This window comes from Manis pentadactyla, chromosome 15, assembly GCF_030020395.1.
Source record: "Manis pentadactyla isolate mManPen7 chromosome 15, mManPen7.hap1, whole genome shotgun sequence".
Lineage (NCBI taxonomy): Eukaryota > Metazoa > Chordata > Mammalia > Pholidota > Manidae > Manis > Manis pentadactyla.
Genome location: NC_080033.1, coordinates 4,100,019 through 4,224,046, shown reverse-complemented (window position 1 = coordinate 4,224,046; position 124,028 = coordinate 4,100,019). Strand labels below are relative to the sequence as shown.

At 54.1% G+C, this 124,028-nt stretch overlaps 7 protein-coding genes and 1 long non-coding RNA gene across 23 annotated transcripts in view; 4 read left to right on the top strand and 4 right to left on the bottom strand.

Moving 5' to 3' along the window:
• Positions 1–3,477: 3,477 nt before the first annotated feature.
• On the top strand, positions 3,478–33,426 carry RELB (RELB proto-oncogene, NF-kB subunit). 4 transcript variants are annotated; one of them, XM_036885755.2, is made up of 11 exons: positions 3,478–3,718; positions 4,574–4,621; positions 9,616–9,962; positions 22,202–22,359; positions 23,690–23,781; positions 23,940–24,071; positions 25,714–25,818; positions 29,287–29,502; positions 30,278–30,346; positions 30,485–30,562; positions 32,645–33,426. In XM_036885755.2, exons 1-11 carry the CDS (start codon positions 3,664–3,666, stop codon positions 33,028–33,030), a joined length of 1,686 nt encoding a protein of 561 aa, XP_036741650.2. In that variant the 5' UTR covers positions 3,478–3,663; the 3' UTR covers positions 33,031–33,426. The 4 variants fall into 4 exon arrangements, with proteins under 4 accessions (XP_036741650.2, XP_036741649.2, XP_057348668.1 ...); XM_036885754.2 differs by having other exon boundaries at positions 3,479–3,718; positions 32,642–33,426; XM_057492685.1 differs by lacking the exon at positions 4,574–4,621 and having other exon boundaries at positions 3,486–3,718; positions 32,642–33,426.
• A 97-nt stretch (positions 33,427–33,523) lies between these two features.
• CLASRP (CLK4 associating serine/arginine rich protein) lies at positions 33,524–55,436 on the top strand. Of its 4 annotated transcripts, none has more exons than XM_036885689.2 (21): positions 33,524–33,652; positions 34,639–34,766; positions 40,250–40,347; positions 40,899–41,000; positions 41,226–41,305; positions 43,430–43,514; positions 44,710–44,858; positions 45,670–45,766; positions 46,711–46,789; positions 46,876–46,949; positions 48,502–48,543; positions 49,479–49,694; positions 49,807–50,100; positions 51,575–51,874; positions 52,124–52,163; positions 52,506–52,566; positions 52,739–52,797; positions 52,870–52,916; positions 54,655–54,737; positions 55,049–55,073; positions 55,291–55,436. In XM_036885689.2, the coding sequence occupies exons 2-21, from the start codon at positions 34,668–34,670 to the stop codon at positions 55,331–55,333; spliced, it is 2,073 nt and encodes a 690-aa protein (XP_036741584.1). In that variant the 5' UTR covers positions 33,524–33,652; positions 34,639–34,667; the 3' UTR covers positions 55,334–55,436. The 4 variants fall into 4 exon arrangements, 2 of the variants coding, with proteins under 2 accessions (XP_036741584.1, XP_057348666.1); XM_057492683.1 differs by having other exon boundaries at positions 33,639–33,652; positions 40,250–40,297; XR_005024814.2 differs by lacking the exon at positions 55,291–55,436 and having other exon boundaries at positions 52,124–52,167; positions 55,049–55,074.
• A 100-nt stretch (positions 55,437–55,536) lies between these two features.
• ZNF296 (zinc finger protein 296) lies at positions 55,537–59,720 on the bottom strand. The gene is made up of 3 exons (XM_036885805.2): positions 59,337–59,720; positions 58,975–59,124; positions 55,537–57,005 (listed from the first exon to the last, which is right to left on the bottom strand). Exons 1-3 carry the CDS (start codon positions 59,632–59,634, stop codon positions 56,029–56,031), a joined length of 1,425 nt encoding a protein of 474 aa, XP_036741700.2. The 5' UTR covers positions 59,635–59,720; the 3' UTR covers positions 55,537–56,028.
• Positions 58,955–70,517, top strand: GEMIN7 (gem nuclear organelle associated protein 7). 7 transcript variants are annotated; one of them, XM_036885859.2, is made up of 2 exons: positions 58,955–59,084; positions 69,701–70,517. In XM_036885859.2, the coding sequence occupies exon 2, from the start codon at positions 69,709–69,711 to the stop codon at positions 70,102–70,104; it is 396 nt and encodes a 131-aa protein (XP_036741754.1). In that variant the 5' UTR covers positions 58,955–59,084; positions 69,701–69,708; the 3' UTR covers positions 70,105–70,517. The 7 variants fall into 7 exon arrangements, with proteins under 7 accessions (XP_036741754.1, XP_036741746.1, XP_057348690.1 ...); XM_036885851.2 differs by lacking the exon at positions 58,955–59,084 and adding an exon at positions 62,115–62,333; XM_057492707.1 differs by lacking the exon at positions 58,955–59,084 and adding an exon at positions 62,338–62,443 and having other exon boundaries at positions 69,705–70,517.
• A 1,852-nt stretch (positions 70,518–72,369) lies between these two features.
• On the top strand, positions 72,370–108,526 carry PPP1R37 (protein phosphatase 1 regulatory subunit 37). 2 transcript variants are annotated; one of them, XM_036885577.2, is made up of 12 exons: positions 72,370–72,775; positions 101,596–101,693; positions 103,075–103,120; positions 103,410–103,510; positions 104,124–104,243; positions 104,686–104,836; positions 104,950–105,105; positions 106,156–106,268; positions 106,882–107,023; positions 107,114–107,280; positions 107,398–108,100; positions 108,436–108,526. In XM_036885577.2, the coding sequence occupies exons 1-12, from the start codon at positions 72,574–72,576 to the stop codon at positions 108,516–108,518; spliced, it is 2,082 nt and encodes a 693-aa protein (XP_036741472.2). In that variant the 5' UTR covers positions 72,370–72,573; the 3' UTR covers positions 108,519–108,526. The 2 variants fall into 2 exon arrangements, with proteins under 2 accessions (XP_036741472.2, XP_036741473.2); XM_036885578.2 differs by lacking the exons at positions 101,596–101,693; positions 103,075–103,120.
• LOC118912460 (uncharacterized) lies at positions 95,958–97,392 on the bottom strand. Its single transcript, XR_005024802.2, has 3 exons — positions 96,870–97,392; positions 96,510–96,737; positions 95,958–96,049 (listed from the first exon to the last, which is right to left on the bottom strand). It is a non-coding gene; the product is annotated as an uncharacterized LOC118912460 (long non-coding RNA).
• Positions 108,527–113,016: 4,490 nt separating the features above from the next.
• Positions 113,017–122,093, bottom strand: NKPD1 (NTPase KAP family P-loop domain containing 1). Of its 3 annotated transcripts, none has more exons than XM_057492925.1 (5): positions 122,074–122,093; positions 119,979–120,091; positions 118,631–119,068; positions 116,262–116,393; positions 113,017–115,104 (listed from the first exon to the last, which is right to left on the bottom strand). In XM_057492925.1, the coding sequence occupies exons 2-5, from the start codon at positions 120,076–120,078 to the stop codon at positions 113,297–113,299; spliced, it is 2,478 nt and encodes an 825-aa protein (XP_057348908.1). In that variant the 5' UTR covers positions 120,079–120,091; positions 122,074–122,093; the 3' UTR covers positions 113,017–113,296. The 3 variants fall into 3 exon arrangements, with proteins under 3 accessions (XP_057348908.1, XP_036741418.2, XP_036741420.2); XM_036885523.2 differs by lacking the exon at positions 122,074–122,093 and adding an exon at positions 120,836–120,956; XM_036885525.2 differs by lacking the exons at positions 118,631–119,068; positions 122,074–122,093 and adding an exon at positions 120,836–120,956.
• Positions 122,094–122,821: 728 nt separating this feature from the next.
• Positions 122,822–124,028, bottom strand: part of TRAPPC6A (trafficking protein particle complex subunit 6A) — a 10,095-nt gene continuing 8,888 nt past the window's right edge. Inside the window, 3 exon segments of the mRNA XM_057493301.1 lie at positions 122,822–122,923; positions 123,068–123,160; positions 123,827–123,944. Of these exon segments, the coding sequence (XP_057349284.1) occupies positions 122,822–122,923; positions 123,068–123,160; positions 123,827–123,944 (313 nt within the window).

Here is a 124,028-nt window from a genome sequence, read left to right as displayed (position 1 = left end):
CTGAGGCCTCTGGGCATCACTGCACGGAGGGGTTGGGACCCTACGTCCCCAGATTGACTCTTTCCAGTTGGTCTTGTCAACACTGCGCGGAGAGGAGGCCTAGGGCCTAGGACCACACCAGTTCCCTCAGGCTCCACCTGCCGCCAGTCCTGCAGAGCCAGGCAGGAAATCCATGAGGTCCTGATGCTGGTGCTCAGAGCTCAGGTGTACACACATACAGTGGGCTCCACCCCTCAGGCAGCCACAGGTGTTCCACTAGCTCTCCTGCTCTGCCTCATTCCATGGCTCCCAGTGCCCAAGGAGAAAGTCCGGGCTCCCCAGCAGGGCTCTGCTGGGCTCCTGGGAACTGAGGGGCACATGGGCTCTCAGACTGCTGCCACTCACTGCCCTCATCACGCCGGCTCCTCCCACAGCTGCACACCAAGCCTTTGGCAGGCCGGGCCCCTCACCTGTATCCCGCAATTGCTTGGAAGTCTTACCTCTTCCACTTAGACCACCTGGTCCAGGCTCGCTCTCGGCACCTTGGGCCCCCACCCAGCATCCTTCCTGGTCTGTCCCAGACCTCCTCTCATTCACTTTCCGTCCAGCAGCCAAAGAGAACTTTCTGATGCACAAATGTAACTTTGCCCATCCCCACCTCAGAACCTACTGTGGCTCTCCAGTACCCTTGGGATAAAAGCCCAGGCTCTCCTGGCTGGTGAATGCAGTCTGTCAGAAAGGGGGCTTCCTAACCTGTAGAGCCTCATTTGCTTTGCTTTAACTTGCCATGACTTCTTACCTACTGGTTCTAGACCATGCTTTTTCCTTACCTGGGACACACTCCACCAGGCACACAACTCTTTACCTTACCTTACCCTATGCATCCTCCAGGTTGGAGCTCCAATGTCTCCTCCAGGAAGCCCTCCCTGACCACCCTTCCGGGCTCTCCACCATAGCCTAGCTCGCTGGGTTCCCACATCCCAGCCCTTCCTGCTGTGCGCCATCACTTCCTGGGGACACGTGGAGAAACTGACATGCAATCAGTCAACAAATGTTGCTAAGCCCCTCCCCTGGGCATTGCCCTGAGCTGGGTGGGAGGGGCTCTGTTCACAGCTGGGACCAAGACAGTCCCAGGCCTGCCCTTATGGGGCTCAAGGCCAGAAATCCGGAGTGCTGAGGATTTCTGGCATGTCCTTCTAGTTATTCAGCAACAAGCAGGTGTGAAGCCTGACATTTGCAAGGGGCAGTGGGGAATCAGGCAGGCACCCGGTCCTATAACAGGAGCCACTGTTTGACACTCCTGATCATGAGCCAAGCTCCAGGCTAAGTGCTGTGTACGGCTTGCTTCATCCATTAAATTTAATTATCAATGTCCCCGTCACCTTCGGCCATGGCTCTCCTGCCATCTCCACTTCTTCCCCAGTTCTCACTCCCCTCCGGCCTCCTTGCCATTCCTTGAACATGCTCTGGACATATTCCTACCTCACAGCTTTTGCACCTGCTGTTCCCGGGGCCTTGGACACTTCCCTAGATACTCACATGGATCCTTCACCCTTTCAGCTCTCTGTTCAAATGTGGTCTCAGACTATCCCTGAATGTCTTAACCCAAACAGTACCCTCCAGAGTCGATGCATTTGTCCTGCTTTATTCTGCAACACTGTCATCACTACCAGACATGTATTTGTTTATCTGTAGTCCATCTGTCCTCCCCTTGGATTTCAGCTCCATGCTGGGAGGGGCTTTGTTGCTTGCTATGTTCCAACTTTTGGAACAGTGCCTGGCGCTGTTACACTGTAATAACTACTCTGCAAGTCAGATGTTCACAGGAGCGAGTGAGAAAACTGCAACTTAGAGAAATTAAGTAATTGCCCAAGGTTTCACAGAGTAATGTGACACAAGTATTTAGAACCGCGCCCAGCACAAACAAGAGCTGTATGCAGGAGTCAACTGCAATTATTAGTATTTTATTTAATCTTCACAACTATCCTTTTATTAGACCCATTTTACAGATGAAGGAACAGGCTCAGAGAGGAAATCAGTTGCCTAAGGTCACTCAGTGGGTAAATGGGAGACTTAGGATTCAAACCCAGGAAGTCTGACTCGGGGACCCTCAAACTACCACCTCTCTTGCAATGCTTTTATTGTATGCAGACTACAGTCTACAAGCCCAATCCAGCTTTTCCTAGTTTCTGTGTAATTTTTACATTTAAGTGGTTGGGAAAAATCTCAGTATTTCATTTCATCTGAGAATTATATGGAATTCAAATTTCAGTATCCATAAAAGAATGTTTTATTGGAATACAGCCATGCCATTGAGACTGGCCCTCAAAGCCTAAAGCGAAATACATTTGCTATCTGGTTCTCTATGGAAAAAGTGTGCTCGGTATTTTGCATTTGGTAGTAGTTCTCCAACTTGACCTTACCTGCGCATCACCTGAAGGGCTGGGGGCCGCACTTTGAGAACTGCTGCTGTACATTATTCTGCCTCCCATGAGCAGGTTACAGGCTTGGCTTGTGAGTGCTGTGTCCTGGTGCTCAGTGCAAACTCTGGCACACAGCAGGTGCTCAGAAAGTGTATATTGAATGAATCAGTGAGTCCATGTGGGCACAGAGATAAGAGGTGGAACACTCAAATTTTACACAAGTAGACTTAGGACGCCAAACCCTGACTCTGCGGTCTGAGGGTGCCTGGCATTCAAGCTGGAACCTTATAGTCACCCAGGCATTCACAGGGACAGGAGGTTTGGGAGTGTGATCCAACCAATGGGATGCCTCTCTTTGAGTCTTGGTCTCCTCTGCAATAATCCTATCACATGCCTCTAATGCTGTTGCAAAATATAAGCATCTGTGAGGCGCCCAGGTAAGCCCATTGCTCAGGGGCTCTGTATGTACACTGGGGGCTACACAGCTTAAAGTGTTCTGGGCTTGGAGGGGCCGTGGGGAGGAATGAAACATCCATTCATTCAATAAGCATTTATTGGAACCTACTGTGTTCCAGGTGCTGTTCTAGGTGCTGGGGATACAGCAAGGAACGAGGCAAATCCTAGACCTGACATTTTAACGTAAACGTTTAGGTATCTTCACTCCCAATTTATAGATGAAGAAACGGAGGCATAAAGAGATGATGGAGGTTTATCAACTGCTGCTGTAGCGCTGGTATCCTCCTGACCGTGAAGCTTCCCTTCCAGCCTGGGAAACAGGTTCAAGTTCCACTGGCAGACCTGGGCGACAGACCTCAAATTCCCGACTGGTTCCATGGGTAGTGGTCCTCAGCAGGCTTCAGTAGTCTCCGCCTGAGCAATGGGCAGCGGCTTCTACCCGGCCCCTCCTGTGCGCCCGGCCTCCTCTTCCCGGCCGGCCCCGCCCCCGTGGCCACGTGACGCGTGGGGGTTTTCCCGTTCCCTTTACGTGACGTCACGGTGGGGTGCCGGCCAATGGGCACGCAGGCCGGCGGCGCCGGGGAATTCCGCCGCCCCGCCCCCGCCCGCCGCCCGCCCGGCCCGGCCCGGCGCCCCCCGCAGCCCCGGGCGCCGCGCGTCGTGCCCGGCCTGCGGCCCCAGTTCCTGTGCGGCTCGCCTGGCCCGCGATTGTCCATCGGACCGTGCCGCCTAGCTGCCCGGCCTGCCCGCGTGTGTGTTTTGGTCTGGGCTGGCCTCCAGGCCGTTCGTCCCCGCTGGTCGGGCCATGCCGAGTCGTCGCGTCGCTAGACCGTCCGCTGCGCCGGAGCTGGGGGCCTTGGGTAAGCGGGACCGGGTTTCAGGAGAGGAGTCTGGGGAGGGAATGCGTGGGTTCTGGGGGTCCCGGAGTAGTCTGAAGGTTCCTACAGGAGTCTAGGGATTTTGCGGGGAGAGTGTGAGGGTTCTGGGGACACTGTATTAAAGGGAAGGAAGGCAGAGGATGGTGACGGGGTCTGGCCCAAGGTAAGAGAGAGGCGTCTCACTCTGGAGTGAGAAGGGGGCGGGGCCTGACCCTGGGGCAGAGAAGGGGGCGGGGCCTGACTCCGAGAAGGAGGAGTGGGACCTGCTCCGGAGGGCTGGGGGCGGGACCAGACTCCGAGAGGGGAGAAAAAGGGGTCGGGGCGCTGCCTGGCTTACAAGGGGGCGGGGCCCGACCCTGAGAGCGAGGGGAGGGCGGAGCCTGACAAATTAGGAAGCAGGCTCCCACCCAGATTAAAAGAGAAGGCGGAGGGCTTGACTCCGAGAAGAAAGGGGGTGGGGCTTGTCTCAGTAGAGAAGCGGCTGGGTCTGAGAGAAGGGGAGCAGCCTGGCACTGAAAAAGTGACGGAGTAGAGTCAGACCCTGAGACAAGGAAGGGGGTGGGGGCTTTCCTAACTGAGGTTCAGAAGGGCTCCTTCAGGCTCGACCTTCAAGGAGGGAAGGAGCGGGCCTGGGTGTGATGAAGGACGAGGTGCTTGGCAAAAAGTAGGGAACCTCCGTGAGTTAGGGCAGGAAGCCAGGCCAGACCCTTTGGGCGGAAAGGGCGAGGGGCCGGATCCAAAGGGGTGGGGCCAGGAGAGGAACGCGGTGGGGCTTGGGAGATCTGATCCTCCCGCTGCGTCTCTATCGCCTGCTAAGTCGTGCCTCCCACTCTGCAGGGTCTCCGGACCTCTCCTCGCTCTCGCTCGCCGTTTCCAGGACCACGGGTGAGCAGTTCCTGCCCACCTGCGCGCTCAGGACGGGGAGGGGGCGTCCTGTGGAGGCGGCAGTGGGCACACCTCTGTCTAAGGGTTTCTTCGAGGTCCATCTCAGCTTTCCGCTAATGGCTTTTGTCCCTCCCTGCCCCTTGAGATGGGGCCCCCAGGTGCCCTTCCCCTCCCTCCCCGGGTGATTAGAAGCTGGACAGGTCAAACTAACCACCTATTCACGCTCTTAAGATGTGTGAAGACACTCTTAAGAAGAGGTGTCTTCTTTAGAGATTGACTGTGGTAGTGCAGAGGGTAATAATTACAGGCTGATGCCACCACCCCCTCATTGTGTGAATGTCTGCAAGTCACTTCCCCTCTCTGGGCCTCAATTTTCTTGATCTGTAAAATGGGCATAATATCAGTGCCTCCCCTTCAGGGGGATTGAGAGGATTTAATGAGCTGCTACAGGTAAACTTTCAAAGCAGTGTCTGGCACACAATAAAGGCTTAATAAGTGTTAACTGTTAGTGGTATAATAATAGTAATTATTATTAGACAGTCTACAACAGTGGTTCTTAAACCTTTCTGTGCATCAGAGTCTGGGAGTTCGTTAAAACAGATTATTGGGTCCCACCTCTAAAATTTCTGATTCAGCAGGTCTAGGATGGGCCCTGAGAGTCTGCATTTCTAACAAGTTCCTAAGAGATGCTGAGAACCACAAGTCTGTAAGGCCACTTGGCCTGTGCCATCTGAAACCCAGTGCTGTCCAAGGCAATGTAAAGTCATGGTCAGATGACAACACCATCTCTTATCAGTTTGCTGGAATTTGGAGGAGGGGATTCGGTCTACCATGAACACCCAGTGGCCCCAGTGGGCTGGGTCTGAGCCTCTGTCTGGAGGTAGAATCTGGGCACAGACCCCAGAGGCATTGGCTTGGCTGTGGAGGAAGCTCTGTAGGTTCTCTAATAGGTCTGTGAGTTTAGGCGATGGTGAAAGGTAGGAGATGGCATTAGGCTCAGGTACTGCCCAAGCTCTGGTTCTGGACAGGAACTAAGCTGAGACTTTTCTTGCCTAAGACCTAGGCCTTTGGTTTCAGTTGAGAGTAATTTCTGGCATCATCCATTCATTAAATATGTATGCCCCTGTTCTATACCTGGTCCTCTGGTGGGCAGTGCTGAGACAGGCCTGGCTCTGCCCTTATGGGGTTCCCTACCTAGATGTGAGGCAGACCTATAAGTAATAAATTCAATGTGGGATTATAAAATGTGACAGGGGCTGTGAAGAAGTCTTGGGGGTCAGTGATATCATAGCAGGGTTAGGATGGGAGAACCATGGAGATGGGGTAGGAGGGAACATTTCCCTCATTTGATGGGCCTGACCTATCCTGGGCCCTGGGTATATGGTGGGAATGGGACAAACTTGCCCCCTACTCTGCAGTGCTCCCATCCACAGGGGAGACAGACATGAGTCACGGTAACTTAAGGTCATGTCAAATCCTAATCTATGTCACGAAAATGGTAAAACAAAGGTACCTAACTCCAAGTGGCTAGAGTAGGGGCCAGAGCACTCTCCTAGAGTGGCCAGGGAAGATCTACCTAGGAGGTGACTTTTGAAGAGGGATCTGAAGGAAGAGGAGGAGGCCATGCAAAGAACTGGAGGAAGAGCATTCTGGCAGATGGCAGAGACCAGCCTGTGTAAAGGCTCTGAGGCAGGAAAGAAAGACACAGCTGGTTTTCTGTGGCCCATCCTGGCTGTCCCTGAATAGTAGCAAGTCTGCATGGGAGGTTGAGGGGTGGAGTGTTATTTGAGTTGAGCCCTGTGTAAGAAGAGGAAGTTCCCAACATTTGCTGGCTGAAAGAGGATTTTAGATAATAACATTAGCTGAACTTTATGGAGTGTCTAGAGTGGTCAGACACTGCTAAGCAATTTACCTGTGTGACCCTGAATGCTCACACAAATGTCTGAGATAGGAGCTCAGACCTCATTTTATAGAGAAGGAGGCTCCCTGTGAGTTTAAGCAACTTGGCCAAAGCCACATAGCCAGCAAGGGACAGCTGGGATTCAAATCAACGTCTGTGTGACTCCACACCCCATGCTCTGAATCCATGCCTTCTAACCTCTTCATTTTACAGACAGACAAACTGAGGCCTAGAGAGAGGAAGCGGTTTACCCAAGCCCATAAAGTGTTATCTACCAACACTGTCCAACAGCAGCCAGCATTTATTAGTGCCTCCTGTTGGTGGCAGTTTTAAGTGGTTCCTATATATTAGTTCATTAATTTTTACAAAAGCCCAGCGAGGCAGGCATTATTATTGGGTCCATTTTATAGATGAAGAAACCAGGGCACAAAGTGGTTAGGTAACGTGCTCAAAGCCACACATCTAAAAAGCAGCGGAGCCAGGATTTGAGCTGAAGCAGTCCAAAGCTCCAGCCACCCCTGCCTGGGCCTCGGTTTTCCTGCACAGCCTGGGAGCTCCCTGAAGGCCCAAAGTGTAACTCATCATGGGGTGCCCAGGTCACCCAGCATGGATGCCTGAGAAGGTTTTCCAAGTCAGAGTCGTTGGAAGTTGACCCTGCCCATGACCTACAGCATGTCCCTTCCTCTCTCCCAGCTTCAGTGTCCCCATCTACCAAGTGGGGGTGCCTTCCCCACCCTGCTGACTTCACAGATCACATGAGATAAGGGGTGCAGGAAAACTGCTTTCCAAGGAACAAAGGTCTGGCTGCCAGGAGCCACTCCCCAAGAGTGGAGGAGGAAGACCAGTCTGGCAGTGGGACAGGTCAGCGTTGATAAGTCTGCAGCCACCGGTCAGCAGCCAGGGGCCAGCAGCCAGCACAGGCAGCCCTGGGTGGGGCATCTGGCCTCAGCCTGCCCTTCCTTGCTGTGTGACCCCCAAGGCTTGCTTGCTGGCTCTGGCCTTCCTTTAGTCCTGTCTGCGGAATGAGGAGGTTTGTTTCAGTTTCTCCAGGGCCGCCTTTCCTGAGGAGGTGATAGGGGCTGTGCCAGCATTACTGCCACTCCCCACCACCAAGAGGGTGCACCCAGGATGGTGGGTGAGCACTGCCAGGGGTCTAGGCCGGGATGCCGAGTGGGTGGTTGCCTGGAGGTGGAGGATTGGCCTTCTGGGATCTTCAGACGCCAGTTGGTGACCACCTGCCTTTTGGGAGGGAATATCCCCAATTTTTGTTTAGAAACTTGGGTGTCCCATTTCTTTCCTGGTGAGAAGACCCTTGGCTTTTCTGCTGATTCCCAGCAACATTTTGTAAACCCTGGCCTAATTGTTTTTTGCGAGGCATTTGGGGGTACCCTGACCCTGGGGTCCCAACATTGGGAGCTGAAGGGAGGGTAGCACAGGAGGGGAGTATGGGGGGGCATTTGTCACCCCAGGGAGTCAGAGCCCAGTTTCTCATGATGAGGACGGGGAGGTGGGGTGGGCTCCAGGAGGGGATGGGTTTGGGGAATCTGTCTTAACAGATGGAAGTCTTGAGCACTTTCTGGACCTCACCTTTCTCTTTCTCTCTCTCTTCCTTTCACAGATGAATTGGGTGAGTATCACAGGGCAGGTCCGCGGGGAGGCTGTGGTGTCCAAGCGTTCACAGAGGCGGATCTTGGCCTTCCTTGTTGGGTGGGGGGAGGGTCACAGTATGACTTACGGGGCTGTTGGGGGATTTTAACAAAGTCACGTTCCCAAGGTATTAGCGGTGCTTGACCCTCAGAGAAGAGCATATGTCAACTGACTTTAGTGTTATTCTTACCACGACTACTGTTCATTCCTTTGGTGAATTGTGTTAAGCACCTGCTGCATGCTGGGCACTGTTCTAGACACCAGGGATTCAGCCGCAAAGCAAACAAACTCCACGTCCTCCTAGAACCGATAAGCTGGTGGGGGGAGACCCTAGGGAAAGGCATAAACAAAATATTGTTAGATTGGCCTAAAGGCTGTGAAGGAAACCAACAGGAAGAGGGAGACACGCCTGGGGAAGACACATTTGATTCGGCCTTTCTGGAGAGGTGACATTTGAGCTGAGCCCAGGAGGGTGAGAAGGGCCAGGGTGTGATGAATGGGGGAGGGGGAACGTGTGAAATAGGCAGACGGGGGAGCAAGCACAACAGCCTGAAGAGGGCCAGGCTTGGTGCGTGCATGCAACAGAAAAGAGATGGGAGCAGGGTGCAAGGAGGGTGTTAGGAGGCAGTGGGGGGGCGCCCAGGACGGAGGGGAGGGCTCTGCCTTACCGGGCTCAGGCACATGGCGTTCGGTTTTTCTCAGGTGAATGGAGTTTGGGGAAAGTTTCCAATGGGGAGGGTGATGACTCTAAGTCTAAAGGAGATGCTTCTGAGCAGAGTGGGGACAGGGCCTGACATAAGATCCCTCTGGCCGTGTGTGGGGGAGGCAAGGTCGGATACGGGAGCAGTGGTTCAGACGGGAGACGGGAGGGCTGCTAAGGGTGGGGGCGGCTCAGGTGGGGAGAAGCAGTGGGAACGGAAGTGCCTGTCTGAGGTAGAGGCAGAAGTAGTTCATGGATTGGACATAGCAGATGGGGACTCACGAGGACCTTACAGAGATGCGCCCCCTTCCCGCTTCAGCACTTTTGTGGATGGGGGTGCTGCTGTCTGAGATGGGGAGGGCAGGGGTGAGCGGCTGTTAAATTCTCGTTATTATTAAAGGGAGCAAGATGGAGGCAGGGGCACCTGTCACTTGGCCCTCCCTTTATCCAGGTGAGAGGTGACGGAGGCATGGATTCAGGAGCTGTTAGGGAGGGGAGTGGGCGAGCGGGTGCAGGAGAAGGAGAAGCCGGGCGGATCCCCGGGTTCTGGCTTCACGTGCTGGGGTGGCTGGGGAGCTGTCCGCGGGAAGGAGGGCAGCGGCTTTCTGCGGTGGAGGCCCAGGCCCACGGGAAGTACGTCTTGACGAAATGAGCGGGCTGGAAAGGGCTGGGCGGCACAGGTCTCGGGAGTCTCCAAGCCTTTTCTGTTCTCCTAAGCGTCACCCCGAGTTTGTGCTTCTCCCGCAGAGATCATCGACGAGTACATCAAGGAGAATGGCTTCGGCCTGGAGGGGGCGCAGCCGGGCCCGGGCGAGGGGCTGCCGCGCCTGGTGTCTCGCGGGGCGGCCTCCCTGAGCACCGTCACCCTGGGCCCCGCGGCGCCCGCGCCCGCGGCCACGCCGCCGCCCTGGGGCTGCCCCCTGGGCCGGCTGGTGCCCCCGGCCCCGGACCCCGGGCCGCGGCCGCACCTGATCATCACCGAGCAGCCCAAGCAGCGCGGCATGCGCTTCCGCTACGAGTGCGAGGGCCGCTCGGCCGGCAGCATCCTGGGGGAGAGCAGCACCGAGGCGAGCAAGACGCTGCCCGCCATCGAGGTGGGGCCCGGGGCGGGGCCGCGCGTCCCGGCCCCCAAGAGTCACAAGCCACGTATTTACCCCTGGGTTTAGGGTGGCTCTTGTTATTGCTGTTGCTATTGGTGGAGCGGATGATGGTATCGCCTGGCTCCAAATTCAAAAGGGCATTCAAAGAAAAGACTTCTTCGTGGCAATTTGGCAGCATTGATAAAAATTCTCATTGCCCGCGAAGGCAAGGGTAGCCTCTGCCTCACAAGTGAGGTCTTAAGAATCAGAGTTCGAATCCCCGTTCTGCCGTTTACTAGCTGTGCAGCCTTGGCCAGGTTACTCAACCCCTCTGTGCCTCAAGTTTCCTCCTCTGCAAAATGGGATAATAATGAGTTAATTATACATGCCAAGGGCCTCAGACATGGTAAGTACTCAGGAGAGAGAAGCTACTAGTAGCACTAGTACTACTGTCATCGTCATTACCCTTAGGCCAGGCCATTCCACTTCTAGGGCTTTATCGAGGGCATATGCCTGCCTCTGGGCAGAAAAGGGCATGTACAGGTTATGCTTTGCAGCCTTGTATGTATAGAGAATCGTAAATTTCAGTGTTAATCAGCAAGGGACTAGTGAAATAATGAATGAACATCTACACATCGGAACCCTATGCAGTCGTGACAAACATCTGGCACTTAGCTGTGTGCAGATAAGTATAAATGCGCGTACAGTTAATATCGAAAAAATTTGAAGTGAGGTTATCGCCTAGGTACTGATGTGGCAGTGTCTCCAAGGTATATTAATAAAACCAAAAAAATGTAGATGCAGAACCCTGAAGGGTATTATGATTCCTCTTGTGTCAAAAAGAGGGAAAGTAAGACTTTCTATTTGTATTTGCTGGTACGCATATAGAAACACTGAAAGAAAAAACAAATCTAAATGTGATTACTTTTAGGGGGAGTGCTGAATGGTTAAAGTATAGGTCAGATTTCTAACTATACACGTCTGTATTTTGTTTTAGAGTTTTGAATTGTATAGCTCAAAACTTGCAAAAATATACAGGCTTATAGTAACATAACACAATTAAGGTTAAATTAAAGTGAACAAAGGTCCCCTAGTTCTGCTCCCAGCCTCCAGGTTCCCCGCCCAGTGGTAACCATTGTTAATCAGTATTTCATGTAACCTTCCAGGAACATTTTATGATTATACAGTCAGATATTTTTGTACATATAAACTATCCCCCTTTTGTACATAGAGGGGAATGTTTTTATATATATATTGTACTGCTTTTATTTTTTTTTAACTTAAGAATGCATCTTGGAGTTCAGCCCACGTCAGCTTGTCTGAAGCTGGCTTATTCTCTACCACCGGATCCTATCATGTGGATGTGTGGTAATTTATTGGTCTTCTGTTGGTGAGCTTTTTGGTAGTTGCTGTTTCCTACTGTTACGAGCAAGGCTGTAGAGAACAACCCAGTTCACCTGTTATTTCCTTCATGTGTGTCACTCAAATAACTTGTGGAAGTGGAATTGCTGGTTAAAGATAATTTGATGGATATTGCCAAATTGCTCTCCATGGGGGTTGTATCCATGACTGTTTCTTCTAGGGTGTCCAAGAGGCCTGGTTCCTAACGCCTCCCCAAAACAGAGCTTTAATGTGCTTCTGGATCTTTGCCCAAACAGTCATTGAACCTGCATAGTGTACTAACATTCTAACCCTGGGTCCTGGCCCCAGCTGCTCCCGGGTCACCAGTTCCCAGGCTCCTCCAAACGTCCCTTGACAAAGCAGCCAGAGAGTCCTGTTAAATTACACCTGTGCTCCTCTCCCTGCCCAGAACCCTCCTCTGGCTCCCTAGTTCCCTCAGGAGGAAGGCCAAGGTCCTCCCTTGGCCTCTAAGGCCTCTTGTCTGGCTCCTGCTGTCCATTCCGACCCAGCCCCTCCTCACTGGCTACCTTCTAGGCCTCTTCCCATGCCGTTCCTCTTGCCTGGAGTGCTTTCCTCCTGCAGCCTGGGCACCTCCCGTGCACCCAAGAGGCCTCAGCCCACTTCAGGCAGGCCTTCCCTGACCCCGCCCCAGGGCCAAGCTCCCTCACAGGAGGTTCCCTGCTTCTCTGTTGGTCGTCTTTCCTTCGTGGGATTTGTCCTCACAGGTTTATTTGGGTGATGAGCAGAACAACCCTGTCCTTCCCCAGCAAGTTTCGATTTTAAGGTTAGAGAATCTTCGGTTTGAGTCCTGGCTCTGCTGCTTTTCAGCTGGGTGAACTGGGCCAAGTCCACTGTTTCTCTTGACCTCGATTTCCTTATCTGTAAAATGGGGATGAAGCTCCCACCACCACCCCCCATAGAACACTATGAGGACACCAGGGAGATTGCCCGGCCGTGGATGCCCACTCCCTTTACTCCACTAGGTTGTCGTTGTTGTTACTTGATTTGGCTCCAGGCACTGTGGCCATAAGGAGCATGCAGTCAGCAGGACATTCTGGTTGAAAGAGAGGTTTACTCTGAAGTGTATGTTTCGCTACTAGATTTTCAGGAAGGGGACAAATATGGTGCATTGATGGGCCATTTTGCAGCCCCTTATTTATCTGTAAGGATTTATCTTTTTTCCAATTTGATAGGGGATTTTTTTCAACTTTATGTCCCAATTGTCTCTTTTGAAAAGATAAAAACCTACATAAAATACAAGAGAATACCTGTATATACCCTTTGCCACATTTGTACTCTCTCTTTCTTTTTTTTTTTCCTTTAAAAAACACACGTTTTATTAAGGATATAGAGCAAGTGAAACTTTTTGCCTCTTTTTTTTTATTAAGGTATGATTGATATACACTCTTATGAAGGTTTCACGTGAAAAAACAATGTGGTTACTACATTCACCCATGTTATCGTGTCCCCCCCACGCCCCACTGCAGTCACTGCCCATCATTGTAGTAAGATGCCACAGAGTCACTGTTTGCCTTCTCTGTGCTACACTGTCTTCCCCGTGACCCCCCACACCATGTGTGCCAATCATAATACCTCTCAGTCCCCTTCTCCCTCTCTCCACCTACTCTCTCCCACCCCTCCTCTTTGGTAACCACCAAAGAGGAGAGTCTGTGAGTCTGTTGCTGTTTTGTTCCTTCAGTTTTGCTCTGTTGTTATGCTCTACAACTGAGGGAAATCATTTGCTACTTGTCTTTCTCTACCTGGCTTATTTCACTGAGCATAATATCCTCCAGCTCCATCCATGCTGTTGCAAATGGTAGGATTTGTTTTCTTCTTATACCTGAATAATATTCCACTGTGTATATGTACCACATCTTTATCCATTCATCTACTGATGTTGCTTCCATTTCTTGGCTATTGTAAATACCTTTGAGATAAACATAGGGGTGCATATGTCTTTTTGAATCTGAGAAATTATATTCTTTGGGTAAATTCCTAGGAGTGGAATTCCTGGGTCAAATGGTATTTCTATTTTGAGATTTTTGAGGAACCTCCATACTGCTTTCCACAATGGTTGAACTAGCTTACACTCCCACCAGCAGTGTAGGAGGGTTCCCCTTTCTCTGCATCCTTGGCAGCATTTGCTGTTTTTAGTCTTTTTGATACTGGCCATCCAAACTGGTGTGAGGTGATATCTCATTGTGGTTTTTATTTGCATTTTCCTGATAATTAGTAATGTGGAGCATCTTTTCATGTGCCTGTGGGCCATCTGAATTTCTTTGGAGAATTGTCTGTTCATATCCCCCACCCACTTTTTAATTGGGTTATTTGCTTTTTGGGTGTTGAGACTTGTGAGTTCTTTATATATTTTGGATGTTAACCCCTTGTCAGATATGTCATTTACAAATATATTCTCCCATACTGTAGGGTGGCTTTTTGTTCTGTTGATGGTGTCCTTTGCTGTACAGAAGCTTTTTAGTTTCATGCAATCCCATGTGTTCATTTTTGCTTTTGTTTCCCTTGCTCAAGGAGATGCATTCAGAAAAAAGTTGCTCATGCTTATATTCAGGAGATTTTTGCCTATGTTGTCTTCTAAGAGTTTTATGGTTTCATGACTTACATTCAGGTCTTTGATCCATTTCGAGTTTACTTTTGTGTATGGAGTTAGACAATAATCCAGTTTCATTCTCTTGCATGTAGCTGTCCAGTTTTGCCAACACCAGTTGTTGAAGTGGCTGTCATTTCCCCATTGTATATCCATGGCTCCTTTATCGTATATTAATTTACCATATTTGCTTGGGTTTATATCTGAGCTCTCCAGTCTGTTCCATTGGTCTATGGGTCTGTTCTTGTGCCAGTACCAAATTGTCTTGATTGCTGTGGCTTTGTAGTAGAGCTTAAGTCAGGGAGGGTAATTCCCCCTGTTTTATTCTTCCTTCTCAGGATTGCTTTGGCTATTCGTGGTCTTCTCTGGTTCCATATGAATTTTAGAACTATTTTCTCTAATTAGTTGAAAAATGCTGTTGGTATTTCGATAGGGATTGCGTTGAATCTGTAGACTGCTTTAGGCAGGATGGCCATTTTGACAATATTAATACTTCCTATCCATGAGCACGGAATGTGTTTCCATTTATTGGTGTCTTCTTTAATTTCTCTCCTGAGTGTCTGGTAGTTTTCAGGGTATAGGTCTTTCACTTCCTTCGTTAGGTTTATTCCTAGATATTTTATTCTTTTTGATGCAATTGTGAATGGAATTGTTTTCCTGATTTCTCTTTCTTCTAGTTCATCATTAGTGTATAGGAATGCAACAAATTTCTGTGTATTAATTTTGTATCCTGCAACTTTGCTGAATTCAGATATTAGATCTCATAGTTTTGGAGTGGAGTCTTTATGTACAATATCATGTCATCTGTAAATAGTGACAGTTTAACTTCTTCTTTCCCAATCTGGATGCCTTTTTTTTTTGGTGTGGTGATGGTGGTGGTGGTGGTAGATGCCTTTTATTTCTTTGTGTTGTCTGATTGCCGTGGCAAGGACCTATGTTGAATAAAAGTGGGGAGAGTGGGATTCCTTGTCTTGTTCCCAATCTTAAAGGAAAAGCTTTCAGCTTCTTGCTATTAAGTATGATGTTGGCTGTGGGTTTGTCTTATATAGCCTTTCTTATATTGAGGTACTTGCCCTCTATACCCATTTTGTTGACAGTTTTTATCATGAATGGATGTTGAATTTTGTCAAATACTTTTTCAGCATCTATGGAGATGATCATGTGGTTTTTGTCCTTTTTGTTTATGTGGTGGATGATGTTGATGGATTTTCGAATATTGTACCATCCTTGCATCCCTGGAATAAATCCTATTTAATCATGATGGATGATCTTTTTGATGTATTTTTGAATTCGGTTTGCTAATATTTGTTGAGTATTTTTGCATCTATGTTCATCAGGGATATTGGTCTGTAATTTTCTTTTTTTATGGTGTTTTTGCCTGGTTTTGGTATTAGGGTGATGCTGGCCTCATAGAATGAGTTTGGAAGTATTCCTTCCTCTTCTACTTTTTGGAAAACTTTAAGGAGAATGGGTATTAGGTCTTTACTAAATGTTTGATAAAATTCAGTGGTGGAGCCATCTGGTCTAGGAGTTTTGTTCTTAGGTAGGTTTTTGATTACCAGTTCAGTTTCATTGCTGGTAATTGGTCTGTTCAGATTTTCTGTTTCTTCCTTGGTCAGCCTTGGAAGGTTGTATTTTTCTAGAAAGTTGTCCATTTCTTCTAGGTTATCCAGTTTGTTAGCATATAATTTTTCATAGTATTCTCTAATAATTCTTTGTATTTCTGTGGTGTCCATAGTGATTTTTCCTTTCTCACTTTTGATTCTGTTTATGTGTATAGGCTCTCTTTTTTTCTTGACAAGTCTGGCTAGGGGTTTATCTATTTTGTTTATTTTCTCGAGAAACAGCTCCTGCTTTCATTGCTTCTTTTCTGTTGTTTTATTCTTCTCAACTTTATTTATTTATGCTCTAATCTTGTCCTTCCTTCTACTGACTTTGGGCCTCATTTGTTATTTTTCTAGTTTCATTAGTTGTGAGTTTAGACTGTTCATATGTGATTGTAATATGCTTCCCTCTTAGCATGGCCTTTGCTGTGTCCCACAGATTTTGCAGTGTTGAATTATTGTTGTCATATGTCTCCATATATTGCTTGATATCTGTTTTAATTTGGTCATTGATCCATTGGTTATTTAGGAGCATGTTGTTAAGCCTCCATATGTTTATGGGCTTTTTCGTTTTCTTTGAGTAATTTATTTCTAGCTTCATACTTTTGTGGCCTGAGAAGCTGGTTGGTACAATTTCTATCTTTTTGAATTTACTGAGGCTCTTTTTGTGGCCTAGTGCCATGTGCACTTGAGAAGAATGTGTATCCTGCTGCTTTGGGGTATAGAGTTCTGTAGATGTCTGTTAGGTCCATCTGTTCTAATGTGTTGTTCAATGCCTCTGTTTCCTTACTTATTTTCTGCCTGGTTGATCTGTCCTTTGCAGTGAGTGGAGTGTTGAAGTCTCCTAAAATTAATACATTGCATTCTATTTCCCCTTTTAATTCTGTTAGTATTTGTTTCACATAAGTTGGTGCTCCTGTATTGGGTGCATAGATGTTTATAATGGTTATATTTTCTTGTTGGATTGACCGCTTATCATTATGTAATGTCCTTCTTTGTCTCTTGTGACTTTCTTTGTTTTGAAGTCTATTTTGTCTGATACAAGTACTGTAACACCTGCTTTTTTCTCCCTATTGTTTGCATGAAATATCTTTTTCCATCCCTTTATTTTTAGTCTGTGTATGTCTTTGTGTTTGAAGTGAATCTCTTGTAGGCAGCATATAGTTAGGTCTTGTTTTTTATCCATTCAGTGACTCTGTGTCTTTTGATTGGTGCATTCAGACCATTTACATTTAGGGTGATTATCCATACATATGTACTTATTGCCATTGCAGGCTTTGGATTCATGGTTACCAAAGGTTCAAGGGTAACTTCCTTACTATGTAAGAGTCTAACTTAACTCACTTAGTATGCTATTACAAACACAGTCTAAAGGTTCTTTTTTTTCCTCTCCTTTTCTTCCTCCTCCATTCTTTATATATTAGGTATCATATTCTGTACTCTTTGTCTATCCCTTTTTATTACCTCCGGTGACAGCTATTTCATGTTAGGAACACTTCCATCTATAGCAGTCCCTCCAAAATACACTGTAGAGTTGGTTTGTGGGAAGTAAATTCTCTCAGCTTTTGCTTATCTGGAAATTGTTTAATCCTTCCTTCAAATTTAAATGATAATCTTGCCGAATAGAGTATTCTTGGTTTGAGGCCCTTCTGTTTCATTGCATTAAATAGATCATGCCACTCCCTTCTGGCCTGTAAGGTTTCTGCTGAGAAGTCTGATGATAGCCTGATGGGCTTTCCTGTGTATGTGATCTTATTTCTGTCTCTGGCTGCTTTTAGTAGTCTGTCCTTATCCTTGATCTTTCCCATTTTAATTACTGTATGTCTTGGTGTTCTCTTCCTTGGGTCCATTGTGTTGGGACATCTGTGGATCTCCATGGCCTGAGAGACTATCTCCTTCCCCAGATTGGGGAAGTTTTCAGCAATTACTTCCTCAAAGACACTTTCTATCCCTTTCTCTCTCTCTTTTTTTTCTGGTACCCCTGTAATATGAATATTGTTCTGTTTGGATTGGTCACACAGTCCTCTCAGTATTCTTTCATTCCTAGAGATCCTTTTTTCTCTCTGTGCTTTAGCTTCTTTGTATTCCTCTTCTCTAATTTCTATTTCATTTATCATCTCCTCCACCACATCCAACCTGCTTTTAATACCCTCCATTGTGCTCCTCAATGATTGGATCTCTGTCCTAAATTCGTTCCTGAGTTCCTGAATATTTTTCTGTACCTCTGGGAGCATGTTTATGATTTTTATTTTGAAATCTCTTTCAGGAAGATTTATTAGTTCAGTCTCACTTGACTCTTTTTCTGGTGTTGAGATTTTGCTCTGAACCAGGTTCCTTTGACATTTCACATTTGTATGTGGTGCCCTCTAGTGCCCAGAAGCTCTACTCTCTGGAGCTGCTGAGCCCCAGGAGTGATGTCGGGGGTCATAGGGGAATGGTGCTGGTCCTTGGGGGGAGGAAAGAGCTGTTTCCTGCTTCCCGGCTGCTATGCCTGTCCCCACTGCCAGAACCAGTGGGCCAAACACACAGGTGTAAGCCTCTATGCTTTGTGTTTGTAGCTGCTGTAGGCGGGGCTTCCCTCTAGCTGGCCTGACACCAGGGTAGAGACTGCCGGTTTGCGAGCCAGGTGGGGCTGGCTGGGAGGAAGGCGCAGCAGGCGTATCACGGAGGGGTTCCTTGGAGCTGTGTAGCCAGCCAGGGGGATAGAGCACCTGAAGATCGTGAAAGTTCCCAATCTGCTGGGCAGAGTGCACCTGGAGAATTTTGTCTACATGTCCTTTCTCCTGAGCAGTAAGCTCTGTGCAATCCTTGCCCCTTTAGCAGCCCTCTTGCTTTTAGGAAGTCTCTTAGACAGTCTGCCCAGATCAGCGGATATGGATTCTTGTTTTCCACAAGCAGCTGGAATCTCAGTTTCTCCAGGTATTCATCCTGTCTTAGTTTTCCAACGCCACTTATCACCAGAGCACCATGCAATGTAGTTTCATGCTCCCAGAGCAGATCTCAGGGCTAGGTGTTCAGCAGTCCCAGGCCTCCACTCCTTTCCTGCTCTGTTTCTCTTTAAACTCTGAAATCAAAGTTTTGATTTGCTTACTATGAGCTGGTGAGCTGGGGTGGGGGAAGGGCTTGGGTCCCACCAGGTCACGGCTTTGGTACGTTACCGTGTTCCATGAGGTCTGTTCTTTCCTCCAGGTTTATGCAGTCTGGCGCAGCCTTCTTTCCTGTTGCTCTTTCCGGATTAGGTGTATTAATTATTTTTTGTATTATATGTGGTTTTAAGAGGAGCTCTCTCTCTCTCTCACCTGTCACACTGCCATCTTTAATCCTGTACTCTCTCTCTTTGTGTATACATTCATAGAGGGAGATTTCTAAGTAAATTGAATATACAATAATACTTCATCCAAAATGTTTCAGTGTCTCTCTCTTGAGAACAAGAACATTTCCCACAATGTCGGACTTACATAATAATAATGCCATTATCACACTCTAGAAACTTAATATTCATACAAGGATATTATGTAATATTAAGCCCATATTCTAGTTACCCCAAGTGTCTTCAGAATATCCTTTATAACTGTTGTCTTTGTTGTTTGCTCGTTTAACACGCAGTCTGGGATTACATGCTGCATTCAGTTGCCAGGTCCTGTTATGGTCTGAATGTTTGTGCTCCCCCCCAAATTCATATGTTGTAATCCTGGTCCCCAGTGTGGTGCTGTTAGGAGATGGGGCCTTTGGGAGGTGCTTAGGTCCTGAGAGGGAGCCGTCATGAATGGGGTAAGTGCTTTTTCTAAAAATTGGAGTGTAGTTGATATACAATATTATATTGGTTTCAGGTGTACAACATAGTGATTTGTCAAGTACATTACTAAATGCTCACCATGATAAGTGTAGTTACCATCTGTCAACATACAAAGATATTATATAATATTATTAACTATATTACCATAACAACTAGTGACCACTAGGTTGTTCCAATATAAAGGCACAGCTTTCCTCTGTAATTAGTAAGTTATCTGTGGGGTGGTACTCTAAGGCTGTAATTTCCCCAACTTTTTATTTCTAAAGTCTTTCCAGGTAGTTATTCTGGTTCGATGTTGGTTTTGATTTCAGAGTTAAAACAATAAATGTGCAACGGTAGGGGATGACCTGTCTCCAAATGTGGATTTAGGATTTTTATCCCCATCTTTCAAAGGAGGAAACTGAGTCTCAGAGAGGGTAAGTTACTTGTTCAAGGGCACACAGCAAATTTACTCTAGTAATCACCACCATTTAGTAAGTGCTCTGAGTGCCAGGTATTTAATGATACCCATTTAACAGTAAGACAGTAAATAAGCACAGTAAGAGCAGAGAGGTTTGTCACTGCAGATGACCAGTGAAAGAGCCTGGATTTAGTACCAGGTCTGGCTTACTCTAAGGCCTCATGTTGCATCCACGATTTCATGTGACATCTCAAAGATGAAAAAACTTATAAACCTCTAGTTCTCATGAATCCTGAGACTGTTGACTCTGAGATTTTGGAATCTCCTAGTATTATAGCAGAGCTAGTTAAATGGATAGTTTTAACCCTTTCTGACTGTGAAGTTTATAGACAACATTACCTACCTTTACTGGTAATCATCCCCCCAGTCCATAATGCCCTAACTTTAATATGAAGGAGAAATAAAAGAAAAATAATACAGCATAGTAAGCACATTTTTTCAATATATAAATGCTCAGGCACAGTCCCAAAGGAAACAGAACAAAGGTGGCAATTACCTGTGACCTGATTAGTGTAGTGGCCACATATGCAGCCTGACACAGTCAGGTGTACTTGGTAACTTAAATGCCATATGCCCAGGGTTGTCACTGGTGGCAGGATTTTCCAAAGTGGTGAACATCTCTCAATCTAGACAAAATTCAGCCCTCTCTCAATATGGTGGCTGCAGTCCTTGAAATATCAGTGTATTTTTAAATTATGGGAAAAAATACTGTATGTGTAAAACGGAGCTGGTTCAGAGCTCTGGTCAATTTAAACAGGTTTGTCAGTGATGTGAACGTCGGCAGGATGTTCAAAAATCTTGAAGTGCTTGTGTGGAACTGTCCCTGGTATCACAGGCTATGTAGCATCTCTGGCTCTTATCTGCTACTGCCTGCTGTGGGTCCCCGTCAGTGTCAACCAAAATCACCCCCAATATCCCAAACGCCCCCTAGAGGGCGGTATTCCTTCACCGAGACACACTATTTTCATTGTGTTTCCTGGGCAAGGGCTTTACAAGTTCAGAGCAGGCTTTAGAGGAGGATCCCTGATGCCAGCAGGACCCTGTGGATGACCAGGAAAGCCAAGGGGCTGAGAGAGTCTGGGCCCCGTCTAAAGGGCCTGGTTTTATCCTCTGCTGCATGTGGCTTCTGAGCAGGAATAATAATAATTATTATTTTTAAAGAATCTGGAAATCTGGAATATCATGATGTCCATACTTTTTAAATGTAGGCTCCAAATTTTTATTTTCATTTTTTTAAAAGTTTTTTAGCTTTTTAAAAAAAATTTTATTGAAGTATAATTGACATACCAAAAATTGCACATATTTAATGTACATATTTTAATGTTAAATCAACGAACACCTGTGTGCCCTCCACCAAACACACCAGCTGACCTTTTGCCGTGTCACTCTCCATACCCACAGACACACACATATGCAAATACACACATCGCTTTTTGCTGAACCATTTGCAGACGAGTTGTAAATATCATGCTGCTTCACCTTGAGATACCTCAGCATGCATCTCCTATGAATAAGCTCTTGCACAGCTGCAATACCGTTATCGTCCCTAGGAAAATGAACACTATTGCATAATATCTAATATACAGCCCATACTTAATTCCCAGTGTCCCAAATTTGTTTTATAGTTGTTTCTTCCTCCTTAATCCAAGATCCAATCAAGGATTATATGTGGGATTTGGTTGTCGTGTCTCTTTAATGCCCTTTTTTAAAAAATTGAGTTGCAGTTGATCAAATCTTAAGTGTACAGTTCTGTGCATTTTTATGTATGTATACACCATGTAACTACCTGCCAGGTCAAAATATATTACTTGTTCTCTTTTAACCCAAGATGTAGTGCCCATCTCTTTATTGTCTTTCACAACCCTGGTATTTTTGTCCTGGTGACCACAATTGTGCTAGTCTGACCTTTGCTCGTTAGACTCAGGCGATGAGCTTCTGGGGGGCTGTCACACAGTGTCGTTGTGACCTTCCCAGCTCATCTAGTCAGTGACTATCTAAGTCACTGTGGCCCAGTATTGCTGATGCTGACCTTGATCACCTGGTTAAGGTGTGTGTCTGCCAGCTTCCTCCACTGTAGAGGTGCCTGCTCCCCTCATCATTAGAATGTCTGCAGACCTTGCTTGGAGAACCTGTGGGCGTCCAATGTTTCAAAACGCTTAGTGGCCCAAGAGAGTTCATCTGTGGGGCAATGATTATGCTGTGAGGCACCCAGGCCACCAGTTGGAAGCCTTTGATTTAGGATCTCAGAGGGGTCTTAAGCAAAGACCCTTCCATCGTCCAGGTGGGAGATGGGAGAGAGGTGGGGAGTTACTAAGGGAGGCCGCAGGGAGTTTCGATGGGTGCAGGTGTCTGCAGTGGGACCCCAAAAGAGCACCTGTCTTCCTGCAGCTCCGGGACTGTGGAGGGCTGCGGGAGGTGGAGGTGACCGCATGCCTGGTGTGGAAGGACTGGCCTCACCGAGTCCACCCCCACAGCCTCGTGGGGAAGGACTGCACCGATGGCGTCTGCAGGGTGCGGCTGCGGCCTCATGTCAGCCACCGACACAGGTACCCAACCCTGACCCCTGGCCCTTCACCCTTGGTCATGCAGATTTGGAAGGGCTGAGGACGGCTCAGGGAAACCTCAGGGCGAGGGGCAGCTTGGCCGGACTCTCCTCACTGCATTTCCTAGCTGGGAAAACCAAGGCCAGGCCTGGGGTGGTGCAGAGGGTCTCCCCTAGGCCTGGAACCCGACGGCATGCACATTCACACGCATTCTTTCTATCCCCATTTTGTAGAGGGGGAAGCTGAGAGCTAGCCAGTGGCGGAGCTGGGATTTAACTCCAGACGTGACTTAACTGCAAAGCCCATTCTCCCTCTCGCTTTTATAATTTATATATTTCTAAGAAGTAAAAAAATAAAAGGTTGAGAAAGGATGTGCAGTGAAAAATAAATTTTCCTGCCATGTTTGGGCCTCCAGCTACCAGGGCCCTTTCCCGGGGGCAATTATAAATTGTGCTATGCACGTATTTCTCCCCTTACAAATGATAGAAGTCATTTGGACCTCATTTTTATGTCCTAGTATTTCTTGGATATCATTCCTATCAGTATGTAGAGCTGCCCTGTCCTTTTTATTGGCTGCAAAAACATCAACATACGTCCTAGCAACATACACCTTTGTGCAGTTAATTGAACAAGTTCTCCATAAACGGGCACTTCAGTTGGTTCCAGGCTCTTGTGGCTCTACCTGTGTTACGATGCGTGGCTGTGCATGTGTATCATTTCTTCTCCGGGATAAATTCCTAGAATGAGCTTGTAGCCTCCAAGTCTGTACATTTATACTTTTAGTGGTTTATAAACTTATGAAAATGTCAGCACCATGAGAGCAGGGCTTTTGTGTCTTCTGTTCCCTGCTGTATCCCCCAGTGCCTAGCACAGTGCCTGGCACACAGTAGGCGCTCAGGAAATATTTTTGGAATGAATGAATACTGCCATATTGTCGTCCAGTGCATGATTACCGGAGTAATTTACAGCCCCGCCAGCAATGGGTGAAAGCAGACGTATTACCAAATATTTTTCTTTGCCCTTTTGATGAGTTCTTAAAAACTGGCATTACTTTGTTGTTTAATTTGCAGTTTTCTTGTTGTAAATGAGGTTGGCCCTTGTTTTCAGGTGGTAAATATATGTTGTATTCCCAGGTTCTCTCAAGAATCCTAGACACCACTGAGGGGTTTGAACCCCAGACCCCTCCTAATGCTGGGACCCCAGGGGCCTGGGGCACCTCAGCCCCTGAGACTGTGAGCCCCAAGGCAGCATCTGCCAGAGCCCAGCTGTGGGTTAGGGCTCCACCTGCCCCTTTAGGAGTACCTCCCTAACCCCTGTATACACCCTCCCCCAGCTTTAACAACCTGGGTATCCAGTGTGTGAGGAAGAAGGAGATCGAGGCTGCAATTGAGCGGAAGATTCAGCTGGGTATCGACCCCTACAATGGTGAGTCCCGTGCCTAGCCTGGTTGTCCTGTCCTCTGGACCCTCCGCTCCCTTGCCACACCCATCCCCTTGCTTTCTTCAGTATCCACCATCTGCCCAGCCCCACCCCTTCCCTGTCCCCTCTCCCCAACCCTTAGGCTTCCCGTATCTCTCCCACAGCTGGATCCCTGAAGAACCATCAGGAGGTGGACATGAATGTCGTGAGGATCTGCTTCCAGGCCTCATACAGAGACCAGCAGGGACAGATGCGCCGGATGGACCCTGTGCTGTCTGAGCCCGTTTATGACAAGAGTGAGTCAAGGGTGCTGTGTCCTTTAGGGTTGTCCTTGGCTGTGGTACCAGGAAACCCCACATACAATGGCATGAATATACAGGGAGGTCTTTATTTTTATTTGTCTCATTTATTATGTCTGTTCCTCGTCTGCTGCTAAGCAGTGTCAGGGTACTGGTTCAGCAGCTCTGTGATCCTCTTGGCATTTCCCTCATGGTCACGAGCTGGCTGCCACAGCTCCTGACATCATCACTGTGTTCAAGGCTTGATGGGCAGTGTCGCCCTATATGGTGTGTAGGCTGCACACTGCCCGATTCCAGGGGTCAGCATTTACTATGTAGCCTATGGAAATGGGGCCTCCTACTGTTGTAGAATGCACAACCTATACAACTATACTAGGCAGTCCTAGGGAATAAGCAGCATGAGCATGAGTCTCTCTCTCTCTCTCTCTCTCTCTTTTATAGAAGAAATTAATATATTCTCTGGAAGCCCACTGGTTATGTCTCATTGGCCAGAACTTGATCCCATGGCCACCCTTAGTTGCAAGAGCATCTGAGAAACCAAGTATTTAGGTTTGTCATCTGCTAGAGAGGGGTATAGGCATGGAAGAGGGGATTGGGAGTGGCTGCTAGATTTAGCCAGCCTGTAGTGACTGCCACAAGCATCAGAATGGGGAAGGATATTTATTCAGTCAGAGCTTTCATGGATGCAAGTCATAGAATCCCAGCTCAAATGGGTTGAAGCAGAAACAAAGAAGAATTTGTTCCATTAGCTGAGAAAGTCTGAAGATAGCACAGCGCTTCAGGTCTGGCTCCATCCTGGTCCTCAGTGATGTCATTAGGCATCTGTGTCTTCCCATTTCTCACCTATGCTTCCTCCATGTTAGAGCCATTCTTGTCAGGGCCCTCCTGTGTGGGGGCAAAGTGACTGTGTGCAGCTTTAGGCTTATTTATATTCTACTGTCTTGGCACCTCTCCCCCACTGCCAAGGAGAGCTTCTCTTACCCAGAAGGCCAAGCACACATGAGGTCTCAGGAAAGAAAAAATTTCTTTACTCATTCTTTTTTATTTTCAGCCACCACGTTCATATTTTTGTTCAGAGTCTCAGGGCTGTCTCTCATTGGCCTGGTTTTATGATCTTCTCTGACCAGTCAGCTGAGGCCAGAGGGAGGCAATGCTCTGATTGGCCAGGTCTGGGACACGTGGTCACTGCTGAGCTAGGGAGTAGGCTTAGCCCTACCCAATCCCTACAACTGAGATGGAAGGAAAATGGGGGATCTGTTAATAAAAGACAGACCAAGACTGCTACAGGCAGAAGAGGTGTCCACTAGAGATGAACTCTCTAGGCCACTAACTCTGCAGGCCATTAACTCTTGTCTAAGAATCATCTCTGGTCCCTGACCCCACCAACTCTCTCTGAGGTCTGAAGGACTCCCTTCTGGCTCAGTACCCACCAGACCTCAGCTGGTGGAGGACCAGCAAGTTTCCCTTCACTCTTGCTGTCTGAGCGTCTTCTTTTTCTGCCTGGAGCACAGGCTCCAGGAGGACCGGGTGCCTTGACTCCTCCATTCCCACCTCTTCATGGCTCAGGGTGGGCACTTACCTGGTACCTGATAAGGGTTTGATGACTGAATTTCTCATATACCTTTGTGCTCTTTCCCAGAGTCCACAAACACGTCAGAACTGCGGATTTGCCGAATCAACAAGGAGAGTGGGCCATGCACGGGTGGCGAGGAGCTCTACCTGCTGTGTGACAAGGTGCAGAAAGGTGAGGGGCCTGGGACAGCAAGCAGGCAGAGGGGTGTCTGGTGGCTTGCAGGGGTATCCATGGAGCCTGGGAGGGTGAGGCAGGAGGAGGAGCTGATTGCCTAGGGCAGCAGAATGGAAGGATCCAGAACCCTGGTTTTGTAGCCTGGCAGAAACAGCTGATTGCTTCATTCACTCACGGAGTCACTGAGTCCCCCACTTACTCACGGACAAAGAGGGTGGGCTGTCTGGGTGCCAAGCAGTGCTTGCCAACACTAGCTCAGGCGACTGATATTAACATCATGGAGTTACATAAATAAATGCTTTATGGCACTTGTGATAAGGGCTATGGATAAAGAAAACAGGGCAGGAGATGTGTCTCCTCCTCTTCATTCATGTCTATTCAAATGTCTCTTTCTCAAATAGGGTTTTAAAAAAAAACCTACCCAGGATTGCCTGGCTGGGAAGAACTTCCCTTTTACTGGATCTTGTCTGGCCCCTTTGCTCTTTCTTTCATGTGACTCTATTATAAATAACATCACCAGGAACAGTAATACAGAGCTAACATTTATCTTGTTCTTACTGTATGCCAAGATCTATTGTAAGCACTTTGTACATATCATCTGTTAGATCATCTAACTGCCAAACAGTTCTATGAGGCAGATCCAATTATTATCTTCCTCTTACAGATGAGGAAACTGAGGCACAGAAAGGTTGAGTAACTTGCTCAAGGTCACACAGCTAGGCAGGTAGAGACAGGATTTGACTCCAGGTGATCTGTCCTTGTAATCATTCTTCTAGGAGATGAATAGAAAAATAGAGTTGGAAAAAAATCACAAAGAAGGTAAAAAAGAATATTTGGGGAAAAATAATGCTAAGAAAGGGAGTAGAGGGGAATGGCTAGAGGAATTGTGGGGCACAATTTTATTTACAGGGTCCAGAGAGGACTGCTCTCAGGAGATGACATTGGAGCCACTGAAGGATCTATGTGGTCCTCTGGGAAAAGTGTTTCAGCAGAGGGAACAGCACGTGCAAAGGCTCTGAGCCAGTCTAGCTGTTGGAGGACTGTCAGGGCCACTGGGGCAGGAGGGCAGTGAGAGAGGCAAGGAAAGGGGAAGGACCCATCACAGGGGTGCCCTCCCCCCCCAGCCTTTCTCAGGCCCTGTGATTATATCCTTAACATGTCCCCCACTGGGTCATAGGGGCAGGACCCAGGGCTGCCTTGGTGAGCATTTGTGTCCTCGGAACCACCCAGTCCATGGCCAAGCACACATGAGGTCTCAGAAAAGAAAAAAATTTCTTTACTCATTCTTTTTTATTTTTAGCCCCAACGTTCATTCTTTAAAAAGAATTTTTTTAAGCCATTTTAAAGTGTACAATTCAGTGACTTAGTACATTCACAATGTTGTGCCACCATCCCTATGCAGTCCAGAATATTTTCATCACCCCAAAAAGAAACCCCTTACTCACTAAGCAGTCACTCCATTCCCCACTCCTCCAGCCTCTGGCTACCACCAATCCATCTTCTGTCCCTGTGGATTTGCCTGTTCTGGACTTTTCATATAAATGGAATCATACACTGTGTGTCCTTATGTGTCTTTCACTCAGCATAATGTTTTCAGGGTTTATCCCTAGGGTTGCATGTGTCAGTGCTTTGTGCCCTTTTATGGCTGAGTACCGTTCCTCTGTCTGGATGCACCCCATTTGGTTTGTCCATTCATGGGCTGATGGGCGTTTGGGTTGTTACCACTTTTCGGCTGTTACGAGTAGTGTTGCTGGGAGTATTGGTGTGTGAGTTTCTGTTTGAAAGCCTGTCTTCATTTCTTTTGAGTGCCTACCCAGGAGAGGGAAGTCACATTTTGAATGAAGGAGCAAATGGTTATTGGGCGGCTCCTGTGTGCTGGGCCCTGTGCTAGGCAGCGCTGGGATGCCATAGGGACACAGACAGCCCTGGGCTCTGCCCTCACAGGGCTCTCAGATCATGGGAAGTAGGTAAAGAAATACAAATTACAAAATGTGGGTTTGGCTGAGAGAGAAGACAAAGTATGGAGACTAGACAGCAGGAAGACCAGGCAGGGACTGGGCATCTGGGAAGGCTTCCCAGTGGAGGTGATAGTTAAACTGGCATCTGAGGCATGCCAAGGAGATTGTTAGGGGCCTGGGAGTTGGGGTCAGGGCAGGGAAACCTTCCCAGGTGTGACTGAGAAGCCACAGACGATGAGAATCCTGTTCTATCACTCATTCACTGGCCAGTCTTGGCCAGGCGACTTCACATCCTGAGCCACTGTTTCTTCATCCCTAAAGTGAGCTGGTGTTCGGATGAGATGGGATCCCAACTTCCCAAGACCTACACTACAAAGAGTTGGCGTTTACTGAGGGTATTCTGACTGCTGGGTCTGGAGCTAGTATTTTGCATAATGCAAATGGAAAGAATCATACCTAACAGGGACTGAACACCTATTATACACTAAGCCCTCTTGTATGCCTTTTACTTGTGTAGACTCATTTAACTCTCCTACCAATCCTGTGAGGCAGGTACTATGGTTTCTATCTGTTAAGGTGAGAAACTGGGCCCAGAGACCTCAGCTAACTTCACCTAGGAGCTGGTGGCGAAGAGCTCTAACCTGCCTGGACTCCCTCCCATCTTGGCTCCGCTACTTGCTATCTGTGTGACCTTGGACAAGTGACTTTACCTCTCTGTGCCTTTGCTTCCTCCTCTATATAATGGGCTTCCCAAAAGTACCTTTTCCATAGGGTTGTTATGTGACTTAGAGGCAAGCCATGTGTGTCCAACACATATAAAGCCTCGGTAGATGGAGTTAGTGGCACTAAGAAAAAGAAATATCAGGCAGAGTAGCATGTTGAATCCTGACCATTCTACCAGCTGTGTGACCTTGGTAAGTCCATAACCACTCCAAGCCTCAGTTTCTCCATCCTTGAAGTGGGTCCATAGAAAAGGGTTAACATAGCAGGTCTGAGACTGTTGTCCTTTGACAGTCCTGCTTACAAGGTTGGCCCTTGGGCACAGTTCGTAGCTCGGGAGAATCAGCATGTGCTTTGTGACTGCACTGGGGTCTCTGGCAGTTTGTGCCTACTTTCCCCTGGACTTTGCCCCAGGCACCTTTTCCTGTTCCTGAGTATGCTTGGTGTCATTTTGCTGTACTAAATCATAGCCAGGAGTATAACTATAGACTGAGTTCTGTGAGTGCCTTGAATGAATCACGGAATCTGGTGGTGGTCTTGGGGGTCCCTGACATGGTGGAGATATTAATTCTACCTGCCTCTGAGGTTGCCAGAAGGATTAAGTGATGTATATAAAAATACATAAAACACTTAGTGACTGGCACTCAGTAGGTGCTCAACAGGTTAGCTGCCACTATGATTAGTTTTATTCTTAGGAATATTAAAATTGATGTCGGGGAGGCTGAATGAGTTGGGGATCTGGTGGGCCAGTATCCCGGCTCAGCTGACATCTCCACTTTCCCACCAGAGGATATATCCGTGGTGTTCAGCAGAGCCTCCTGGGAAGGCCGGGCTGACTTTTCCCAGGCTGACGTGCACCGCCAGATTGCCATCGTGTTCAAGACACCACCCTACGAGGACCTGGAGATCATTGAGCCAGTGACAGTGAACGTCTTCCTGCAGCGTCTTACTGATGGGGTCTGCAGCGAGCCTTTGCCCTTCACGTACCTGCCTCGGGACCATGGTAACCTTGGCAACTCGGGTTGACCCACTGCCCCAGGGACCAGGTCTTTGGCCTTGCTTGGGGTGACCCAGAGGGGCCAGGGGAAGAGGCAGAAGTAAAATGCAGGCTCAGCTGCACAGACTGCAGTTTAAATCCTGGCTCTGCCATTTACTGTCTGTGTTGCCTTGGCTTCTCCAAGCCTCAGTCTTCCACTGTGCAAAATGGAAATGATAATGGTACCCATTTGATGGCATTTTGGGAATATTTAATCAATCCTCCTGTCAGCACACCTGCTTATGCCTGGCCTTTTCCCGGGTAGTGCTGGGGACACAATGGTGTCTGAGATAGCACCAGCCCTGCCCTCATGAGTCTCACAGTCCTACAGGGAGACAGACCTGTTGCCACATAGTGATAACGAAAGTGGGCAGGACGGAGACAGAACAGCTCAGGGCATCTAACCCAGGCTCAGGGGTCAGGGAGGCTTCCTAAAGCTGGGCTGAGGACGGGAGGATGTGTAAGCTGTTCTCCAGTGAAGCAGTAGGGGTTGAAGAAGAGGGTTGTAAGCAGCTGGACACCAGGTGCAATACTGTGCCTGGTGTATTCCAGGAACAACAGAGAGACCTAGTGCAGCCGAAAGTGGATTTGGGTTTCATTCTGATTAAGATGTGGACATCTATTTGCATTGGTTGGCCAAGAGTTAGAACAGCTCAACAACTTCCTCAATGATATCTATAATTAATTCTTAATTATTATTATTGATGGATTATTTTGTATGTCCCTGGCGTCTCCTGAACAGACAGCTACGGCGTGGACAAGAAGCGGAAACGGGGGATACCCGGTGTCCTTGGGGAGCTGAATAGCTCTGGTGTGTCTCCTCTGCCCCTTTCCATGCCCATCTCCAGGTCCCTGGGAGGGGATGATTGATCCCTCTGCCCAGCCCCACCCCAGGGTAGGGAGAAGTGGCTGTGGGGATCCATGGATCCTCATTTCTGCTTTCCCTCAGACCCCCATGGCATCGAGAGCAAACGGCGGAGGAAGAAGCCAGCCTTCCTGGACCACTTCCTGCCCAGCCACAGCTCAGGTGGGTCCGACTCAGTGCAGGCCCCTGCCGCCTGGGGTGGGCTGAGGGTGAACTGAAGCCCTGCTTTGCTGGCCTCTTCAGGCCCCCCACCAAGAACTCCCCCAAGGCCAGTGACTCACCACTTAGCCAGCAGCAGAAAGTGGAAAGAATAAATGGTTCTGATACAGAGTCTGCAGGCTCTGATGTCCACTGGGCCATTTACTTGCTTTGTGACCTTCACCAACTTGCTCCACCTCTCAGAGCCTCAGGGGCTCCTCTTGAAAGTCTCCTCACATAACCTGCTTCACTGGCATTTTAAAATGTATGTATTTTTATAGACACTGTATCCCAGGCACATAAGTGTTCTGCGGATGTTTTCTCATTGAATCTACAGTCACCTGTGAGGTGGGTGTTATCTCTCTCTCTCTCTCTCTCTCTCTCTCTCACACACACACACACATTTTACTGGTGAAGAAACTGTGGCCCAGAGAGGTGAAGTCTCTTACCTGAGGTCACACAGCTAGCCTGTGATGGGGAACAGGGAGTTGCACCTGGGCATATGTATCTTTTAATGATGAAACACTAACAGGTAGCAGGGAGATGGTGGATGAATGGAGGTGGTTGTCAGAGCCAGCCAACCACGAATTCAGAGCCTGTCTCTAGTCCAGCCACCGTCTGGCCTATCCTATCCGACTTCACCTCAACTCACATGCCAGCCTTCAGTGTCCATGAACTCCAACTCTATCTGGCTGCCATCAGAAGTAGCCTCCCCACCCACTGATCACTAGCTCTGAGACCACTGCCCCCAATACCCCAGCTACCTGAAGTCTCGCAGCTCCCAGCCAGGCTCCAACCACTCAGTCTACCCAGCCTGAACCACTCCAGTCAGGTCCACCCTGGGGGTGTAAGGTACCAGCTGTTGTCCCGGCAACCCACTACAACTGGTAACCAATGCCCCAAAGCTCCGCCCCTAGCAACCACCAATCCTAGCTCACTTCTCCACCTTCAATTTCCCAACCCCTCCTCAACATCATCCCTCACCCGTTTCCCAGTGTCTTAAGTCTCACTGGGGCAAAACTCTCTTGGCACTACAAAGATTATAATGGTTAGAAGCATAGCCTCTGGAATCAGACTGGGTTTGAAATTTTGAGGCCACAATTTAGCCACTGTGTGTGACCTCTTTGGGCCTCAGTTTACTCATCTGTCATACGGACCTTTTAGGGTCCTTTCTAGAATTTAGTGAGGTCATGGTTATCTAGCACAGTGTCTGGTACAGAGTTAGTGCTCAGGAGGTGTTAGGAACTTTCCAGAAATCAGGAATACCACCTGCATTTGTTATGATCATATTTTACTATGTTCATAGCAAAACTGAAAATAACAGGGGTTTCAAAAGAATAGAATTTATTTCTTTTCTCACATAAACACATTCCAGAGGTAGTTGTCCAGGGATGGTTTGGGGGCCATATGATCATCAGAGACCCAAGCTCCTGCCATTTTCAACTTGTATCTCATGGTCCAAGATGACTGCTGCAGCTCCAGCCATCATGCCTACATTAAAGCCAGCGTAACTTAGTCAGATGTCCACATTAAGTTGTAAGGAAATAGCATCTGGGAAAATAGAGGCTGGGAAATAGGGTCCAATAGCCCTGGGTCTCTTTATGAGACACATGTAAACAGCCTTTGTTGGTGAGGTTTTTCTTGCTTCAGAAAGAGAGATTCTCCTATAATGACACATTTTACCTTATGATTTGGGTCTCACTTGGGTCTCCCATGGTGTGAATATCACTTTTGGGGTTGTCTCTGTATTTTGGGGGTCTCTTGAGCTTCCTCTCCTTCCTCATTTTGGGGAACTCCCCTGCACTGCAGGAGCATGGTTTCAACCCTGGTTCCACAACCCCACTGCTGTATGTAATTGGTTGTTTTGCCTCAGTTTGCTTATTAAATGAGAATGGTGATAGTTCTTGTTCAGAGGTTCTCCTCGGGATTAAAGGAGGCCAACACTGATAATGCGCTTAGCATAGGACAGGGCATTCCACTTTAGGACCTGGCCAGGAGTTGACCCTGAAGCCCACCATACTTCCTTCTCTCTTCTCAATCCAGCAGGCCCTTTCCTCCCCCCGTCAGCCCTGCTGCCAGACACAGACTTCTTCCCTGGCACCGTGACCGTCCCTGGCCTGGAGCCCCCAGGCGGGCAGGATCTTCTGGAGGATAGCTTTGCCTACGATGACGCCACAGCCCCCACGCTCTTCACCATGCTGGACATGCTGGCCCCGCCACCACTCGCCAGCGCTGTCGCAGGCAACGGGGCTGTAGGGGCCTCAGCTGGGGAACCTCCCGGCCCCGAGCCGCTGACGCTGGACTCATACCAGGCCCCGGGCCTCGGGGACGGGGGCACTGCCAGCCTTGTGGGCAGCAACATGTTTCCCAACCAGTACCGCGAGGTGGGTTTTGGGGGTGGCCTTCTGTCTCCAGGGCCTGAGGCCACGTAGCCCCCGCGGCGCTGGGTGAGGAGGGAGGTGAGGAGCCATGCAAACTCATCCAAGATGTCCAGCACTCCCATCGCCTTGGGCCGCCCTTGGTGAGTCTTCCGATCTCCTGATCCTTCTGAATCGAACATTTTCAGCGCTGACGAAAAGCTCCGTGGCGTCGCTTTCCCCTGAGCCCATTTTACAAATGAGAAAACTGTGTGGGGAGGAAAAGGGGCGTGGCCCCTGCGCCGGCTTGTCACAGCTGCCTCGGCTCCGCGAACAGGGGGCACCTCCATGCAGATTCTGAAGAATGTACATATGGGAAGAGGGTGCACATCCCCAGCCCTCCTTTCCCAGGCTTGAAGTTGGGGGTAGGTCGTTCAGTCTTCCCAATAAAGATTAATTTTTGAGCCTCGGGAGGTCTTGTCTCTTTTTCGCTTGGGAAACACCCCCGGCCCCTAAAGCCCAAAGCGTCCAGGTTCTCCTGCGCTCAGACGTTCCCTCCGCCCCCGCAGGGCCCGCCCCTCGCGTCAGCGGAAGCGCGCTCCGCCAGGCTCCACCCCTCCCCCTTCGCGCGGCCTCCCACTTCCGCTTCCGGTGCGGGCAGCGCGCGAGCGCGGCGGTGGGAGGCGACGACTAGCCGGTGAGTGCGGGTGAGGGGCCCAGACCTTCTGGCCTTTGGCGGGCGTCAGCCCAGTTTCCTCCTTCCCTCGGCCTCTCCCCGGGATGCTGTGAGCCTCTGTGCTCGGCTCCGAGGTCTGCCCGTCCCGCACCCCTCCGGCGCGCCCCTGCCCCCGCCGTGGGCCCGAACTCGCCACGTCCAACCCGGCCGCCTGCCACAGGTCCCGCCCTCTTGTCAGAAAGCTTAGCCGGAACCCTCAGGCCCAGGCCCGGTCCCGAGCCCTGGCCAGACCCTCGAGCTTCGCCCCGGTCCGCAAGCCTTGCCCCTAAGCTCGGCCCCCCTCCTCCCGTCCGCCAGCTCCGCCTCCCTCAGGCTCTGCTCCGTTTGTTAGCTCCCCCACCCCCAATTCAGATTCCTTGAGGAATCTTATCCCGCTCTGGGCTCTCCTTTCAGCACTCTCCCGGGTTCCCCTCCCACAAGCATCGTCTTCCATCCACGCCCTTCACCTGGCCTCGACCCCCACTTCCAAACCTCTTTTCTGTTCCTATGAAATTTTTCTCTTCTTCTCCACCTGCTTTCATCTTCATCCTCCTGCGAGCCGTACCCACCCTCATGGATGGCCCCTGGTGGGAGCCATTTCAGGTCTTCCTTCTCTTCTGAAGTACTGTCCCAGCTGCTCGGGTCTGCCTCCATACATGACTTGAAACACTCCCTCCTTACATTCCAAAACCCTTCATCCTTGATTCCAGCGCCTGAACCCAGAACACTCCTTTCCCAGGGTTGCTCACTCCAGAATCACCTGGGGAGAGGGGTTCAGAATGCCTGAGGTACTGGATCAGAGTTGCCAGGGATAAGCCTGAGCAGCTGGCACACAGCTCTGCAGCCTCACTTCCCCTCCCTGGAGCTGGTGTTTAGGATCAGCTCTGTCACCATCTTGTCAGCTGACTTCGATTCTGCTCATACGGTTTTTACAGACCATCTGACATTCTCTTCCCCTCATCCCCCAGGTTGAGGCCCCACGCTTGGCCTCACCACGATGTGGCACGAGGCTCGGAAGCATGAGCGGAAGCTTCGAGGCATGATGGTCGACTACAAGAAGAGGGCAGAGCGGCGGCGGGAGTACTATGAAAAGATCGTGAGTAACCAGCCTTTAATCTGGGCTGAGCGCTTCCTGGAGGGTGGATCCCTGGTCATCCTGTCAAAAGGTAGGCTTGGAAGTATGCCGAGACGGGAGCCCACTTTCCTCAGGAGAATATTCATTCATTTCTTGATCATAGTCATTGGTAAAAACAGGAGGCATTCCGTTTGTTACAGCATACTGTGTTGTTTGGTGTGGCTTCACAGTACAGAGCTGGTGTTAGCAGGAAGGAGGAAAGTCTTTGTAACACTCAGGGCAGTCTAGACATAAGACTGGCCACCTCCAGAACGTTGTCTGTCTTGCTTATTGCCGTATTGGTAGTGCTCCAAAGAGCTCTGCCATTGAGGTTTGCTTAGCACACCAGTCCAAAGGAGTGCCATCAATATTGATTAAGTGAATTCTGACCACTTTCTTTTCCCATTTGGTGCTTTGATACTATATTGCTTTTGGAGAGAAGACTATACTCCATCTGTGACCTAAAAGGCCCTTGTGGTCTGGGCTCTACTGGCCTCTCAGTTTCATCCTTCAGTAGCTCCATTGGCCTTTTTCCCTGTCTCCACTACCACAGGGCATTGTGCATATAATGCCTCTCCTCACCTATTTAAATCCTTGTCCTTGAGACCCCAGCTTGAAATGGCATCCGGGCACTAGGTTCTGTTCTCCTGTTAGGTACGTGTATAGACACTCACATTTTCTACTTCATCACTGCCCCAGTCTCCTCCCTGGTCTCCTGGCCTACGGTCCTGTCCCCTCCAGTCTACCCCCATCAGAGGGGTCCAGAGAGGTCTTTCTAAAGCACAAAGCTAACCCTGTCCCTCCGTTGTTCAGAACTCCTCCATGGAGTGATAGAAAGCCCAGGCTCCTCAAAGCAGCCTTCAAGTCCCATCATGGTCTGCCCCCTCCTACATGCCTGCAGTCAGCTTAGCAAAAGGGCAGAGCTGGCATTCTAACCCAGACTCTCTGACCCTTGACCTCTCAGCTCTTTACCTGGGCTTTCTGTGGCAGACACAAGTTCAGAAAGGTGAAGCGACTTGCCCAAGGTAACCCAGGCAGGAGGCAAAATACCAAAATAGTTAGGTCCTTAGAGTTTGGAGTCTGGACTCTGGGTTCAAATTCCAGCACTTCTACCTAAATACAGTGTAACCTTGGTGAGTGAGTGTCTCCCTGAGCCTAGTTTACTCTGCCTGTGAAATGATACATCATGTAGAGTCAGGTTTGGTTGTGAATAACAGAGACATAAAACATCAGCAGCTTAAACAAGATAGAAGTTTATTTCTTTTTCACACAAAAGCCCAGAGGTGGCCAGTTCTTCGGGGATTCTCTTCCCAGTGTTGTCTCAAGGTCTAAGAAGGCTGCTCAGGCTCTAACCATCATGTCTTCATCCAGCAGGGAGGAAGGGAGGAGAAAAGTGCAACAGGTGCTCATGCCAGTGGTTAAGAAAGTTTCTAGATGTTTATACGTAACACTCCTCTCATATTCCACTGGCCAGAAAGTAGTGCCCTTCTCACATACAGCTGGAAGGAAGGCCAGGAGGCATAGACTTTATTCTGGGTGGACTGTGTCAGATGTGTTAGAAGTCCTGTGACTATTGAAGGAGGGAAAGTGGATGTTGGTTGCCACATAATAGCCTGCTGCAAATCGTAGGGGACAATACACCTACGATTGTTGAAGGGCCATTTGAGTATCCATTGAGATTGGGCACATAGACCGCTAAGTATAGGGGTAGCTGGCTCAGTAAATGCTAGCTCTTGTTGTTACTGAGAGTATTACCAGGTAGAGCTAGAATTTGCATCCGGGTCAGTGGCTAGTATAGAGGAAAGAAGGCTGAAGTTGAGTCGCTTGGAAAGCCTGGGCTTTCAGGCTCTTGGCCTTGTTGGCAGGGGGGCTCCCTCAGTTTTATTTTTGCCCTTGGGACAGTGGTGATGACCCACCCCTCTCACTGGGTGATGGGGAAGAGCTTCAAGAACAAGAACAAGTTCTGGCGAGCTGTGTGGTGCAGGTCCGTACAAGCAGCCATTGTTCCCATACATGAACGTGACCTGCGTTCAGATGCAAGCTGCCAAGCTGTGGTCAGTGGCTGGGGGCTGCTTTGTGGAGGGGGAGGGCTGCTCACACTGGTCGCTCATCCTTCTGGGTGAGAGAAGAGGCTGTGCTGCCGTGGGGGCAGGTGCCGAAGAAGCCGAGGTAAACTGTGGCAGGCTGGATGGGTGTGTGTTGGTAGAGCTGGCTTTTAGGCTCCTATTTGTCCTTGGTGTCTGCTCCTCCTTAGTTTACCTGGTCCTGTCATTGCTCCTATTTCTTCTTTAATCCGTGGTTTAGGTAAAGAGTCAGACTTCCCTGTTGATATGAAGTTGGGAAATGAACAGGTATCAGCTCAGATGTCTCCTCCAGGAAGCCCCCCAGGAAGCCCCAGGCTGACACCCCCTCAGCTGAGTCAGGCACCCCCTTACCTCCATCCAGCGCAGGTCACTCTAGGTCATCATCGTGTGGGAAAGTCTGTCCCCACTTGACTGCAAGCTGTGAGGGCATGGCTGGGGCCCTAGCACACACTAGGTGTCTGCCTAACAGTTGAATGGATGAATGAAAGACTCCATGAATACTTCTGACTCCTTCTGATCCTAGAGGCAGAATAGTACAGTGGTTAAGAATGGAGTTTGTATCTCGAAGAGCCATTTGTACACCCATGTTCACTGCAGCATTATGCACAATAGCCACAATGTGGCAACAGCTAAATGTGCACTGCTTATGAATGGTTAGAGGAAATGTCATCAGTACATACAGTGGGACATTACCCAGCCGTAAAAAGGAAAGAAATCCTCTCACAGGCGACAGTGAGGAACTGTGAAGACATTATGCCTGGTGAAATAAGGCAGTCACAAAAAGAAAAATATTGCAGGATTCCATGTACATGAGGTATCTTACGTAGTTAAACTCTTAGAAGTGGAAACTAGAACTGTGGCTGCTGGAGGAAGGGGAAAGGGGGAGTTATTCGGTGGATACGGATTTGCAGTTTTACAGGATGAAAAGGTTCTGGAGCTCTGTTGCACAAAAAGGTACCTGTGGTCACTGCTACTGCGCTGTGTACTCTGACGTGGGTGAGGTGATAGGTTTTGTATTACACACCTTTCATCATAATTTTAAAAACTATTAAAATGAGTGGAATTGTGGGATCAAGCCCACTTGGGTTCAAATCCTAATTCTGTTTATTATGGGTATGATCTCAAGCATGTGGGCCTCACCCCTCTGAGCCTCAGTTTCCTCACCTGGAATATGGTGGGTAAGAGAACCACCTTTCTCCCATGGTTGAGAAGTTCAAGTGAGAAAATGTAAAACAAGAAAAATAGTTCAGTGCCTGGCTTTTAGTACAGTTCATTGACTTTTCCAGCCTCTTCCACAGAGCCAGGCTCTGGACTCAGATTTGTACTCCCAGCCCAGTACTTTTTCCTTTCTGAGGAGCAGGCATAGCCAGTGGCTTCCAGGTGCCAGCCAGAGTCCATACTGCAGACTGCGTCCCATGAGTCTTGGTTGTGGGGACAGGGCACTCGGCCTGGAGCAGCCTCAGGAGTGTGAGGCCTTCTTGGCCAGGGGCTGTGCCAGGGCTGTGGGAGCTGTGTGGCCTGAGACAAGGAATCAGGGGAGGCAGGTGAGGTGCAGGCTGTTGGTTTCCAGCTGCACCACCCCTGCTGGGCCCTGTGGGCTTAGGTGTGAGCCACCCTCAGCTACTCCAGTGTGAAACAGGGATGGTAACAGCCTGGCGAGGTTGGGGTACAGAGTGGCCCAGTATTAGCTGTGGCCATTGGCAGTATCCTGCTCTGCTCCTGGTGGGGTTCGGGGTGGGAGATGGAGGCAAAGTGAGAAGTACAGGATTTGGGAGCTCCCTGCCGGTGGTGTTTTCCTGAAGGGGCTCAGTCTCCTCTTCTGTCAGTGAGGTGTCATTCTCTCTCCTGGAGTCAGGGTTCCTGGGTGCCTGCTGTGGGCCAGGCCCTGCTCCAGGCACTGGGGACAAACTGAACAAAACAGAGAGCCCTGCCACGTGGACATTCTGTGCTGGTGGGAGGGACAGGTGACATGTGATATGAATGTGATACATACTGTCAGGTGGGGTTAAGGAGATGAGTAACTAAGGGGCTGCGGGGGAGCTACTTGGGGCTGCTGGAAGGAGATCTGACATGAGTGAGGGGCCGCCATGGCAAGCGCACTGCAGGACGAGGGCAGAGCTGGAGCAGCAGGCCTGAGTGGGATGTGGCGGCTGGGGTGCCTGCAGCAGGGCTGTGGGGGAGTCAGAGGGACTGGCCAGAGCAGAAGCCAGCACAGCAGCAAGCAGCTGCTGCTGCTGGATCTCCTCTCCACGACATGGAATCGTGGCCCCCATATGAAGGCTCAGGTCTGAGAGGCATAAACTCCGAACATTTTCCTCTATCTTGGTACCTTTTTTCTTAACAGTTTTATTGAGGTACAGTTCTCATACTGTATAATTCAGTAGTTTTCAGTGTGTTCACAGGGTTGTGTTTTCACAGTCTAATTCTAGAACATTTCCATGACTCCCAAAAGAAACCCTGTACCTATTAACAATCACTCCCCCTGACCAACTTCCCAGCTCTGGGAGGCCACCAGTCTGCTGTCTGTCTCTATGGATTTGTCTGTTCTGAGCATTTTACATGAATGGACTCATATAACAGGTGGCCGTTTGTGTCTGGCTTCCCCCATTTAGTGTAATGTTTTCAGGGTTCATCCATGTAGCATGTGTCACCATTTCATTCCTTATTGCCAAACAATATTCCACTGTCTGGATGCCCCACGTGGTGTTTGTTGATCATCCATTAGTGAACATTTGGACTGTTGCCACCTTTTGGCTGTTCTGAATAGTGCTACTGTGTACGTTTTGTGCAAGTAATTTGAGTATTTTCAGTTCTTTCAAATGTGTGCCTTGGAGTGGACTGGCTGGGTCATATGGCAATTCGTTGTTTTAACTTTTTGAAGAACTTAATTTATCTGCGTTATTGTTGTTACTGTTGTCTGTCCTTTGGATTTTAGCCATCCTAGTGAGTGTAAATTTGTTGTTTATGGTTCTGATTGTCTTTTGTTGATGAGTGATGACATTAATCATCTTTTCATGTACATTCAATCATGGTGTCTTAGAGTCTGGTCCAGGCCAAAGTGCTCACACTTGGCTCTGAATGAGTGGCCTGGGGGTGGGATGAAGATTTGGGGGATAATATTTTAGGGAGGAAGGTCTTGGTACTGTCTGTACAGAGGTTGGGCCAGAGCTCAGAGCCTCTTGCTACAACGTTGAGAGGAAAACGTTCCCATTTCCAGATGTTTGGTGGGCCCTGTTAGTGTTGCCACCTCTGTTCAGGTTAGTTCACCTCTGAAATATAGCCAGCTTGATATCAGGTGGGCTCCCTGCTAAGCTTGGTTGGGGGTGGGGGCAGAGTTTGGAGCTCAGTTAGGTGGTAACCTCTCTCTGTCCATCCCTGCAGAAGAAGGACCCAGCACAGTTCCTGCAGGTGCATGGCCGAGCTTGCAAGGTACACCTGGATTCTGCAGTTGCCCTGGCCGCTGAGAGCCCTGTTAACATGTAAGACTAAGTTTGAGAGGCAGGGTAGTGTCTGTGATTCAGAGCTCGGGGTCAGAAGGGATTGGGGGTATGGATAGACCCTTGGGGGCTCAGGCAGGGAGGGCTTGGTGTGCATAGGAATGTGACAGTCACCAGCTAAGGAGAGCAGGCAGGGGTTGGGATAGAGGCCCTCGGGTGCAGTGGAGGTGGGAGGGCTTAGAGGGGGATGGGCAGGGGCCAGGGCTAGAGGCCCAGACTGCACAGGGGGTAGGTTGCCAGAGGGGTTATTTCATGGTGACTGGGGCTTGACCAGTGGCTTCTAGGGCCCGGGTCAAGTTCCCTGGTCATGTCTGGTTCTGAGAATAGGGCCCCAGTTTCCCTGTTCAGGCCAGGAACCTGAGTGTGGATTTCAGGGGGTTTGTAGCATAGGGGACTGAGAGGTGAGGGCCATGGCATGGGGATCGTAGGAGGCCAAGGGCCAGGCTTCCACACTGGAGGTGGCAGGGAATAGGGGCTTTGTGTCCTGGGCAGTGGAGACCCTAAGCTCCTTGCTCCCCTACTCCCCACTTTAGGATGCCCTGGCAGGGGGACACCAACAACATGATTGACCGCTTCGATGTCCGTGCCCACTTGGACCACATCCCCGACTACACCCCACCACTGCTCACTACCATGTAAGCTGCTTCCCCAGGGGGTTGCCAGCTGGGAGTTGGACCCAGAGGTGCCTCTTCTTTCCCAAGCCCTTTCCTGCCTGTCGCCTTCCTGGAAACGAAGGAGGTGTGCAAGTGGGGAGCTCCCCTGCCCCCCAGCGTGGGCTAGGCCCCTCATCCCCACTTCTGCTGGATTGGGGTGGGGCCTACACTCTCCCTCTGGTCTCAAGACTTCGGCCTCCCCCAAAGCTCCCCAGAACAGGAGTCGGATGAGCGGAAATGCAACTACGAGCGCTACCGAGGCCTGGTGCAGAACGACTTTGCTGGCAGTGAGTGAGCTGCGGCGTGGCGTGGGTTTGCAGGGGTCCCTGGAGACTGGGCGACACAGACAAGTTTTAGAAGAGAAGTTTGTCCCAGCATCTCACTAAGGGGCCTTGGGTTTGCTCCCAGCTGTGTCACAGGCTCGCTCTGTCCATGTCCCTTTCCTGCCGGGACCTCCCTCTCTGACTTGTTGTAGGATGTGGCTGCTGAGCTGGGTGATCCAGCCAGCGTTACTTCCACATCCTGTGCCCTCTGACTATGTGGTCTTTTTCCCTTTGGAAATTGGGGGGTAATAGCAGGAACACATTTTTTTCCTCTATTTCCCCCTGCGTGCATGGGGTCAGAATGTCAGCTCTGAAGAGGAAATTTCTCCTTGTTTTAAATGAATGTTAAGGCAAGAGTTTGAAAATTTGCCAAGCTTATACATGTCCAGTACTTTTCTTTAAGCCCTCACCATTGGCACCTCAAAAATGAGGAAATGGAGGATCAGAGACATTTTGACCCCGCTCTGGGCTTTTCCAGGGAGTACTGGGCCCTGACAAACTGGGACTTTTTTTCTCAGTTAGCTCATTACATGTGTACAATCCCCTGGTGAGGTGGGGGTGATACCCCACTTCACAGGCTCAGGGATTGAGGGGAACACTGTCCACGGAGCTAGGATGGACAGCTCTGAATGTTAGGTGCCCCCCGCCCCAAGGACTTTGAGACTCTCCCTACAGGGTTTCCCTGTGGAGCTAAGAGGAGGCCAGGCCATACAAGACTCCCTTAGCCTAGCGGGTCTCAGTCTCCTCCCTGGAGAAGGGTGATGGTGGTTTCTGCCCCACGGGGTGGTTGTGAGTATTCGGCGAGGGGTCCATAAAGCCCCAACACTTAGCCTGGCACAGTTGGTCCTCCCTGTGCGTTTGCTGTTTCCAGATTTCTTTGTTTTTAAGGTAGACTTTTTAGCATCTCTGAAATCAGATATTGCCCAAATTTTAGCAGACAGCGAGGCCTTAGAATCAGGGAGATTCATCACCATTGATATGGTCATCATTTTTGCCTTTCCCCGAGACCACACAGGTCCTTCATGATGGAGCCGGGGTTTCCCTTAGTTCTGCTAACTTTGTGCACGCTCATTCATTCATCGCCACAGTTCCTGAGCACCTGTGGTGTGTCAGGCACTATTCTGGGCTCGGGGGTCTGGGGGAGAGGGCAGCAGCCACGTAATCACAAAAGCAGGTGGTGATTTTTTCAAACTGAGGTGGTGTTATGACAGATGGTACACTGTTCTCTGAGGTGCTTGATGGAAGCTGGGGTCAGTGAAGGGTGGCCAGGAGCTCCCTAGTGAGGAGAGGTAGGCTGCTGGACCCTGGGCCACGAGAACAGCCCTGTCGGGGGAAGGAGGTGGGCACCTGGGGGAACAGAGAGAAGGGTGGCTGGAGCGGGGAGAGCGAGCCAGCTCATGTGGGACAGGCCAGCAGGGCCCTCTCCTCTGGGGCTTTGAAGACCATGCACAGGAACCAGGGTGGCTGCTGGAACAAGGTGGGGCCAGGCTGACTCACCTCTAGGGTGATGCAGCCCATCTTCCTTGACTTACAGATAGGAAATCTGAGGCCCACCAGGGGGTCCCACAGCTGGGATAGGTATCTCACTGCAGGGAAGATCAGGGAAGGTTCCAATACATTACTAAGCTCCCTGAGTTGGGAATTGTGGGTGAACGAGAGCCCAGATGGCACCAAACCACACTTAATTTAAACTGAACCACAGAGAGGCACACAGTGAGGTGGCCCAGGGGTCCAGATGATGTCCAGCACTTGGGATAGGTTCATAGTTCTGAAGGTCCAGCCAAAAGTCTCCCTAGCAGTGGTGATTGTAGCAGTGCCCAAGCATCAAGCACGCACTCTGCCAGAGGTCCCGTTTTACAGAAAATGAAACTGAGGCACAGAACAGTTAAGTCCCTTGACCAGGGTGGTGCGGCAAGTCATGGTGTAGCCAGAGCCCTCCTGTGTCCTCACCACACACAGTTCATAATCTGGAAACTGGCTGTGCTTGGGTTGCACCCCCGTTTCCTATCCCCCAGTATTCTTGTGTCCTCCACTGAATTCCCAGTGTCCCCAACCCACTCTGACCTGTGTGCCTCCTGCCTTGCACAGTCTCAGAGGAGCAGTGCCTGTACCAGATCTACATTGACGAGTTGTACGGAGGACTCCAGAGACCCAGTGAGGACGAGAAGAAGAAGTGAGTTGGGGTGTAGGGCATGAAGCGGTTGGGGGAGGCAGGAAGACTGTGAGCCCCACTAGGGCACAGCCTCATCAAACCTGTCCACATTGGTCTCCCCCACCGCCCCCGAGCTACGCCAGTGTTCAGCACACAGTAGGTATCTACTTACTAAATGTTTAGAGGAGGAAGCAGCAGCTAGAGGGGAAGTGTTTGCTGAAAAACCTCTACATTGTGTTTCAGCTTGGGGAACTGTAGGACATGCCGTTAGGAGAACACAGCCCTGTGGTGAGAAAGGCCTGGGTTTGAGCCCTGCCTGTGAGGGCTTCCCTCTCAGCCTTGGCAGCTCCCTCTCTAGATGGGGCTAACAGGTGTCCCCTCTGCCTGGAGTTCCCAGGAGGCAGGAGGCAGAGCTCCGCCTGTGCTAGATGCTTACAGTCAGCGGTGGCAGAAGAGGGCCTTCTCTAGGCAGCGCCCCTTGAGGAATGCCTGGGGGTGTTCAGGGCCTTACCGCATCAGGGAGCTCCCTAGCCTTAGCCACCATCTCGGAAGAGCGTCAGTCACGCAGCCTCGCTTCTCTGTCTCCACCCCAGAAGCTGTGCTTGGTGCCCCTCTGCCTTCACACATGCTGTTCCCTGTGCCAGGGATGGCCGCCCCCCTCCTCCAGGGCTATCATCCTGGAGACTGCGCTCCTTCCCTTCTGCTGCTGAGGCTTCCCTCTGTGACCCTACACACTTGCTGCTCTCCACCATCTGAAGGGTTTCAAGGCCTTGACCAGATCTCCTTGATGACTCTGATCTTTACCCAGGACCCGCCTTTCAGGATGAGACTAGCATTGGGGAGACCTCTGGGAATGCTGACTAAACTAATTCAGCAGCAGACAAGCATTAGGCCCCTGCTCTGTTCTGGGCAAAGCGGACCCATGATAACTCAGGACCCAGCGTCTAATATGGGGAGGCAGACATGTGCCCAGACAGTAATGACCTGACGGGTGGGGCGGGGGAGCTCAGGGTGGTGCTTGCGCCTGCCCGGGGAAGGACTTCCTGGAGGCTGGACATTGGAGCTGGGGCCAGGAGAAAGAGGGAGGAGCAGCTGGGAAGTGGGCACGAGGCTGGTGTGATGGGGAGGTCAGTGCACACCCTCAACACTTGGCCCTGGGCTGTGTCCTGCCTGTAGTCCTGGGCACTGCCCTGACTCATGGGCTCCCTCCTCCCAGGCTGGCAGAGAAGAAGGCTTCCATTGGCTACACCTATGAAGACAGCACGGTGGCCGAGGTAGAGAAGGTGGCAGAGAAGCCAGAGGAGGAGGAGTCACCGGCTGAGGAGGAGAGCAACTCGGACGAAGATGAGGTCATCCCCGACATCGGTGGGGTCCCCTCTCTGCCCTCCCCCACCCCGCAGTCCCTGGGCATCGTTTTCGTGTCTCGTCCCTCACCCTCTGTGGGGCACCCTGTGCTTACAAGCCCCGTCTCCTGCCCTTGCTCCGGGGTACTCCAGCCTCCTGCCTTCCTCCCTGTCTCACTCATGTGCTCCTCTTTGCCCGGCCTCCGTATCTCTCTCTCATTTCCAGGGCACTGTTTTTATGATACTGTCCCCACCTGGGTTCTGGCTCCGTTCTCTTCTACTTGGGTCAGCCTCTCTGTCTCCCTCCCGTTCCCTTTCTCTCTTCTCTGGCAAACAAGTGTCCAGCTGTAGAACCATCCCTCATCCCCTGCCCTGCTGTTCACTCTACCGCCTAAATACTCACTGACCAGCAAACCTCCCCTCCTTGCCCCTCCCCACCTGCCCTCAGCCAGGCCCTCCTTATTCACATGTATGGAGGCTGTCTGTCCTCCTTTGCTTACTCATCATGCATGTAGCTCCTAAGCACCCTTGACCCCATACCCTTGCCTCTCACCACCTCGATCTTCAGCCTCTGTCCATCCCCCCTTCACCACCCCTCCTCCCCATCCTGCTCTCCACACCCTTTTCTCTTCCATCCCGCCGCTTTCTCATCTGGGCTCTCCTCTATCACCTTCCTGGCCCCTGACCAGGAAGCTTCTGTCGGAGCCCTGTGCCAGCCTGGGGATGCTGAGATGAGCTGACTCGTTCCCTCCCTGCAGACACCTGCAGTCTGGTGGACTCCCTACCCCCCTCTTACATGGCTTTGGCCCCTGACAGCCTTTCTCTTGGTGCAGACGTGGAGGTGGACGTGGACGAGCTGAACCAGGAGCAGGTGGCAGATCTCAACAAACAGGCCACGACCTATGGCATGGCTGATGGCGACTTTGTCAGGTGAGACCTGCTGGCCAACTGCTTCCCTGTCCCCAGGCACTTGTGTGCCTGGCCCAGCAGGCTCGTGAGCTTGTGGGGTGGGTACTTGTGACCCTGCTACAGCTGTGCAGAAGCTGAGGCTGCACCCAACTGTGGGCCCTGTGGCGATCCAACCCCCTGAAGCTCCCGTGGTTCCTTGGCCTGGTGGACAGCGCCCTCTAGTGGATTAGTGTCGTTTCCAGGATCATTCACTGGCAATTGCTGTGTTGAGTCTGCCCTTGGGCACATCTCGTGCCAATCACATAGAATGGTCCCAACAGGGCATTGAGTTGGAATATGAGTAATCCAAAGTCTGCACATGGCACCCTCTGCTCAGACCCTTCATGATTCCTACCTCTCAGCAGCAGCCAGTGTCCCCACCGTGGCTACAAGGTCCTACCTGCCTTGTCCTGTGCCCCACCGCCCACACATTCCGCCTGCCCAGCCTCCATGGCCTCCTTACTCTTCATATGCCTGAGGCCCCATCCGACCTCCGGACCCCTCTGTGTGGTGTTGGCTGTGCTGGTGTTTGCACGGCTTACGGCCTGTGGTTTCTCCTCGTGGCACCTTCTCTGTGTGTCTTCCCTGACCTTCCTGTTGAAAGCTGCAGCAGCCTGTACCTGGCACTTCCTTTCCCCTCATCGGTTTATTTTTCCATCAAGGTTCCCACCGTCTGACATAGCTCGTGTTACATTACGTTGGTCCTTGTCTATCTTTTCCCCAGAACGTAAGCCCCCAAGGGTGAGGATTTTTGTTTGTGTTCAATACTGAATCCCCAATACCTAAGATAGCACCTGGCACATGGTATGTGGTCAGTAGTAGTGCCGAATGAATGAGAGACCCCAGATAGCATGGGGTTCCTCTCCTCCTGTGACAACTGCCTGTGGCCATCCCCTCCTCCTTGTGACCTTCACTCTCCTCCACAGGATGCTCCGGAAAGACAAGGAGGAGGCAGAGGCCATCAAACATGCCAAGGCCCTTGAGGAGGAGAAGGCCATGTACTCGGTGAGGGCTGGGCCAGGGCAGGGGGTGCTGGGAGTATGCCTCAGGAGGGTGCACTCCTCACCAGCCTGGTACCCACCCTACTCCAGGGCCGTCGCTCCCGGCGCCAGCGAAGGGAGTTCCGGGAGAAGCGGCTAAGGGGCCGCAAGATAAGCCCACCCAGGTAGGTGGACTCTCCCTTGCCCCTGCCCTGCCAGCATCAGTGTTTCAGGGCTCTAGGGTACAGGAAGACTCCTGGGAGGTAGGCTTGCAGCTTTTGGAGAGAGTCTTCCTAGTGGGGCAGTGGATGGGGAAGGTTTAGGGGTGGGAATGGCCTTGAGGGGCATGTGGACATACTGCCCTACCAGCCACTCCCTTCAGCCTGCTGGACCTGGAGGAGCCAGGCCTCCTGGAAGCCGGTGGGGAGGTGGCCTGGGGTGGCTGAAGAGTTGAGGGCAGAGTCGAGGGGTCCTGGACTCCCACCCCGTTCTGCAGCTTGGCTGCTTCCTCACTGTCAGCGTTGGGGCAACTGCCTTCCTCTCTGGAGCTTTAGCTGCCTTTGGAAAAGGGACACGTCCTCTCAGGACAAGGGCCTGCGTGAGTGCCCACAACCAAGGCCTTGGGCAGGTGGGGAGAGCCCAGCCTGGGTTGACGGCCTTGAGGGGAGCCTGCCACAGCCTCATCCCATTCAAGCCCATGCCTCTTTCTGCCATGTCTCTGTTCAGGGAGAGTAATAGAAGGTTGCTGTGAGGCTAACACAACCTGTTGTGGGTTCAGAGTTTGGTTTTGGGTCTGGAAAATGGTCACTGAAGAGTTGTGCTGATCGTTGGTGTTGTCATGATCACTGTAGAGGTGCAGGACAGGCTAGTGAGTGAAAACGTGGGCTCAGGGACACCTGGCCTGGGTGGAATCCCGGCTCCTTCATTTGAGATCTGTGTAACCCTGAGCACGTGACTTTACCTCTCTGGGCCTCAATTTCCTCAGCTGGGAAGTATGAATAATCACAATACCCATGTCAGACAGTTGTTCCCAAGAGCACTGAGTTCAGTGTAGAGTGCTAATGTCTGGCACAAAATAGCCATCTAAGATGTGTTAGCTCTTCTGGCTATAACCATCATCATCTGTAAGCCAGGACCCAATGAACAGAACCAGGGACTTGGAATGGGAAGAGGGATGCCTCCAGTCTGGGGTCTGGGGGTTAAGTGTGATTGAGGCTGCTTGTTGCTGAGATCAGGATGGTTCTGGGGCCTTCTGAGGTGAGGCTGAGGTTCAGGCTTTGGACAGATCTGAGTCGGGACCTGCAGAGGGATCAAGACAGGGCCCGTAGCTTGACTGGAATCCCCCTTCTTGCTGTGCCTGGTGCCTGGCCTTGGGCACCTGGGTTGGAGGCCTGAGCACAGTTCCATGTCCACTCATACCCTAAGTCCCCTCTTGTCACACTCAATTCTTTCTTTTTTTTTTAATTGAAATATCGTTGATATATAATCTTATTTTGGTTTCAGGTGTACAACACAGTGGTTCAACAATTACACACATTATTAAATCCTCACCCCAACTAGTGTGGTTACTCTTGTCAGCATAGGAAGATGTTACAGAACCTTTGGCTATATTCTCAATGCTGCACTTCCATCTCTGTGATCAACTTACACTATTGAGATTGTCTGCCCCTTTATCCCCTCACCCTCCCCAACTCCTCCCCCATGGTAACCACTCACACCCTGTTCTCCTCTCCACAGCTATGCCCGCCGAGACAGCCCCACCTATGACCCTTATAAGCGGTGAGTTCCCAGGGGCTGGGGGAGCTGCAGCCAGCAAACCACCTGTGGAGGGGCAGGGGTGGCGAGGATGGGGTGGGGGGCACCCCCACCCTGTTGACTGCCCTGAGATCACAGACTGAGTGACATGTTTAGGGGGTCTTAGCACCTGGTGTCAGCTGTGGGTCCAAATCATTTTTCTGTTTTCTAGAATGTTAGGCTGAATTCCCAAATTTTTTTTCTTTAAATCTGAACCTTTAAAAATTTTTAATTTAAACATAATGTAGTCTTGTGTTAGAAATGACCAAACATAGCAGGGAGGCATGACTAAGAAATCAAAAGTCTTTTTATCTTTAACGTGAAATCCCAGAAATAACCAGTGGGAATAACAGTCACGGAAGGTCTGGCCATGCGCACGGGTGTCTCCTGGATGCAGAGTGGTCAGGGCCAGGGCTTTGCAGGCGGACACCCCTCAGCTGACCCCAGTTCCCTCTTCAGGATGGGATGGGGGGCACCTGCCTTTGGGGGCTTTGGGGAGGACAAGTGCGATGAGGCCCATGTACACCTTGTGTGAGGTCTGACACAGCCGAGTGCTCAGTACCTGGTGATATCAGTGGGGGATATCATACTTTAAATTACCAAATGAAACTGACCACATTTCACATGTCAGTCCCTCTGATTTGACATACGTAGCAAGGAGCTCTTTCTACATTTTAAGTATAGATCTGTGCATCACTTTTAGCAAGCAGCCACATACAATCAATTTCTTGTCTTTCTTAGTTATTTTGAAAAGTCTCTGGTCATGAATCAAATCTTTGTACAGTAGGGTGTCTTTCTGGCCATTGACTGGGTGTCTGGTGTTGCTTGGACCTTACCGTCAGCTGTCTGGTGTTTGTTTCGTTGGTCGGCGGGCAGGCTCCAGGAGCCTGGTGTTTGAGCACCCCCTCCCTTCTCTGCAGGTCACCCTCCGAATCCAGCTCCGAGTCCCGTTCCCGCTCCCGCTCCCCGACCCCAGGCCGTGAGGAGAAGATCACATTCATCACCAGCTTTGGGGGCAGTGATGAGGAGGCAGCTGCGGCTGCGGCTGCGGCAGCTGCATCAGGGGCCGCCCCAGGGAAGCCCCCCGCAGCCCCCCAGCCTGGCGGCCCCGCACCGGGACGCAATACCAGCGCCCGGTCGGTAACGCTCACGCTGTCCGCCCTATGCCCCGGCCACCGTTGGGGGGGGCCAGGGCAGTGGGGGCCCAAGGCCAAGGCCCATGCTGACCGGCCTCCACCCCACCTGCAGCCGCCGCTCCTCCTCCTCCTCCTCCTCCTCCTCCGCCTCGAGGACCTCCAGCTCCCGCTCCAGCTCCCGCTCCAGCTCCCGCTCCCGCCGTGGTGGGGGCTACTACCGCTCTGGCCGCCATGTCCGCTCGCGCTCCCGGTCCTGGTCCCGTTCCCGCTCCCGCTCCCGCCGCTATTCACGGTCCCGCAGCTGTAGCCGTGGCCGGCGGCACTCGGGCGGGGGCTCCAGAGACGGTCGCCGCTACTCCCGCTCGCCTGCCCGGCGCGGCGGCTACGGACCACGGCGCAGAAGCAGGTGTGTGGGGGTGGGACCTGTGGTGGCATGGACCCCATGTCAGGGAGGCAAGGCAGAGGCACCTGGCTTGCAGGGAGCTGTGCCAGCCCTGTGCAGGAGCTCCAAGTGTGGTGAGGTGGGGTGGGCACAGCTACCCTCTCAGGGACACAGTAGGGACAGGACACTGAGCTGCTCTTCTCCCAGGGAGTTCCCAGGCCCCACTGGCAAGGTGCATGGACACTCCACGGTGTCCTGTGGTTTGCACTGGGGACCCGACCTTCAGGTCTGGTGCACTGTGGGGAGGCATGCCCATGTGCATGCAAGTGGGTGGGGAGGGGGCTGGCAAAGTCAAGGCAGCCCTTTGCAGAGGACGTGGGGCTTGAGGCCAGTGCCTCAGATGAGTAAGAAATAGTGTGTAGGGACCAAAACATCTCTCTGGTCCTCTTCCCCCGGAGGTTCAGAGCAGCTTGTGGAAAAACAATGTAACCTGGTGGATGAGAACTTGGATGGCAGAGCCACCTCCTGGGTGTAAATTCTGGCCCTGTTAGTGAGCTTTTGGGGCCTTGTGTTTTGTCTGTAAGACAGAGGTAGTATCCCCTTGGTTGGCAGTCGTGTGAGTGCTCAGTACATGGCCTGGCACTTGGTAAGTGCTGTTAGCTGTCATTAGCATTGTTACCTGTGTTAGTGCTTCTTGGATCTCAGCAGCGTCTACCTACAGGGTCAGGCAGGTAAAATAGAGGGGCAGGTGGATCCTGGCAAATTGGGAGCGGACATCCCATCCGATGGGCTCAGTGGCTCCCCCAGTGTTGCCCAGTGTTCTGATTTCTCAAGAAGTTGAGCGTCTGGATTTCTAAACGATGGTTCTTTTCTTGATATTGCCAGCAGGTCTGAATTTTTTAAAAACCCACAGCCCCAACAGAATCAGTGTGTGGCCTAGATTTGGCTTCCAGGTCATTCCCTGTCTCCTGACCCAGGCAGTAACAGGAAAAAGGCAGAGGGAGAAAGGAGGGTCTGGCCACATGGAGAATGCCATGTGGGTGAGCCCTCAGAGCTCTGAGCAGAGAGGATGAGCTGTGTCCTGTGGGTCTGCTGCGGGCTGGTGGGGACAGTGGACCAAGGGGTGGTCTCCACTGGTGTTGAGACCCTGGGCCCCCAGCAAGGCAAGATGGTAAGGGTGTAGGTGAGGTCATTCCTGGGTGCCTGGAGCTGGACACAGTGTGTCGGGAGGGGAGCTGACCAGGTCCTGCCTTCCTGGGGAAGTGGGTGTCTGGTGATTGAGAAATGAAGAGCTGCTTTGGGGGCACTTGTACCCAGAGGGTCGTCTCTTGTTTAGAAACAGTGAGGCCAGGGAGCAGCTGGGCATTTCCAAGGGAAAGTGACAGGAGGGAGGTGGAGAGTCACCCAGACTGACTACAGGGCCTTGTGGGAGGATGCTAAACTGGGAGCCAGGAGCATGGCTGGGGCCCTGGAGCCTCACGCCCTGCTGTGCCCCCAGGAGCCGCTCCCGCTCCGGGGACCGGCACCGACGGGGTGGCCGGGGCCCCAGGCACCACAGCAGCAGCCACAGCCGTAGCCGCAGCAGCTGGTCCCTCAGCCCGTCCCGCAGCCGCAGCCTGACACGGAGCCGCAGCCCCAGCCCCAGCCCCAGCCGCAGCCGCAGTCGTAGTCGCAGCCCATCCCACAGCCCCAGCCGCAGCCGCAGCCGCAGCCGCAGCCCAAGTCACTCACCGTCGCCCCCACGGGAGAAGCTGGCCAGGCCGGCAGCGTCCCCCGCCGTGGGCGAGAAGCTGAAAAAGTGAGCAGGGGCCAGGCTTGGGGAAGAGGATTTTGGCCAGAGGCCCGCTGCCCTTCCCTGGGAGGCCTGAGGGGCCAAGACCCTTACCTGGGTGGGTGGATCTGAGGGGACCACAGCTGAGAGTGTCACAGTCACACCTGGCCACAGATGAGGGCATGCAAGGGGGACATGATCCCTCCGGACAGCCTGAGGGCCATCATGAGGCTGCTCAGTGGGGTCAAGGTGGCAGCTGCCCTTTCCTCCTCCCAGGACTGAACCTGCTGCTGGTAAAGAGACAGGAGCTGCCAAAGTCAGTAAGAATTTGGAACTCGCCCGTCTAACTCCCGCCAGCAGCAGTGCCCGAGAGCTGGGCCCGGTGGGCCTGCAGGGGGGCCTGGGTGGGCCGGGAGATCCAGCCCTGGGGGTTAAGGGGGACTTGGGGGGCTCTGCCCCTATGAGATCCACGTCCCCTCCCTGCCTCACTGTCCACTGGGGCTCCAAGTGTCTTGGACCTCCTGGACCCTGTGGTGGGGGTCTGCAGCCTGCCCCTCCTGCCCATGTTCCCCCACAAGTCCCAGGCTCTTGGATGAGGTGGGTTGTGGGAGCTCCAGGACACCCACCCCCTCTCCCACCTCTTCTCCCCCTTCCCCAGCCCAAGTTGACACCGCAGGAGAAGCTGAAGCTGAGGATGCAGAAGGCACTGAACAGGCAGTGTATGTTCCCACCTTCCTAGCCGTTCTTTCCTCCAGCCTAGCCTTGGGGAGGAGTGGGTGGGCACGCTTCCCTGCTGCACCACGCCAAGGGTCACGGCAGTCGGCTGGGCTCCTCTGGGCTCAGCTTCCACATCGAGCACCCCTCAGCCACTGTTTTCCTCTCTCTGCACAGTCAAGGCAGATAAGAAGGCAGCTCAGGAGAAGATGATCCAGCAGGAGCATGAGCGCCAGGTAAGGGGGGGAGCCAGGGGATGGCCTGTGCCCCGTGCCCCGGACCCCGCCTCACAGCCATCTCTGCCACAGGAGCGCGAAGATGAGCTTCGAGCCATGGCCCGCAAGATCCGCATGAAGTAAGACTGCCCCCTCTGCCTGTGTGGGGGCAAAGCTGCCTGCTTCTGGGCTGCCCACTTCCCCATGCTGCTCTTAGCTGGAGCCCCGCTCCCTGCTGAGCCCTCCAGCCTGGTGAAAGTCAGAGCCCTTGCCTGGCAGGTTCTTTCCTGCATCTCCTGCTTACTCCAGCCACTGCAGCCTGTGCTGTTCTCGCAGCCCGGCAGGCTCCTTCCCAGACACCCACCCGGCCTCTCCCTCGCTTCACTGGGTGGGTGAGGTTCCCCAACCATCCTGTCCAGGGTACCCATTAATCCTCCGTTCCATTCTCCAACCCTGCTCTCTTTTCTGCAGAGCACTAACCCTCCCCTGGCGTGCACTGTGTTTTATTTCTTCACTTACTGTTGGTGTCTCCTGAGACATGGGGTCTGGCTGCTGGGCTCCACTGTGTGCTCAGCCCCTGGAACACTGAGGTGGTGCTCTGTAAATGTTTGGGGAATGGCTGAACTCCAGCCAGCCACATGGCAGGCTCTGACCCAGTGCTAGGAGACAGGGCTTCTCTCCTCTCTCCTACTTCTCTTCTCATTTCAGTTACACTGCACAGTTGAGTAGCTCAGAGCCTGGGTCAGACAGATGCAGGGTCCAGGCCCAGCTCTGCTTCACTCCAACTGGCCCTGGGGAAGCTGCTGGCCTTCAAGGAGCCTCACTTCATACTCTGAAGCGAGGATTGTCCTTGGTGCTGACCTCACAGGGTAGCTGGGGCATTGGTGCCTGCAAGGCCTCAGCCTCTTCTGCCCATGGGTAGAACTGCCGGTGTTCAAAGTGCTTGGTGTTTGGCAAGGAGGGGAGTCGGTCAGTGGCTGGGCTGTGTCACCTGTCACTTGTTTCTGGTTCCACCTTCTACTTGCTGTGTTTTTTGGACAAGCAACTTAATCTCTCAGAGCCGGAATCCTTCCTCTTCCTCTTGGAGACAGATACAGTAGCGCATCCCCCTCCTCGGGATCCTGCTCTAAGGCTGCTAGCGTAGTGCCTGGCATGTGGGAAAGCTTAATACGGGATACCTGCACTGTAGTGGCTGTTAGTTGTCGTTTATTACACACCTGTGGTGTGTTGGGCTTCCAAGGATGCCACGTGCTTCCATCAGGAGGTGGAGGAACAGTGCCCAGCTGAGCCCAGGGACTCAGGGGTGTGGTCAGATGTGGTTCTGATCCTGTCTCTGCTACCCCGCAGCTGTGGGCCTTAACCTTGTCTGAGCCTCAGTTTGTCATCTCCTAAATGGGGATGGAATAGTTGTTGCTCATCACAGGCTCACTCAGAGGATTCACCGAGATTGGTGCCAGGCATGGAGAAGGTGCCCGATAAATGTAGCCCTTGGGGTTACAAATCCGTCATTCTGACAAAGGCCAGTGAAGCACTTAGCATGTATGTCCCTGTGCTCTGAACCTGCCCCCAGGGTGACAGGAAGTGAGCCAACTCTCCTGTGTGTGTGCGTGTGTTTTGTGTGTGTGTGTCTGTGTCTGTCTTCCAGAGCAGGGCTGACGGGGGTTCATACCTGGCTTTGCCCTGGCCAGTGTCCTCCCTGAGCTCCATGTCCTCCTCATTTCCAAGCGAGGATGTAGTGCTACCTCCCTGTCCCCCCCAGTTCGCTCTTCCACGTGGACTAGGTTGTTGGAAGCACCTGCCTGGGGCAGCAGGCCCCGGGGTTCATGGTTCTTGGGCAGGCTCACCCCTCTCCCGGGTTCCCCCCCTTCCCCGCTGCAGGGAGCGGGAACGCCGAGAGAAGGAGAGAGAGGAATGGGAGCGGCAGTACAGCCGACAGAGCCGCTCGCCCTCCCCCCGTTACAGTGAGTGTCCCCCCTCGGGCAGGAGAGCCACCTGGGCTGGAAGCTCCAGGGCATTAAAACAGGGACCTCAAGACCCGGTCACAAAACCCATGGTTACATTTTCACACTAGCCTGTGTCTCCATAAGTAACAAATTAAGACACGTACACATGGTATGATTGCTTCAGTCACATGGGAATACAGGACTAAGAAGCCCTGCTTGTGCCCAGCACTGCTGTGGGGCAGACTGGCTGGAAGTGCTGGAAGTCCAGCCCTGGGGCCTGCTCCTAGGCCCCGGCATTTGCCTTAACACCCACTCTTCTTTCTTTTCAGGTCGAGAATACAGCTCTTCACGAAGGTAAGCAAGCCAGCCCAGCATCCTGACCAGGTGGTCCCCACCCTGTGTGCCTGGTCTTGGGGGGCTGGCTGGGAACATCCTGCCTCTGCAGCAGACTGCCCCCTCGCCAAAGTCCCAGTGGTCCCCAAGCACATTGGTGCATGCGTCCACGTGAGCACAGTGTGGTTCCCAGTTTCCAGCCCAGCACTCATGGGGCGCCTCCCTTCTCTCTCTCCAGGCGCTCACGGTCCCGGTCGCGAAGCCCCCATTACCGACATTAGGCAGAGGCCTGGGGGGCAGGGTTGGGTGAGGGCTCTGGCTGTGATGCTGCTGGTTTTATCACCGATGAATGAAATAAAATGACTCGTTATTTAATTCCCTTCACTGGTCTCACTGTCCTGTCTGTGTGGCTGGTGCAGGACTCCCAAACCCCAGGCCCACCAGCCAGTGGCTGGGGAGGGAGCTTGCTGGGTTCTAGGTCGGGGTCAGTGGGAAGACACACCCAAATCTCTTAAGCAGCAGCTCCTTCCTTGTTAATCAGAACCGCGCCTGCTGCCGCTCTGGGAGGGCAGAGGCACTGCTGTGGGAAAGGGCCCTGCACCCAGCACAGAGGAGGGCCAGGACTTTGCCCAGGGGCCCCTGGTGACAGGTCCAGGCTTCTCCCTGCTCTCACCTCGGCCCCTGCCCTGGCCTCGCCCACACCAGGAACTGGGAGCACAGCTTTCTGTGCCAGTCTTGTTGTGCCCCGGGCACTGGGGGCCGGCCTTTCCCCTCACCCCCTCGTTCCAAACCGGTCTGTCCAGCTGTCCACTCCAAAGAGGGAAGCCTCCTGCCCCACCTCAGACAGCCCAAGAAGAAAGCTGGAGTCCAGATGTGTATGTAACAAGGCAGGGAGAGTTTACTTGTAGCAGGGGAAGAACAGGAGATCAACAGGAGCAACAGGGTTCCAGGGACAGCAGAGAGGACATTTTTGCTGCTAGGCCTCCCCACCCACCTCGGGATGCTTCTGCCGCAGGTGTTTGTCCAGGGTGGCACGCAGGCCGAAAGGCACACAGCAGTGGGGGCACTCGAAGCGGGTGCAGCCGGGGCCCAGGCCGTGCATGCGGCGGTGGCGGTTGAGCTTGCTGCTCTGGGCACAGGCGTAGGAGCAGAGCTCGCAGGTGTAGGGCCGCTCGCCCGTGTGGGAGCGCCGGTGCACCGTCAGGTTGCTACTGTTGGTGAAGTGCTTCCCGCAGAACTCGCAGCTGCCCCCGGGCCCACGGCTCTTGCCCACTGGCTTGGGCGTCTTCTTGGGGGATGTTTTCTGGCTCTTTGCAGGGTCAGGTCTCTGTTCCTTGGTGGTAGCTCCCCAGCGGTCCCCGCCAGGGCCCACCTGAGCCCCACCGCCAGGAGCCCCGGGTTCCTGGACTCCTGCTGTAGCAGCAGCTCCAGCCCCCTCGCCACCGCGGCATGGGAGGGTACTGGCCGGGGCAGCAGCATGGGCAGCTGGCTCTGGAGGGGCGGTGGCAGAGGCCTGCTCCTGACTGGCAGTAGCCGTGCAGGGGATCTGAGGCAGTAGCTGCCGGTGGGTCTTCTTATGGCGGTTGAGCTTGCTGCTCTGGGTACAGGTATAGGGACACTGGTCACAGGCGTAGGGCCGCTCGCCTGTGTGCGAGCGCATGTGCACCTTAAGGTTGCTGAAGGAGCTGAGGGTCTTCTTGCACACAGGGCAGGTAGAACTCCGCCGGGGCACGCTGCTCACCTGGGAGCCCTGGGCCTCGGCTTCCAGCCCCACCACTGCCGACATGGCTGCAGCCACCTCTGCCAGGCCTAGCAGCGGGGCCTCTGGGGCCTCGACCTCTGTCTGGTAGATGGACAGTCCGTGGTCCCACTGGGCGTGGCGCAGCAGTTTCCAGGCCCCCATGAACTCTCTGCCGCAGCGGAGGCAGCTCAAGGCCTTTGGGTCCTTACGTTCTACGGAAGAGAAAATCTGGGTGTTAGTGAGATGGGCAAAAAGTCAGCAGTTCCTGTTCACGGCTGCCAGTTGGACACCTGTGGGAAAGGCTCTATTCCAGTAGATTACATACAGTAATCAGACAGGCAAAACTCCCTGTTTCTGGGGGAGCTGACGTTCAGAAGGGTGGGTGGGCAGACTAGAAGTGTGGAAAACCTGTGGATTGGATGATGAGTGCATGAGGATTCTCTGACACTCTTCAAGAAAGTTAAAAGAGAGGGTCAGGAGTACTATTTTAATGGCGGGGCGTCAAGAAGGCCTTACTGAAGAGGCGACCAAGTTCAGTGTGCTGGGCACTGTGCCATATGCGTCAGCTCACTCTCACAGCTTCCATTCCAGACTGGAAATAAGCCCCCCATTTTCTGGATGGGAAGAATGAGGCAAAGAGTTCCCCAAGGTCACAGCTTGGAAGGGGTAGTGCTGGGGTTTCAATCCAGAAACCTGGGGATTGAGTAAGAAGTTTCCAAAGATTATTTAATAAAAAGCTCTTGATTACTGAGTGAGTTTCTGTGCCAGGCTCCAAGCTCATGGGTTCCATGCATGGTCTTTTTATCTGCCTTACAGAAGAAGGAGCTGAAGTCTAGATGGGGAGAAGGCTTAGAGGCCACCTGGAGAGATGTCAGGGAGTTAATGAGCTAGATCCCCTTCCCTCCACATGGACCCCAAATTGGCTATTGTCTCTAGATTCTTCCATGGACTATCAGTAAGATACTTCCTAGATCCACTGGCCTTTATTTTTTTAACATTAGATAGTCTTGGATGGGAGTGGATTTCCTGATACAACACCAGGGTCAAGGGTACAGGCAGGGACTGGAGAGGGCCAGCCTGGCTGACTGTATAACCCACTCTCCTGCTTCCTAGCTGTGTGATCTTGGGCAAGAAACACCCCTCTCAGAGTCTCAGTTTCCTCCTTTCTTAAAATATGGGAATCCTAGGGGTCCTCTCCCTTTGAGGTTGTGACCTCTAGTGGAGAATAGCTGAGTTTTGGTCCATGTAAGCCTTCAGTAAACATGAGCTGAGCCCAAGTGGCTGAGGTGCCTGCATTTCTCCAAGTCCAAGTGCCTTGGAGTGTTTTGTTCCAGTGATTCAATCACAGTCCCTCAACTCGCTCACCAGGCTACCCTCCCCGCTTCAACTCCACATGATTCAATCATAGCCCCTCCTCTCCCACCAGAGAACACCTCCCCATCCCCGTCCCCTCTCCAGCCAGCCTTGAATATAATTCCATTTCTCAAAACTCTTAGAAGCACACGCACTGGGGGCTGGAAATTCGTGGTTTGGATGAGCCCCGCAGCTGACGCTAACCAAAAGCTCACCATGTTAAGGGTATTTCTGATTACCTCCCAAGAGAAGGTACCAGGTGTCCAGACCTGGCTCAAACCAGGGGCTTCCCAGCAAGCAGGGCTGGGAGATTCCATCAGGGAGGGAAGCCAGCAATGCCTTCCCTGGCTCTGAGCAAATACCCAGCACCTCAAGGTGAAGTGATAAAGAGGTTGGGGGGCAACACATCCTCCCAGCTGGCCTCAGCTCCCCCTCCCCCAGGCCGCTGCCCTCCCCAGAGGTCCCCCTACTGCCACACTGGTCCAGCACCTGGCCAGTTATTTCTGGCCAAGGGGAAAGAGAAGTGAAACCAGATTGGGGGGGTGTGTGTGGCAAATCCCCAGACCAGTCTTCTGGGGCTGGCCACACCCTGTGGGCGGCCCTCCTTACTTGCCCAGCCCCCGCTCCCACCTACCCCCCCCTCCCCACAGACACCACTAGTCCCAGCCTGGGGACAGGGCAGGCCCTGGCCACGCCTAGGCTGCACCCGACGGGGAGTGAGAAAGGGGAAGTAGTGCTCAGTGCCCTGCCTGTCCAGCTCAGCCCCTTCTCCCACAGGAAGCCAGGCCCTTGCACTTTCGAGGGGGACTGCACACCCGCTTGACTCACCTGAGCCCTGGCAAGGGCTGGGGCCTCTGAGGAGCTGACAGCCCAGTTTCTTGTGGTCCATGAAAGCAGTGATGGCCTCCAAGGGGAAGGTCTGCAAGCAGCGACCGCAGGTCAACAGATCTGGGTGTTTGTCGGTCCAGGGCTGGCGGTCTGCAGGGAGGAAGCGGGTGGTAAGCGTTGGGTGGGGCCCGGATGGGGGCTGAGGGTTCCGAGAGGGAAAACCCGAAGGTCAGAAGTGGGGCTGGAGGCCACCGGAGAGGGAAATGAGGCAGGGGCCGGGGTCGGGGCCCAGAGAACGGAGTCCCACCTGAAAATGAAGGGTGTGGGAGGTGGGGCCCGCGGCAGGGGTAGGCGGCGCTCACCGAGAAGGCTGGGGACCAGTGGCGTCCACAGTGCCCACTGGTTCCGCGCGCCGAGGGCGTGGAGGGGGCCCCCGGCGGGCGCGTGGCCGGAGGAGTGGCAGGGTTCGCCCTCGAAATGCCCCGACGCAGGCGTTTCCTTCGGAGAGAAGAGCCCGAACCCCGGGGCCTGTAGGGGCCGGGCGAGCGGCTCGGTCTTCATCTCGATGACGAGGTTCGGCATCTCCAGCTCGTCGTCTGGGTTGGCGGCCGGCGCGGGGTCTACTCGGCGGGGCGTGCAGCCGGCCTTGCGGCGGGACATGGGTCGCGGGCCGGTTGGGCCGGCTGGCGGGCGAGCTGGCAGGCGGAGGACGCGCAGGCCGTGCGCACTCGGACTGAAGCGCTCAGGTGAGTGACTGGGGCGACCCGCCGCGGACTCTTACACGTGCTGGCCCGGCCCGTGGCTCCACCCACCAGGGCGGGTCCTGACGGAGAGGACAGGGCGGCCGGCAGCCAAACTCGATCAAGGCTGTGCCTGCGCACTTGGCATCGGAACCTGAGAGACCCCCGAGTTTGCCCGTAGCCCGCATAGAAACAGCTATTCCTGCTTCCGTTTTAAGGACTGGTGAAACTGAGGCACTGGGTGCCCCTACGAACCCCCAAGCGAGAAAATGTTAGGGGCCACGTTTCTAACTAGGCGCTTAATAGTAATCTGGACTATTCCATTAAATGCTTTACAATAAAAATTCACTGGGCGAACATTTATTGAGCGCCTACTGTGCGCCAGCTTCTGTTCTAAATGCTCAGAGTACAGCGGTGAACAAAACAGACAATAATGCCTGGCCTCATATGCGTTCGTACAGACTTTCCACAAGATAACTATGACAAATACAAGGTACCTTCAGAGCGACAAGTGCCATGGAGCAAAGAAAAAGCTAGGAAGCATCTTACTACGCTGAGGGACAGTGACTGTAATGGGGTAGGTGGGGGGACTTGATGATGGAGGGAGTCTAGTAAACATAATGTAGCTCATGTAATTGTAGATTAATGATACAAAAAACCCCACAAAAAGTAAAAAAAAAAAAAAAAGCTAGGAAGGTTAATAAAGGGCCAGGGGTGCTGGGGTGGGGGCCTCCGTTTTCTCCTCATGCCTCGAAAGGGTATACGGAGTTGAGACTTGAGGGAGGTGAGGGACCCAGCCAGCCAGCCAACCCCCGAATTCAAGAATAACAAGGAAGGGAGGAGGGCATGGGGGACAAGGGGTGGCCGATTTTGGTGAGAAAATGGAGTCAGATCCAAGAGGGGTCTTTTGGCCACTTAAAAGTCACTGGTTTTCTGAGACCGAAGCCTAGGAAGGGTTTTGAGCAGAGGAGGGTTGTGATCACAAATCTACTCTGCTCCTGGACCTGGAATCACTATTAAAACCAAATAGCCAACTGTCTTGAACTCCCCTCCTCAAAGCAGCTCTCTCTGATCACTGTTTGAAGTGGCATCAACACCCTGCCCCACCCTTCAACCCTTACAAGTTTTCTTTTCTTCCTGGCACAAACCACATCATAACAGAGAACTGTGTGTTGACAGTCCTATCCCAACACCCACCCACAAAACAAGCCCCCCTAAGGTCAGGGGCCAGGGTCTGTCCCCCAGCGCATGTGTCCCCAGCCCAGCACTGAGTGAATTTCACATGCTAATCTCCTGGAGTACTGCTCCAGGCCTAAGAGTTCCTCATATTGTTATTCAGGTCTCAGTTCAATTGTCCTCCTGAGAGCAGAGGACCTCCCTGACCACTGTATCTAAAGTAGCCCCACCCTGCTGAAGGCCTTAACAGTTTACACTCCATGACCTTCATCTGTCCGCAGGTCCCTCCTGGGCCTCAGTTTCCCCATCTGTTACCTCAGGTGCCTTTTTCTTCACTGTCACTTCTTCTTACCAGCCAATTAAAGAAGCTCCCTAACCCTGCCACCCACTCTCTCACTGCCTATATTTATTATTTTCACATCAGTCTTCAAGCCTTAAAGGATCTGGCTGATGTATTTGCTCAAGTATACCCTATTCTTCCCCATCCAGGCCCCCAGAAGGTAGGTTCTGAGACGGCAGGAAGCCCAGTCTGCCTTGTTCACAAATAGAGACCCTACTTGCTCATAGCTCAGTCAACACATTTGTACTGAGCTCCTGCTATGCACATTCTTTTTTTTTCCCTGACATCTACCTACAATTTATTTTTTAATTTTTTATGAAGGTATTATTGATATACACTCTTAAGAAGGTTTCACATGAAAAAGCAATGTGGTTACTACATTTACCCATATTATCAAGTCCCCACCCATACCCCAATGCAGTGACTGTTGCTATGCACATTCTTTTAATTAGATATTTTCAGAGGGCCTGTGCGGCAGGCACTAGGCCTTGGGAACCTGGTGGAAGCAGAGGCCCACAACGTCCCCCACTGTGGAAGAGGTGAGTTTCGGTCTGAGCCCTGCGTGGTGAGGCTCCATTAGCACCTCAAGCCAGACCTTCCGTCTTCCAGGGCCTCAGTTTCCTCCTTTGTAACATAGGGCAGCAGGGAGGTCTGCGGGACAAAACGACCAATTCAGGTCCGTCCCAGCTGCTGCTCTCTCCAAGGCTATTTTCTGGTCCGTGGCTGCTGAAGGTTTCATGTAGGGGAGGGGAGGTTCAGACTGCAAGTGATGGGTAGGAGTGTGCACGTGTAGCAGGAATGGGGGTGTCCTTATCCCAGCAGAGGACGTCTTTCCCTCTCTGAAACTCAGTTTCTTCTTTCGTAAAAGGGGTATCCCGGTCGCCGCCGACTCGGAGGCTGGCAGATCTGATTGAAATGCTCCTCCGTGCCGCCGGCGGGGTAGTGCTTCGGGCTGTACGGGCTTCCGAGCTCGCGTGCCCGCCGGCAACCACGTGGGGCGGCAGCAGCGCGGGCGGAACCCAGGGCGGGCGGCTCGTGGTTGGCCCGGGCCTCTGCGGATGGGGCGCCGGCGGAAGTGGAGGCGCCAGCTGCCGCGGACCTTGGTGAGTACCGGGTGTTGGTAGTGGCTCCCGGGCACGTGGCCCCTTCCTGGCCCCGGCTCGGGACGGGACGCCCACCCGCGTGCAAGGCCGGGAGTGGCGATTACAGGCAGGTCGGCGCCCGTCGCGCCAACAGCGGGGTCGTTCTGGGCCCAAATGCCTGCACCGGAGACTGGTGCCGAACTGTGCAGCAGGCGTGTTTCCGCGCCGGGGGTGGGGAGGGGTGCTGGGAGGGTGCAGAATGCCTCCCATCGGGGAAATAACGATGACCGTACTAACAGGAGTAACGGCAGCAAGCCACAAACTCCCGCCTCTCCTGGGTGCTAGAATATCTTGCCTAATCGGAGCCGGGAGGTGGGAAGAAAATGCAGCCCACACGGAGTGGGGAGTGGACGCCTGGGGGCCGGGAGGACCTACTTAGTATAAGAAAAGGCTATCGATTGGTGGCTAGGGCGGAATTGAAAGGAAACTTACCGGCCTGGAGGTGCTGAGGAAAGGGTAAGGTTTCGGGGCTAGAGGTTCTGACCTTCCCGGGAGGCTCTGTTTAACTCATTTGCGTCCCCAGGAGCCGCCCATGGAGTGGAGTGTGTTTACATGCCACCACCTTGGTTAGTTAGGTGTGTGGTCTTCGCTGTTCACCTGGTAACTCAGTTGGTATCCTACCCCGGCAACTGAAGGGTTAGTTAAACGTCCACCTGGCTGATCCGTCCTCATTTTCTTGAAACTGAGCATTGAGGCCCCAAGGAAGGAAGCGTGTGAATCTCTTGCAGATGCCTGTTGACCCAAGCCACAGGCCCTTGAAACTATTCGGTTTTTGGAAATCTTCAGGCAGGAAATCCTTGGCTTGGAGACTGAAAGGATGAAGGACTCTAGGGCCTGGTCACCGGGGAGAATGGGTAATACCTGCTTTGGTCCTCTTGGGCAAACCCTATGTGACCTTTCTCCAAAACTGGCCTCCATCAGGTCCCACCTTGGTTCCAAAACCTCCATCGGCTCCCCTGTGCTGGTTGAAAAAAAGTCTGCCCTTTTGCATAGAGCAGGGTTATCGATGGCCCCAATGTTTTCTGCCCAGACCATCCTGGGTTTGCCCCCTTTTCCTTACTCACCAGCTTGTACCCAGTACGTGATTTGACATCCCCCAGCTCCAGTTTCTTCTTCAGGAAAATGGGGATTGCATGGTATGACCAGATTTTCTTTTGTTTCTTCCCCCTAATGGAGAAAACAAGGCCCTATGGAAACCCACCCTTAGTTTTATCTAAGGGTTTGATATAATTCTTTGGCCATTTATTCATTTCCCATCAGTCCTTTATTAAATACTAGCCCTGGAGACTAGTGTGTTTCTCTTAAATCTCTCATGTGTTAACCTAGGTCGGGGGAAAGCCCCCGGGGCTGATGACCCTTGACTAAGCTTGGCGTGCAATGGTCAGATAAATTGGGAAGTGTATATATCCTTTAATCCCATTCATTCACAGTGGTAGTGGTCAGATAAAGAAAAGGTATATGCCCCGTTAATCCCATTTATTGTGATCTTGTGCATCAGGTAAAAAACCTGGGAGTCTTCCTTGGCTCTGCTTTTCCTCTCAGTCCACCAGTAAACAGTGAGGGCTCTCAGCCTTCAAAATATGCCAGTGATCTGACCCTGACCTCTTCTCCCCACCCCACTGTCCCGCCCTGTTCCAGACACCATTACCTTCCTCCTGGATCACTGCGGTGGTTCCCTCACTGGGCTTCCTGCATTTCCCTTTGTCCTTCACGGTCCTTCCTCCGAGCAGTGGGCAGAGGGTAGAGGGCACCTGTCCCTCTGCTCAAAACTGTCTTGTGGTTCCCATCTCACTCAGAGTAGAGACCTAAGTTCTCAGCCGTGGTCCTCTGGGTCCCTGCGCATTCTGCCCTGTCCCCACCTCCTACACACTGGCCTTACTATGTGGGCTGTGCCTTTGCTCTTACTGGCTGGGATGCTTTTGCCCTAGATGTCTGTAAGTCTCAATTCTTTACTTCATTCAGGCCTGTGTTCACATGTAACCTCGTTAGAGAGAGCTTTCCTGAATGCCCTCCCTGGAAACTATGTTTTGTCCCCCAGGCTAGGCTGGGCTGGGTGTCACCTCTGGGCCTCTGAGGTCCCTAGGCTCCTTCATTCCAGCCCTGCCCACTCTGGGTCATCATTGTCTAGAGACAAGCGTGTGTCACCCACTGGACTGTGAGTCCATGTAGGCAGGGTAAGGGCTGTTTCCTTCATAGCTGTATCCGCAGCATTGCCCAGGGTGGTCTGTGCATGGAGCAGGTGCTTGGATGATGCAAGTTGATAATGTCAGATAATGTGATTGGGTGAATCTTTACATTCCTTTAACAGATATTTACTGAGCTCCTCATTTGCCAAGCTCTAAGTGGGACTGGGGATGATGAAGTTGTAAAGTAAGTGTTTGTGTCCCTTCTCTCAAAGGCTTATATTCTGTGGCATAGGTAAACAAGTAAATATGCATTGTTGGGAGGTGACAGAATTAACAGGAGGTAAGAACTCATAATATCTGTGAGTTGAAGATAATGCAGGGTGACAGGGGTACTGTTTTCCTCCCTGTGAAGTGTCATTTGAGCAGTGATCTAAGTGAAGTGAGGGGGAAGGTGAGCCGTGTATCTGGAAATATACACGTCTCCCATCTGGAAGAGGGTTCCAGGAAGTAAGACAGCACATGCAAAGGCCCTGAGGCAGAAATGCGCTTGGCATGTTAAAGGATTAACAGCAGTGAGCAACGCAGAGTGGGATGGGAGGTAAGGTCAGAGACATGTTGGGGCTTTGTAGCCATCATGACGAGTGTGTGGCTTTTGCTCTGGGTGAAATGGAAGCCATTGAGAGGGCTCCGAGCAAAGGAGGGATGTGATCAGACTTAGTTCTAGCAGGATCCCTCTGACAGCTGTGTGGGGAACAGACTATTGCATGAAAGCAGAGGCTGGGAGTCTGGTAGGGAGGAGACTGCAGTAGTCCAGGGGGAGGTGAGGGTGGCTGGACCAAGTTGGGTGCAGAGTTGGGGGTGAGGTGGGGTATGAGAAGGTGGTGGATTCTGGATGCATTTTTGAAGACAGAGCCCTTGAAGACAAGCCCATCAGGGCTTTATTAATGGATTGAATATGGATGATAGAGAAAGTGAGGAGGAGTCCAGGAGAATGTGGGATGCCCTTTGCCTGTGTGATCACCAGCCTACCCCTGCAAGATTCTCCTTCTCTCAATAACGCTTGGAGATATTTTTTTATGCTTCATTTCACAGGTGTGGAGCCAGAACAGGGAGGCTGCTCATAGAGTTGCAGTGACCTGCCCAGATCTCTTGTCATGAACCTGAGGGGGCTAAGCCCCCCAGGGTCCCCAAACCCACACCCACATACCCTCTGCCAGGTGGTGAGCTGTGACCTGCCACTTGAACTCTTGTATGACCAATGAGCTAAGACTAGGTTTTGCATTTTTAAGTGGTTGGAAAACTTAAAAAAATAATTTATAGCACAGGGAATTATATAAAATATTCAAATTTTGGGTGTTTCAGTAAGTAAGGTCTTATTGGGACATGGCCGTGTTCACTGTTTATGTATTGCTTTTGACTATTTTCCTGCTCCTGTGACATAGTTGAGTGGTTGTAATGGAAAGCCTATGGCCCTTCTGCCTAAAATATTTACTGTGGGCCGTTCACACAGAAAATTTGCTGACTTCTGTTAATAAGGATTCAGTTTGGGCCACCAGATGGGGTTGCCTAATCTGTAGGACTTGGCAGCTAACTACACTTCCTTGGCAGCCTAGGAAAGGTGTAGGTTGGCAAGAGAAAGAGGTTGGGGAGTGGGTGACCCTAAGGAGAGGGACTTCAGGTTCCTGAGGGAAGCCTAATGTTCTCTAAGGGACATGGAAGCATTTTAATATGCCCCTTCCTTTTAAAATCAAACCTTAAAAAATCATTTTGAATAGTACAGAATTTAAAAGACACAAAAAGGTAGAAAGCTAAAAGTCCTTCGCCCCAGGCTCCTCATGGGCTGGGTGACAATGAATGACTGGCATTTACAGTATTCATGCACCCTGTCAAACTGCCTTTCTTTGAGGCTGTCCTGAATCACACCCTGACCACCAGGGATTTGAAGATGTTCCTGTACTTTTAACACCAACACCATGCTTTATGGCCTTTCTGGTCTTCCCTAACCTGGGAGGCGAAGCACCATAGCTTTCATTTGCATTTCTCTGGTGTCAGTGAAGTTGTGAATCTGTTCATGTGTTTAGTAGCCATCTTTACCTGCCCTCACCTGTTTGGGAATCAGTGATTTCCTAACTAGAGGCATTTTTTTTTGTCCCCCAGGAGGACAATATATGGAGAATTTCTTTTTCAAAAGGCTTTATTGAGATGTAATTCTCATAACACATTCTACTCACCAATGGAGACAATTTTGTTTGTCAAAACTTGGGGTGGGGTGGGGAGGGACACTACTGGCATCTAGTGGGTAGAGGCCAGGGCTGCTGCTAAAATCCTACACCGATGAATAGGGAAGTGCCCCACAACAGGACAAAGAATGATCCAGCTCACAAATTTCAATAGAGCTGAAGCTGAGAAACCCTGGCCTACAGCCTTGGCCCGTTTGCTGCAGGGTCCTTTCTTGCTAAGCTCACAGGTGAGCTGCAGAGATGGAAGAAACTAACAAGAAAACATAATCTCAATCACTTCCATCCTGTGAGTGGCCTGGGGGTGGATCCCTGGGTGCCGAGTACTTGTGGGTTATTCCGGCCAGTCACTTTGAAGAGGAGGGGACTGAGCCACTGAGAGTGGTGCAGCTGCCTGAAATTTGGATCCTTTTCGTCTCTCCTCCTGCTCACAGAGCCAGCATTTCCCTAGATGAAGTCAACATCATAGCAGTGGAGCTTCATAGGTTCCAGGCATATGCTAAACACGGTGCATTTGTTAGGTCATTTATTCCCATGACAGCCCTGGGAGGCTGTTCCTCTTTAGCCCCATTTTACAGATAGAGAAATTGAGGCACAGGGCAGTCACACAACTTAACGCCAGGTCACACAGCAATACTAACAATAACAACTGTAACTGACTTTTGTGGAGAATCTAGTTTGTACCAGGCCTTGTCCTACAGGAGCCCAGTTGAGTCCAGATAACAAGCAGAGGTGGCAATCGGTGCCATTTCTCCATACAATGGAAGAGGAAACTGACTGTTGCTTGAGGTCATCTAGCTAAGCAGGCCTTAGAGCTCTGTCTCCACTCCATTCATTTGAGCTGGGAGAGGGGAACAGTATTCAATGAACCTAGTCTTTGTGCCTCTGAGTGTTCCAAGGAGCTGGGGCTGCAGCAGTGGGAAAAAAGCAGGACGGCTGCGGGTGGGGAGGCAGCAGCTCACCAGGGGGAAGGACCGTCAGCAGAACCATAAATGTGCAATGTCATGCAAAGGTGTTGTGTGCTATAAAGAATGATGGAGCAGATTGAGGGGATGAAGGGGATGAAGGGTAGCTCTTTAAGACAGACAAGAGGGAAAGGACACACAGGCAGAAGGAATGACAGGTGCAAGGGCTGGAGCAGGGGCAGTGCCTGGTAGCCTAAGGACCAGCAGGCCTGGGGTGGAGAGAGCAGGTGTGGGGGGTGCCTGGAGGGCTGTGATGAGGACTCTGGCTTCCACTCTGGGTGGTCGGGCAGGGCTCTGAGCAGAGGAGAGATGTGATCTGACTCAGGTGTTAACAAGGGCCCCCTGGCTGTGTGTGGAGACAGCCCGGGGTTGGGGAGCAGTGTGAGGAGGTGACTTCAGTGGTCAAGGCAGGAAGTGATAGTGCCTGGACCAAGATATGGGTAGTGGAGAAATGGAGGGTGTTAGGCTTTGGGGGGAAATGTGTGTGTGTGTGGGGGGGGTTTCCCCCTCAGCCTTTTTTTTATCTTTTATGACCTTTATATTTTTTAAAAAGCTAGGCTATTTTTTCTGTAGAGTGTCCCTCAGTTTCCTCAAGATTAGATGAAGGTGATCCATTTAGGAATACACAGGAGCGGTGCTCTGTCCTCAGTGCATCACCTCTGGGGGCACATGGGGTCCCGTTGTCCCATTCCTGCATTGTTGGCTTTGATGCCTGAGTTCAGGTGGTATCCACCCAGTGTCCCCACTGTAAAGTTACTCTTTACTCTTTTTTTTTTTGGGTATCATTAATCTACAATTACATGAGCAACACTGTGGTTACTAGATTTCCCCATCATCAAGTCCCTACCACAAACCCCATTACAGTCTCTGTCCATCAGCATAGTAAGATGCTATAGAATCACTACTTATCTTCTCTGTGTTATACTGCCTTCCCCATGACCCCCGCTACATTACGTGTGCTAATCGTAATGCCCCTTTTCCCTCCTTGTCCCTCCCTTCCCACCCATCCTTCCCAGTCCCTTTCCCTTTGGTAATTGTTAGTCCATTCTTGGGTTCTATGAGTCGCTGCTGTTTTGTTCCTTCAGTTTTTTCTTTGTTCTTAATCTCCACAGATGAGTGAAATCATTTAGTGCTTGTCCTTTTCCACCTGGCTTATTTCACTGAGGATAATACCCTCTAGCTCCATCCATGTTGTTGCAAATGGTAGGATTTGTCTTCTTCTTATGGCTGAATAATATTCCATTGTGTATATGTACCACCTCTTCTTTATCCATTCATCTACTGATGGACACTTAGGTTGCTTCCATTACTTGGCTATTGTAAATAATGCTGCGATAAACATAGGGGTGCATCTGTCTTTTTCAAACTGGGCTCCTGCATTTTAGACTCTTTACTCTTTACAGTGAATAAATATCTTGTCAGGAGGTACTTTAAGACTATGCAGATATCCTAGACCTCCTTAAACGTTCATCCACAGATTTTAGCATCCGTTGGTGACTTTAGCTACCCTTCTATGGTCAGGAAGAATTTTCTTTCTCCTTTATTTATTAGTTCACTTATTTATTTACAATTAGTAAAGACTGATGGATTTCTGTTCAGTGGATATAACCTGTAACTATCATTATTTTAATGTTCACATCATTCCTGATCTGGCCAGTGGGAGCCCAGCTGGCTCCTGTGAAAGGGAATTATTTAGAAGGTTGCATTTCCTAGTGGGTTGGATGGGCTGTGTGTGAGAGAGGAGACGAGGCTGAGGTTCATTCTTTCAGCAAATATTTATTGCCAGGAAATGGGGGTAGAGCAGTGATGAAAATTGTCAAAAGTCCTGCTCTCATGACCTTGTGAATGGTGGTGCCAGATCCTGGGAAGGAGGGGACCTTAGGAGTTGGGTTTGGGACAGCATTACGTTGTGATGGGGTAGACAAGCCTCTGCTCCCATTCCTCCATCTTCCTGTAGTCCCACACTATGTAATGTCTTCCTGCTCTTCTTCACCCAACAGCCAGGATAATGCAGACCCCACTGGCCGTTCCTGTACCTGTTCTCCGGCTCCCCCGCGGCCCTGATGGCTTCAGCCGAGGCTTTGCCCCCGATGGACGCAGGGCCCTTCTGAAGCCACAGGTCCCTGAAATCCTGGAGTCCTCTATAGTTCAAGAATCTCGGGAATCCCAGGAACAGCAGGCCCGAGCTGCCCTTCGGGAACGCTACCTCCGAAGCCTGCTGGCCATGGTGGGTCACCCGGTGAGCTTCACATTGCACGAAGGTGTGCATGTGACTGCTCACTTTGGGGCCACCGACCTGGATGTGGCCAACTTCTATGTGTCACAGCTGCAGACTCCCATAGGTGTGCAGGCTGAGGCACTGCTCCGGTGTAGTGACATTATAGCATACACCTTCAAGCCATAAAGACATTATTGTGCTCATCTTTCTACCCTAGGCCTAGCCACAGTATTCCAGGCCTCCAAATATTCCTGAGTCCAGAGCTCTGAGCCCCATAGAATTTGGAACTCCCTTGGAATTTTGTGCTAAGCTCCAAGTAACTCTGGGTTCTGGGGACCTTCAGGGGCTAGTCAGTAAAATTCTGCAACTCCCAGAGTTCTAGATCCTCTTGGAAGGAATGCTGTACCTCACCGAACTCTAAACTCTACAGAAACATGGGCCTCATGCCAGTTCCTGAAGACTCGGGGGAGCGGGGCATAAAGGAAGGCAAGCTGCAGAGTGGGAAATTGATTATTGAAGAAGTTGCAAAGTTCTGCCACCCTGAAGATACTCCACTATACCCCCCTCCACCAAATAAACAATTGTCCTAGGAAAATTCACCTCCTGTATTTCTTTTTTTTAAGTGTGCCACACAGGGATGGAGCCAGATTTTGGGGGTGGACGGGTGGCTATCTAAAGGCTGAAGCCGGTGGAGCTTGGGTCTAGAAGGGGAAGACACATCAAAGGGGCCGGGAGAAACCCGGATTAAGGTGCGGGGATTGGCTTGCTCCTAGTCTCCCGGAAAGAGCCGGAGCGACCTGAGCGCTGGGTTTAGGAGATTTGTATTCGATTTCTTTTCCGAATGGGCAGGAAGGTAACAAGCGAGGCTTTCTTTACTCGGGCTGAGTTGCAGGGTCGCGCGCAAGCGCTCTCGTTCCGTTGCCCCGCCTCTGGGTGGTGCGGACACCAGAGACGGCAGATTCTCGCTGCTCACGCGCTTAAGGTTCCGAACGTATGCTGCGGCGCCTTTGAAAAAAGGCTGAAGACTGGAGGTTCGGGTTGAAGCCGCTACCGCTCATCCACTTAGCTCCAGCTGTTTACCCTGACAGTCCCCATCACTCGCTTTATTTACCCCGTCACTAGTAGTCTTTCACCAGATTTGCTTTTTTAATTTTCCTCTTCTATGTGAATTTTTTTGCTTTTCTTTTTTTGAAGTATTGTTGATATGTAATCTTATATTGGTTTCAAATATACAACATAGTGGTTTAACTGTTACCCATATTAAATCCTCACCTCCTCTAGTGCGGGTTTCTATCAGTCAACATAGAAAGTTGTTACAGAATCCACAATAGCTTTAAAAAATCACTTCTCCCCCCTTTTGTAGTTCCATCAACTTCAGAATGTCAGTGAAGATTCCATTAAATATAGATGAGACTTGCTTTGCTTTCAGTCACGGAAGTGCGGCGTCCCGATGATGTTGAATGGGCAAGCGGAGAGCCTCAGCTCCCACGTGCCCATTCACAACACCGCCTCCGGCTAGTCCTCGGCCTAGCTCTCGAGTTGTCCTGGCAACGACGTTGCTAGCTCCTCCCTAAGTACCCCCTCCCTTGTTTTAGCTCCGCCTCCACCCTCCAAGGTTGCCGGATGGACTGGGGAAGCCTAGCGAAAGTGCGGAGGCGAATATTAGCTATTGAATTGAGCCCGGAAGTGGGAAGTGGAGGGGTGGAGTGCCTTGAGCTCCAGCCGGTTAGCTTCTAGTTTGATCTACCTGCTCCATCGCCGGGTATTTTAGTTGGCAGATTCGTCACGCTTTGCAATTTCTTCCTATTCCCAGTTTTGTTTTGTTTTAAATCAGGGCCATGATACTCATTATCAGTTCGTACTTATTTTAGTTTTAAATTTTAAACTGTATTTTATGCAACGGTATCCAAATACAGAGCACTATTGATGAAACTGCAGCCTGCAAATAGAAGGCTAGAGATTAACTAGTAAGGGGGCATAGGCTTCGTCTCCAGAGGATCTGTCTGTTGGCATTCATCACCTATATTCATATACTCAACACAGGTCCTATCGCCTTTCAAGTTCTCCATCCTTTTATTTCTTTCCTTATCTGTTGTCCCAGCCCTGCCAACCAGATGTTTTATTTCGAGCATCTCCATTCCCGTCGTCGTCTGAGCTCGTGACGAATATGTGCGAGCCTGATCCTCAGTTATCTAAACTGAGGCGGGGAGGAAGAGGGGGGAGGTGCTCAGGTTCGCGCTTGCGCGCTGCTCTGGGAGACGGCGTCTACTTCGCCCCGCCTCTCATATTCTGCAGATTCACTACTCACGTTTCTTTTCTCCGTGGCTCTTTTTGCTCTTTTTTCCTCCTCCATCACCAACCCAGCGAGACAATTCTACCTGCAAATAGCTTAAATTAATATTCTGTTTTTCTTGGTGTACGGCGGGCTCACGGGACTTAACGAAAGTGCAGCTGCGAACGAGCAGGCGCGCGCGGGGCTCGGGGGAGGCGCGCTCCGGCTCCCGGCGGCGAAGACTACGACGACCAGAGAGCAGACCGAGCCAGCCCCTGAAGCAGCGGCAGAGCTCATGCCCCGGGAAGGCGGGCGGGCCCGGAGAGACGAGTCCGGGACCCGGGGCATGTCTCCGGGGCCCCCGTGAGGCGGCGGCGGCGGTGATGGAGATCCCGCCGCAGGAGGCGCCGCCCGGGCCGGGCGCGGACGGCGACGCCGAGGAGGCCCCCGCCGAGGCCCGGTCTCCCAGCCCCTCATCGCCCCCAGTCGACGGGCGCCTCAAGGCTGCGGCCAAGCGCGTCACGTTCCCCTCCGACGAGGATATCGTGTCCGGGGCCGTGGAACCCAAAGACCCCTGGAGACACGGTAGCTACCGCCGGGGCGCGGGCGCTTGGGGGACCCGGGAGTCGGTGCAGCGCAGGGCACAGAGGGGGCACTCAATAAGTTGCACCTAATGATGATTTAAGGAGAAGGTCGTCAATTGAGAGCTGCAGGGGGTTAGAGATTGAGTTGAGAAGATGAAAAGTAGCTGGTTTAATGCCCACTGTCTCTCCTTGCTCCTGCTCCAAGGGAAGCTGAAAGGTGGTTCTTTCAGGAATTAAAACGATAAGCAATTAAAGTTTGGTGGCTTGCGAGATTGGGAAGGCGGTAGCCCTTGAGTTAATACTTTACCCAGAGAAGGATAGAGAAAGCAGTCAGGGGAGGAAGAGTGGGTCAACAATCGCTCAGAAAGGGCAGTTGGAGGAATTTGATTGGCCGGTGGGGGTGTGGAAAGAGGTTAAGTTACTGATCTGCAAGCCTTGGGGGTGCAAGAGGTGGTCATGTTGCTCATTTTCTTGGCTGAAGGGAGGCTGAAGGGAGGAAGAGGAATAAACCTGGACTGTGGCTCGAGGGGGTCAGTAAATCCTGGGGCTGAGAAAAGGAAGGCTAGATAAACTCTCAGAAAAGGAGCAGAGTTGGTGGTCACCTTGGGGGTGGGTGAGATAGTCGGAGGAGGTGTTAGATCTTGGCATTAAGAAGAAAAGTCACTGGATGCCTCCTCTTCCTCTCCCCAAAAAGGGAAGCAGAGTATTTTCAGTCGTTCCGGAGCAGAGGAACTTTGGTGCCTGGCCATAGAAGGATGTGTGTGTGTGTGTGTTTTTTTTCCCCAGAGGAAGAGTTGGGGTATTGGAGTTGCTGGTCAGTAGAAGGTGAGAGCATTAAAAAAGTTTGTTAGCTTGAGATATCAGGAGAAACAAGCCCCTGGATTATAGGTCCCTTGGAGAAGGTCAGGTCAGTGTTGCAATGGACAGGGCAGCTGGAGGAGTGTGTTTTACCCATAGGCCTGGAAAGGTGGAAAGTCACTCCAGAGATGGACAGCAGTGTTGAGTCTGTTAAAATGCTGGAGAAGTCTGTCAGCCTTGCTGAGGTGGAGCCTGAAAAGAGAGGGATCAGACTGGCCCTGGCTCTATAGAAATTGGTCTTTTGGCCCTGGTAAAAGGGCAGGGATTGTTGTTAGTGTGTGGGCAGTGGAGTGATTGGTGGCTTTGACTTGAGAGAGGGAGCCATGGTAATTGGAAGCTGAACACACAGGGAGCCCACCATAATATATGCCAGTTTGGCTAGTTAATGTTAAAGAGGCAGTGGTTAATTTAAGATTGTTGGCATTGGGAGTCTGCCAAAACGTTGGGCTCCAGGCCCCAGGCATAGGTGGTCACTTTGGGTTGGAGGGCTTGGGGTAATGGGGCTGAGGAAGGGTAGAGTCAGAATGGGCCCTGGCTATAGCATGGTGTGCAGTCCAGGGAGTCAAGAGCAGGAAGGAGGAAACAGTAAAAGGCGGAGCAGAGTGGTGAAGAGCAGAGGCTCCAGTTCAAATCCTGACTCCCATTTGCGCACTTCACAACTTCAGGCTGGTTACATAACTCCTTTGAGCCTCAATTTTCCCATCTCTAAAGTGGATGATAATACCTCTGCCATATGCTTTTAAATGAGGATTAAATAAGATTGTATATGAAAAGTAATTGACAGGATGAACCTACGCGAAGTTGCAGTTATTGTTGGGTGTTTCAGGGGTGATGTTAGTGACATTGGTCATTTTAGGGGCCAGTCTGAGGTAGCTGGTTCATGGAGGTTGGGGCCTGTATGTTTCTGCTTCACAGGCTTCTGGAGAAGGGCAGAGATTGTAGTAAGTCTGTGGGCCTAGGACGAGGAGAAGAGAGGATGGTCAGTCCGTGGGTCGGAGGGTCATGGTGGCGTAGTGGGTGGGGTGGGATGAAGTTTCTGGTCTTCAGGTTCCCAGAAGAGGCACAGCTGTGTGTAACCAGCTGTTTAGCTTTGAGTGAGCTGCTTTTCCTCCTTGAGCCTCCTGTTTCTTTCTCTGCAAATGGAGGTGCTGATTTCTGCTGCGGGGAGGTTGTCAGGATTAAATAGATATTCTTTGTAAGCTCCTGCCATATATGTAGCAGCTGCTATTATATTTTACTGTTTTCCATGGCAGTGGAGGAGTTTGAAAAGGGAAAAATGGACAAGAAAGAGGGTTGCTTGGAGTCTGGCTGGGAGGAGTTGAGAAGATGGTTGCTGATTGGTCTGCGCTGGGTAAGGGGTGGAGGTGGTGATAACTGAGTCAGGTGGTGGGGGAATCTCTCCTTTCTGGAAGGTTAGAGAGGGACAGCAAGGTCAGGACTCACACTCCAGTGGAGTCAGTGGGTCTGAGGTGGAGGCTGACGGCATGGAACAATGATCAACTTGCGGGCTGGAAGAGTTGCTCCGCCTTGGCTGGGAGAGGGGATGAGGAGTTGGCCTGGGAGTGAAGGAGTTATATGATCTCGGGTCCCAGCAAGAGGACAGATCATTGGTGAAGTTGGTGAGTTCAGACAGTGGGATTTGCACGACAGGAGATTGTTAGAGGGCCTGTCAATGCTGGGGAGCAGGTGGCTGGCCTCTGTGCCCAGGGAGGCCTGGAACTGAGGGAAGTGGGAGCCTCTCAGGCTGTAGAAAAAGAAACTCAGTACAGAAAATTGGGCCAAGGAGGTTGGCTGGGGCTGCAGCGGGGAGTTGATAGGTCTAGAGGAGGAATGGGGGATTTGTCGGCGTTAGTCTCTAAGCTGTGGGAAGGAGAGGGGGTACAATTTGAGCTGAGGACCTAGAGGGAAGGATGATGGAGGGGTTATTCTGGGGGCCTGCTGTGATAATACGATTCCAAGGCCAGGGGTGAAGGAGGAGTTGGCAGGTCTGAATTGGAAGAAAAGTTATTCAGAAGATGTTCTTTCATCATAGTGATGGAGAAGTTGTCTGAGCCAGGGGTTGAGTTGACGGGGTGGCAGGAGCATCCCAGGCTGGAAGAATGCAGCACAGAGGAACCAGGGTTCCAGCACAGGTTGCCTGCTCAGCAGAGCTTTCTGGGGATGAGCTTGGCCAGGCCCCGTTAGAGCCTCTGGCTGGGGTGGAGAAGAGGTGGGACTGGGCCTGGAGTGGTGGCCCAGCTGGGTGGGAGGCCCTGGGGGTGCATGCTGGAGCTCACGTGTTGGGGGATTCCTGGAGGTGAGCCGATCTGGAGGAGGGAGCTTGTGAGGGAGGGTCTCGGCCTATGAGGCTTAACCCAGCTCAGCACTCAGAGGCTCCTTCCCGGCTCCCATCTGCCGGAGCAGCCCCACCTGCTGCCAGTTCCCGGGGGGCTGCCAGAGCAGCCCCACCTGCCGCCAGTGCCGGGGGGGGGGGGCCCTGCTTTCCCCCACTACGCTAATGGCCATCTGATGTGACCTTACATGTTCGTTTTCACAGTGGTGCTCCCTCCCTGCCACTGGAATGGGAGAGCACACACTGTCCGCCCTTGTTTCCACTTTCCTCAGCCCCTCGAAGGACGTGCGGTAATCATGGTTGAGTAAGCGTGGGTGGGCATGTGTGCAGCCATCCTGGAAGGGGTGAAGCTATGCCTGCGACTGCCTGCTAGCCTGGGCTCCCGGGCCTCCCTGGCAGCAGCGTGCTGCTGTGGCCTCTGGCAGGGCCCTTGTTCTTGCTGAGCTTGTTTGTTTCCTCATCTATAAAACTGCGATCCCTGACCTGCTGACCACCCAGGATATCTGAGCGGATGGGATGAACCGGGTGGGGCAGTGTCTCCAAGACAAGGCTGTTTGATGTAGATGGGAAGTGAAGCTGGGGGAGGAGGTGGGATGGAAATTGTGAATGGAAGAGGCTGTCTCAGCACAGCTGGGCAGCTGGGTGCTCCAGTCTCCCCAGTGGGTGGAGGTGGGTGCCAGCAGAGGAGAGGCTAGCTGGATGTACCCCACCCTCTCCTGATGGCGGGCCTTGGAGCCCCAGGTCTTCTGGGGGCCAAGGCCAGACTCATACCAGGAGTCCTTGCAGACCAAACTGCAGGAATGATCCGGGGCTCAGCTCAGCTTCCCAGTTGCAGCTGAATGCAGTTGTATGGGGCAAACATGTGGGGCTGGCATGGCAGGCAAGGCAGGCATTGGAGAGCACGTGACGTGGGACACCCGCCATGGTCTGGGAGGCTTGTCTCCCCCATCCCTCCAGTCCTGCCAGTGACTCATTCTCCACTCCCTGACCTCCGGCCCCAGAGAGTCCGTCCTGGAGTGGGGGAGGGGGCTTTTTGCCCACCAGGGCACTCATGTGCAGTGGACGTGTCTGCAGGGTGAAGGGGACCCTAGCGTGCAGGACCTCTGGGGGGCAGTGGCCATGGTGTTCTTAAATGGAAATCAAAGAGGTTGGAAAGGCCTTCCTTACTGTTTGTTCTCTTTGGAATCTGTGCTGCAGATTTAGTCCTTGAAACTGGTTTGACAAGTAGAAATGCACCTGTCAGTGGTAGAAAGAGGCCCTCTGTTAAAAGAATCTGCTCATTTTAGCATAAGCGCTAGTGTTGCTGGGAAGTAAGGGAGTGGGGTTGTGAGGGGCAGCTCTGACGCCTTTGCCTTGGTTTCCATCTGGGACCCTCTTCACCCCCTACTGCTGGTGTTGGCACATAGACCCTGCCTTGGGACTCTGGGCAGTTGTTCTGTCTGTCTGTGAGTTTTCTGTCTGTAAAATGCAGCTGCCTCAAGTACCTCCTCTTCAGGTGATCCTGAGGATTAAGTAAGATAACAGGGTTCATAGTGAACACTTAGCAGATGTCTCCCCTGTGTTTTCCCATCACTGCCAGTCCTCTACCCCCACCTGTAGTGTGTTCCCTTCCATTATCAGTCATCCTTCCCCCCCCCGGCACCTCCCCATCCGAACCCTGCTATCCCTCAGAGGCCTACTCCTCCGAGGTGGGTGCCCCAGCTGTCCCTTACTGGGTGTGGGAAAGACCTTGGGCTCCAGGCCAGATTCCATCTGTTACTAGCTGGGTGACCATGGGCAGGTTGCCCAGTCTCTGGGCTGAAATGTCTTAGGGCCCCCAGCCTGAGAGGCAACAAGGGTATACTGAGATTCTAGACTTGAAGTGTTAGCCACAGCCTCTCCACATACTGCCTGGTGACTTTGGGCAAGTTACAGCTGTCCCTGGGCCTTAGTCCCCTCTGCAGAACGGGCCCCAGCACCCCAGACCTCTGCTTTGTTGGGCCATGGCTGAGCCAGCAGCACTGTGGTGTGCGTGACTGCTCTGCCAGGCCGATCCTCTCGCACACTCAGACTCCTGCAGGCCGCCCTCATTCTTTCCTCCTCCATCCCTTTATTTGTGTTTGCATCGTATATCCCTCTGCAAGGGCAAAGATTGTGTGCACGTCACCTCTGTGACCTTGGTCTGACTCTCAGGAGGGCTTGGGCACTGAACGAATGTCAAAGGAGTGAGGCTTTCCTTAGGTTTAATATTCCATGCTGGTATTGGGAGAAAGCTTCTTGAAGGAGCTAATCCAGTCTGTGCCAGGACAGGGGCTTTCCCTCAGCGATCTGCAGGCTGGCTTTGGCATCTGTCATGAGCCCCCAGAAAGAGCACAGAAACATTGTGTGCACTCAGTAACTAGTCACTGTGCAAGTGGATGGAGGCGCAGGCATGCGTGTTTCTGGGCACGGACACCGCAGCTCCCGTGAGTCTTTGCCTGGCATTTAGTTGCAAAAGTGTTAAGAGTCATGGAACCAGGTGCCCTGAGCTAGACTGGCCGTAACTGAGGCAGCCTCTGGGGATGGGGAAATCCGTATTTCTAGAAAGCTCCCTAGGCAGTTCTGATGGCTGGGTTTAGCTTTCTGCTCAGAGCTCAGCTGTTCAGCATGCAATCCCAAGATTGCCTTCCAGACCTCAGTTCAAAGGTTGCTGGGGTTGACCTCACAGACCTGAAGGAGGTTGAATTCTGGCTTGAGGCAACTGCTAAAACTGGAGCTGGGAAGGCAGTGTGCTGTAGTAGAGCACAGAGGGGCCCGCGTTGAAAGCCCTGCCATCTGGATGATCTGGGTAGTCACCCTCATTGCCTTCCATGTGCCCACCACTGGGCTAAGTGTATTGTCTCAGCTGAATCTCACAGCCACCCCTGGAGGTAGGTGCTATTCTTCCCGATTTGTAGATGAGGCAATAGAGGCACAGGAAGGTAAGTACCTTATCTGAGGTCACAAAGCCAGTAAATGTTTGAGCCTGGGTTCAAACCCAGGCAGTCGCTTGAGTTTGCTCTCTTCGCTCCTGGGTACTGGCTGTGTGAGCTTCGGCAGGTTGCTGCATTCAGTTCTGTGTGCCATATAGTTCCTTCATTTATTACCCACAGCCCTTTATTAAATGGAGATGACAGGTTTGGCCTTGCAGGGTGTGGCAGGGATGAGAAGCAGACAGTAAAGGGCCTGGCCCAGGAGGGGTGTGCTGTGCTTCTCAGAGAGCTCTGGAGTCTGGGAGGTCCATGCTGCTTCTCTGTGTTCAGCAGTGGGTACTTGTTCTAACTCTTGGCCCACGTTCTTCCTGTGCTGCATAGTGGCTGGTATGTGGTAGATACTCAGTACATCCTGACTGAATGTGTGACTCAGTGACCCAGTGACCAGCCATTCACTGAGTGTGGTGTGACCATGCCGGGTGTTAGGGGGAAGGGGGCAGGAAGAAGAAAGGCCCAGTCCCTGCCTCCATGGAGGTCACAGTCAAGTGACAGAGACACACGGTAAACAATTCTAATCAAACTAGGAGGCCTGGACTCAGATTAAGAAGAGCTCATGGGGTGTATGTGGGTGGGCACGGCAAAGACAGCGTCCTGGAGAAGGGGCCATCTGAGGCCTAAATAACCCACAGGTCAGCCAGGTGGGGAGCAGTTGGATGTATATGCATAGGTTGGAGGCGCAGAGTGCATTCGAGGAACAGAAAAAAGCCAGTCTTTCTGAGGTGGAGGCAGGAGGGTCAGAGGTGAGGCTAGAGAAGGTGGGAGAGACAGAGGGCCCCTCCCAACCTCCCCTCCATAGGCCACGTGAGCCTGAGGGTGCAGGGAGCCAGCAGAGGTGTTAGGAAGGGGCATTTCTGGTGTTTTAACAACTTTCTGGGGTGGGGGTGATGCGGAGCAGGGAGACCAAGGCCTGGAGACTTGGGGAGGTGGCCATAGGCCAGGAGCCTGTAGGCTGCGGCTTGTGGCTTTGCTAATAGCTGACATTTGACTTCATTGATTAATCACCAGCTTTACCTGAACCTCTCCCTCCCCCAGAAGGTTCTGCCATTGCCAGTGTTTTCTGTAACACCTCTAAGGTTTCCCCATGCACTCTCTCCCTGGGTCTCTGAGCTCCCCGCCCCCAGTCAGTTCATCCTGCCCTCGGGTGGGGTGGGGGTGGGGGGTTGTGGGCTGTGCCACTGGGAGTTTGTACTTCCCCTGTGGGACCTCAGCAGTGGCTTCATCTGCACAGTCTCTTTAGGTCCCACGCTTCCTAGATCCCGAAAGCTCTAAAAACTAGCCCAGACCCTGCTGGAGTCTTCAAATAATAAAGTATCAGACACTCTTCTAAAACCCAGGAAATTCTGGATTCCAGAACACATCTGGCCAAAGGTTTCCAGTGGGAGACTCTGGTGCTCCCAATGGCCTCATTCCTGGGTCTTGGAAGTAGCAGTAACATGAGAGGCAGCACAGGGCTTGGGCTTTGAACCCAGTGGTGCCAGTCATTGGTACTGAGTCCATGTGTATCAGTCTAGGTGAGTCACTCATGTCCTGTGCCCCAGTATCCCCATGTGCGTGAGGACTGAGGATCGGATTATCCTGGACTTGGAGAGTAACTACTATTGCAGGCACTCAGTGAGGACTTGGTCAAGTTCAGAGAGGTCATGTCCCTGCCCTGAGCCTGCCCTGGCTCCCTCTTCTCTAAAAGCAAGATGACAGTCCCACCTCCCCAGGCTGGATGGCGAGCACTCTGCCTGGGTATGAATTCAGCTGCATGGGCCCATCCCAAAACCTGCCTGTGCCACACTTTCCCTGTTTGTGAAGCCATTTTGGCTGCAGATGAGGAGTCTGTTCAAAGCCTTCAGACTCTCTGAGAGGAGCTAGACCTGGGGCCTTAGCAGCTGGGGGCACACACTACCATCCTGGCCCCGACTGCTGCTCGTTTAGGGTGGCCAGTGGCACCTTTGGTGGCTGGAGTGGGTTTGGTGCAGCCCTCTGTGTCTGAGCCCAGGTGGGGCTTCTGGGCCGGAGGGCACAGGAGGCTGGGCTCTGATGTCTGTTAGTGTGGAGGGGGCCCCCAGCTCCAGGAAGGGGTTTCAGGGGTCATATACCCAAAGAGATTGCCAGCACCCATCATGGTCTGTTCATGTTTCCTCCTGTTTGGAAGGCAGTTCCACCAAGGCAAGGCCACCTCAGTTTGGCTCTCCTCAGTGTCCCAGGCCCGTTGTGGTGCCTGCTGCTCCCCAGGCCCTCACGCTGGAAGGATCGGCGTGGATGGAAATACACATGGGCACTCAGGTCATTCTCACCCCTTCTCTACCCTGTGGCTGGGGCAGAGCTGTCGTTCAGGTGGGGGTGGGGGTTGAGAAGTGTCTGCTCTGCTGACTGTCGTTTGGCTCATGTGACTTGCCTGGTGCCCTTTCCCTCTTCCGCAGAGGCCTGGGGTGGGAGCCTTGCCATGTGATGCTCCGCGGAGGGCCTTGTGAGATCCCAGTTGGCATGTCCTCCCTGGTCAGGTGGGCGGGCCCCTCTTGGAACCCACTGGGGTTAGACTCGTGTGCCGCCTTCACACCCACCCCTCCATCTCTCCACAGCCTCAGTCTCCTGCCAGCTGCCGTTGGCCATGTGGTAGGAGAGCTCGTGTTCCGAGCAGCCCTCCCCTTTGTGCAAAGCAAAGCACATTCACAGCTGATCTCACTGGGTTCCTCCGAACAACAGAGCAGGCGGGAGATCTTCCAGAGGGTGACAGCAAACGCTGAGAAGGGACCCTGCATAGGGCTCGTGCTTCTGGGTGATGGTGGTAGTGATAGTCCCAGCCCACTTTCGTAGTACCCTCAGCAGGTCTAAGCTGTTCCCAAGCATTTACTCATGTCATCTTCTCAACAGCCAGAGAGGGCAAGCGCAGGCTCGCGGTGTGCCGAGGCCACGCAGATAGTAAGAGGGTGGAGCCCTGTTCAAACCAGAAGGGATGGTCCTCATCCTCTTCTCTTTTTCCAGTAAGCCTCCGAGGTATCCCCCATAACCTCAGGATAAAGTCCACACTTCGGAGCCTGGTGGAGGCCCTTCCCAAGCGGATATCCCTCCCTCCCCTCCTAACCCAGGTGTGCTGGTTCCCTCTGCTCAGCATGCCCCTCACCAGTCCCCTGCCTTTCCTGACCAACTCCTGCTCATCCTTTGCAAGCTGGCACAGGTGCCCCCTCCTGGCAAGGCCCACCCTGGCCCCCAGATGGAGAGCTGCTACACTCTCCCGTGTTGCCATGATGCTGCCCTGCACTGTTGTCATTTGTTTGGGTCCATCTCCCCACAATGGACCCAGCAGCTCCATGAGGGACTGAATCTCGTCTGCCTGGCTCCCTGGAGGAGGCAAACCACTGAACACACCCAGGTACCTTAGCAACTCTGGGCAAAGTAGGCCTGCTAACAAATGTCCCCATCTGGGCACACCGGGGCCTTTGGAACATGAGGGGCTGTGAAGAGAGCAGAGGGGAAGGTGGTGTCCCAGGTCCTCTCCCACTGCATGTATTTCCCCATCTCTGCATAGGTCATTTAGGGAACTGAGTGGGTCCCATCATGGGGTGGAGCTAAGAGCCTGGGTTCTAGTAACTGACCTGTCCTTCCACCTCTGGGGCAGGCGGCCTGATTCCCTCTCCCCAACAATAAGGTGTGTCACAGGAGGAGGGGGAGGATGTCAGTGATGTCTAGCCACCAGCCACCCAGCTCAGACCTCTGCCTCTTTCCTCTTCCTCTGCCTCACGCTTTGTTCTGTAACCCCATTCCTGGGCTTGGGATCCTTGCTTTCTGATCCAGCCCTTACTGCTTTGATCATAATAACCAGAAAGTGCTCCGTTCCCATGGGGAGCCTCTTCCATGCTGGGTTTGGACTCAGCGCCCAGGATCTGCGGTGCTGAGCTTTTCCGGGCTCCCTATCCCAGCACTGCCCACTCTGGGTAGTCTATGTGTGGGGACCGGTCTGTTTCCCCCACTGACTGTGAGCCCCAGGAGGGCAGGGCCACAGCTGCCTCTGTCACTATTGTGTCCCTAGCTGCAGAGCAGGTGCTTAGTGAGTGCCCTTCAGGATGGAGTTGCAGGGGAGGGGAGGTTGGTGCGGGCAGAGCCCAGAGAGAGTGCCCTCCAAAAAACCCTGCTTTGAGCCCCCATGTCTGACAGCAGCCTAACTGTCTGGTCCTGGAGAGGGGAGGACATCCTAGGCCGGTGGGTGGAGCAGGCATCTGACAGCAGGGCCATCTGACTTATGCACCACCACCAGCTGCTGTGCTCACTGACCATGCAGCCAAGAGACTCCTGGGCTAGCACAGGCCCCTTCCCTACCTCTAGAGTGTAGATTACCAGGTGTGGAGGGGTAGCCTCCTTGCTTTAGAGGCAGCAGGCCCGAGAGGGACTCCTATCACTCAGGACAGGGCCCATCCTGACGTGCTGCGTGAAGTTGTTAAGGGAAGGGTTTGGGCTCTGGGAAAATGGAGATTCCGTTGCCAGCCCACCCGGAGCCACGGGAGCTTGGCTGCAGGAGTCCTGGTTTTCTTCTGCCCCCTCCTGGAGCTGGTGAGGGGTGCTGGGGGAGAAGGCTGTGCAGTCACCCCAGACACTGATGATGGCTGTCACTAAGGAAGGGAACACTACCTTGATTCTCTTGATTCTCTTCTAACTTTAAAAAACTACCTTGATTCTCCTCTAACTTTAAAAATAAGGTATGTTCATGATTTAAAAAAAAAAAGCTGGGGTTCTGATGTAGAAAATAAAAAATCACTTGTTAATTTTATCATCTGAAAGTTTTTTTGAAAGCAGCTCTATTGAGATGTGATTCACATACATTTCACCCATTTAAAGCATCCAATTCACTGCTTTTCGGTTTTTCAGAATTGTACATCTGTCATCAAAGTCAATTTTAGAAATGTTCATTACCCCATAGAGAAACTGCACCCCTTCAGCAACACCCACTCCTCCCCTACACACTGGAGGCAACCACGTATCTGCTTTTCCTCCCTTTAGATTCTGGGCTTTTCACACAAATGAAATCGTGTAGTATGCAGTCTTTTGTGTGTGGCTTGTTTCTGTTCCACATAACGTTTCCAAAGTTCACCCCAGTTGTGGCATGTATCAGAACTTCATTCCCTGTGCTGGCTGAAGAACGTTCCATTGTATGGATACATTATGTTTTATTTATCTCTTCATCTGTTGATGTACATTTGGGTTGTTTCCACTTTCTGGCTATTGTGAACAACCCTGCTGTGACTATTAAAGAACAAGTGTGTATGTTTTCATTTCTCTAGGAATAAAATTGCTGGGTCATGTGGTGACTGTTTAACCATTTGAGCAACTGCCAGATTGTTTTCCCAAGCGACTGCCCCTCTGACATTCCCCTCCGCAGTGTGTGAGGGTTCCGATTTCTTCACGTCTTTGTTGTTGTCTGCCTTTTTGATTCTAGCCACCCTAGAGGGTGCAGAGTGGTATCTCACTGTGGTTTTGGTTTCCCTGATGGCTGATAATTTTGCGCATCTTTCCAAGTGCTTACCGGGCATTTGAATATCTTTGGAGAAATGTCTATTCAGATCCTTTGCGCATTTTCAAATTGGATTGCTTGTCTTCTTACTGACTTGTAAGAGTTCTATATATATAGTCTAGAGGCCAGACTTATCACAGAAATGATTTGCACCACCTGGAAAATTTTCAACGTCAAATGCCAGACCATTTCCTTCCCAACTCTTTTCTCTGGCTAGATACACTGGCACAGATAAAAATAAAGCTGGGAGGATACTGTGTGTACCGTTGAATATCCTGTGTTTTCACTTCATTTTCCCATTTTTTAAACAGTATGATTAATATACATCATTGGGCTGTTGTAATTTCTTTGAGCCATTTCCGCATTGCTGAGCATTTAGGTCCTTTCCAGTTTTCAATCGCATAAATAATGCAGTGATGTTCATCCTTGTCCATAAATCTTTATGTTCATCCTGGGTAGCTTTCCCAGAAGAAGTTCTTAGAAGGTGGTTTTACCTGGTTAGAAGGTAGGAACCTTTGAAGCCTCAGTTACCATTTGTTTCCACCTAGGACTGTAAGCTTTGAGCAACAGGACTTGGTTGTACCTTAATTTTCTTTTTTGAATGAATGAATAATTTTTGCATATGAGTGTCTTGATTCCACGATGGTTCCTTTTTTGACATGCCTCTGACTAGTAGTTAGGCTGTTTATTGTTTACACGTTATGTACTTTGGGGAGTTGCTTCTTCGTGTCCTTTGCCCCTTGCTGTTGGGACCTTTTTGTAAAGATTCCTTCCCTATTGCAAATACTGACTCTTTGGAATTTTACTGTGCAGAGAACTTTTTCCTCGTTTATCATTTGCCTTGCGGGAAAGGTGGAGGAGGGGAACAGGACTCCTCTTTCCTCCCTAAAAATACTTTTTTCCTTTTTTCTTCCACTGAACTTCCACAGCAGGGATCAGATCTGTTTTGTTTTCCATTGTCTGCCCAAGCAAAGAATGCATGAATGAATAAATATGTCCTTTAGTTCCCAAACAGACTTTAGGAGGGTAAGTGGTGTTACTCACCTTTTATGGAGGAAAGTTAGGTTGGGCGATGAGAAGTTCCAGGCACCCAGTTTCTGTCCCTGGAGCCTTTGCTGCACCAGTAAACAGCTCACAGTTAACTTGATTTTAAAATTCCAAAATAAAACTCTCCTGGTGCCTCCGAGTTGCAGCTGGCCATCTGGTGCCCCCAACAGAAGCTTGAGGCAGGCAGCCTGAAATAGCCCATCTGGTTTGGCAGGCCTGGTTGTCCCCTGACAAGCCCCGACTTTATCTTTATCAGAGGCTCCTTCCTTGCGCTTGGCCCATCACCTCCTTAGGACTTCGTTGGGTGGTAGTGATGGGAGGCAGTGAGTCACTGAGTGACTTGGAGACCTTTTCACACACCTCGGTGTCTCTAGCCCTGTCCTGGGTCCCTTGCCCTTGTGCTTCATTTGACCTGACTGTGACCTTCAGTTCCCAGGCGGTGCCATCAGCTCTCTCTTGAGTCTTTGCACGTGCTGTTCCCTCTGCTGCCTCATTTCTCCTGCTTTTTTTTTTATATCGTTAATGTACAATTACTTGAACAACATTATGGTTACTAGACTCCCCCTATTATTAAGTCCCCCCCACATACCCCATTACAGTCACTGTCCATCAGCGTAGTAAGATGCTATAGAATCATTACTTGTCTTCTCTGTATATACTGCCTTTCCCTCCCCTTCTGCTTTTTAAATTATTGTTATTAAATTCTTTTCTTGGCATGTGAACTATATATGTAACATCCACATAAGCTGAAGTGTAATATAATGAGAACCTGTAAGCCTACCTCTCAATGTAGGGGTGAGAACATTGCTATTAACTCACCCGTACCTCTGGGTGGGTGCGGAGCACAGAGCTCTGTGATTGGTATGTCTCATTTTTATTTTTTTTTGTTTTTCAGTTTTATCGCCTGTGTGTATATGCTAAAAAGCATGGTTTTAGTTTTGCTTTTCAGTCTTATAAAAATGACATTGTGTGATGAGTGGACTCCTGGGTCCTGCTGGTCCTTCAGCGTAATGTTTCCCAGTTTCATCCATGGAGGTGCTCTGCAGTCTTGCATTGTCTGACCATGCCTTAGATCGCCCATTGTGCTGTTGGTGGACGGTTGGGCTGTTCGTGGCTTTCTGTATCACAAACTGGTGTGGCTGTGAACATCACCTGGAATGTGAGCAAGAACTTGTCTAGGGTGTAGGCCTGGGCGTGGGGTGTATCGTTGTGGTTGGTGGCTCTGTAGAGCTTTACACAGTAAGCCAGACTTTCAAGTGGCTCTTCCTTTTGTTATTTGGCTAATTCCTGCTCCTCATTGTCCCAGGGTCTCCTTCCCACCTTTCTTTCCTTAAGCACATCCTGTGGAGCACCTCCTGCATGCCAGGTGCGGTTATGTTTTGGGGTGTGATGCTGAAAGAGAGCCACAGTCCCTGTGCTCTTGTGACCAGTTATATTAGGTAGCGCCTCCTCCAAGAAGCCCTCCCTGACCCCAGATAGGGTTCGGCAGTCTCCTGGGCTCCCCAGCCCCAGACCCCTCCCCTTTGGGTTGTCACTATCTGGGCTGGGTTGTCCCTGCTGGACTGGGAGCCCTGTGTAGGCGGGTGAGGGCTGTTGTGGACGCTGCACCCCCGGCCTCACTGCATGGGGTGGGGCCCAAAGCAGGTGTTAAGTGAAAGGCTGGTTGAGTTACTGCTGAGACAACTCACCCTTGAGGCAGGTGGGAGTAAGAGGAAGCAATGGAGTCCAGTATCTAGTACTTGTTGGATTAGACCTGGGGTGGCCCAAAGCCCAGCATGACCCGAAATGGCTAAGCGTACAAGATACCTGGACCTGTCTCATCCTGTGGCAGATGGAGGGGACACAGCCTCTGGCCTCGGCATCTTGGAGGCGTCACTGTCCGACTGCCTACTCTTCTGACAGGGTGCAGGGCTGGGGCCATGGGAACGGCAGGGGCACCTCGGGGAGTGTGAGGCCCACCTGATCCCCTGGGAGTAGAGTGAGTAGGGGTGTTCTTTTGAAGAGGGTGGGGCCAGGGGCTGTGAGAACACCCCTGCAGAAAGTGGATGAGGCAAGAGGTGTGCATCCCAGAGGACTGTGGGGGCTTTGCAGGGCCACCACTGGCCTGTAGATCAGCAACAGCAGGAAGTGCAGTGAGGCATTTGCAGCGTACCTATTGCATGCCAAGCATGGTGCTGAGTGCTCCACGTGCAGCAGCTCATTCTGTGCTGTATCACCAGGTGGCCGGCAGGCCTGCCTGGAGCACCCAGCCAAGAGCTTCCCCTCCTGTCTGCTCGACTTACAGCACAGCAGAACGGCGAGATCTCAAGCAGCCTCTCCCTCGGTAGACAGGGAGCCTGAGGAACAGATGTGGGCAGGCCGCCAGAGCCGCATCTGAGTTGGGAGGCCGAGGCAGCGAGGCCGGGCTCCTCCTCCGGCCCTGGGGGCCTCCTCCTGCCACTCTGTCACACTCATTTGTCCTCCGGTCTTCACTTCTGCGCCCTCAGGCGCCCAGCCTGGGCAAATATTTGTCTGTGGGCAAACAGGACCGTGTGTGACAAGCATTTCCGAGCCAGGTGGCCGGGGACAGGTGGAGGCAGCTGGCTTGGGGGCAGGCCCTCAGTGAGCCTGCGGCTGGAGCTGCTTTGTTTGCCCTTTGCCTCTGCGGCACCCACCCTCTGAGGTGTCGCTGGGTGTCAGGCCTGGACCAGTGATGCCTGTGGCTACTGTTTACTAAGCACCAGCCCCATGCCAGACATTTTACACGAGTGACCTCTAGAAGCCTCTGTGTGTGTGAGTCTCATTGGCTCCATTTTGCAGATGAGGACACTCAACTGTAAAGAGATTAGGGTCCTCTCCTATGACGGTTAGGGTTTATTTATGTTGTCGGGGCCAGAATTCACTTGGGGCCTCATGAGGTAAATGAGGGTGTTAACTGGAAGGGCATGGGGGCCTCCACCAGTTCCCTGTGGGTCCTGAGAGCTGACAGGAACCAGGACTGGCACCAGCTCTTTGGGCCACATGCACTCCTGGTTTGTTCCTCATTTTGTCTGGTCACAGGCCATCCTGGTGGCCAGGTCGGGACTGCTCAGTGCAGGCCCCTGCCCCCGCAGTTTATTCAGGCTTAGCAAAGATACCTTCCAGTCCGACGGGACCTGAGAGGGCTGGATCACCCTTGTGGGGGTGGGGGACAGTCCTAAGAGAAGAGGACCTGGGCTCTGCAGACACCCCAGATACAATCTGACTCCACGAAGATAAGAAGGTGGATTCCAGTCATGCAGTGGTAAGTCACCAGTGACCTCAGATACACACATCCTTTGGGGATTCCTTCCAGCTGGAGGCTCGTGGAGGCCACAGAGGACCCCCCCAGCAGAAAGTCCTCAGTTAGTGGGACAGTCTTGGGTACTTGTGCTCTGTGGGTCTCCTTGGTCTCCACTCACCACAGGATTAGGTGTGTGGTCTTGGTGGCTCAGGTCATCAGCTAGTGCTACGGTCAGTGCCCTTCTGTGTGCTGGGGACACAGCAGTGGCCAAGTCTGGCCGTGCTCCACAGACTCACCATCCGGAATGGGGATGAGAGACAAGTCAGCCAAGAAGCCAACAGGGCCGCTACAGACCGACAGAGGGTGCGGAAGGACATGAGCTAGGACCGGGGTGGGGTGAAGGCAGCAAGGCTGAGGGGCGAGCACCTGGCTTGGGTGAGAGTATCGAGCGCCTCGGCTGTTCCGGGCAGGGTCACCGCTACCCCAGGCCGGAGACTTGGACTTCGAAGTCACGCCTGCCTGCAGGGTCTTCTCTGCCCCAGCTACGTGTCTTTGGCAAGCGCTCCACCTCCACGAGCCTCAGTTTCCTCTTCTGGAAAGGATGGGGGAGGGATAGCAATACCCCCATGGCAGCTGCGCACAGAAAGATGGTCATGTGTGCTTAGGGCAAGGCCTGGAGCCGGGCTGGGGCTAGAACCCCAGTTCTTGCCTTCATTGTATCTGTGACCGTGAGCCCCTTCATTGCCCCACCTCAGTTTCCCCATTTGTAAAACAGGGAAAATAAATCGTACGTCATAGGGTTGTTGAAGCAGTAAACAAGGTAGTATATGTAAAGTGCTGTGTAAGTATTGGCTGTTGTCAGTATTAATGGCTTAGAATTAAAAGGTGCCTGTTACACAGCTAGAACTCAGGTGCTTAGTGCACAGTGCTACTGGGGACCCAGGGATTGAGGCCTTGACTTCCCAGTTCATTCAAGAGCACCACTGACTTGATCACCCTGTGTGGGAGGCTCTGTGGTGGGCCCAGGGTAAGTCCTGTGTGATCTGCCTGGTCCCTTCTGCCCCAGGAGACTTGGGAAGTTGTAGGTTTCCTCTGACTGCATGTCTTTCTGTAACAGGATCTTCAGTTGGGCCTGGCGGCTTGGAAGGTCTGCATGAGGGGTTGGGGTGGGCTCTTGTCCCTTTGCTGGAGTGGGCGGGTCCTCCCACAGGCTTGGCTGGTCGCATAAGCCCAGGCCAGCCCCTGCAGGTGGCCGTTCTGCAGTTTGTGTCCCGGCAGGCGGCATGCCACTTCCCTCAGTAGGGGACAGGGAAGAACCCTCTTCACACCCAGCAGCTGTGGGCATCACAGCCCCTCAGCAGGCCTGGGGAGGGACACGGGGGCCTGAGAGGAAAGGACTGGCCATCCTGTCTGGGGGCAGTCCCGTGGTTCTTTGGGGAGAGGAAGGAAGACTGTTCAGTTCACAAAACAAGTCATCTCATTCATTCCTTCACAGCCATTAGTTGAGACCAAGCAGTGATATCCCTAGTCTCAGGGAGCCCTTGGTCCAGGGCAGGGTAAACAGCAGATACAGATTGTGTCGCACAAGGAGACAGACAGACATGGTGGAGAGTAATGGGGCGGTGTGGGGTGGGGGTGCTGATTTAGAAAGGGGTCATGGAGGGCTTCTCCAAGGAAGTGACATTTCAGCTGAGACCTGAAGGACAAGTTAGGGAGCTGGGGGAGGGGCAAGAAAGCTTTCCGGGCCTGGGAAATAGCAATTGCAGACCTGGAGGCCAGAACAAACAAGGTAGGAGCTGGGGACCCGGTGCCTGGGGAGGCAGGCCCATTGCCATCCCACAGCAGGGACAGATAGCCACAGTAAGTATATTATGTGCCTGCCTCTTCTCTGGAGGCTGGGACTGCAAGGGCAGTGGGTTGTCCTCTAGTGGAGGACCTGCTTGGAGTCTCCCTGCAGGCCCTCACCAGGTTTCCTGGGCATGCATTTCAGAAGGGGCAAACCCATACGTGCCACCTGGGGATTGCCTCAGCCCCCCTGGGCAGGGACAGGCAGCCGGGCGGTAGACCCCTTTCCTCCGAGGGGAGCTAGTCCTCGAGCAGCATGTGGAGCTGGTGTGGCTCAGGAACGCACTGTGCTGGGGAAGGTGCCATCTCCCGAGCTCTGCAGTTTCCAGCCTGGTGTGATCTGCACACTCCCTCCGTGCCTGAGTCACGGAAAGGTGGGTGGGGGTGGAAGAGCCTCAGTGATTGTTCCTCAGGAAGAATAACTCATGACCAGTGTCCTTTCGTTTTTCCTGAAGAGTCACAGGCACAGAGTTTTCAGAACAGGGGGACACACAAGAAATTCCCACCTGGGCCTCTATCTGCTGGCAGACAGCTGCTTCTCTCCAACCCCACCCCAGGCCTGGGCCGAATCACCACCCCCATTCTATGTCCCGGCTTCCTGGCACCCAGCCGCTGACCTCAGTGCATCCTGTGGGGTCTTTGCCAGCCTGCTGGGGAGCTCCCAGCCGGGCAGGGCAGGGTCTCCCACGGCTAAGCTGCAGACTCAGGGATTGTAACAGGTGAACATGGTGAGCAGGCACGGAGCTGACTCGAGTCTCAGGAGGCCGGCTCAGAGGCCATAGTGGCAGAGCAGTGAAAGAGGAAGGCCCCTGGAATGTGTGGCCTGGGTGTTGACACCTCTCTGGACCTCCTTTCCTTTGTCTGAGATGGGCTGGGGTCTGGTTATATTCCCTTTCTCGGGGTGTACCACAAGGCTCCAGTGAGCTGCGGCACATGAAGGGGCCACCTAGGGTAACAGCTTCATGAATGTCAGCTGCCAGTGGGCTCCCTGCAGAGCACAGGATGCTGTGGTTACCAGGCTTGTGCCGGGAGCCCCCAGGCTCCTGATCCCCTCACTGTGTGCCTCAGACTCTCCTTTGACAACCCTTTATCTCTCCTGTTCCTTGAGGTGCAAGTGTGAAGTCTGCACTCCTGTCCCTTCCTTCCTTCAGCTCATATTCACTGAGCACCTGCTGAGCCAGACCCTAGGGAGCCAAACAGGATGGCTGCCACCGCAGCCAGACCCGGCTTTGTAACTAAGGTTGTCATGAGAGGCTGGCCTTGGCCTAACTCTGGCCTGGGTCAGACTTCCCTCCCAGCCCAAATATGGCCTCTGGGCTCCTGTGGGCCACCAGCCATGAGCAGCTGCTGCTTTTTTCCCATTTAACAGATACATACAAACGTGGTATAACAAACCTGATAAACCCCCTTCCTTGCTTCAAGAATGACCAGCATCTTTATCCTCTATGTTGTCCCTGTCTGCATTGTTTTGTAGCAAATCCTAGATACCTATCATTTCACATAGAAACTTTTCTGAGTTGCTTCTGAAACAGTGGGGACACCCAACGCCAAGCAAGCCGCCTCGTTCCTCTGCTGTCACCTCCCCCAGGTCCAGGCTGACACTGTGCTCTCCTGAGGCCCCGCACATGGTGGGTGGCTGTGCGTGGTGCTCAGAGAAGAGCGCAGCCTCCCCCTGGCACCCTGCTTGAAGGAGGCCACCAGCCCAGGTGGTGGCTTTGAGGGCTGCCTGGAAGCTCCCTGAGTCCGAGCCACTTCTCTTGCTGCTCTGTCTCCGTGTTAGCTGCTTTTTAACAATGAGCACAGATTTTAATTTTCTCTGTTTCATAAAAGGTGGCGTTCACAAGCACACTGTCCTGTGCCTTGATTCTTCCATTTAATGTATCTTGGATATTGTTTCCAATTGGCTCAGAGAGTGTCCTTGTCCTTTCTGGCTGCAGAAAGTTCCAGTGTACGGGTGGACTTTTTATTGACTGCTCCCTACTGATGGATATTGGTGTTGGGTGCAGCCTGCATTTGCAACCAGTGCTGCAGTGAAAACCCTTGTAGGATACGATTTTGCACCTTTGCAAGTATATCTGTAGGATGAACTCCAGAAGTGTAACAGCTGGACCAAAGGGTATAGCCTTTGTATTTTGGAATTGAGACTGGTATTGCCACTTGCTTTGGAAAGGGGTTGTAGGGGTTGGTGCATGTACCAGGTGTTCAAGGGCGTGCCTGCTTCCCAGTCTCAGCAGCCATGCGTGCCGCCCAGCTTGTAGGTGTTGGCCTTTCTGGTAGGTTGGCATGCTTTAGATTAATTTGTATTTCTCTTGTTCTGAGAATCACTGGAAATTTAAGAAGTCAATTTCTTGCTTTGGGGAATGGATGGAAAGGGCCCTTTCAGAGGGAGGGCTGGTGTAGGGAGGGCCTCCCCGCCCCGGGAGCTGGCCCACGCGTGGGGAGTGCAGCCCACCTGTGGAGGAGAAGCAGATCCTGTGTCTGCTTTCAGCTGGAAAAGTGCCCTTGGGCAGGTCACTTCCCTGTCTCCCAGTCTTATCTGGAAAGTTAGGGAGACAGTCCCTGCTTCTCAGAGCTGTTAGGAGGCATAAATGTGATCAGGTTTGTAAGTTACTCAGGGAGTAGATGCAAAATAATGCTCCACAAAGCACCAGAGAGCCTCTAAGCACTGTGTTCCCTTCCCCCTCCTCCTCTGCTGAGTGCCTTTAGAGAATTGTGGGGATGGAGGGAGTGGGTGGGAAGGAGCATTGTTTAGAGGTGGGGGCAGTGGCCGAAGGATTGGGGTCAGAGGCACAGACCTGGGTTCAAACCCCCTACTCTGGGCTGAGGGCCTTGCCTTCTCAGGCCTCCCATCTCTCCACCTATGATCATGTGCCCTGGTTGCAGGCCCAGAGTCGGGCCCTGCAGGATTCACAGCAGAGGAGTATGTGGGGACAATATCACCAGACAGGTGGAAAACCCACGTTAGGATGGGTAGGAGGGCTGGCTGGGCAGTGCAACGTAAGGAGTTCCCCAATACAGGAAGGAGCCTATGAACTGGGAGCACCTCCCCAGCTCCAGAAAAACTGACCAGGGCTCTCGCGGCAAGGACTTGTGGGGCTTGGAGGTAATAGCCACGGGCAGAGGTTAACAGGTGGTGTGAGGCCTGGTCTCCTGGGGCCTGTGGGTGTCTACAGCCGATGCCAGGTGCTTGCTGGGCATCATTCTGTGGCTGGTCCCCTTCAGTAAAGATAGCTCTGTGAGAAATGTCTGATCTCCGGGAAATGCCGGCTGAATTGGGCCTTATATGGCCACTGAGGGCCCCTCCTATCCTGATTCTGTGCCCAAAGCAGCGTAGGTAAGGACTTGGGGTGGGAACCAGGAAGATCTGCATGTGGGCAGCTTAAGATTGGTGGCACTACAGGACTAGGACCACAGAGCTTCCTGTCTGAGAGGTGGTGGGGCCTTGGATGCCGGGGTGGTGACCCACAGAAAGCAGTGTGGGTGCTCGCTGCTGCCTCCTTGTTCGGGCCCTGCCCCTCTCCTGCCCCCGCCCCCGCCCTTGGGGCCTCCTAAGCCGGGGGAGGGATGTAGGGAGGGATGTGTGCAGCCCTGCAGGAGGAAGGAACTGGCACTGGCCCCAGGGAAGAAGCATGGAGGCGGTTGCTCCGGACTGAACCCCCCAGTGACCTCACTGTGCTTCCCATCACTGCCTGAGTGCGGTGCCGGGTGGGGCACCAACAGAGGAGGAATATTCCCTGAGTTCACTCAGCCTGGCCTTCTGACGCCAGAGACCCAGTCCTCACCCCAGGCAGGAGGGTGACATGGGGGCGCAAGGCAGAAGAGCACTCTGGGCAGATGGCAGTAGGTGCAAAGGCCTGGAGATGTGTGAGCAGATAACTCTGTCACTGACAAGGATTGGGTGGGGGTCTTGACTGCCGGAGCCCCTGAGCCAGACCTGCACTCCCATCTCTCCTGTGCACTGAGCTTTGCCACCTGCACCTCTAGGATGACACCCCCATCCCATGCTCGGTGACTAAGGCCCACCACCCCCTCTCCTCTCACACTCCGTAGGCCCTCCTGATGACAGGGCTCATTGCCCAAATGCATGGTGTAGTCTCTACTCCCCGACCCTGGTCACGAAGCCCTCTCTGCCCGGGCGCCGTTCCCTCTTTGTTGTCTGACACTTCAGGTCCTTCTCTCTGAGACTTTTCTAGATGTGCCCTTCCCAGCAGTTCCCAGCCTGCCCAGCCCCTCTGCCTCCACATTCCTGTCCTGCCCTGTATGGCCTTGTGGTGCTGCTCTGCCACTGCCTCTGGGTTTGTCACCCTGGTCACACAGGCGGCTCTGGGACAAGGCTGGGCGTCAGTGGCTTCTCATGGGGGTATCTGGGAGAGGAGAGCGAGCACACTGGCTGGCTGCACACCCGCCTCACCTCTCGGGCCCAGCCGCTGGCTCCCGAGGCCACCACCTGGAGGCCAGGTCTCAGCAGGCACGGTGAGAAAGCCTGGAGGACAGCTCTGCAGATCCCAGAAACCCTGAAGGGAGAGACAGCTCCTCCGTGCAGCCTCCCTGTCCTAATACTAGAGAAGGCTGCACTTCTGAGCCTTCACACCTGTCTGTCCAGCCTGAAGCCGGGGGCCTGAGGGCATCAAGGTGGGCCAGGAACCCTTCCTCTACTCCCTGCCCAGCTGCGTAACCTTGGGAGACTGTTGAGCCTCGCCAGAGACTTCTTCCTCTGTACAGGGAGTGGTAAATGGGCCGGAGAGCTCCTCTCTGCAGGATTCTGATGAGGATGAAGCAGGGAGGAGCAGAGCATGGGACAGAGCGCCTGGTAGGGACCAGGTGGGAGCAGGAGCAGCCTGCACTGCTCTGCGGGCAGCACTCTGACTTTTAGAATATTTCACAGAGTGGGTAGTTTTTTGCAGGGCCTTGGCCCTGGCACCCTGCTTACCTCCCTCCAGGCTTCCTCGGTCAGTGGACCTTGGAGCCCAGCCCCCACCGCCTTTCTCCACGTGGAGCAGGTGGTCCCTCCTGGCCAGCATGCCCCAGCCACCCCTAGGGCCTCGTGCAGCCGCCAGATGTGAGCTCCTCTGTCTGTCTGTCGCTCCTCACCCTGTCTTGACGCCTTCTCTGCACCTGGATTGGATGCATGCTGGGCAGTGTTGGGGACACAGCATGCACTGCAACCTCCAGGCTGTCTTCTGGGGGCTGTCCTAATATTAGAGAAGGCTGCACTTCTGAGCCTTCACACCTGTCTGTCCAGCCTGAAGCCGGGGGCCTGAGGGCATCAAGGTGGGCCAGGAACCCTTCCTCTACCCCCTGCCCAGCTGCGTAACCTTGGGAGACTGTTGAGCCTCGCCAGATCCCAGAAACCCTGAAGGGAGAGACAGGGGGAGAGAGAGACAGATCTCCAGACAGTGACAAGTCACGAGTGGGCAGGGCTGAGATGAGGAAGACCAGAGGGCTTCCTGGAGAAGCTGAGAGGTAACCTGAGAGAGGGTGTAACACGTGAGGGGAGGTGTGCGGACCGCTGAACCACTGGGCCTTTCTGGGAGACGGAAGAGTTGGGGAGTGGCTAGAACGCAATGCTTGTGGGAGGGAAAGGTCCCATTCACCAACAAGGCTTAAAAGGGGCCTCTGAGACCTGGGTCCCTCCTGACCACCTTGACCCCCGCAGGGCAGGGACCAGGTCAGAACCATCCCTGCCCACCTGGTGCCAGCACAGAGCTTGGCATGCAGTAGGCCTCGGGAGATGTTTCCTGAATGAATTAGCAAGATGGTATCTACACTGGAGTGCTCCAGGGTTAGAAGCCTAACTCAAGGGGCTGAAGCAAAAAGGGAGAATTTGCTGGCTTACGGACCTGAGGAGTCCTGAAGAGTTTGACTTCAGGCCTGGCTGGATCCAGGGTCTTATACATCACAGGACCCTCTCTTTACCTCTGAGCTCACCTTTTCTCTGAGTCGGCTTTGTTTTCAGAAGGCTGTCCTGGTGGGTGCCAGGGTGGCTGCCAGCCGCTCCAGAAATGGGAGGCCATCTCAGCCACCCAGCACGGGAAGAGAGCTTTTCTTTCCTTACTTCCGGCATGGGCCCTGGGACTGGCTGGGCTGGGTCAGCTTCTTGTCTTTGACCCATCACTGTGCTGGGCTGTGGGCAGGTCCCCTGTCCACTCCTGGAGCCTTCGGGGAGGACAGTGAAGAGTGGAGGTAATGTGGATGGTGCCACCCGGAGTCCTGGGATGGCTCTGTGAGTGAGGCAGCAGGGGCTGTGCTGGTCTGGGCCTGGTTAGGGGAGGGTGGTGTTCCACACACCTTGAGCTGTGGGAGCACCAGAGTCTGGGGAGTCCTGCAGGAAAGAGCCCGGATCCTTGTGGACAGATGCCGTCCAGCGAGGGCCTGGTCACCCACCCTCCATAAGACTCTCTGTTTCCTGTCTGTCAGGCGAGGTGCTGGTGGCTGTGCCCTCCCTCCAGGGACAGGAGGAGCGCGGCCGGCAGCCTCCCGAGGTTGACTGTGCTGGTGCTGCAGCCAGGCCCTGGGGGGTCAGGGCTGCAGGCTTTCTGCTAATAGAGGGATGAGGACCCAGGCCTCCTGGCTCTGGGCCACCCACGCTCCTAAGCCTCACTCATCACCTCTTGTGTACCAGTCTTAACAGCCTCCCTGTTAGGGGACACAGTGGGCCCCTCCCACATCTCCAGAGAGACCCCCACTCCTGCAGAATCACAGTCCTCCAGAACCTGAGTAGCTCCTGTTGCTGCCCCGCACCCAGGCCTGGTGGCCCTGTCTCACCCTGAACAAAGTCTTTGCTGAGGGCCGCTGCGTCCGCTTGCCGCCTCCCACCTCTCCCCACCGTGCACTGGCCTGGTGCCCTGGATCCTTCCAGGCCTGCTTCCACTTGTAACGCCGACCCCCTCCGAGGAACTGCTCCATTTTTATCTGTCTCTGTCGTGTCCCCCACCCCCCACTGAAGCCCCAGCAGTGAGAGTTGGCCCCTCCCCCTCCCTCCCCCACCACTGTTGCTTCCTGGTTTTTGACTCCCACTAGGATGACTGTGTTTGGCTCTCCCACCAGCTTCAGGCTGGCAGGGATGGCCTGAGTCATCGCCGCCCCCTGGTGCCCAACCTGTCCTTGTATTTCGTGGGTGCCTTTGTACCTGTGTGCAAATGAGAGACCGAGGAGGGAGGGACAGCCGGTCGGACAAGCAGCGTCTCTCTGCCTGTCACCTGATGCCTGGCGTAGGGTTTCTCTCTGCCTTTGGGAGGGCCCTGGCAGTTGGCGGTGGTGGTGGGGGGGGGGGAGGCAGGCTCTGCCCCACAGCCTCTTCCTGGGAAACTGGCGCCAGCTGCTGGGGGAGCCGCAGAGCCTTCTGTGAGGCCCCGCCCACTGGCTGGCGCACTGCCCAGTCCCTCCCCAGAGTCCACGCCTTTCCCTTGGCCCCACCCAGAGTCCAGAGGTCCCCAGAGCCTGCCTCTAGCCCTGGGTCCTTCCTCTGCAGGCCCATCAAGGTAGTGTGAGAATTAGGCCATGCTCGCTTTAGAGCTAGTGTGAGAATTAGGCCATGCTCGCTTTAGAGCAAGCATCTGGGTGTGTGTTCCAATCCTGCCACTCTTGGCTTGATGACCTTGAACAGCTCTGACTTGCCCTCTGAGCATCCACCCTTATCCTAAAACGGGGAAATAACTGCCCACCCATAGCATCATGGAGCTGGCTAAGTGAGGCTAGGTGGAAAGTGTGCTTCCAGTGCCTGGAGGTGTGAGCACCACTCTCCTCTGCATCTTTTTCTGCAGCTGTGGCTCCCGAATCAGATCCAGCACTGTGCAGCTGCTCAGCAGGCCCCCTCACATCCCCCATCTTTGGAGGGAAAGAGGTCATTGTGATTGTTTATCACAGCCTCACCAGGACACGAATCGCAACACAGGTCTTATTCCAAGCCATTCCTTCTACACCTGCCATCTCTGGCATGTGTGCATGCTCTTTGCCTCCCTCACCACTGTACTTACTCACTGACAGTCGTTTTGACTCCAGCCCCTGCTTAAGTGTATCTTCAGAGCGCTGGACTTGGGAGTTGAGCAGACACGTTCAAGCCCTGACGGGAGACAAGCCCTCACTCACACTGCTCCCCTCTGCAACCTGTGTGCTGCTTGCTGAAGGCCGGCCTCATCAAGCATTCGATTGCTGGCCAGGTCCTTTGCATGCCTGTCCTGGGTCCCTGCCTTCCTGTGGGGAGAAAACACTGCAGTGAGAGCTGGTGTTTAGTCAGCCCCCACGAGTGTACTCAGGTCAGAGGGACAGACTCTTGTCATCACTGTGTCCCTGGGATTTACTCATCCCCATTTTAGGGATAAGGCAACTGAGGCTCAGAGGTTAAATTGCTTTTCTCAGAGTCACAGAGTTTAGACTGGGAGCCAGGATTCAACCCCAGGCACTCTGGCTCCAGAGCTGGTGTTCTTAACCAGTTTGCGAGTGCCTACATCTCAGGTGGGGAACTCCAGAGGCCCGACCCATGGCCGCAGAGGGCACGAGGGAGGGTGCACTTCAGGCCACAGCTGTACCTTCCCCTCTATAGTGCTGCCCTAAGGAACCTGCTCCCCTTCACCCCCCAGCCCAGCACCTCAGGCTTTTGTGCCTGGCGCCCGCATGCATTGCACTCCCGGCCCTCCCCTAGTGTCACTAGACAAACTGGGGGAGCAGGCTCAGGCTGCCACATCCCTCTAACCCATCTGCCCTCCTTGCCCCCAAGAGCTGGGTTAGAGCTGCACAAGGGGCACTTTGGTGGGTGCCGAGCTGTAGCCTCTTAAGGGCAGGGGCCGCAGGCCGGCGGCCCCTCTGTGCCGCATGGGCCATGGCCACAGTCTGTGTGGTGGCTTAAGCCTATAGAAGTCAGCAGATGACCCGAGGCTGGAGGCCTTGTGGCCAGAGTCTGAGGAGCTTTCTCTCTCAGTCTCTGGACGTCAGCCCTTCACGGTGTTTTCCCCTCGATCATTTCATCCTGTCACAAATGAGCAAATGTAGGTGCTGGTCCTGGAGCCAGCCTGCCTGGGCCCGCTCCCAGCTCTGCTAGCTTGTAAAGGGCTTGGGGTGGCTCCTAGCGCAGCATTATTGCTGCATAAATGCTGCATACTGTTGCTCTGAACCACCTGTACTGCCAGTTCCTCACCCTCTTTTCTTAAATTGGTTCATTTCTTATTTGAATCCATTTCATCTCATTCCCAAGTGGTAGTATGTGCAGAATGCTGGCCTTAACGTGGTAGTTTCTTTTCCTTACTGTGTGAATGAAATACACACATGTAATGATTACCATAAGGTCATTCCCCAGCCAACGGACACTTTCGCGTCTGCGCTGGTAACAGGCCAGGCCCCCGGATGTGCTCATAATGAATGCCATTGGGGAAACTGGCAGGGTGGGGTACCCCCAGGCCTCTGAGCCCATGCTATGGGGGCCTGACAACCCCCACTTTTGTTTTAAGCGTCTTTCCCCAGTGCTATTCTCACCTCAAATGTGTCTCAATATCAGAGGAAAGTGACAAGTGACAGTCTTGTCATTCTTATCTCTAGGGGTCAGCAAGTTGCTCTGAGCCTTGGGGGTCCCCTCACTTCTCTGAGAATATCTACCCCTCCTCCCGCCTGCTGCCAGTTGCCCCTCATTCCGTGAGTGGGCACATGAACCTCCCTGAGCTCTATCTGTGACCTTGTGTGAGTCTGTGACTGCGCACAGCTCTGCGAACACTTGGATGAAAGGGTGGCTGGGCAACAGCTGTAGCCGGGGCAGAGATGGCCAGGTTAGGGACCTGGGCCTCGAGCTTGCCAGGAGGCTTCTGGGAGCAGGGACATACCAAGTGGGCAGGGCTGGGGGGTGGACCCCAGGGGACATCAGGAGCCAGAGGAGGAGCCCGGCCCAGTGTGGGCAAGTCAAGGAGAGCTTCCTGGAGGAGGGGACGTCAGCGATGAACAGCTGAAGGACTGATGGCAGTTTGAGAGGCTGTTGAAGACTGTAGACTGTCTAGGACGCCAAGGTTGCTAGTGATGATCTCACATTTGCTCTGTCCCTACTTCACGCCCATCTGACATGACCAGGCCAGCCCAGTCTGGGCTACCGGACCTTCATTGAAGTGAGTGTGTCTAGGGGAATGATTTTTGCCCTTGGCCATCTGCCTGTGTACCTCTTCTCTGAGCGATGATTTTTATTTTTAAAGGCAAAAAATAAAAGGGTTACAAAGAATGCCATTTAAAATACAGTTAACTGAAATTTTTATAAATGGCAATCTAGTATCTCTACTCTTCTTGACTGGCACATGAAATAACATCTCACAACGGTGCCTGATGAGGACCATTTTCAAAGCAGTGGTGTGCTTTCAGACTGCACGGTACCTGTTATGTGAAGACACCTATCATTTCTTCTGATAGCGAAGTCTCAGGGTCTGCTGAATGCTGTCTCTTTTCTCTTTTTTAAAACCTATGTTAGTAAGAAGAAAACGCTAACTTTCAGTTCAGTTCAATTAGTGAAAACAGGTGATTTTTCGCTCACTCAAGTTCATGGACGCCTTGGGGGTTGCTGGACCCGGCTTGGCTGGACTCTCTGAAGCAGCTGCCAGAGTCCCAAGGGCTGCCTTCCCAGGCTGGGCCAGCTCCAGCCCCCACGCCCACCCCCAGAGCTGGGGGCCCACAGCGCGTATCAGAGAGCTCCCTCGCTTGGTCCAGCAGAGGGCAGCTGACTCCTGGGAGGGCAGCTCGTCACCTGCTGTTCTACCCACAGGGAAGTGAGGGACAGGGGACCAGCCCTGAGCCCTGGGGAGACTGGAGCCTCTGTCGCCTTTTGTCCTCCAGCACAGTGGTCTCAGCCCCGCCCCCAGCACAGTGGAGAGAAAGCAGTTCTAGAGCCAAGTGCTTGACTCTGCCCCGTCACCAGCTTTCCCTCCCTGGACCTTGGTTTCCTCCTTTTGAAAACAGGATAGTGCTTGATGGGACCACAGGGGCATGGGTGGGGAAGAAAGGGCTCCAGGTGTGGAGAGTCAAAGGCGTGGGTCCTCTGTGCCTACAGCCCAGAATGTGACCGTGGATGAGGTCATCGGCGCCTACAAGCAGGCCTGCCAGAAGCTGAACTGCAGACAGATCCCCAAGCTCCTCAGGCAGCTCCAGGTATGCCAGGTCAGGGTGGGCCATACGCAGGAGGGGTGGGGAGGAGGGGTCCCTGGGGTGAGGCTGCCCTCCCCCACCGCAGTGCCAGCACAGGAGAGGGTGCACGAAGCACTCCCTGCCCAGCCTGGCCACCTAGCTCAGGGCCCATGTAAGCACATCTGAAAACCCTGTCAGTTGTCAAAATGATCAGGCTCTTCATGAATATTTTAACTAGAATAGAATTCTGTGAAATAAGATTTCAGTGATCTGTCACTCCCCTAAAATTCTATTCCCCAGGGGGAATGTCATAGATAGGATATTTGTTCTTAATCTATGTTGTGTATATATAGTCTTAAATTTTTTTTTTACTCAAATGCTACAGACAGTAAAAAGTAAAATCCACCTCCCACTTCTTGCTCAAGTCTCATTCCTGGGGAGTCCCCACTGTTGACAGCTTGAGCTTTCATCCTCTGGCCTTTCCTGTGCATCTGTAAGAGGGCCAGTCACTACGCAGAGGTACACAGACACGAGGGCACTTCGGTTTTTATGTGAATAGGCGTTGCTGTACTAGTGGCATGCTGGCCCTGCAGCCCACCCGGCCCGGTCGTGTTGGTAAAGCATTGCCTTCTCTTTGGGTGGGTCATTCTAGAGTGTTCTGAAGTTCCTTGCTTCTAGGGTTGTTGGTCCCTCAGACAGTGCTGCTGTGAGCAGTCATGCCTGCCATTCTTTTTGTGCACCTGAGTTAGGGGTTCTGTGGGGGATTCCAGAAAGGCTTGTTGTCAGGGAAACGTGGCCAAGAATGTGGGCCCTGGAGCCCTCCAGCCTGGCTCACACCAAGCCCGCCCCTTGCTAGAGAGTGACCTTAGGCAGAGCTGGGCCTCAGCCTCTTTGTCTGTACACATGGGTTCATCAGAGCACAAACCTCATGAGTTGATGTGTGTGCAGCCCAGAGGATAGGGTCTGGCACTGTAGGGTGGGGGGCTGCTGAGGCTTAGAGCCAGAAAGGGGCTGGAAGACCATCTCTTCACTCCTCCTTACTGAGGGCTTGCTGGGCACCTAGCCTGGTGCCCTGCCTTCACTCTCTGCCTCTCAGGCCCGACCTGTCAGCCCTCCTCGCCTCAGCATCTGCCTCAGCCTTTGCACTGTCTGTTCCTCTGCCTGGTATGCCCGCCCCTGGGACACCCTCACTTCATTCAGCTGGGGCAGAGGGGCTGTGCCCAGGCCTGCCAGGCCCTGGCCCTGTGGGTGTGGAGCTGCCCTACACCTCACCCCCACCACAGGATACTGCCTCACCTCAGAAATAAAAGCCAGATCAGAGCCCCAGCTGCCCCACTGTCAAGGGTCTAGCCTGGCCCTTGCTGGTGTCTTCCTGCCTTAACCACTGTCCACTCTGCTTTCCCAGGAGTTCACAGACCTCGGGCACCGCATTGACTGTCTGGACCTGAAAGGTGTGTGCCTGGACAGAGGCTGGGAGCCCTTGGGTAGTGGGCAGGGCCAGAGCCTCTCTGAGGTGGGTCTGAGGGGGGAGCACGGGCCTGGGCCTGCCCGGGTTCTGCAGATCCTGCCAGAAGAGGAGCTTGTCGGGCAGGCGCTGGGCTTGAGAGAGTGGGAGGCGAGTGCAGTGAACCTGTCCTCCCTGCCTTGGCCCGGAGCCCATCTTCCCACCCTCCCCCCAGCACATACACACAGGCACAGAAACACACTCAGACACACAGATGGGGCTGCTTCTCGTTTCAGGGGAGAAGCTTGACTACAAGACCTGCGAGGCCCTGGAAGAGGTCTTCAAGAGGCTGCAGTTCAAGGTCGTGGATCTGGAGCAGACGAACCTAGATGAGGATGTGAGCAGCCCCAGCCACTGCCCTTACCTGCCCTGAGCTCCCTGGCCCCTTAGAAGTTTGGTGGGGAAAGAGCACTGTGTGGGGGAGGGATCCCCCTTGGACAAAGCCTGGGAAGTTCCTCTTGAAGGACTAAAAGGGAGATATCCATTGTGACCAGGCTGGGTAGGGGGCACAGAGAAGGGGTCTTCTAGACCTACCCTAAAGGCAGGGCTTTGTGAGCAAGGGAGAGACTTGGGGAGCCAGCCAGGTCTGAGGGGTAGGCATGTGGCTACCAGTCTTCCCAGGAACCCCTTACCCAGGAGGAGTTTGAGAAACATTCCAAAAGCAGCCTCCCCATTTAGGCCTGTGGCCTCACCTCTCCAGACATGGAGGCCACTAGGAGCCCAGGGGCTTGGGCTCCATCTGGAGGAAACAGGAGACCTGGGGTCAGGGTCTCAGAGAACTCGGGTGCCAGGACAGGAGAGCCCCTAGGGGGCTGAGTAAAAGAAAGACTGGCTGCCACAGGAAAGGGGAAGGGTGCTTTCTGGAACCCAGAGGAGGTGGGGCAGCAGCAGGACTCCCCCTACCCTCCGGCCACCTCTGCTGAGCTGAGCCCTGGCGCCTCCACCCGCAGGGCGCCTCAGCCCTCTTCGACATGATCGAGTACTACGAGTCGGCCACCCACCTCAATATCTCCTTCAACAAGCACATCGGCACCCGGGGCTGGCAGGCCGCTGCCCACATGATGCGCAAGGTGGGTGCCTCCCACCTGCACCCTCTCCAGGTTTTCCTGAAGTGGCCAGCACCCTCAGAGTGTGGGCCGCTGTGAGGCACTGGGCTCCGGCTTCCAGGCCAGTGGGAAAGCAGTGCCAAGAGGTGCCCTGCCCCAGCCCACCCTCTCTCCCTACAGGTGTTCTTCCCTCTTCCTTCACTTACCCATAATGTATCCCTGTGGTTGCCCCTTGCCACTTTTCACTCACATACAGGGCGTCTGCCACACAGGAGTTGAGGCTCAGCTGTCAACAGCCTGCCTTGCTCACTCACACGACCCCAGGCTGGGCCTTCCCTCACCAGCCAGTTTCCCTGCTATAAATAGACAGGATAGCCCTGCTCCTTGCTGGGCTGTAGGGTGGGAGGTCCCCCAGGGCAGGGAGGGCTGCGGCCAACCTGACTCAGCCCTGCACCTGCCCCACCAGACGAGCTGCCTGCAGTACCTAGATGCCCGCAACACGCCCTTGCTGGACCACTCGGCGCCCTTTGTGGCCCGTGCCCTACGCATCCGCAGCAGCCTGGCGGTGCTGCACCTGGAGAACGCCAGCCTGTCGGGGCGGCCCCTCATGCTGCTCGGTGAGCCTCAGGGCAGGGGGCTGCGTGGCGACCGCAGCCTGCTGGCGGGCTGGAACTCTTGACCGGGTCCCTTGGCCCTGGCCAGGCCTGGCAGCCTCTCCCTGCTCCCCCAGCCACGGCCCTGAAGATGAACATGAATCTGCGAGAGCTGTACCTGGCTGACAACAAGCTCAATGGCCTGCAGGACTCGGCCCAGCTAGGCAACCTGCTCAAGTTCAACTGCTCCCTGCAGATCCTGGACCTCCGTAACAACCACGTGTTGGACTCAGGTGTGTGCGAAGTCTGCCCACCCCGACTCTAGTCACCAGCACCCACTGTGTGCCAGCTGGGTGCTCTGTGGTGCTGGAGACAGTCATGGCCAGCACAGTCCCAGCCCTGCTGTCATGGGCTTAGTCCATTAGGAAGCACAGTCTGTCCCCGGCAGCAGTGACCCAGACTGGGCAGACCTGGTGGTGGGAACCTGTGGCAGTGTCTGACCTAGTCAGGGGCCAGGGAGAGCGTGCTGGAGGAGGGGACAGCTCAGTGGAGATCTTTGGATAGGCTGAGGTATTGAACACAGATAATTTAAATAGTTTCTATCTGTGAAAAAAGGCCCTGAGGGAAACAAGGATGTTGAGATAAAGGGTCAACCAGAGGCTGTTCAAGATGGTGCAGGGAGAGGGCCTCTGGGCAGCAATGTGGAGGCTGAGAATGGAAGCAGCCATTTTAAAAGCCTAGGAAAAGAATCCAGGGAGAGGGAACAGCAGGTCTAAAGGCCCTGAGGTGGGGAAGAACCTAGATGCTTGATTTTGGGGGCAGAGGGGTGGTGCAGAGTGGGACAGTGAGGCCAGTGACTTCCCCCAGAGCAGCCAGGCCCAGACACCACATTTACTGAGTACCTACCATGTGCCAGGCCTGTCACCTCTGGGCTCACAGCTGTGAGACACAGATCTCAACCCTCTGGAAAGACAAAGCCAAGATACATTAATAAAATACTTGTCTGTCAGATGTGTTCTGGAGAAAAATAAAGCAGCTATGGTGGGCTGAGCTGGCTACTGAGGGTAGGCTGCTGGGGATTGTTTCGGGAGAGGGTGATATGTGAGCAGAGATCTGAAGCAGACGGGTGAGTTCCGGACACCCGGGGACCAGGGCAGCTTGGCCGAGGCAGGAGTACAGCCGCAGGAGGTGGCAGGGTCAGAGCCTGTGGGGCCAGCCAGGCCAGGGTGAGGATGGAGCTGGGGAGGTTCTGAGTGCCCATAGGGTGGCCGTGGCTCCCACACCAGTGTCCCCTGGGGAAGTGCCAGGATCGCAGACGAGGCTTGCCCACTGGCCGCCCCCAGGTCTGGCCTACATCTGTGAGGGCCTCAAGGAGCAGAGGAAGGGGCTGGTGACCCTGGTGCTGTGGAACAACCAGCTTACGCACACGGGCATGGCCTTCCTGGGCATGACTCTGGTGAGTCGGCTGGGAGAGGGAGGGAGGCACCCTGGGCCCCCCTCCCCCCACCTCTCAGCATGTCGCCTTCTACCCATCAGGTTCCCCAGTCCTCTTGCTGGGAGTTCAGGAACTGCTTAAACTCTCCTTTTAGCCCTATTCGGCTTTCCTTCAGCTTCTACACCCTCTTTTCCCTGGGGAGGTAGCCCTCTGTCATTGTCCTTGTGCATGTAGCAATGTAGTCTAGTGCAGTGCTGTGTACAGAAAATTAGTATTTCTTAAAGCCTTCAGTAAGTCTTAAGGCTTTTTATTATGTAGTATTTGAAGCAAGCCCGCAGGTTACCGAGATTCATACCCAGATTAAGAACTACTGCCAGGCCTTTGCCCAGAGTCCTCAGGATGCTGGCGGGGCAGAGGGTGGGTCCAGACGTGTGGACTAGCAGGGTGCTTGGCAGGCTGGGGTGTGGATGGGCTGCGAGCGCTTGGAAGGCTCCTAAGGACACCAGAGCTTCAGCCTTAAAAAGGAATCTGCTGGGCTCAGACCAGCAGCACTGCTGACAAGGAAGCTCGAGGTCTTGCCTCTTTCTTGACTGGCCTTCGGGGCCTTTCCTCACTCACGCACTGCCCCCTCCAGCCACACACACACAGTCTGGAGACGCTGAACCTGGGCCACAACCCCATCGGGAATGAAGGCGTGCGGAACCTCAAGAACGGCCTCATCGGCAACCGCAGCGTGCTGCGCCTCGGCCTGGCCTCCACCAAGCTCACGTGCGAGGGTAGGCATGGGCCGGCTGGAGGGCAGGCAGGGCTCGGAGGGCAGTCGCCGGGCGTGGGTCCGTGGCCAGCCCCTGCGGTCCCCCTCCCAGGCGCGGTGGCGGTGGCAGAGTTCATCGCCGAGAGCCCCCGCCTCCTGAGACTGGACCTTCGGGAGAACGAGATCAAGACTGGCGGGCTCATGGCGCTGTCGTTGGCCCTCAAGGTGAACCACTCCCTGCTGCGCTTGGACCTTGACCGCGAGCCCAAGAAGGAGGCGGTGAGCGGGCTCTCCCTGTGGCCTCGCTGAGGGCAGGCGGGGCGGGCTGGCCTGGGGCGAGCACAGAGCCCCTGGGGTCGGGCTCCAGAGCCCTAGCCAGGCCCACCCCGCCTGCAGGTGAAGAGCTTCATCGAGACGCAAAAGGCACTGCTTGCTGAGATCCAGAACGGCTGCAAGCGCAACTTCGTGCTGGCGCGAGAGCGGGAGGAGAAGGAGCAGCGGCTGCAGCTGTCGGCCTCCATGCCGGAGATCACTGTCACTGGGCCCCAGCCCGACGACGAGCCCGCTGCCGAGGCGCAGGAGAACGGGGCCCCAGACCCCGGCCCCGGGCCAGACTCAGACTCGGACTCGGACTCGGAGGGGGAGGATGGGGAGAGGGCCGGGGCCCCCTGCCCCGCCCTGGTGCCCCCCACAGACTCCCTGGGCCCTGGGGACAGGAGTCCCCCAGGCAGCCCCTCCTCCCCCACCGAGCAGCGTATCTCCGTGTCCAGCCCAGGCCGGGGCCACAAAGTGTTCGTGGTAACCCGGGTGGAGAGTCCACCTGAGAGGGCGGAACCCCCTGTGCCCCCTGCCCCGCCTGCCCTTCCTGGTCCTCCTTCCCCACCAGTCTTACCCTCCCCAGCCACCTCATCTGCCCCACTGCCAGCTGAGGCCGTGGGCACTTGGGACCCAGAGTCATCTGAGCCTCAGCCACAGCCGGAGCCGCCTCAGTTTGGGCCAGCGCTGCCCAATGGCCTGAAGCCTGAATTCGCCCTCGCACTGCCCCCAGAGCCACCCCCAGGGCCTGAGGCCAAGGCGAGCCGCTGTGGCTTGGAACATGGTGAGAGGAGCTCTGGAGCAGGGTGACGGGTTAATCCTTGGGTGCTGTGTGTGATTTCCAGGCAGGCACCTATCTCTTGGTGGGCCTCAGTTTCCCCCTCTTTGAAATGGCCCTTGAAGGGGCAGGATCAGTGGGACTTGATCCTCAGTCCCCACCCTGCTTCCCTGGGATCCCTCCCTGGGAGAAGGGCATGTAAGGTTTGTTGACTGGAGTCTGATGTTCTCAGTGGGCCCTGGGCCCTCGGGCTCTGGCTTGAGCAGCGTTGGCAGGGACGGGCTTGTACCCCCATCCCCACCGGGCTGATCAGAGGCTGCCCGCCTGTTTTCCCCATGCAGAACTGAGCTGCTCTAAGAACGAGAAGGAGCTCGAGGAGCTGCTTCTGGAAGCCAGTCAGGAATCTGGGCAGGAGACACTGTGACACTTTAGGTGAGGTGGGGTCTGGGGGCTTGGGAGCGCGGGGGCCTGCAGTAGAGCCCAACTCTGACAGGCCTCTCTCATCTCTTCTCCCTTAGCTCCTTTTTTCCACTCTGTCTTTGATGAGCGGAGGCCAGAGCCATGAGAATCTGCTCACCCTCACCCCTAGCCTTCCTGAGGCCTGGGATGCTAGGGGTGTGGGGGGCCTTTTTAGGGACCCCTGCCCCCCAGAGCAACACTACACGGGGTACAGGAGCTGCAGGGAGTGGCCCTCCCCACCTTGACTTAAGCACTTCTATTTATATGTCCAGCGCTCGAAGACTCTGGGCTTGGGTGGATGGGAGAAGGAGGTAGAGGAGGTCTCCAAAGACATCAGCCATGAGGCCCGGTGCCTTTTCCAGAGGGACCAGTTCGGTCAGGCTTGCCCTGTTGAGGGCAGGAGTCCTAGGTGGTGGTGGGTTGATGAGACGGCCCCCAGGGACCCTGGGCACAGGAGCAGGCAGGAGGCATGGTGTGGGAGGGGCGGTGAGCGGTGGTGGTGGTCGGAATTATTCATAGAGCAGCCCCAGACAGGGTGAGGGCTGGGGCTGGGGTGGGGGGTGATGGGAGCAGAGGATCAGAGCTTTCTGTTTCTTAAGTGCAATAAATATATCAGGGAGCTGTGGTGGGGAGCAGCCAGGGTTCTGGAGACCCTGCTGTCCAGGCCACTTGAGGCTGCGCCCTGAGAGGCACTACAACCCAGGGGTGGGTGGGTGGTGTGGGTGTGGGGTGAGGGTGGGGAGGGGCTTCTCCTGGCGGTGCAACTCTGTCCACCTTTTCTAATAAACCAGAGCTGGGTTCACCACTTTGCTCGCTCTCTGCTTCTGCTGATTCTGGGTGTCCGCTGGGGAGTTCTGGACATGGGACTGGGGGCAGGGGCCAGAGAGCTCCCAATGATAGGGGCGTCTGCGAGGCTGCATGCTTGGGGTCCCCCACAGGAAAACTAGGAGGCCAGACAGGCCCAAGCTGTGTCTTCCCACCACATTCCCTTCCTCGTGTCCCTTCTTCACATGCATCCACGCCCCTCTGTCTGACAGCTGCCTCACATTACATTCACCTTTCCTCAGAGGAAACAACCCCACCAAGTTCTGGTCTGCGTGCGTTCTTAGAGTGATGGATATGGTGCTCAAGCTCAGAGGTCGTTCCTCCGCCTGGTCACCTATGGCTCAAGGACATCCACTGGACATTGAGGCGGGAGTGTACCTGGGGCCTGGCTGGGGTCACCAGCCTGTGCTGAGGGTGTGGTGGGCATTTCCAGAAAATCCAAGATGCACACATCCCTTGCCTGCGTGGGAGGCTGACATAGGTGGCTGCAGACATGGTAGAAAGGCCACGGGAATCAGCACCACTGACGGGGAGCCCCCAGCGGCTCAGTTCCTGTGCAAACCCAGGAATCTGCCTCCAGCTGCCTGGGCATCTGAGATGAACACCTTCCTTACTTAGACCACTGTCTGTCCTCTCCTCATTCAGTCACTGGCAGCTGCAAGTGCCCTGCCTGCTCCCCAGGACAGCCAGTTAGGGCTCCCGTTTGGGCAAGGGACTCCGGGAAGCCATGCCCGTCACGGCAGCCCGGAGCAGCCCTCCCCAGGCGGCTGGGCGGCATCGGCCTCCTGTGCTCACTGTGACTGAGGTTGGGGGCGGGCTAGCTCCTCCAGGATGCTCTGGTTTTAGCCCCCTTCTTGGGAAGCCTGGGGAATGAGGGGTTTTTGCCCCAAGATAACAAGAAATTTTAGGATTGGTCAGTACAGTCCCCTGAAAACCTCCATAGACGTTACCTCAGTTTTAGCTTTTGCCCAGAAGTCAACTCCAGTGGGGGCATTTAGTCCTTAGCAACACCTGTTCCCTTTGTCCTCTGCGTCAACCTCCATGCCAGTGATCACCACCAGCAGGGCATGGGGTGAGGGATTCAGTTCATCTGCCCTGGTGTACCTGTGAGAGGCCGGGGTCCCGTTCCCAGCCGTTTCCCTGCCCTTGCTCACAGTGCATTTAGCATGGGGTGAGAAATGAGGCCTTTACAACTGCGTGCCCCTCACCCACAATAAGACGTGTGAGGTCCTGACCCCCAGTACTTCGGTCCTGACCCCCAGTACCTTGGCACAGGACCGTATTTGGAGATGGGGTCCTACAGAAGTGATCAAGTTAAAATGAGGTTACAGGGTGAGCTCTGATACGATATAACTGGTGACCTTATAAAGGAGGAACTTGGACACCAAGATAGACATGCACTGAGGGAAGATGATGGGAAGGCATAGGGAGGTGGCTGTGTGAAGACGCAGGGCTGGTGAGGGGCCGCAAGGGAATCCCTGTGACTGCCGGCAAAGCACCACAAGTTGGAGAGGCAAGGAAGGATTTCTCTATGGGTTTCCGAGGACTCGGCCCTGCTGCCGCCTCAGTTTCAGACTCCTGGCCTCCAGAACTATGAGAGAACTTGCTGTGCTAAACCACCCAGTTTGTGGGACTTTGTTACAATAGCGCCAGTAGACTAACACTCTGCAGTGCCCCTGCTTTTCTGACCTTTGGGGGCCTTGGATCATGGGGGTGGATCCCCTTGGCCAAGTAATTTCTTTGCCTTGCCTTCAGCCACAGAAGCATCACTGGAGCTTGTGAAGACAAGAAGTCCTTTAAAACTGGGCTAGACACTGCACCCAGTCCTAAAAATCTTGGGGCCCCAACACAGGAGATGTTTCTTTTCACACACGTGGATGTCCAGGTGGTAGGCAGCTCTTCTCCACTAAGTGATTCGGGGACGTAGGCCCCCGCCCTCCTGTGGCTCTGCCACCCACCCGGGGCCTCAGGAGACTGCATGCAGCCGGCAGGTGGGAGAGGAGAGTGGAGAAGGCAAACCTGCTTCTGAACTCTAGCCCTGGTGAGAAGGGGACGCACATTACTTCCTCTCTCCATCAGCAAGAAGCAGCCCTGCGGCCTCACCCAGTGCCAGTTCCCAGCAGAAGCTCCTCACTGTACAGGGACCGTGAGGGCTGGGGGATGGTGAGCCACCTTGGCCACACCCAGCCACCCTGACATCCCGTTTGGTTTTGTTGCCTCCCAAACCTCTAGCTTTGGCACACATGGTCAGCGTCTAAGATAAACGGCAACTGTCTAACCACTGTTTGGCACTACATAATAGGGGCTGTGGCTTCTTACTGGGACCTGGGGGCCCTCAGCCCTGCTCCCATCCTCCAGCCAAGGCTGCGGCGAGTTCTCTCTCTCGCAGCATCCCTTTCCTGGTGCCAGTTTGTTTGCAGCCTGGACTCCAGGTGGTAAGAAATAAGCCCAAGTCAAACTGGCTGAAGGGAGGCAACAGGGAAGAGACAGAAATTGGCTCCAAAAGTACATCCACAGAGACACTGATCTAATGGTATCACAAGACTTGCTTGTCTCTCTGAGGTGGCTTCATTCTTGTGCAGGGTCTCCCCTGCTGCTGGAAACCGTGACCCAGCAGGTCCGGGTTAATTCCACCAGCTTAGCCATGCCAAGTTTGAAAGACGGCGCCTCTGCCCTGGCAGCTCCTGTAAGTCACAGGCTGGCTCTCTGCCCCGTGTCCACTTTGAAGCAGTTACTGGGGAACTAGGGGAGTTGGGGAGCTGTGCCCAACCTCGGAGCTAAGTAACATGAAGTGAGTACCCCAACCAGGCTGCATGGCCTGAGGGTGGGTGACTTCACAGAGCTCCTGGCTCCCTCTGGGACTGTCCCCTCAGCCCTCTGGGCCTTGGGTCAGAAGTCACGCCCTCTGGTCACACAGGGTATGTTAAGTGTTGGTCCCTCTCCCCCAGCGGACTGGGCCAGGCAAACACAGGCCTGAGTGTCTAGCTCTCTGGCCAGTGAGCAGTCGGAAGCTGTCCAGAGGGGTGATGCCCCCATCCAAGATCTCTGTCCCCCTGGCGGAAGGGAAGGTGGTGAGCCACACTGGCAGGGTCCAGCCCTAGGGAAGCCCCCACCTCAGCCCAGCTCTGGCTCTGTATGTCCTATACACGCCCCTTCCCTGCTCCAGTTCCCTGTCCCCATCAAGGGGCTGGCTCATCAGGTGGCTCTGAAGTGACCCAGTACCTCCTGGATGGTTACTTGTCAGGGAGGCAGCGCTGCCTGCCCCGCTGGCTGAGGTGCCGGTGAGGCCTAATTAACCCATTATGCCAGGAGCAGGGCCCTTGCTTGAGTGCAACAGCCTGCTGAGATCACCGAGGACACCACCCTCAGAAATGCCAGCTCCTGCCCTGCCTACACGGGCAGGCCAGGGTGTGGGGACAAGGACCTGGATACTCTGGGGCCGTGGCCTGAGTCAGCCTTCAGCTCCCCTGCCTTGGTTGCCCGCCCCCAGGTGCACACCCTTCTGCTGGGGGATGCCAGGGATTAGGCTGCCAGCTGAGGCGGCCCAGCTCCCTGGGGATGAGGTGGGCTTGGCAGGACAGGGCAGGCTAGTCCCCAGTCCTTGCTGAGCCAGGGAGACCAGGGCACGAAGACCAATCCATGGCTTTCACACCTTCATTTATTGCACTTAGACCCTGAGTTCCTCACTGGTCTTTCAGCGCCAGCTCAGACACTGGCACTGACACACTGCTGCTGCTAAAAGCACTCTGGCTCAGATTCCCCTGGGACTCATTCCTGACACTGGACCCTGGGCCTAGGGCCCAGTTGGGCCCTGTATATCCTCATCTGGGCAGACGGAGGAGCTGTTGCCTCCTGCTGTTCCCAGAGTCCTCCACTCAAGGCCCGTCTCGGGTGGATTCCCCCGGGAGTGAACGGTGCTCAGACCACGGGTCTTGGCTTGTCGCAGTGCGCGCAGCCCCGGGGATGGAGGGCCTCGCTGCCTTTTGTAGGGGTGTGCCCTGCGGGGTGGCCAGACCCAGACGTCCTGGGCTCATGGTTGCCTCCGTGGGAGGCGTGGTGGGTGTCGCCCTCAGGCGACTTGGGTGGGCTGTGCGTCTTGAGGGCACTGACAGCCCGGATGAGGCCCATGCGGCGGCGGATGGAGTGGTCCAAGTTGACCGTGCAGCGCAACAGTTTCTGCGCCTCGGTCACGGTGAAGGGGAAGTCAGTGCCCAGGAAGCGCTCGAAAAGCTCGGGGTCACCGTCCAGGGCCAGCACGTTCTGAAGCGCCTTAGTCATGGTGTGCAGCTCGTGGCTGTTAGCACAGAACACGTCCCAGAGGAGCGCGCGGGCCTCGGGCGCGCCCCCGCTCTGCTCCCGGTCCTCCAGGCACTGCAGCACCCAGCTGAGGCGGCACGGCCACTGATTGGCGAGCACGACCCAAGCCACAGCCTGACGCGGCGTGGGGCCGCCGAAGTTCCGCTCTTGCTGCTGCAGCAGGCGCACGGTGATGGGCACGGTGTTGACGATACGCCGCATGGACACCATGTTGTCCGGCACGTACTCGTAGAGGCAGTCGCGCTCGTCGTACAGGCAGAAGAGCGCCTCGCGGATGAGGCGCGCCGCCTCGGCATCGAGGCGGCCCTGCGCGCGCTCGTTCCCCGCCTGCGTGTCCACGGACAGGAGCTCCACCCCTTCGCTGCTGCCCGCGTTCCCACCGGCCCGCCGCAGCTTGCGAGTCATCTCGCGGTAGAGCAGGTCGTCACGGCTCTGCACGGCGTCGTGCAGGAACTGCAGCTTGGTACGACGGCCCATCATGGGCACGGAGAAGGGCAGCGTGACGGTGCGATTAAGGAAGAGGTAGCCGTTGTCGGCTGTGCCCTTCATGGAGCCGGCACTCTCTAGGCATGAGACCAGGATGCTGGGGTCCACCACCAGGATGAAGATGAACGGCGCGTGGCTGTCGGACAGCAGCGTGTTGATGGCGTTGAGCACGCCCACCACGCGCTCCGGGCAGCACGTGTCGAGCCCGGTGACCTCGAGCACCACGCGCAGCCGGCACCGCTGGTAGATCTCCAGGAAGCACAGGAAGTCAGTGAGCAGCTCCACCTCCTTCTTCACCTGGCACATGAAGCCCAGCTGGCTGCCGAACTTCTCGCGCGACACCAGCCGCTCGATTTTCTTGCGCTGGCTCACGAATAGGTGCTTGCCCACCGAGTACATGGCCATGAGCATTCCTGAACCCGACAGTGTGGTGGCCGCGCCGCCGAACGCCCGCAGCAGGCTGTCGTTGACGCTGCTGCGGCCCAGCACGTGGCCTCCCATCGACAGGTAGAGCAGGCACACGCCGAGGCAGAGCGCCCCCATTAGCGCCAGCAGCGCCACGCACACGCGGCGCCGGCAGTGCCACTCGCTCTGGCAGCAGTCCGGCGTCGTGGTCGGCCTGTTGCTCAGCACCGAGTAGACGCTGAAGGGCAGGGCGCCGTACTGGTGGCGGATGCCCTCGCACAGCGTGGTCACCAAGCCAGCCCACAACTTGTCGGTGCCCGCATACTGCCAGGCGCTGAAGCGGATGAAGAGGAACTTCACGTTCTTGCGCCGCAGGTGCAACTCGGTTATGATGGGCTGCAGGAACACCAGGTACCACAGCAGCTGCAGCAAGCCCCAGCCGCGCACGCTCCGCGGTTGCCACTGCACGCGTTGCAGCTCCTCTGCCTCTCGCTGCGCGGCCTCCTGCTCCATCAGCGCTGCGCGGAGGAAGGGGGCGCGAGGCGCGTGAGGGGCGGGGCGCGGGTGGGGGCGGGGCCTGCATGTCCGACCCGGAGCCAAGGCCTCAAGAGCCGAGGCAGGTGCGGAAGGAGAGGACTGGGCGGGGGTTGTAAAGTGTTTGAGAGCTGGGCCGAGTGTCAGGCGAGAGCAGAAGTAGAGCCCATGGAGGAGAGAGGACAGGAGGGGGCAGGGAATGCTCTAAGGAATGAAAGACTGCCTGTGAGGTGCTGAGGAAGAAAAATGCTCAGTAGCAGGGTACCGCCTCGGTCTTTCTTGGATTACTGCCCTCCTCATCCAGGAAGTCCTCCCTGATGCATAGGCTAGGTCAGGAGCCCTTGGGCTCCCCCAGCCCTGTCCCCTCTGAGTTGCCATTGCCTGGGAGGCTGCATTGTTGGAGAACAGGTCTGTCTCCCCCCGCTGGCCTGAGAGTCAAGGAAGGGCAAGGGCCTGGTTGTCTTGATCATCTGTGTACCCTGGGCACTGAGGAAGTGCTGCGGGAGTGTCTGAGGACGGATCATGAGAGGTTGAGGCAGGATCTGTCTGCTAGGAGGCCAGTGAATGAATGAGTGGATATGTGTTAGTCACCTCCAGCCCCTCTGGCCATGACTGGGGCTGCGGTCTGAGCTCCCACAGAGTTTGAACCAGGTCCAAGCTGCTGCACATCCTGGCCAGGTTTCAGCTCATTTCTTCAATTAACACCGACCAGTGCCAGGCCCTGGGCCAGCGCTGAGAAGAAGAGATGGGTCTGGAAGGGCACAACCCATTAGGGACTTGGCAGGAAACTTGGCCTCAGTGAGGAACCTGGACTTTCTCCCTATGGCCCTGGTGAGCCATGGAAGACTTTTTGAGCTGGGGAAGACAGGGCTAGATCTGTATCTTAGAAAGATTCCTTGGAGTAGATTTGGTTGGGGAGGAGAGTGAGACTGGAAGCCAGTTAGCCAGTGAGGAAATGAGCAGGGATGGGGAGCAGAGGCTGTGGGTGTGGGGAGGGACCTGGTTAATACTGACTTCTGGGCATCTGGACATGGGCAGGCTGGCCTCAGGGCCAGTGGGTCTTGGGGAAGGCTGTTGCTGAGCAGGCTGCAGAGGCTCGTTTCCCTTCCTCCCTCCTCCCCGAACACAAACAGATTCTCACTGGTGATCTTGTCCAGCATCATGTGCAGGCGGCAGCCAAAGTGGGCATAGAAACCCACAGTCACAGGGACCGGCACGTGGCAGAGGGTCTTGGCCAGGCAGCTGCAGTAGACATCATCTTCCGTCAAGATATCTGGGGCCAGGGTAGGGGAAGGGTTGGAGGTGGGGAAACTGAGTCAGTGAGGCTGGCCAGACACCACCCTCCTCCCATCTCCAGAGCATGCCCCTCAGCCTTTCCCTGCACCGGCATGCTTCCCTGACTCCCCAAGTGACTCAGGTCAAACCTCAGATGACCAGAGGTATCTGTGACCAGGGGAAGCCCCCTCCTCCAGGGGCCAGAGGTGCCCCCTGGGGGTCCCCTGGGAGGAGCTGATGCCAGATCCACCAGGCAAAGGCTGAGAGGCTAGACTTCCCCTGGCTTGGAGGCCTGTGGGAATTGGGCTGCCCTGGCCCCAGGTCACCAGGCTCGGCCAGCAGCTTGTAGCTCCCCTAGGAAAATCCCACAAGCTTCTTTTGGGATTCGGGGCTCTCAGATACCTAAGACACGGTGCCTTTCCATGCTCCAAAGTTCCTCATGTCAGCCCCTGCCTGTTCTGCTAGCCTGGCTACGGCCTGGACGGGCCCCAACAACCACAGGCTTTTCTCAGCTTCCCGTCCACCACTTACCCTGACCCATCTCCCTCTCCATGACCCCATGCCTACCGTCACTAATCCTGCCCCAAGCCTAGCAGACCAGCCTTCTAGTCCAGGCCCCACCTCCTTTCTCACCACATTTCTCTGCACGTCCCGGGGCAGAATGATGCCTCGGGCAGGCTCAGCCCCTTCCTCTGAGGAGTGGGCCGGCAGAGACACCAGGGAGCATGGATGCCAAAGGGTCTGGCCAGGGGTGGACCATCATCAATGCCAAGGTGTGGGATGGCCGTTCAGGGCACAGATTACAGTTTAAGTCCTGGCACTGCACACAAGCATCTTGGTAGCCATTTGCAGAGGGTGCCCTGCTTCTCAGCCCCCTGGGTCCTACTTGTTGGACCTGGAGTTGGGGTGCCAGAAAGGTAGGGGACACCAGGTATTGTGGAGACAACACGCCCACTCTCAGAGAGGCCTCAAGGGCAACAGGATCCCTCTTTGGCTGGGTGAGCACCCAGCCTGGAGGCACAGGAGGGAGGGCAGGACTCGGGACAAGGTTGGCTAAGGGGACAGCAGGGTGGACCTGACCCCATTCCACCTGATCGCCAGGTGGCCTCGCCTCCTTAAGCCTCGACTTCCCTGTATGTGAAATGGGTCTCATGGCCCGGCGGTTCCAGCAGCAAGGTTGTGCCTGACCCAGTGCCTGAGTCACTGCTCAGACCTAGAAACCAGCCTCATGCCCCTGCCTCTGTGGTCACCTCCCTGGTCAGGCCAGCAGCACCTCTCACCTGGACTCCTGCTTCCCGCCCCCGCCTCCCACAGTCCACTCGCCTGTTAGGTCCTGAGTCAGCTCATGTCCCTCGTGGCTCGCGCCTCTCCTGGGATAACAGCCCAAGCCCTCACCCTGGCCGCCAGGTGCCACCGGCTCTGGCTGCCTCCCGCCCTCCCTGACCCCATCGGACCCTCTCCCCTTTGCTCCCTCCTCTCCCACTGACCTCCCTGCTGCCCCTTCAACAGACCATCTCAGAGTCTTTGCATTTGCTGATCCTGTGGCCACTTACGCAAGAGCCCACCCTGTCTTTGCTCAGATGTAGCCCGGTGACCCTGTTTAATTTGCAAGCCCTGATGCTCCCTGTCTCCTCTCCCTGCTTTATTCTTCCCCAGCATGGTTATCACAGGTGGCCACCTTTAAAATTTTCCTTACTTGTTTCCTGTATCCAGCTGCCCCCACCACCACAGAACGTCTTTGTCCTGCTCCCTCAGTGCCCCCAGAACAGCACCTGGCACCACGGCAGCCATTTACTACCCAGTCAGGGAAGGACGGGGGTTGTGAACCCCCTGAGTCCCTGCTCTGCTCTCTCCACCCCCAGGCCACTCCGGGCCTCTTACTGCGGCTGCACACTTGACCTGTCTCCCCCACACCAGAGCTGGCCAGGAAGCCGGAGCTTGTCACCCGCTGCCCGAAGTCCTCCGTGCCCTGCTGGGCCCGGAGAGGGAGGGCCAGGAAGAGAGAAAGCAGAGCAAGGGAGACAGCCAGACAGAAGCACCGCGGGCAGGCTGCCCTAGAAGCCTTGGAGCCTGTCGGGTGGAGCAGAGGCGGCTGCCCTGAGGCCCAGCGACAGGGAGAAGTGCCCTCCAAGACCGGGACCAGAGTGAGGGGCCAAGAGGCAGGCCGAGGAGTAAGAGGCCCAGACGGGAGACGCGGTGGCAGGGACAGAGCCCCCAGGATGGCTGGGTGAGCACCGGCGCTGTAGGAGGTGAAGGGGCTCAAGAACTCCAGGGTAGTCAGGGGCTGGGTGCCAGTGGGCCTGCTGGACTCCAGGAGGGTGCTGACTCCGGAAGGCAGGGCTGGGCCGCCGCTGGCCATGGTGGGTGCCATGGTGCGTGAGGTGGTGGGCTCAGGGGGCAGCTGGGGGGCGCTGGCCGGTTGCATGGGGGCAGCGGCAATTGCAGGCAACCCCTCCCGGGCCCCATGAATGAAGCAGAGCCGCTGCCACAGGCAGCCGGGAGGTGGGAGCTGGGGCTGCTGCCGCAGGACGGGGGGCTGGGGGCCCCGGCGACAGCTGCTGACACCCCCCTGGTTGCTGTGGTGGGCCAGTCGCCAGTGCACTGGCAGGGGTAGCCGGCAGGGCCCGTGAGCTTGCAGGGCCGCTGGGTCACGGCACCACTGGTGACAGCATCCTGGAAGGAAGGAAGTGGAGGGTGACTGGGCCCAGGTCCCCGGCCCCCCAGGCACTGGCAGGAATCAGGTTGGGTCTTCTGGTGGCAGTTGGGCTGATCTCTCTGCTGAGGCCCAGGAGGAGTCAGGGGAAACATGAGGAGGGGGTGTGGGCAGAGCCCGGGCCAGGCTCTGCGCTGTCCCATGGGTGGGGGCTTGGGCTTTAGCAGGGCGAGGGGACTGGAGAGGGTATGATGCCTCAGAATCTCTGCTAGTCCCTGTTACCCCAAATCCCTTGCTCCCCGAGGGGCCCCTGGGGTGGGAGGGACTGAAGAATTCACCAAGAGCTGGCCTGGTTGGTCCAGAAGAGGCGGGAGTGATGGTGGCCTTGGAGAGGGGCCAGGCCAGGACTGGGAGGAAGAGGGGAGGACATCTCCCTGGGGCTCGGGGAGGGCTGGAGGGAAGGGGGCTGCCCTGGGAGGCCTAGGCCCCAGGGGCCCGAGGCAGCCCTGATGGGGGGTAAATGCCCCTTCCCCACCTGGAACAGAAGCACGTGTGGTCATCCTGGGAAGCTGGGCCCCGCCTACTTCATACACAATGTGTGCGGGTGCTCGCTCCCCTGCCCTCCCTCCCACCACACTGCTCCCCCAGACTGGGGGCATTCCCAAGGCCTGGCAGTCTGGGGAGGGGAACTCTTCCCATGCTAGGGGAAGGGGCAGAACAGCTGGGTCTCCCCTGCTGTTACCCCAGCCCAGACTCCCACCCCTGGGCCCCCTAGAGCCTGTGGTGCTCCTGTGGCCTCACGCAGAAGCCTCAATGGGCAGTGCTGGCAGCTTCTCTTTCTGGGGGTTCTCCTCCTGCTCAGCTGTCTACTCAGCAGCCCTCACTCACGGACCTCTCTCCCTGCCAGGACCCCCCAAACTGAACCCCTACCTTTTTGGCGCCCCAACTCTGGGTCCAAGAGGTAGTGCTCGGTCGGGTTCTGGAGGGGCAGGGCGCCCTTGGTGAAGTGGACGGTGTAGTGTTTGTGCATGGCGGCGGGGGGCCTGGGGGTCAGAGGAGAGGGCAGCTCAGTGACTAGCCCCCCTGGGTGCCAGCAAGAGCCCCCCCCCCCGCTCCCCCAGGATGGCTCCCAGTGACATCAGGCGAGACTCCTTCCCCCGATCGTCCCCAGTCTGGGGTCCCATGTAGCCCCGGTCAGGTAGAGGCACTCTTTAGGGTAATACTGAGAGGGCAGAACAGAGCAAGGATGGTCAGGCGCAGCTGTGGGGCTTTTAGGGGCTACTTTGGGGTGGGCGAGGTTTCCAAGGTTGGGTGATCTGAGCGCCCTAGGAGTTTTCAAGAGGCCAAGACAAGGGGAGTGCTGAACAGATACGGGCCGGGCCGGGGCAGTGTGGGAGCTGGAAGGTGGCTGAGTAACCTAGGGGAGCGCTAGGCGCTGGGGGTGTGGGGGGCTGGTGCCCTTTAAGGAGCACAAGCCAATTGTGGGCAAGCTGGGAGGCCTGAGCTACCCAGGGTCTGAAATCTCAGGTTTGGGGCCATCTGGGGACTGAATGAGAGAGGGAGATGCTGGCGGAGCACATGAAATCGGGTGGTCCAATCTGGCCAAATGGGGTGCCCCGGGATTAAAACAGGAAGAGCAAAATGCAGAAGTGAGGGAATGATGCTGTTTGGAGGGACGGACAGGTGCACCGAGGGCAGAGGACACCGGGACAGAGAGCTGGAGCTCAGCGAGGATTGGGGCCAGGCATGTGGCCCCTGCCCGCCACCCAGCCTGGGGTCCCCCGTACCTGATGGCCGTCTTGCAGCCCCGGCTCCCTGCCCAGCCGAGCTGATGTGCCGGCCCCACCGCCTGCTGTCAGCACAGGCCCAGCTGGAGAGGCCCAACCGGTTTGTGTGCCCTGTCCCCGCCCCTTCCCCAGCAGGCCCGCCCAGTCCCGGTGCTCTCTGCTCTGGGGGACTGGGGGCTGTCTCCTGTGTGGTACCCCTGATAAGGGAGGGGGATGGCTGCCAAAGGGCTGCATGGGGCAATGCTTGCCGGGGGTCTCTGGGACCAGCCCCTCCGTCCTTCTGCTGGAAGAGAAGGAAGCTGCAACAGGGAATCAGAGTCTGAGGCTGGAAGAAGACACCATCCCCTGTTCAGATGCCAGTTCCTCCGAGGCCCAGCTGTGTGATCTTGGGCAAGTGATCTCACCTCTCTGGGCCTTGGCTTCCTCATTGCTGAGTGGGCCAGTGTCAGCCCCTGCTTCTCGTGGTTTTCAGCAATCCACTGAGCACAGAGCCTGGCACTTGGCAACGACAGCAGCTAACATTTGCTGGGCATCCACAGACCCATTTACCTGGCTACTTAAACGCCTCACGTATACTGTCGACAACACACACATGTAAAGGCTGGCTGCATGTGGTGTCCATGCTTTTCATAAGGAGTCCCCTTCTTCCTCACCACACCCGTTGGGGCAAGTGTGATGCCCACTGTACAGATGAGGAAACTGAGGCCCAGAGGGGGGAAGTCCCTTGCTCCAGGTCACACGGAGGCAGAGCGGAGCCCTGAAAGCAGGCAGTGGTTTACCCGGCAGGCTCTTGGGGCTTCGCTTCCTGTCTGCTGGGGAAGTGGAGGGCTTCTTGCAGACTTTTTAACAGAGGTGAAGGTAGGGGTGGGGGGCCTTAGATACTACAGGGCCCCCTCTGCTCTCCAGTGCCCTGTTTCCCTGAGCCTGCCTGTGCCATGTGGCCAACAGTCGCTGCGTGGGGAGATAGGACCTGTCGGGGGTGGGGGAGGCACCACCAGGACAAGAGAGAAGCCCACCCGCCCTTGCAAGGCAGCCCTCTCGGGGCTCTGCTCCTGTGGCCGGAGCTATGCCCCCTCCCCTCCCCTGGAGGCGTCCTGCCTTGTGCCCCGGGCCTCCATGGAGCTTCTCCCCGGAAGGCTTCCTCCCCATCCCCAACTCCAGGACTCCGCCCCACCTGAGCGATCCCTGGGGATCAGGGAGGCAGGGCTGGAATGTCTGGATTATCACCTGGAATTTACCTGAAAGAAGGGCTGGCTATAGCTTGAGGGGGTCTGAGGGGAGAGGCAGGAAGCACCCGAACAGCTCAGAGATGGTCATCTCTGCTCTGTGCCAGCTGTCTGGGTGGCCTTGGGCTGGGCCTCCATTCCTTGGCCAGTCAAAGGGGGTGATGCTCCCACCCACCCGGCCTGCATCTCTGGACTGTATAGGTGATTAGGGGGGTGAGGCCCAAGCATGTAGGCCGCCAGGGAGGGGCCTGGCATGTATTGTTCAGTCAGCCTCCAGGTGCACCCACCCCCGTACGTGGGCCTGGTGGCCCAGCAAAGGAAAAGCCCCTGGGGGAGGGGTGGAGGCGGGTAGGCCACCCCCAGGTAGGAATGGGGCTTCAGCTTGTCTGATAGAGGGTCTGTGGCCCAGCCGGGCCCTGGGGGTCAGGCGGGCCGAAAGATCCACGGTGTCTGACTGCCTGTGCAGTACCCCCATCAGTGCACCCACCAGGGTGGCTTCCATTATATCCACTTGGGTTCCTGTAGGGGGAGAATGTTCGAAAACACCAGACCAGATTATCATTGACAGTCCTTTGCTCTGGGCTGGCACATCCCGGGAAGCAGGCAGGGGGGCACCACAGGCTGGGCATGGGTGGGCTGCACCGCTGTGGGGCCTAGGCAGGTGACAAGCTCTCTGGACCTCAAGTTCCCCGTCTGTAAAAAGGGGCTCAGCAGCCTGGCCCTGCCTCTCTAGCCCTGGGGAGCAGGGATGGGAGGAATCCTAATGACTCACAGGTGGGCAGGGCTGGCACGGAGTGGCCAGGCTCTTGACTCCCAGGGTGCTAAGGGTGCCACTCAGGAGGCTGCAGGTGGAGGCCAGGGACTGGGGTGGGAACAAGGGTCATTCATTGTGGGAGGAGGGAGAGGTTGACACCTGGGACGGGGCTTCGCTGGGCTCTGGCAGAGGCCTACCTGGGGTGAGGGCTAGGTAAGTGGGGGAAATGAGGTGTGGGCGGAGTCCCAGTGCCCCCCATTCCTCGGGTGAGTCCTCCAGATACTGTGGGCCAGAGGCCATCTGGGTGAGGAAGGGGGAGCTGTTGTCGTGGAGGACATAGGCGCCCTGGGGGCAGAGGAGAGGCGGTGGGGGCTGGGGCGGGTGGCCCTGTGCATTTGTAGTCCAGGAGCAGAGGCCAGGGCGTGGTGCTCTGACCACTGAGCTGAAGTCTGGAAGCATCCTCCCTCAAACCACTGTGGCCACAGGCCCTGTCCTTCAGAGCGGCAGAAGGGCCCAGAGGCTTCCCAACCTGGGCCCTCCTTGGGGCTGTGCTGGCCCTGCTCCTCTGGCTGCATGACTTCCCAGGGAAAAGATGGGACAGTCCCTGCTCCAGGGCCGCGGTGAGAAGCTACAGGCCCAGGCCGGGTGCAGCCGGGGCGCCTGACCGGGACTTGGACCAGGTTGAGACAAGTAGTGTCACTGTCACACCAAACCGAGGTGCTGCCCGCCCTGAGAACCTTTTGCCCGCCTGCCTGCCCTGGGGCCCCATCCTGGGAGGCTGGTGGAAATTCTGGAAATAGCCACGCTGCCCCATTGAAGCCTCCTAGCTTCCCTCAGAGGGTTGACAGAAGCCCTGAGAAGGGCTGTGGCTAGGCCCCCCGGGGTGCAGCCTCCCAGCTTTGGGTGGGCCCCCACGGGGCTGGGCCTGCTGCCGCCTCCTCTGTGGGGTTATCCTCCTGGACTCTTGCTTTCGACCTCCACCTGCCGTCAGGAAGCTGGGCGCGCACCCACCTGGTGATGGGTGGAGAGGCTGTCCATCTGCTTTTGGAACACGGCCATCCACAGGTCTTCGCACAGGAACTTAAGGACGTCCAGCTCCTCCCTGAAGGCCAGCATCTCCTGGGGCAGCCTGGGGGGCCGTGGCAGTCACTGGGACCAGGCTGGTGCCGAGGGGCTGGGCAGGGCCAGGGTGGGGAAGCCCAGGGTAAGGAAG

Bases quoted from the DNA above. Each gene is read 5' to 3' on its own strand.
- RELB (XM_036885754.2), top strand. From the start codon at position 3,664: ATGCCGAGTCGTCGCGTCGCTAGACCGTCCGCTGCGCCGGAGCTGGGG. The intron at 22,360-23,689 runs GTACCCAACCCT...ACCCTCCCCCAG, and splicing joins CATGTCAGCCACCGACACAG to CTTTAACAACCTGGGTATCC. The intron at 24,072-25,713 runs GTGAGTCAAGGG...GCTCTTTCCCAG, and splicing joins TGAGCCCGTTTATGACAAGA to AGTCCACAAACACGTCAGAA.
- CLASRP (XM_036885689.2), top strand. From the start codon at position 34,668: ATGTGGCACGAGGCTCGGAAGCATGAGCGGAAGCTTCGAGGCATGATG. The intron at 46,790-46,875 runs GTGAGGGCTGGG...ACCCTACTCCAG, and splicing joins AGGAGAAGGCCATGTACTCG to GGCCGTCGCTCCCGGCGCCA. The intron at 50,101-51,574 runs GTGTGTGGGGGT...CTGTGCCCCCAG, and splicing joins GGACCACGGCGCAGAAGCAG to GAGCCGCTCCCGCTCCGGGG.
- ZNF296 (XM_036885805.2), bottom strand. From the start codon at position 59,634: ATGTCCCGCCGCAAGGCCGGCTGCACGCCCCGCCGAGTAGACCCCGCG. The intron at 59,125-59,336 runs GTGAGCGCCGCC...TCCTCCCTGCAG, and splicing joins ACTGGTCCCCAGCCTTCTCG to ACCGCCAGCCCTGGACCGAC. The intron at 57,006-58,974 runs GTGAGTCAAGCG...TCTCTTCCGTAG, and splicing joins CAGCCCTTGCCAGGGCTCAG to AACGTAAGGACCCAAAGGCC.
- GEMIN7 (XM_036885859.2), top strand. From the start codon at position 69,709: ATGCAGACCCCACTGGCCGTTCCTGTACCTGTTCTCCGGCTCCCCCGC.
- PPP1R37 (XM_036885577.2), top strand. From the start codon at position 72,574: ATGGAGATCCCGCCGCAGGAGGCGCCGCCCGGGCCGGGCGCGGACGGC. The intron at 104,244-104,685 runs GTGGGTGCCTCC...CTGCCCCACCAG, and splicing joins CTGCCCACATGATGCGCAAG to ACGAGCTGCCTGCAGTACCT. The intron at 108,101-108,435 runs GTGAGAGGAGCT...TTCCCCATGCAG, and splicing joins CCGCTGTGGCTTGGAACATG to AACTGAGCTGCTCTAAGAAC.
- NKPD1 (XM_057492925.1), bottom strand. From the start codon at position 120,078: ATGCACAAACACTACACCGTCCACTTCACCAAGGGCGCCCTGCCCCTC. The intron at 119,069-119,978 runs GTAGGGGTTCAG...CCTTCCTTCCAG, and splicing joins AGAGTTGGGGCGCCAAAAAG to GATGCTGTCACCAGTGGTGC. The intron at 115,105-116,261 runs GTGAGAATCTGT...TCCTCCGCGCAG, and splicing joins GATGCTGGACAAGATCACCA to CGCTGATGGAGCAGGAGGCC.